The sequence below is a fragment of the Dermacentor silvarum genome, chromosome 1, assembly GCF_013339745.2.
Source record: "Dermacentor silvarum isolate Dsil-2018 chromosome 1, BIME_Dsil_1.4, whole genome shotgun sequence".
NCBI lineage: Eukaryota > Metazoa > Arthropoda > Arachnida > Ixodida > Ixodidae > Dermacentor > Dermacentor silvarum.
Window position 1 is genome coordinate 37891883 of NC_051154.1, and position 107500 is coordinate 37999382.

The 107500-nt window shown below is 45.0% G+C and overlaps 5 protein-coding genes across 7 annotated transcripts in view; 4 read left to right on the forward strand and 1 right to left on the reverse strand.

Annotated features, from left to right (window-relative positions):
* The window catches only part of LOC125942102 (uncharacterized), a 63902-nt gene extending 63269 nt beyond the window's left edge, over positions 1-633 (forward strand). Inside the window, exon 5 of the mRNA XM_049660144.1 lies at positions 586-633. Within this exon, the coding sequence (XP_049516101.1) occupies positions 586-633 (48 nt within the window). The remainder of the gene's footprint in view (positions 1-585) is intronic.
* A 3866-nt stretch (positions 634-4499) lies between these two features.
* On the forward strand, positions 4500-13899 carry LOC119433855 (uncharacterized). Its single transcript, XM_037701477.2, has 13 exons — positions 4500-4797; positions 4873-4998; positions 5076-5423; positions 5483-5653; positions 5712-5952; positions 6038-6237; positions 6299-6400; positions 7096-7209; positions 7319-7416; positions 10395-10557; positions 10619-10760; positions 12118-12239; positions 12327-13899. The coding sequence occupies exons 1-13, from the start codon at positions 4777-4779 to the stop codon at positions 12654-12656; spliced, it is 2178 nt and encodes a 725-aa protein (XP_037557405.2). The 5' UTR covers positions 4500-4776; the 3' UTR covers positions 12657-13899.
* LOC119460681 (glycerol-3-phosphate acyltransferase 4) lies at positions 10956-47670 on the reverse strand. 3 transcript variants are annotated; one of them, XM_049666798.1, is made up of 14 exons: positions 47406-47670; positions 46272-46360; positions 43109-43217; positions 42945-43054; positions 42784-42881; positions 42265-42330; positions 38815-38889; positions 38305-38394; positions 32219-32312; positions 32041-32156; positions 31916-31971; positions 31068-31282; positions 13340-13503; positions 10956-12811 (listed from the first exon to the last, which is right to left on the reverse strand). In XM_049666798.1, exons 2-14 carry the CDS (start codon positions 46275-46277, stop codon positions 12712-12714), a joined length of 1299 nt encoding a protein of 432 aa, XP_049522755.1. In that variant the 5' UTR covers positions 46278-46360; positions 47406-47670; the 3' UTR covers positions 10956-12711. The 3 variants fall into 3 exon arrangements, with proteins under 3 accessions (XP_049522755.1, XP_049522750.1, XP_037577660.1); XM_049666793.1 differs by lacking the exon at positions 46272-46360 and having other exon boundaries at positions 47406-47669; XM_037721732.2 differs by lacking the exons at positions 10956-12811; positions 46272-46360 and having other exon boundaries at positions 12928-13503; positions 47406-47668.
* Positions 47671-47884: 214 nt separating this feature from the next.
* LOC119460690 (ATP synthase subunit e, mitochondrial-like) lies at positions 47885-58417 on the forward strand. Its single transcript, XM_037721743.2, has 4 exons — positions 47885-48042; positions 48564-48618; positions 56170-56271; positions 58289-58417. The coding sequence occupies exons 1-4, from the start codon at positions 47998-48000 to the stop codon at positions 58342-58344; spliced, it is 258 nt and encodes an 85-aa protein (XP_037577671.1). The 5' UTR covers positions 47885-47997; the 3' UTR covers positions 58345-58417.
* A 19155-nt stretch (positions 58418-77572) lies between these two features.
* On the forward strand, positions 77573-79038 carry LOC125942133 (uncharacterized protein K02A2.6-like). Its single transcript, XM_049660263.1, has 2 exons — positions 77573-78595; positions 78643-79038. Exons 1-2 carry the CDS (start codon positions 77573-77575, stop codon positions 79036-79038), a joined length of 1419 nt encoding a protein of 472 aa, XP_049516220.1.
* Positions 79039-107500: the final 28462 nt, after the last annotated feature.

Genomic DNA, 107500 nt, shown 5'->3' on the forward strand with positions numbered 1-107500 from the left:
TTTTGTTAATTTTTACCGCAAGTTTGACAGCGCATATCTCGCAAATGGTGTTACACGCAATTCTTTTCAAGTGGATATGCCTTGCAGTCTCACTCGATAGAATTTGTAAATTGCAATATGTGCCATAGAGTAAAAACTAAATAGGTGAATTTTTGTGAGTAAGTCGATTATGCATTTCAATTTTTTGTGCAAGTAATGTCCGCCTCTTCGAGTAGACCAGCTCGGACTATAATTGTGCTATCCGCCACAGGCAATTAAAAAAAAAAATTATTTGAAAGTGTTCGCTGAAACACCCTGTACACGGCCAAGCGCTGATAATTATTTACTGCGCCTCTTTTCCATTAGTAATATTTTGAAAATTTTCGTTGATCCGTGTTGAAGCAAACGGCCATATTACGGCATACTGCCGGGCACTTCGTGCATGCTTGTATTTTCTTACGCAGATTGAACATTTTATCTGCGTGCTCCTACGTATAGCTATTACTCGTCACGACCGCGAGGAGTAAGGTCGAGCCAGTTGCATGGGGCGGGGCGTCTGCTCGTTGACATTGCGGAGGACTGTATGTGCACTTTTCCTGCATGCAGTGTGGTGCGCGTTTCTGCAAGTTTGGCTACTTTCCGTTGAGTCCGTAGTCATTGTTCAGCTTGATTGAACGATACCCCCTCGTTGCACATTTTGGGCAGCGCATGTTCACTGCGTCCCCCCCCCCCCCCCCCGCCCACTCCCACATTTGCAACATTCAGCCCGGTTTTACCACTGCAATGCTGAACAGCGCCAACTGTTCAGCGCCCACACACGTGGAGCCGCGTGGCCGTGCCCACGTGGCGAACGTTCCTGCTAGGCCGTGCACCACTCGCACACTGTGTAGCTTGGCCGAATAAGTGGCGTGACAAGGCACGTTCACGGGAATAATTGACTCATCGAACACAAGAGAGCAGCTTTATTTCTTGTGCGTAAAGGCTTCGTGGCTTGTTATGCCGCGCGCAGCACTAGGCCTAAATGTCTAGATTACGCAGATAAATGGACCTCGGAATGCCGAGTGCCTCTGAAACAGCCCCCACACTCGAGAAGCGATATTGGTCATTTCAGGCCAGCGCAGTGCACTTAGGGAAAGAGCACCTCCCGAAGGAACACCACCGCGCCGAATGTGGGTGGGATTTCGTTCAATACAGTAATTCGAAATATATAAATGGGTGCACTCCACGTTAAAAAGGCGGGGGAAAAAATAACGCGCCGAGCAGGCAATTCAACGCCCTTTCATCTTGTGTTTTCCTTCGACCACGCTAAACTAAGTCCAAGTGTTAAGTAACGTGACCCACAATCGCGATTCCTTCCCGTCTCGTTTGTGGTCGAAGGAAAACACAAGATGAAAGGGCGTTGAATTGCCTGCTGGGAACAGCTCAGCCAGATGGAGCTGCATAGAGTCTACTATCAAGCAAGAGCAAGAGACGTTTAAAGTATTGGTGGGAAAAAAAAAAAAAAAAAAGCAGGGAAGAGCTTGATACGACCGAATCCGTTACACGCGTAGGTAGCGGTACAAGGTAGGTAAGTTTTGAGGAATAGAAAAAAAAGATTAAGGAGATGTATACAAAAATGCTAGAATGAAAAGCATGTATAGCATACCTGATTAACTCAAGCAGGCTAGATGACCGCCCCGTTTCAAAGGGGATGCCAATATAGATCATCATTATCACAGGAGTTTCGCCTCATTTCAAAGGGGATGGAAATAGATGATCATCATTATCACAACAGTTTCATTGCTCGTTTGCGCGCTTGTGCTATTTTACAGCAATAGTTGTTATGTGCACCCTCCCCTAGTCGTTTTGATGTCCCTTGGTGATCGTCGCAGGGATCCCAAAGTGCTTTGCGAGAAGCGTATGGAGGGAAAATACAATCCGCTGTCCGCCGCGAGGATTCGAACTAGGGGCCCACAGATTGCCGTATATTTTACTTCAAGGCCTCAGGCACTCCGCCGCGATGCTAGAGTATAGCAGAGAACAGTACTGTGCCTGGGAGCTGCTATGATTGGCTGACGCCTGCTCGACTTCTCTCTACTATTGACCCTTTTCGCAGCGATCCCGTGGGCGCTGCCATGTTTGATCACGTGGTGACGCGTCCATTGCTTGCCTCAGCTGCCTGTGTTGCCTCAGTATTTACAATGGATGTGTACGACGCCGGTGCGGCTTAGCAAACCTCTGTTTCAGGAGATATCGTAGACGGTGACTGGGTGGACGACACGAAGCTTTCGCCACAGCTTCAGAGAAGATGCAAAAGCGCTGTCGGAGCTGATTAAGCTACGTCCAAACGGCGCAAGCAGCGTATATGGTGCTTGCTTTAGCGGGGCTAAATATCTATTCCAAGATATCAAAACTTTCCGCATGAATTGAATCAGCATTGGTGTGTTTGGCTCGAATTCGTTCTTTATTTGGCAAATATTTTGAAGCAGCGGCTTGTCATAATTCTGACTCTGTAAAGTTCTTCGGTGCGGTCACTGTCTGATTATTTTCGGCCTAATCCCTCGCGGGTGTGCTCAGTTCCGATATATTTGTTCTCGCTGCGCACAACGCTTGAACCGTAGCTGTTCTGTACATTGTAAAACCTGGTAGCAAAGGTTTATTATGGCAGTAACTCGCTTACTCTTGTGGACCGTCAGGAAACATTCAGCTTCGACCATTCGTGCGCTATTGGTGTAGTCCGTCATTTATTGTGTGCATAGATTCAAACGTGCGCCCATTCACGTATTCTCTACACGTTAGCGAAAGAGTGGGTGTAAGTTTCCGTGCCAGTTGGGGTAAATGTGTATAGATACTGTGCGCAATAACTTACTATAACAGGAAGCGGCGCAACTACCTTCGTCATTGTTTAACGAGCGGTACTTACTCTTGCCTACGTTCCGGGGCTGAAGCCCTTTCTTTGAAGGTTAACGATACAACGCTGGCTGATGAGCAAATTTCTGTATCCTCGAGGAATGCCGTACATCTCGAAGTGCCGGTAACACGTACGGACTGTTACAGCAGCGGTCCGCGAACTTGGCCGCACGTGTTAATTACATTCCTTAATATGCCAGTCACTATTTTTGCAGCCAACTACTGCACACGTCTTCAATCCAGCATGATTGGAGCACAGTGCTTTAGCGAAAACTCAGTTGCATTTCCGACAGCTGATCGCACAGAACCAAGGTAGAAGCGGTTCGTATTCGTGCGCAGTCGCTGAGGCGACATACGTCGTGCCACCGAAAGCGCCATCTCGTTTCTCTAGAACAAACTGCTCCGCAAAAAGGGTCAATAGGTGGTACTGGGGTTGGCACCTCTCTCGTCTTCTGGCGCGTTGTTATCCCAGTTGCGGAGGGCCGTCTTGATTTAAGTTTTCTCATTGCTCGCACGCATCTGCGAATGTTTAGTACAATGCAAGACTTACTGCGCATATTGCGCCAGCTATTGTGCCACTGAATTGCATTATGCGCTAAACTGCCGCCTTATTCGTTAAAGAGTGACTCGCACGCTAGAGAACATGAACTCGCCAGAGAGTCTGCCATATTGAGAAGAGCTTATAGCAAAATGCTCAGGGAGAATGCTGTTAGATCACCCTCCCATGTTCCTTCTGACCAGGCATATGCCACGCCCTTTGAGCACTTCACTGCAAAAAATACGGCCCGATATGCACAGACTGCAGGGTGCTTCAATATTCAGTAATGCGGAAACATATCAGCATCACTGAATACACTTTGCAACTGGCTTTGTTATGGTCAGCACAGATGGCGCATGAACACTGACTGATCCGTTTAGTTTGCTGGTGGCTAGTTCATCCTGCCGTGGGCGTATTGCACACATGATGCAATAAATCCACAAGCGAAGTTACAAAGTGGGCACAGCTGCGCCACTGCGTTATATGAGCCACTGCACCTGAACTGCACACTACATGGCCTCGTCGCACTACCAATGCATGCACTTCACCCAAGGACAGCATGGGTCACACAGTATGCAAAATCAGTAGTCAAGTGCACTTTTGCAGTGCCGCATCTGTGCCGAGTCTTCTGCATTCAAGCTGATGTTGAAATAGGGAATGAGTGAAGGAACTTTTGTTTCGGATGTCTGTGCAACTCACCTGTAAACTGTAAATTGTGTGCGGTGAACTTGTCTCTTACAGTTAGTTATGCCAATGCATTCACACATTATTTATTTATTTACATACTCTCAGGGCCCTAAGGCATTACAAAGAGGAGTGTTTAACAGATAGTATCAGTGATGGAGGCAGGAGGGTAATTCCATTTTGCTTCTTTTTTTAGGCAAAAAAAAGAGAAATGTTGAAATAGGGAATGAGTGAAGGAACTTTTGTTTCGGATGTCTGTGCAACTCACCTGTAAACTGTAAATTGTGTGCGGTGAACTTGTCTCTTACAGTTAGTTATGCCAATGCATTCACACAGGGGGAATGAGTGAAACATATCGCATGACGGAACATTCACCTTGAAAATATTATCACTTTGCAAAGACACATAGGGGAAAGCATATAGGCATACAATGACTTTGAACTGCATTTATGGTTCCTTATTTAACAATTGATGTTAATCATTACTCTTCTGCAAGCTGTTTTTCAAGAGCCACCAAGGCATTGCTATAGTGTAACACAGCTGAAAGATGGAGAACGTATTTTATAGACAGCATCAATAATGGCTGTACTCTTCATTCCAGAAATGAACCAAAGCCCATTCTTATAAGTTATGTACGAGCCGAGACGGCACAACATGCTCTGAACCTCAAGCAGGAGTTGCACAAAATGAACTTCAGTGTATACCTTGTGAGTACTAATTTACAAATTTTATAGACATGATCGCAGCATTTGTAATGATGCTCTGATTGCATAATCTCCTAGGACATTGATGAGATCAAGATTGGAAGTGACTGGCAGGATGCGCTCAATTATGCAGTGAGCGAGTGCCACTTATTTGTGCCTCTAATCAGTCCCATGTATGGCAAGACACAGTGGACAAACCGAGAGGCAAGTGCTTTTGGCAAAAGCATGCAATGTTGCGGGATGTGTACATATTCTAATGGTTAAATTTTTTTCCCACATAGGTCAAGCTAGCAGATGTGCTTCACAAAGTAATCATCCCTGTCAACTTCCTCGAGACCTGGCCACCAGAGTGCCTTGCTATTCAGTTCGCATCCACTCAGTACATTGCAGCGTGGAAGGCTTCAGAACATGAGACCGGCCAGGGCAAGCAGAACAGGCCAATGGATCAGTGTCCTGATCTTGGAGCACCTACTGGCTCTACTCCCACGGGAGAGGGGTACAAATATGACTATAGAGTTTGGGATGAAACTAACTTGAAGCGAGTTGCCAAAGAGATTGCTGAACGCTATAGACAGACAGTCAAGAGGGAACAAATTGCCGAACGTCGAAGCAAGACATCCAGCTTAAAGGTAACAGAGAGACAGTTTTGTGTTCTGACTGTGCCCAACATGCTGCTTTTTGGTTGCAGATCAAGCGAACTTCTCACTTAGGCACTCTTGCCACTGTTGATGAGCAGTCAACAATGCGAGTCAGTTCTATATCAGAAGCGGCCGCTGCCATTTGTACAACAGAATCGCTCGAACCTGTGGAGACCAAGGAGCTCATTGTGATAACGGCACATCCGAAACAAAAGGAGATGGTAGGCATCCTACACATCTGCTTCTGCAAAATGTTTGCTAACAGTGTGGTCTTCACAGGTACAAGTTATTGCAAGAATGCTTGAGCAAGATGGGTTCAGGGTCTGGAGCACAACAGAGCTGAATGAAGCAAGAGACAGCTGTTCAGACACAGAAAGCATTCCTACCAACCCTAACACACCTCGGGAGCTTGCACCCATTCCAGAGGGTGAAAGAGTCTTTAGTGACACTTACAGGGAGGCCAACAACCGCATCCTGGAACACAAGCGGCTAAGCTCACTTCGAGAGCAGGAAGCACCTGGTAAGTTGTGTCATCTGCCAAAAGCTACATTTCAGACTGTCATAAATGTATCACCTCTCACAAATGTAAACATTTCTCTTCACAGGATATGCCACATATTCTGTCACAGAAGGTCGTTCTGTCTGCCGCCTTACATCACAGGCCAGTGATGCGAGCGTTGTATCTATGCTTGCGGGAGAGAAACTAGAAAAACTGACTCGATTCCAACAAAAGGCTGTTCAGGCTAAAGTTGTCATTGTTTTGATCACAAAAGAATTCACAGCATCACGCACCTCTGAACAACAGGCGAGTTGCACTGCCCAACATATTACTTTCAACAGCACTAACTGAAACCAAATTATTTCAGGTATTCTATATTGAACACAGGAAGCGTGTAGTTTTGGTCAAGTGTGACGACTGCCCAATCCCATGCTGGTTCACGTCACTAATGGGCAATGACATCATTTCGGTAAGTAGCAACTTACTTTTACTGGCAAGGGGCCAAGAGCTTTTAAAAAGCTAGATTGTGCCAGTTATTGCATGTTTTTTTTTTTTTTTTATCATGACTTATTAAAATAGCCATGCAGGTATTTTAGCTTCTAGTTAGATCCAAAGAATAGCTATACAAAATAATTGCAGCAATTAAGCTGTTCACCAAAAATCGACGAAAAGGTGTTGCAAGCATTTATCTATTGTGAAAATGTTGCTGTCAGCCAGTCAAGTGTGCACAGAAAATACTTGATTTCACTGCTTATGTCATATATACCTGCTAAAGACCAGTCTACTAGAGATGCAGACTACATGCACTTCCAACAGATAAATATGATACAAGAATTCCTTTGCATTAGGACCACTCAGAATATGCTGCAATGTGAATACTCTGGTCCCAGAGTGGACTCGCAACTGACCCAACACTGCGGTGCTGACATTTGCACTGATGCTACATTTTTTTTTCTTTTGATATCACATGCCAAGGCCTTTCATTTGTGACATCACATAAAAAATTCCAAGGTATCGTTACTACAGCATAGGAATGTTTCAATTACTATGATGGTGGTAACTTAGTTTTCCACTTTAAAGACAAGTGAAACCATATCAAAGAATCAACCTAAAACAAAGCAAGCTTTAAAAAGCCTTCATGCAATCCATTATATTTCTTTTCAGAGGGATAACCCCGAGTTTGAAAACATACTGAGGATCCGGATAAGGCGTGCAACAAGCCCCGACACTTCAGAAACCCCAAAGGATGCTGCCGCGGAAGCCACAATGCAATGCTTGGTGAATAGCATGCCACCCTTCAATAGCTTAGGTCACCTTTATCAACAGTGTGTTCATGGCCCGATGTATATATATATATATATATATATATTTGTTATGCTATTTGCAGGTAAGTTTCATCAAGAAGGAAATTCCGTCTCTGGAAACATGCGTGTACATTGCTGGGAGCAGCAAGCTGCAGTCAACAAGATCAGTCGAAATATGCAGGTGCGTTACAGCATTTATTTCAGTCATACACACCCAACACGTAAAGGCAGAGATATCATGGAAACTAAAAACTGTCCACTGAGCTCTCAACCATTCAAGCAATTGTAGCACTTTTGATTAAGCTGCACAATCACAATCACCAAATGAAAACATGTGCCTTCCAAACTTAAAAGCAGCCACATGCGGCAGAAAACCCTAACTTTATTAATAGAGATCCCAATAAAAATGCAATGAGTAAAACACAAATACCCTACGAAGCAACTACAAGAGTGCATACTATCATTTAGGCCCACCAACACTCAACTTTTACAGCCCTGGAAAGGTAATTTTGGTCGGTGAGACCTCACAAGAGTGTCTGGTGCACTAGAGTCATTGCTTCAAAGGTGCATTTACCTTTCCTCACCAATAATATGTACAAGAAATGTACCTGTGTTAAATCAAAAGATAAACTTCTCACCAGTGAAATGTTAATGCAGCATATCATGGACCAGGTTATTCGTTTAGCCAAGTTTTCGAGATATATCTAGATAGAAGGCCACATACATAACTATAATGCCTTGTTTGAGTTCAGCACAGGCAATGGCAGTGACGTTTCCAGTGGCCTGTTTGAACAAGGCAACAACATACACAAGAATGCCCGTTTCGAATACATGTTGTTCCAGAGGCACCCTAGCTCTTCTAACACATGCTGTGCAAACACACATTACCTACAGGGCACTGTGGTGCAGTTCTTTTGCTCTTATTCATACCTGAGCATACAGGGTTCATAGTCCAACTTCAGTCACCATGAACACTGTCAATCTGGCATGTGCTTATTGACTGATGCAGCAGGAGCTGTGCTAGCTTAGTTATGACATGTGCACGCATACTTGCTTGCCTTGACAAGAAGTTGCCGTGTGAAGAAAGTCCCCATTTGATTTTAGTAAGGACAATAAATATTCTGTGATTAGGCAACTTGTTTAATATGTTTTCAAAATACAAAAAAGCTTAACATGGGCTGGAGCTTCTAAGCAATTGCAGTGACCCAACATCACATTTATCACTGTTGTACAAGTGTGACTTTCCTGGGCCATAGCATGTTGCTTGATTTTAAAAGCTAGGGAACATACATCAGGTTACATTTTCATTCATGCATAATAGCTAAGGAATCTTCTAAGAATATCTACTGTGCGCAAAGTGTTGCTTCTCTGTTTTCTTTTTGCTTGATGTGAAAGTTTTGCACTGTCTTGCTAGTGCAGTGTTTATGGTCATCAGCCAGGTTCTTTTTGCTTGATGTGCAAGTTTTCCACTGTCTTGCTAGTGCAGTGTATTTATGGTCATCAGCCAGTTTAACATCTTCAGCTTCTCATTGAAGTCAGCATCTCTCTCACTTGTGATAACCCCCATGCCCAATTCCTCATGATAAAGCCTGTAAGGTACTTCCAAATAAGTTTCTGCTAAGCACACCACTTTTTGAAGCAGCACCGACACACTTTGTGGCATTGGAACTAGCACACATGCTTTTGCTGCATCAGCCAATAAGGACGCACAGCTTTAAGGCAGTCATTGCATGAAAGTCACAATATGGCCCAGGTGAAGTGCACATGATTTCTGCGCATACACACAGTTGCTGTATCTGATCCACAGGCAAGAAAAAGAGGCATATAAGTGATTCAGTGCTCTTTACACTCTTACAAGAAAAAAAAAAGTTGAAAATAATGCTGCTTAGTACATCAAAGCAGGGATACTAGAAAGGCCACATAAACTTGTGCATTTCTTGGTCCACTGCTACAGCTTGCATCCACGACCCCTGTAATACAACTTTAATTTTATCATTGTTTGGGAACTTGCACATAAAGCAAGAGTTGACAGTAAGTTGATCATTGAACAGAGAATAAGGATATTACGTCGGGTTTACTGTAGCAAAAAAGTGCTACCCTTACCAAAAATAGGATGAGGGACTATAGACATTACGTCGAGTTTACTATACTAAAACAAAGAATTGCTAAGAATAACGGGGTGAAGGACTAAATTTCTGTGTTTATGTGCACGAAATTGAAAAGGCAGGGTGGCTGCATCTTTTTTACCTGACCCAATGTGTAAAAAAACATGATAAAGTTATTAGTGAAGAGAAAGTGAAAACAGCAAGGCCACTGAGTAGCTTGACCGTAGGTGCTGACCATGCTCAGATGCAAAAGATATTTCCTTTTAAATGTTTAAATGCTACCATTTTATATTTAACATGAACATACAATAGCAATGGCAGAAGCACTATGTGATGCTAAATGCAAATGGTTATCAGGGAACCATGCACACTTCCATGGCTGTAACTGGCAGGTAGTTGTAAGCAAGAAAACTGCACATATTTTACAACACATACACATGCAGTAAGCACCGAATCCACCGCCATGTATAAGTAGGACCCACTTCCGCTAGGATGGGATTAAGCATGCCATGTATAAATTGTTTATCCCAAATTGAATATCCTATTGCATCCACCAGATGTGCCCAATATCCAACAGCCACTTTGGCCAGGTTTGACTGCCCTCTGCAAATAAGTCACCATGTCCACACATGCCAGTACATAGGTGCCATTGAACTTTGCTTTCAGTGAAACACAGGTCAAAATTTGCAAGCCATAGGCTGCTTCAGGTTTAGTTTGAGCCGTACAAAAATATGTGCATGGCAATGGTCAGCACCAACACCACCGTATTTCCAGGCACAGAGACAGTTTTTCCAACTACTCTGCTGACCACACTCAATTGCAGCAGCGTGAGCATGCAGTCCTGCATGACTGGAGGTTAAAGGATCCAGTAAAATGTTTACATTCCAAGTAGTAGTGCATGCTCAAGTCAAACCCCTGCAACAATAGTCTTTCCTGGCCACAAAGCAAGCAGCATTCCACATTACGGTAGGGCATTAGTACCAAACTTACTGAACAACCAATTCACACCGTCTTCCTGCCAATGCTAACATTTTTTTCTGCTTGTAATTCCCAGGGAGATTGGCAAGGAGCTTGCAAAGAGGCCCAACCTGGCTGTTGTGACAGGAGGATTCTTTGGAGCACCTGATGTTGTAGCCAGGACGTTTCATGAATGCAGAGTCAACAATGGCCACACTGACCCTCGAGTCTTTCACATACTGCCCAAGCGAGATGACAAGGTTGAAGATTGGTCAGTTGAAGCTTGTTTTCAGAAAACTAACTGCAGCTTGTCTTTTGCAGATGTTCACTGGCAAAGTGCAGCAGAACAGTGATGGTTCTTTTGCGGCAGTCAACTACGGGAGAAACCTGTTCCTCGGGAATTCAGTCAAAGAACGTGAAAGTGCAGTGGCACGTGCTTTTGACACATGCATCGTGGTAGAAGGTAAGACAGCATGCATCAAAGTGACAGAGAATAGCATGCACCTACCACAGGCTGTCGCACCTGCCTTTTGAACAGTAGTACAAAGTGTTTCATGCTTGCAGACACTGCACAATTACCTAGACAGCAACACAGTGCACAACATTTAATTCAGCTAGAAAAAAATAATAATAAAAGGATAATGCCATATTCATCAGCACCGGTCCGCAACAAGCTGCAGTCAAACTTTATTATGTTGAACTCAGGAGGGGTACAGAGAAACTTGGTATAGCAAAAATTGCAAAAAAGTTCCAAGCATTTTATAGGGCCTCTTTACACTCGTCTTTCAGTGGCACGTTAAAGGCGGCACTAAAGAATGCACGGAGAAAATAGCTTTTGTGTATTTCTGCAAAAATGGCTTCATCTGGGACTTTGAGGCTGAGCACACACTGTGGGAACTTCCAGCTGTGCAAGCAGTCAGTATGCACCTTAACACATAGCATGTTTCCTCACTACACTTTCCAACCTCCTTTGCTTTGCCGAGTTCTGTTTTCTTCATTGTGGCTACGGGTTGATTACACATCAACATATGACGTACTAGACCCAAAATTCTTAGCATTTAATAACAGCTCTACATGCATTTTAAGCATAGGGGGTTCTGCATCGCTCTCAAATAGTTGCTCAGACCATTAACTTACTCCTATTTATCAGGTCACTTATGCTTTCTCAGTTGCTGCACAGCAACATTCAGTTACATCTTCATTTAGTTACGCTCAAGCACACGGGTGGAGTTGGGTGGAGTTCCTGCAGTTATCCTCTCCCTCACTGACTTGAGCATTAGCTAAGACAAGCACACAGTCCAAACCCTTTCCTTTGTTGTGACACAAAAAATATTTTGTCCAATGTGTTCAGCAAAGGTGACTGACAATAGCTGACAATCGCCTATGATGATGATACAGTGAGTGATGTTAAATCCAGCCTAAATGTTAAAATCTTCCACAAATTATAATTGCAGTAGTAGAAATTCAAATTTCGGGGCAGAATGGTGAACCAGCTGTTTTATGTTTTATTATATTTGCTACTTTTGCACAATATAACTAATGATTTTGCTGAACTCTCAAATTACAGCTTTAGAAGCATCAGTATTTTACAAGCTTTCATACACGAAATTGACATATTGGAGCTCGACTGTAGCAACTTTTTGTCATTTAACTCTCCCTTGCTGAAAAACCATTAGGAGTGATGAGTTCTGGCCTTTTTAGTATGCAAATAATTATTAATAAGGCAGTAACCTATCATTATCAGCCCATTATTGTAGAGGTTGCATGAAATAGACATGGGAAACTGGGGATACAACAATGGTACAATGCGTGCATTGCAGGTGGTCCTTGTGCAGCTCACGAGGTTGAACAATTCGTCTGGAGCGATCACTTTGTTGTGCCTGTAGTCTCAACTGGAGGAGCAGCTGGTGGTCAGTTTGGCGTGCCTCTGAAGATTTTAGAGGTGAGCCGTATGAAATACCTTCTGTAAAGAGTGATTTCTAATCTACTTCCGTTTTTTTTTTTTTTTTTTGGCTGCATATTTTTTTAGACCCCACATGGCATCACTGAAGAGAAGTGGTCTGTCCTGTCTGAGAAAGAAGCACCCCCTACCGAAGTGGCCAAGGCTGTTGTGGAGATCGTTGTGCAACTCAAACGAGCCATGATTTCCCACACCAAATCACACTTGGTGCGTAACAAGTACAAAAAGCTCAAGAAGCGCAACAAACACAGCCGGGAACCAGCTGAGCAGCAGACAACAGATGCTTCGCACACCACTGACTCTGGTCCCACCCCGAGTGTAAAGCCCACAGTGTCATTCCGAACCATGTCCCACTGGCAAAGGATACTGAACTACTTTCGCAAGAAGTCCACTTCCTAGCATTGTCTTCCAAGGACCATCATAGAAGTGGGGACACTCCAAAGAACAAACTATTCTAGTTGCACTTGAGCGGCCTTGATGCTGTGTCCTGGCAGACTGGTGTGCAAGTCATCGGGTGCATTTTAGTTTCTTGGAAAGTCACTGTCTTCCATTCTCTAAAAATGAAAGTGAATTTCTGTGTTGTACAATGGCACTTCAACAGCCTGCATGCAAGCCTCATCACATCTTGTAGTAATTATCATACATCACATCCTTTTAGCCACGAGGACAGCATATTTCTTTTGTGCTGTCAAAACTTAACTTTATTGAGGTATTCGAGATATGACATCTCATTCCATCAGCAACAACTCAGCAGGTGCTTGCTGCCTCATCTTCCTTCTCTCTTTTTTTTTTTTTTTCTCTAAAGGCCAACATGTTATCACAGTTTGAACCAACCTGCAAGCAGTTGTCGCCCTGCTTAGCAAGCTATGCCAAACGCTAAACAGCATTATATATACATGGCCTGAGTACAGAACTGATCACAATGATTGTACATAGTGTTGATTCCACATGAATAAACTATCACCTCTGCTGGACCACTTTCACTGGTTGGCATGTAGCAGAAAGGGCCCAGCATAGAAACTAAGCCAACCCATGCTATGTACATGTGTGCCCAAACAGTCTCTTTCCTTGCTGAGGCTCACGTCAGCTTGAGGCGTTGACTGAAGTCCTTCTGTTGCTGCTCCTTCCACTCCCGCTTGACGTAGGTGCGCTTGAGCAAGCCATCCCAGTTTAAGTCGAGCAGGCCACCCTGCTCGGCAATCTTGGATTTGACTCGGTTGGCAAACTCCACTGATGACTCATCATCCTGAAAAGAGCAACAGCACACCTTTCCTTTGCCAGCCTCTGATCACAGCAGTGTGTTCTTACAAAAGAAAGCAGCAAGAGGTCAAATGGAATAGGCATATATTCATGACAGAGGCATGATGGATAACACAATACAGCTTTAATCCAAAGCATGCGTCCTTTCACGTTGCTGCAATGTACTCAGGATAATGCAAGGTGCAATCAAATAGGCACACAACTGGTCACATTCCCCACAGAGTCCTAACAGGCCACATGAAGCCCACTAGGCATTGCACTTGTTCATGTGTCTCAGAATAAAGCTCTGCACCAGTCTGGCAACAGGCCATGAATCACAGATGCTGCAATACTGTGAATTTTGTGTTAAGCATTCAAATGTACGTGTACTAGCAAATGAAACATATTAAATTATTGTACTTGGTCAGTTGTTCTAATTTTAACTCCAATACTCACACATTCTCACAGGTTTCCAGCACTTGTATTTTTCCTTGAATGTTTATTTTATGATTAGGGCTTCAATTCACAGTACCAGCAATGGTTATGCAATGTCATATTGGCAGATGTCATTAATCTGTGCCAACTCCATGAGTCTGCATGAAATGCTGGATCATGTGACACCACTTTACCACAGCTATGCAGGCCAAGCTGGCATTGGGCACTGCCTAATTACACAATTTAGGTGTTCAATTCTTTATTTTTTTTTACGGCAACCAAAGCTACCTTATGATTGCTGGTATTAGCAGTAAAATACTGTAGGTTGTACGATTTGAAGTGATCTGGTGATAAGAACACCGCCAAGTTACCGGATTTCATTGGAATGCTCACTTACAGTTTAGCGAGGTCATGCAGTAAAATAATGGATATATATATGTTACTTTCATCAGTCATAATATAAACTTACATGGCTAGTACTTTTTAAAATTAAATGATGGGGTATTACCCACAAAGCCACGATCCGATTATGAGGCACGCCATAGTGGGAGACTCGGGAATAATTTGGACCACTTGGGGTTCTTTAATGTGCAGCACATTTCGCCCCCATCGAAATGCGGCTGCCGTGGCCAGGATTCGATCCCGAGTACTTTTTTCTTTTTTTCTGCACTTATTATTAGCTTCAATAACATTTCGGTGCTCAATAAAACCAATACATAAATCACATACAAAATGTATTGGTGTGCTAGTTGGTGGCCCAGGACAAATTGTCGATGCTGGTGCTGGGTGCATTCTGTTTATGCTTGCAGGAATAGTCAAGAATGCATACGCGAGAACACATATACTACCATATTTACTCTATTATAGCAATCCTTCGACTGTAACACGCACTTAATTTTCACAGCCAGAAACAAAAATGCAATGCCTTTGACTATTCATCTATGAGATTTTTTAATTTTTAAGAGAGAGAGAGTAATGTCAATTTGTTCTCACTTGGAAAGAGAAAAATTTATTGCATCTGAACCACAGCAGGGCTGGGCATCAGTCACCACCGCTGTTGGAGGCCTTGTAATCTCTTTAATGACCCCACAGTATATCATCCTAGCTGCCATCCATGGCAATTGAGCTATACCGCATTCTTAAATGCATGATTCGAAATGTAACAATGCAATATTGGATGAGGACAAACTGAAGTACAATGAAAAAGAGCACTTGGCCCAATTTTGATGTCAACCCTGTAAGCCCAGACACAGTTCCACATCAAGGAAAATTGGAACTTGTACAGCTAATAATTTCTGGCCATGGAGAGTACATTTGTAAAAAAAAAAAAATAAAAACAAGAAATGGTATTTGAAATAAAGCTTCATTAGTAGAGCAATTAATTATTAATTGGTTTGCTGAACTATCCACAGCTGAAAACTCACTCCAATGTACCAAATTGCTATGTGTTCAGCTTCCTGCACTTAAATAAAAATTTCGAGTCCTCAAACTCGGCACTGCACGATACTACACTGGACATTAGTACAGGGTAAAACACCCTGTAGACAATGGCAGCCTAACACATGTACCTCAAAAGCAATGTCACAGTTACCGCAGGTTGCTATTTTAGACAATGTCAAATTCCACCATGTTGGCGTTTTAAACCAACCACAGAGGGCCTAGCCATCCTGTCCGCCAATCAAAGCTGACAACATGGCAGAATTTGGGCACCCAGAATAGCTCTCCGGCTGCAGTTGACGTGCGGATTGGATTTCATTACAGTAACTTTGAATGCCAATCTTGATAATAGGTTATAACTATTGTGCAATTCTTAAATAGTGCTCTATTCCAACAAACATTTCATTTCTTGTTAAATTTTTCCAGAAAAGTGTATGTTAGAATTGAGTAAACATGGTAGGTAGAAGCAGTCGTGAGCTTCTGTGAGCTGACAGCAACAGCTGGATCTAATGGTGTCTGATCAATTTCCGTGGCCAATAAATGATTATCAAAGCTTAAACAGAACAGAATAATAGAGACATGGAAAGTTTTTGCACATAATCCGAGCATGTTATCTATTGCTATCTTTTACTGCGGATGGAGGGCTGGTAGGTGCAACTGCGTACGGGTTTTCACCTTTCTACACAGCCTCACGCACTGGTCACGGTTATTCTGCTCCGATATGTGGAAATAAATAATAATAATATTATTACTATGTCAGCATCATGACAAATTTTCATACAGGCAGGCTTTTTTCGGCAGGTCTTTCATCGTTAATATACCTTAGCCTAAATAAAACCCCATAATTTAATTTTTTTTTCTAAATAAAATCATCTCACAAATGCTTGCACACTTAAGTGGGCCTTTAAAGGGTCCCTTGCTAGTTTTGGGCATTGCAAAGAGACAAGCATGGTGCACAGATCATAGAACCGAAGCCAAATCAGTTCTGCGGAAATAAGCAAGATGGAAACAGCTTCGTTAAAGGGCAAAATTGTGATCCACCCAACAGTAGCACAAAGCTACAAAGGAATAGTTCATAGTATGTATGTTCCTTCAAACAAAAACTGGTTGTTAGACTGTGTACTTGCATTGTCTTTCCTTTTCCCGTCGTTTAGCACTCCAATTTAGGGATGGTCGATTAACAATTAATCATTCACCATTTCACCTTTAATCGATTAATCGCTTTCGATGCCGCACTTTTCATCGATTAATCAAAATTTTTGCCGGGCACTTTTAAAAAGGTTGAAACACAGTGATCTACTTTTGTAGGACCCTACTTTAACGTTTGAGAGGTGGAACGAAGTTTGAAGCACAAATTTATAAACGTTTGATAAAAGATGTTTAATTTATTATACTAAATATAGTTGGCACTAGCGGCTTATGAAAAGATAAACATTATATGTTATAAAGTGACTTAATGCAGAATTAAATCAAAAGATACGTGGAATAGTGAATCCCTGTACATTAAGGCGCAACCGCATGCACGGGATTTTCGAGCGACAGGTTTTGCCATCGCGGAGGGCTATCCGTCACTGTCGCTGGTCATGTCGCCGGTTTCTGGCCAGCCAGAAAATATTGCTCGTCGCCCGGAAGTCAGCGCGACGACATCCGCTGGGGACAGCGATTGCACAAGAACATGGCAGCAATCAGTCTGCCCGCTTCGATCTGAATTCGCTCTTGCAACTTGCTCTCTGCTGCGACAGCAAAAAATAAATAGTACAATCAGTCATCGCTTCACCACAATCAGTCATCGCTTCACCTCATCGCTAGCTGAAGACTAAGTATCGGCGCTCTCTTGTCGTTATTATTGAGATCAGTTGTTTTGTTTTGACGCTGTTAGGCCTGAGACGCCCCCGAGAGCCGAGAAAGTGTTTTAAGTTTTACTCAACAGATGGCGCCATGGCACCTTACGCTGGCGGCATGGGACGGAGTTCCACTGGGGATGCATGGGACGGATTTTCACTGGGGATGATAGCATATTTTAGCTATAGGTTTAGATAAAACATTGACCTTTTGATAAAATTGAGATTTCTTTACGCGCGCAAGATAACATTTATTCGCACAACAATGTAAATCCGTCGCTACTCTTTTTCGCGATGTCGAGTTCATGTGGTTGCTCCACGCCGCGCCGTGCCTGTCGCTTGTCGCTTGAATATCGCGTGCATGCAGTTGGGCCTTTACAGTTAATCAAGAAATAATAAAAATGGCAAAAGTAAGGTGAAGTCCAACTGAAATATGCAATAAATTGCAATATAGGGGAAGAGAAAATTACTGGTCTAAGATTTTTAAACCACAATGCTCTTTTCTACAGAGCAAAGGAATGTCAATTGGCTGGATCTAGTTGACAACCGTGGCCTAGTTGTAAAGCGCCCCCACCTTGGCTGCCGGTTCGATTACCAATGCCGCCGGGCATCCACTGGTTCAAATGGGCACAAGTGTACCCCGGCCTAGCGTTAGGCTTTCTTCAGGGGTGGTAAGCTTGAGAACGGAGCCTGCGTCCTAATTTCCCGCCGAAACCCTCGTGAGCACAAAAAAAGGAGGTTTGGGCCACTCCCACGGCGACTATTTCGCATGTGGAGCCCCAAATGCACCTGTTGAGGTGGGGACGCCTTCGTGTTGGTGACAAACACCGCATCACCTTCTTGAATGGACGTACAACCACCCACGAGAGAATAGATGCACGGACGCTATAGATTTGCTGGAATCGACATGAACTCCATTGCAATGTCAAATATATGCTCCAAACCAGCTCGCATGCTGTGCCACGTTCTAAAAAAGTGGACTAAGAGTGGCACAACGATCAACGACTCGGTTGCTATAGTATGTCTTGAATTTTGAGCGCATTTCAAGCCTCCGGCATCGGGTGGCGTGGTGGCGTGTGCGGTGTGGCCGAAGAGAGGGGAAGCGCTCGGCTCGGCATTTCTCGGGACTCGAAAAAAAAACAGTCGACAGTCGCTATACCACAGCCACACAGTCCAATGCTCGTGCGCCGCCATTCCAGTAGGAATTCAAAATCTTTCACGCCACTCCTGTCAAACTCTCGAAAATGATTAATCAAATAGGCCTAATTGATTAAGTTGATTAAATGAAAGGTGGACATCGATGAAGATGAATCGTTTTGCGGGATGCATTTCATCGATTAATCGATTAATCATTGATTCAAAATGTACCAACAAGCTCAATTTTCAACCCTTGTACAAAGGAAGCTCATATGGGTTTCTCAGAAAGAAGCTTTGCAGTGGAAGAAAAATTTGTCCCTGCCTGGAGAAACCAGAAGCAATGCCTCTACAGGGCAACTGCTCTACCATCTGAGCTAACCATGAAGCTGCTAGTAGATCATAGAGTGAACATACGTGCAGTTCGGGGCAGCTCTGCAATCCTGTCTGACACACTGCACTATTTAGGGTTGATTACAATGTGATAGCAATAGTATGTGTGTGTGTGTGTGTGGCTGTGCATGCATGTGTGGATATATATGTGGCCGTTTAGCAGAAGCTGTGGCACATGTGTTGCGTGCACATACACACGCACAGACAGACAGATAGAGACAGAGTGGAACCTCGTTATAACAACATTGCATCCAGTGTAAAAATAGTCGACGGATTTTTCAAACATGCCCAATAATTTGGATGCCTTCGCGACACTGCCACATACCCTATAGAGCCAATGTATAAGGATGTCTGAAATTTGAAGTGAAACCCTTTACCGTCCAATTTTCGCAACTTTTTGCTGTGTCTGCAGGTCTAAATCGGCATTAATCGAAGCCACCACCGATTCGATTTCTCTCACAGTGTCGAACCAGCCCTCTCGCGCACAGATCCACTGGCAGCCATATAGCCACCACGGCAACACTGGGCCTAGCTGCTTCAACATGCACTACCAAGGATTCTGCTGTCCAGTGCTGTTTTTCACTGAAAGAATACGCCACTGTCAGCAATAGTGCCGCATCTGCCTTTGTCATCCGTGCGGATGGCTTCGAAGTGCGGAACGTATGGCAAGTGTCAAGCATTGCATAATGCCGGTTTCCAAAAGTCAGCTTCGTCGCAATACAGCGATGTTACATTGTCAAGCATATGCGAAGCATATCAAGATTGAAAAGGCTCCACTGTTACAGGCTACAGCATGTATTCTTTAATTATACACGCATGCAGCCCCCGTCTCCTGTCACAGCATGACCACTGATATGCCCAATACTGTATTTACTCGCGTAATGAACGCACTCGCATAATGAACCTACCCCCAACTTTAGTCGTCAAAATTTGATTTTTTTTTTCTCCCGCGAAATAAACGCACCCTGAACTTGCTGCCGTGAACTAGGAGAGAGACAGTACGATTCGGCGTCCAATATGGCATCCGGTGGGTATGATTGTATCGGACGCCGTATTGTACGCCGAATCATACCATGTGTCTCCTATTTTTATTGTGCAATCATATGGACACTCAAGGCGCATTTTTGCCGTCACCGCCGACGATCGTGGCTTTATCTCCCGCGCTCGAGGGAAAGCGGGGAGAAAACACGCCGTATTTCGTTGCGCGCATGGCACAAAGGGAGGGAAGGGAGGGAGGCGGCGCAGCAACTGCACATTGCGCAGACGCGCGCGCCCAATTTGAAACCGATTGGGCTGAGTCTAGGTCCATGGTCTAGGTGCGACGGCGGCTTATACCTTTGTGCGTTCTTCATTATCGCCGATCAGCTTGCGTTGAAGCGATACACGGCACGAAGGTCACTTCGCTCGCTGTTGCTGATGCGCTTGCTCAGGCCAGCATTTTGATAGCGAGCGCCCGCGGTCATAGAGTGTGATGTGTTCATGTTTTCCTCTGCGCGCTGACACCATGCTGGTTAAATTACTTTGCAAGTTTATACGGCCGATAAAACTACTATCTTTACTTCGTAAAGCTCTCTACGCATTTGCTATCGCAATGGATGCTTCGCCTTTCGGGCGAAACTGCGACTTTTTTTTAAAAGGTGGCTGCGGAAAAAAAAAAAGGACTCAGAATTTTACCCCACATAATAAAAGCACACCCCAACTTTGCGCATATTTTTCGGGAAAAAAAGTGCGTTCATTATGCGAGTAAATACGGTAAGTGGCAGGCCTTCAGAGCCACTTCAGACATGCCTATTAGCCCCGAAAACGAACAAAAGCAGGTGCTGCGAACGCTGCTCGCATGACGTCATGGCAAGGATTTGCACCTGTCATCTGCTACAGTTCGAGATGCGTCCGGGCGCCTTCTGCAACGTTTCCGTTTGTTCGCTCTCGTTCCCTATGCTGGTGCACTTATGACAGTCCTCTCAAATATATTTTGACGATGTCTTCGTTCGTCAAAATTTATTGAAAGAGCTTCTTTTCTAGACAACAATATATTTCTCAAAGGCAACATTACAGTGCCAGCCGACATGCGGCCAATGGAGGTCAATCCAGAGCGGTGTGGGTTTTTCATGCGCAGTTCTACACTCGGCAGCGATAGCCGTGGCGCAACAATCATGTAACAAACGCTGGCCATATATAACTTCTACAACATTCCATCAGAACGGTTCCTCAAGCAACAGCGCTGCTTATTGCTTGAGGAACCGTTCCGATCGATCTGCTTAGCGAAACTGACACAGCTGCTTGGCGCAACTTTTTGAGCGAAATATGTTTTTTTTTAGACCATATGGCTGCGGCCACCAAGAAGCCGAAACTTCATTCTTTAGTGGTATGGAACACATAGAAAATATCAGCATTCACCGAAGCAGGTCAAAAATCAAGTGAATTCATATGAGGCTTGCATATATAGTGTCTTCTTTAGGAGGCGGGTATACGAGGGGGGTCTTTTATGGGCTGACGCAGCGAATAGTTCTCAGTTCGTTTCATTAAACCCCATTGTGGTTGGAGACATCGTCATGCAGATGGTAGTTGCGTGACAATGTTGCATAACGAAGCTGCACTCTGGTGCCTCGAGTATGTTAGAGGCATTCCAAATGACGCTGTAAAGGCCCCCTTCATGGTTTCAATTCGAAGTTGTAGTGAACGGGAGGGTTTCGCGAACAATGCGCCCATCGTCATAATGATTGTCGGTTGCTTTCATTGCGGGAGGTGTCTACTATATTGTCGATAAAGACCGCTTTAGGCCACTATGAAACATTGCATGGCTCTTGATTTTAACCACGAACCTTTCAGGTGATTGCTATACATACATGAAGCGCAGTCATGTTAACAGCCATCTAAAATGCTTTTTCTGGGTGGCTGTTTCGGAGAAAGGTGAAAGTAGTTGCAAAATTTTTTTCGTAACACATGTGCGCCTAGCTCTTGTTTTTGCACATTACTGCAGTACCCACATTTGAGTAGAACAACTCTAAAGAGCAATAAGAAGCTTGATGAGAGCTTCACAGGCAGTATCCTATTCTAACATACTGATTTATATATAAAGTTGACACCAAATACCAATATTGCTGTACCGTGTAAAACAATATATCTGTCATAACTAAGTACTAAAGGAAAGTTTGGAGCGAAGTGTTGTACAATTAAAATTTTCCATACTGAATTTGCAGACATTGTTTTAATGCAATATTTATAAACAGACATAGCGCATGCAAAAGCAGTAACTCCTGCAACTCTATATAGCTTCGATATCCCAGGCAGCAAATTTTTTCGATTAACGCAGTTTCGAGAAAGAGATTGCACTTTATGCACGACAATAGAAAGCAGCCAAAACATCATTCAGGACGGCTGGCCCGTCCCATACACCGAGCATGCACGAAGCGAACGAGCGTGCACGGCAGCCGAGCGAGCCGGAGCAAGCGACGTCCTGGCCGTGACGTCACTCGCGAGAGGGTGCCACTCCAACTTCTCGCCGCTAATGGCTATTTGAACCCTTGGGGGCAGTAAAAGCATGCATTCATTTTTCTGGACTGCCCTATTTTTCGCATATTTTCGTGGCCCCTAGAGAGTCCGAAAAATTGTTGACTGTACCTTGGTTATATTCTATATTCGTTTGAAGCATATGTGGTGATATCAACGAAAAAGGTTAGCATTAGATCTCCTGTGGCCTGCTGCCGGCTTGCCATGCCGACGCTGGCACGGGAACAAAAATTACATATATGTGCTTCGCACCGTACTTAATACACAGCCGTGCAGTGTTATCACATGGAATTAGCATGTTGGCTTGCCAGCTGTCGTCTGACTAAGTTGGTGACCAAAATATGCACGCACTTCCAGAATGTGCCATTTCAAGTTGCCTAGCCTAGTACAGCCACCGCAGTTGCTGACCAATTTTTTTCAACATGGAGAAGGCCACATGCAGACCCAAACTTCACTACTACAGCCATTAGTCTAGCCCATCCATAGGTGGAAAGTTTTCATTTTTCAGGGGGGAGGGGGGGGGGGGGGGCTGAGGCCCGACCAGGTTTCCGAAGCCTACCCATATATATATACCCTCTGCTAACAATTTTCTATTTCTAGCTTTATGGCGAAAACTATTATACCTACACTCCAGGCAAATTTCTGCGGTTGTCGTCGCCGTGATGTTCCACATTAAATCCAAAAGCCATATACATGAGCGACCCATACCCTCTGGGTGCAGGAAAAAGCACGTAACAGTGAGCCAAAAAGGATGGCGGCTTGATGGACATTATCTTCACACGCGCTCAATATTCGGGTTAGTTGTCACGTAATCAAACGTTAATGGGAAGGAGAACACGCGTCTTCTCCTCTAGCTCTGCCGTATAGCTGTGAATGAATGTGCGCGGCTGACGCTTATGGGGCCCGCGTGCCATACCTAATTGTTGGTGTGGGTGCAATGATAAAGGGCGACCAGGGATGGCTGCTAACTGCGTGCGCGCTGTCTTCCTTGCCAGGCTGTCTTTCTGCGCCCCTAGTGTTGCAGAGTTAAGAGACAGAGGTCATCGCAGATCACTCACAGAGGCCGTCAGTAGTGGACATAAAAATAGGCAGATAATGATGATGAATCTCATTTTTAGAGTTGCAGTCAATCGCGCGGCTGTACGAACCGTTCGCCTCCGCTGCCGGCGTTCTTCACAATGCTTGCGTTGTGAAAGCGAGTGCTCGAGGTCATCCAGTGAGGTATTTACAGGTTTACATGGACGGAGCTTACTATGTCCACTATGTTCACTATGCTTAATATTTTAATTTTAGGTGAATGTTTACTACAATTTATATGGCCACTATAACTAACGTATAGACTCGTGTAAGGGCCACACTTTTCTGTCACGATTTTGGCGAGCCTTTCATGGTACCGGGCCATTTGACCTCATTTTTCCAACTACGAGTACGAAATCCGCCGTAAACCTCTGCGATTGCCTCCTCTCGACATCTAGTAGCGACACGCGAAAGTACGCTGCGCGCGACAATTCGCTGTTGAGCCCGATCAGAATCAGCGCACGGAACACGATCGCTTCACGGTTGGATGTCTTTTTTTAAATATTGGCTGTCAAGTTGGGGGTATGGCCCTTACACGGGTGCAATCCTTACACAGATTTACACGGTACTAATCTCCCTTTGTGTAATTGTCTTCTACTTCGCTATCACTAATACTGCTTCGCCTTCCCGGCCAAACTGCAATTTTTTTTTTTTTCTTTTAGTACTTTGAGTCCGTGTATAGGTGCTGCTGCGCATGACTTCTAGACTAGACTGCTATTTATTCTGATTTCGAGTGAATCCGGCTTGGCATCGTTTCGCCTACTGATTGAATTCTATATACAAGGTGTTTCAGCGAACAGTTTCCAAAATTTTAAAAGGTGGCCTGTCGCAGATAGTACAACTCTAGTTCATGAGCTCGTCGACTCAAAGAGGCAGGCATTACTTGCACGAAATATTGAAATGCATAATTGATTAATTCACAAAATTAACCAATTAATTTTTTAGCTAATTATCTTATGGCCCATGTTGCAATTTACAAATTCTAGCCGTGGAGTGCCGATCTACTCTGAACTAAATCTCAGGCTGACACCAGTGTCGAGATAATAATTCTCTTTGCGGAGAAGTACATTGGCGTGCCAGTCACTTTCTCAACAAAACGTCGTTTTATGCATCAAAGCACAAAAGTATGAAAAGAATAAATTATGGGATTTTACGTGCCAAAACCACGATATGATTATGAGGCACGCCGTAGTGGAGGACTCTGGAATAATTTAGACCGCCTGGGGTTCTTTAACGTGCACCTAAATCTAAGTATACGGGTGTTCTAGTATTTCTCCCCATCGAAATGCAACCACCGTGGCCGTGATTTGATCCCGCGACCTCATGCTTAGCAGTCCAACACCATAGCCACTAAACAACCACGGCGGGTAAGCGCAAAAGTAACTGGAACGCCAATGTATTTCTCCACAATGTTCGGGAATATCTCAAAACTGGTGCCATCCTGAGAATTAGTTCTAGTGCATCTGCCTTGCGAATTCCACAGCTAAAATTTGTAAATTGCAACACATTAATATGTTAAAAACCTAATTGGTGATTTTTTGAATTAGTCAATTATGCATTTCAATTTTTTATGCAAGTAATGTCCACCTCTTTGAGTAGACCAGCTCATGAACTAGAATTGTGCTATCTGCCACAGGCAACCTTTAAAAAATTTTTGAAAGTGTTTGCTGAAACACCGCGTATTTATGGCCTCTGCATGCATGAGGCGATGCTTCCATCCCTAATGCGTAAATAATTAGAAGAGTTTTTTTTTTCTTTTATTTTGTCGCCTGTCGTTACCATTGCCTACTGGAAAGAGAATCAATATTGAGACACATATCACTCACGTGCTTTTCACACGCCGTTGATAGAAAAATCTGCCGAAGGGGTCACTGAAGTCTGCAGGTTTTTTTTAGGGTCAAAAAAGCACGCAAAGTAATTTGAAGTGAGGTGAACATAAATCAACATATTCATTCTCTAGGTATAAGCTACCCATTTAGTTGGCTACCTCCTCATTAAAAAATATAATAAACTTTGCCCTTTGTATATATTTAAATATATTGTGTCTGTACGTGGTGTTCACAGCGGAAATTTTTTTTAAAATGTTAAAGTGAGGAAACACGGATGAGGTAGCCGCCGCTGGTGCTTCTAATGCGCTTGTCCTCCTATTGTCAGGATTTGCCGAAGTAAAGCGGAAGTATAAATTAAAAGCCGTGCACGTCCGCGACAACAATGGTGCCATGAGCTTTTAGCCACACCAAAAGTGAAAATGTGGAGGCAACGCAAGAGAATCCTCAAATTATGTGGGTAACAGAACTCCGGTAATGACATTGTAAAGGCCGGGGGGGGAGTGGGCTACAGATCTCCGGGGGGGTGGGAGGCTCAGCCCCCCCTCCCCCTCCCCCCCGGGAAAATTCCGGAGGGGGCTCGAGCCCCGGAGCCCCCCCCCCCCCCGTAGTCGGCGCCTATGAGCCCATACATGTGATCACATGATCAAGTGCTAACGAGGCCTACTGATATGAACATATTAATGACTAGTTTTCCCGTGACGACTTGTCACCAACCATCCTTGCTTTTGGCAAATTTTCATCGGCAAATTTTCATCACAGCCTTACTGCTAAGCCTAACCAGGGCTGCTTCATTATGAGTCGCCAACAAAGGTCGAACGAGAAGAAGGGAAACAGGAGCTCGATGTTTGTTAATCACGACTATCTAAAGCCAACAGGCAATGAAGCCAAGGAACGCATTGGGGTAATTAGCTTTGGTTGAAACTGAAATGTAGAAAATAATGAAGAATAGGGAAATGAAAGTAGACGAAACTTGTCGCTGGTGCGGTCCACACCCACAATATTCGCATTATGCGTGCAACGCACTACTGATCGTGTTACAGCGACGGCCATCAATCCGGCCACTAACCTGGGTATTTATTTGCAGTTTGGTGCCGATCAACGCGGCGTCAAATTTTTTCACAGCTGCCATGCTGCAGCATCGCAAACACGGTGCCGCAAAACAAGCCTGATGTCACAAACAATGCTGCAAACAAGCATCGAAATGTCCGAAAAATCTAGCATCACACCGTGCAGCATCCCAAAATTTCTGCTGCATCATACATTGGTTCTAATGGTAGACGGGAGTGCTGTGGCGAAGTCAGATTAATCACAGTCTGCAAAATCAGTCAGTGACTGTATTTGACATTTTTGCTACCACAAAACATATTTTCAGCCACGGGCAACAAAAAATTTGCTTTGCTATAACCAATACTATGTCAGATACTGCATTGCCTGCTTTGTTACAGCACGTGAATGCTCACTTAACACGGCCAACTAAAAATTAAACCTAGTTCAGTACACATGTGCTCATTATACTGAGATTTGACTGTAAATCCCCTTCACTGAATTTGCTTGTATGTGAGCGAGGGTCAATCAGAAATGGGGCTCAATAGGTGGCGGGATTCACTTGTGATTCAATCGCTGGTACATAGCATGGCCCAGTTGCTAATTCTTTGCATAACACTGATTCCAACAGTATGTGGGATCTCAATAAATTTTTGTTCTTATTTCTGTGTAATACACCACATTCAACCATTCCATTGATTGATTGCAAACATTAAAGGGGGGGGGGTGCATAAGCATGGTAACAGGTAAGCTGGGGAAGAAGTGAAAACAGGTACACAGGGATTCCTCAGGAATACACGTACAAAGGTGGGTAGTTTCTGAACGCCAATTACCCCTAAAACAAACCAAATAACACAATGGTGAAATTGAAGCCCCAATTTCAGATATAGTCTGATTTCTGGAACCAAAAAGACAATGCATGAACTCGGCAGTGCATGGCACCAGGTAGACATGTGAATCCCGTGAGTGATGATTGATGGGGTTTAATGTCCCAAAGAAACACAGGGGCTATGAGATGCAGTAGTGGAAAGCTCCAGAAAAATTTTGATTTGAACATTTTACATTCAGCCCCAATCGGAATGTGGATTCCACAGCCAGAAATCACCCTTGCGCTCAGCAGCAGCGCATCATGGCCACCGCAGTGGCTGGATGGGTGTATCCCAAAATGCCACGCAACTTCCCTTAGCATGCCGGGAAGAGTTTCTTGCTGCTGCAGCACCCACATTTACTAGCACTGACCTGAACAGTGACAACCTCGAGCAGTGATAGCATCACTTGAAAATTTGAACAAATGCATTTCACTGCCCTTTCCTGGTGCACATTCAGATAGGTATTATATGTCATCGCCAGAACCTATTTGTGTTTGCCCTTTGGATTTGTTGCCTTTATATTTCAAAACGTCACCAAGGTACAACGATACATGCCTCGCATGCAAAGACACAAGCAGATTCACTGGGCTGGGTAGGAGAGGTTCTGGATTCTGTGTCACTTCAGATAACAAGTAAAAGCAATTTTTCTTCACTTTTTTTTCTGTGCAGGTCCTGTGTTGGAAAGATTGATTTTTTGCTAGCTTTTTGGTACACATTCACCCGCATTTCAAATATTAAGATTTGTATCAAGCCTTTCCTACATCTACACCATTAGAAACGAGCTTTCTAAGCTGTGAGCAAAGTTACAGTGCACTGTGCCATTAATTTGGCCACATAGTGTTTTTCAATGTGCACCTGAACACTGCAGCTAAGTATCTTTCGTTAGTCCTAGAAGTCAGGATATATCTATGAAACAGCACCAAGTTAAAAAAAAAAATTGTGGGGCTTTACATGCCAGAACCACGATTTGATTGAGGCACACGGTAGTGAGAAACTCAGGATTAATTTTGACCATCTGGGATTCTTTAACATGCACTCAATGCACAGTACACGAGCATGTTTTCATTTCACCCTCACCAAAATGGGGCCACCGCTGTCGGGATTTGATCCCACAGCCTCGCACAGCACGAAGTCATCATTGATACTATCTTGGTAACAAGACATGAAGCAAGTAGCCCCATTTGCTGGGGATGGGTTAATTGAACAATGCAGCATGAAAAGTCAACAGGTATGAATCATGTGGCTGCCACTTAGGAGGCTGCCACCAATGCTAAGCACTCCTTGCATGTGTTAGCACATGGCAGCTAATTCACAAAATAGCAGCAGCCCACAATACGCAATGCTGGCTTTACACTTTGTGCATGCACTGTGTGGTCTAATTTTTCTTTGTTGTTGAAAATTGACATTTTATGCTATAAAACTATTTACCTTCTTTAATTACTTGAAGACAGGTGATGCAAACATAGGTATATATGTAAACGTATTCAAATGAAATTTTCAGAACAAAAAACAGTGATTTGCTTCCTGAACGGACACTGAAGAGTTTTAGCAAAACAAAGACTTATTCGCATAGAAGTCTAAGAGCAACACTGACGCTGGCATCCTGCGATCAACCATAGCGGGCCAGAAGTGTACGACACTTCTCTTGAAAAATGCACAAAAATATGTCCATTACGATTAAACTCTTTCCTTACCAGGGCACTAGGCATCGATCATCAGTGACCGAAGTTTTGAGCGCCTATTTAAAAAAAAAAAGACGCTGCGCGCCTGACTCGTAGCGCCATCTAGGTGATTGTATACAAAGTAGAGTTTTCATTTCTGCGCGGTTCACATTTTTACCGCGTGGCGGAGATTTTTAAAGGGTGCGCAAGCTCAAAGGTTGAGCGACGTGATGCCGTCAACATCCAGTGCAGCGCGTGCTCGAAAGAAAGCAGTTTCGCTTGATGCCAACGATTCTAGAAGCGATCTTTTGGACTTTTCAAACAGTGATAACTCCGACATCGATGTTGCGTCATCGGAGTTTAGTTCAGATGAGGAAACTTCAGCAGATTAAAAAAAAAAAAGTTAAATTATGGGGTTTTACGTGCCAAAACCAGTTCTGATTATGAGGCACGCCGTAGTGGGGGACTCCGGAAATTTGGACCACCTGGGGTTCTTTAACGTGCACCTAAATCTAAGTACACGGGTGTTTTCGCATTTCGCCCCCATCGAAATGCGGCCGCCGTGGCCGGGATTCGATCCCGTGACCTCGTGCTCAGCAGCCCAACACCATTGCTACTGAGCAACCACGGCGGGTGAAACTTCAGCAGATCTCTGCTGAAGTTTCCTCATCTGAACTTAACGATAAACTAACATCAGCTGTTACACGCCGGCAAGTTTCGTTTTTGCCTCCCGTTTTGTTTACTGATATCTACAGCCGGTTCAGTTGCACTGTTGGTGTCTAAACTATTTTCTTTATTTATGGTATGTCCCCTTCATTTGGACAAGACGTGCTGCCGCCAGTTTCGGCCCTAAAGAGATCCGGGCATTGACCTCGGGATGACGCTCCGTAGGGGTTTGAAGTGACTGGCAAGAGCTCTCGATTTTTTTCGCCTGTCCTTTACGACGAAGGTCGTTCATGCTATATGTATAAACACCAACAAATATGCACAGACGCATATCCTTGACAAACCAACATAGAGAATTTTTTTCTCTGAAGATATAAGTCTATCATTAAGAAAGTTTGCCGTGAATTTCATTATTTGTGTTTGGTAATTTTTATTACATATATTGTAATTACTGTTTCTTTTCTGAAATGTACTTTTGCAATGTGCATTTAGCACTCATGTTTTTGTATATAATATTATGCTGTAAATTAATTTTTTTCTTGAAAAAAATATCGTACGTAGGACCAACCAGGAACTTAAATGTTTCACTATGTGTCATGTAATTTTTCTCAACTCAAAGAGTACTTTATCTATGGGTATAATTCTTTAAAGAAATGTTGCCAAGGGATATATCAACAATTTGTATATTTTGGAATTTCTCAAAAACATTTCTTGCCAGAGTTGTTACTTCTTACTGCAATTTTTTTTCTGAAAATGTTTTTTTCTTGTTTAAGAATTTTTTATGCAAATAAAATTTCTTGTATTCTTTTAAAATAAATATTATTTGAAAGCACATTCATTTACCTTCACTTTTATATACTGCATGACACTGTCAACTTATTGGCTATTGCACAAAAAATTCCTAACTCAAACATACAAAAAACAGCCAGTTTCCCCGTGGGAAGGAAAGAGTTAAGCGACTGCTAACACATTTAAGCGAGAAGATGAGCAGACTATGGTAGTCAATGCAATAAATGTTCTGTGCACGTAAGTTACACAGTGCCACAAAGATGTCCTCGACAGACAGGGCTGCTCTGCTCAGTCTACAAAGTCTACATCTTCCAGTAATATGCATGCCATTAAGTTCTAGTGGCTAGCGTATTATAAATAACCATGTTAAAAATTTCAATTAGGAAATCTTGGTGAATATATACAGCCACATTTGCTAGAGGAACATAAGCAAGGCAGAGCTTCCGCAGAGCAAGAGCGAGGCCCACAATGTTTGTTTGTGGTGTGTTAAGTTAATTTCAATCGGCAGATCAAGTCATAATATAGTATCAGACTACACAAAACATTTTTCCACACATAAAAATGTTAAGAGCATGCAGAGTGTTCTAATGTGACTTGCTCCAATGCGTGCTTTGCGCACATTCCAAAAGGCGGATCAACCTTGTAACACCTTGCATGTTTTTGTTCGCACAAGGAGCAAAGCACTAAGCAATGACATTGGCGACTCTCCCACACAATCCCGTGACCACCTGTGACCCAACTTTCTGCATTTAGAAGGTGCTGACAACAGATGGTGCCACGGTAAATCCTTATGCCTATATTTTACTCAAGTCAAATTGCTCAGCACATGAAGAAGCAAGAAGACTTTCCTGGAACTTTATAGTCGAGGAAGCAAAACACTACTTACTCTTTTTTTCATGGGTGGCAAGTACCACACGTCGCATACTATGGCCCATGATGACATCATCATAGCCAGATAGTGGATGTAGTTCTGCTTGCTACTGTTCCAGAAGGCATCCCCAAATCTTGCATCATACTTGATAGCAGCTGGGTAGATGGTGCCACCAACCTCAAAGCTGCCCTTCTTGAACTGCATCACTGATGTGTTGTTGATGCACGTGCCTACAGCAGAAGTTATATACCTTATTCATCTACTGCTACCATCCAGTACGAAATTTGACAGCCTTCTTGTGCATGCAACTGCTTTCAGGTAAAGTGCATTACAAAAGTGCTTTCAAAAGTGTAGCTGGCCATTCACTCAATAGTTGTTTGTTAGTGTAATTTTACTAAACCACCGCAAGATTTGATCACACTAAAATATAGCCAATGCGCCACCATGGCAGTTTGAAATTTTAGTTGCGGCCATATAAAGAGAGGTAATAACTGAAAATACTTGCACTTGCTAGTGGCAGCTTTCAATAATGTCATAATATGTGATGGAAATCCTCGCATGATCAAAGGAGCTTTGTGCATCTTGGGGCGGGGCAGCAGTGGTGGACAACATAGCCGTAACAGCAGCAGCAAAAGTTTTAAAACTTTCATAAAGCAACATTTTTGTACTCAAAAACACATAGCCCACTCACCGTGATTCAAGCAGTAATATTGAAGCCCTCCACCTCTACTACCACCTGCCCTTACTACATAGACAAGTCTTTCAAAAAACGTTAAAACTTTCACAAATAGATTTGTGCATGCAAAATTCACACACAAACAAACACAACACAGACTCTGCCAAAAAGACAAATTCAGTAGTACCTTCAGGAAATATGAGAATGGGGAGCTTCATAGGATCTTCAACATGCTCTCTGAGTCTGCAAAACAAAGATGTAGACATGGTTATTCTTTTGACAAAACAAGCGCTCATCCAAAAAGTAGTTTACCTCTTGGCAACTGCCTGCCTGTCCTTGATCTCAGCTCGCTCAAACCAGATGTGCGAGGTTGCCTTGTTGAGTGCTGTCTGAATAACACCTATGAAACCACCTTGGGTCTGGCCCACCTGTATGCAAAGCAGGTTATTATACAGCTGCCACTTACAAAAATACTACCACACTTCCTTACCAATGCATAACAATTGTCGCTCGCCAGCATAGCCACATCAATGGGGGAAGTATGATTTGCAACACAGATGCCACCAGGCTTGGCACGGTTTTCTCTGAAATAGTCATTCTACAGATGAGCATCATTCAAGAAGGCAACAAGACTTCACATGAAAGGACCATGAAAGCTACTTTTATTATTATCCACCTGCGGGCAAGGAACATACAGGATAAAGCAATCTCTACAGGTTTCGCTGAACTGCTAGGTATAACGTTGGCTCGCACTAAAAGAACAACAGACCTCTTTTCATTTCTCCACACATTTATTCTATAAAAGAAACCCTAAAAGGCAGTGTTCCTCAAATTCCGGCCCAGTGAATAATCCAACGCAATTCACGAGGATCACTCTAAAGACATGCCACTCACGTGCACTGAGCATCTAAAGTGTAAACTAGACATCTGGTCAAACATTCCATGATGATCTGCCTATGTGAAGTTGGTTTCATTATACAGGGTGTTTCAACTAACACTTTCAAAAATTCTTAAAGGTTACCTGTGGCAGATAGCCCAATTCCCTTTCATGAGTTGGTCTACTCGAAGAGGCGGACATTACTTGCACAGGAAATTGACATGCATAATTGACTAATTAACAAAAATTCACTAATTAAGTTTTTAACTATTCACCTGATGGCCCATATTGCAATTTACAAATTGTAGCCGTGTAGTTCGCAAGCGGATCCACTTGGAATTAATTCTCAGGACGACACCAGTTTCGAGATATTAATTCCCTAACTTTGCGGAGAAATGCATTGGCGTTCCAGTTAGTTTCTTAACAAAACGTCGCTTTATGCATTGAAGCACAAAATTAACTGGAGAAATGCAACTTTGCGGAGAAATGCATTGGCGTTCCAGTTAGTTTCTTAACAAAACGTCGCTTTATGCATTGAAGCACAAAATTAACAGGAACGCCAATGCATTTCTCCAGATAATTTTGTGCTTCAATGCATAAAGCGACGTTTTGTTAAGAAACTAACTGGAACGCCAATGCATTTCTCCGCAAAGTTAGGGAATTAATATCTCGAAACTGGTGTCATCCATTCCAAGTGGATCCGCCTTGCGAACTCCACGGCTACAATTTGTAAATTGCAATATGGGCCATCAGGTAATAAGTTAAAAACTTAATTAGTGAATTTCTGTTGATTAGTCGATTATGCATTTGAATTTTTTGTGCAAGTAATGCCCGCCTCTTCGTGTAGACCAGATCATTGACTCGAATTGGGCTATCTGCCACAAGTAACCTTAAATAAATTGAAAGTTTTCACTGGGACACCCTGTATATTAAGGGGTGTGCGAAGAGCCCCAGTTTCTGAGACAGAATCAAATACGAATTGAATAGTGCCAGAAGTGAATAGAATATTTTTCTAATACCGTATTTACTTGCAAAATGCTCGCACTTTGTTTTTCCGGAAAATTGATGCGAAAATCGTAAAATACGGTTTTCGGTGAATAATCCGCTGCCTTGTTACAATTAATATGGGACAATTTTCACATCCTGGTTTTCACAGCAATGGAAAGTTTCTGCCACTACATTGCACATTATGCATGCTTTATTAAAAAGCATGAAGTAAGTTTTTATAACAACTAAGCAGTTTGTTAAGAAACTCAGGGATCTTCACATCATATGCAGTCATGCGTTATCATATACAAATTATAAAGCTAACCTTGTGGGCCAATGAACCTCTGCTTATATGTTCGCAGCCACACCATACATGCATGTCATCTGTGGCGACGGCAGAGCGCGAGAAAAAAAAGCCCTTTTCCTCACTCGAACGGTCACGGCAGAGGGTGCATGCCACTATTGTATAAAGTATGTTGCAATGAATCAAATTTTTCAATTAATCCAGTGAGACGACACAGGTGTTGCATCCATAAATAGTAACAAACTATACCCACCGCCTAATGCTGTGTGTTAACAGTTTATTGCGAGTTACTGTGTTTAGCCAGAAAAGTCTGGCTGTCAGAGTGACACAGCGCATTCTAGTCCACTGTAAATGGGATGAAAGTTACCGCATTTCTGCTGCAATTTCATGTATGATCGCGTACAGTCAACAACATAATGTATTCGAAAACTATTAGAAAAATAGTCCGATTTTTCAATTAACTATTTGATTCGAGGACCAAGTTGAATAAGACACCATTTGAGTATTTATGTGAAAGTTACGTATATTTGCACACCCTGACCAAATTTATTTGGGCCATATAAAGATCAGGAAACGGGGTTGATGTCAAGCAGGGTACGTATTTACGGACGACCACTTTTGGCGATATTATCGCCTTCGCGCGACGTAGTGCTTCACCAGCTCATCTGGTTTTGCTCAACCAGTCAATATAATTGCACACTGAAACTTATATTGCCGAAAGCAACTGTCTGCGAATGCATCCCCAGGACTTGCGGCTTGAATAGCAGACACCTGACAAGGGCAGCTTTACTTCCGGTGCAACAAACATCACTTTTCTTATTGGCTGCGAATTCTAAAATGGTACTCACTTCAATGAGAATGAGCCAAATTGTAATTTTTCTATAATAAAGGCTAGGCTGCAACTTGCCAATATCCACGTTGTTAGTGCCTCGTACATGTTGTCCCTGCTTTTTTTCTTTGCCCTGCTCTTACTGCACTGACCTCCCTGCCTCCTGCCTAGTGAATGTCACATTGTTTACGTGTCCATTCAATGAATCGCTCAATCAATATGTTTTCATGCGATGAGAGCCCATTCCTTATGACAGCACTGCCCTGATATCACCAACTTTGTAATGGTCACTACTGCACCAACACTGGTATAAAGCGGCAACAAAACGGCCGTAAAACAATTGGCCAATTTGGGATACTGCACACATCCTTAAGCACACTAGCAAGCTTTCTCGCAAATGCATAGTCTCCCCAAAATGTTAGATTTTCAGGAACATAAACAAAATTATTTTTTAAATTGCAAGCCAATTTTAAACACAGCACAAACACCATTAAGGGAGGATGGTAGGCACATATGGGGTGTCGGAGGTTTTTGTAATTTTCTCAAGTTGCTCCGCCAATTTTTTTTTGCAGCTGCTTAGTAAAGGCATTCCTTATTATGGATGCAAAGTTTTATTTTAAAATATTCAGAAGTATTGTATTTGTCAGCTTTTATATGAATTTTAGTACTTTCGTCAAGGAACCTTTACAAGATAACTCATGCAATTAGTGCATTGAAACTTCTGTCAAATATTGTTCAGAAAGTCAGCTTCTGAGTGGACAAAAAAATTCTATTCACACTGTAATTTGTTTAAAAATAAATTTTTCAATATTCGTATCTCCATAGATATACAATTTGGCAAGGAACATATTTTAATCTTAAGAATTTACTAAAGGTAACGTAATTGTTTTAGTTCAGTAGGTGCATCACATTAATGACAACAATTTGGAAAAATCTCGCCCCAGAATTGTTACTTGCGGAGACAATGTTCCTAATGTCAGCAAAAACAGTGTTTCCCAGAAATCGAATTTAAAACATTATATTATCGGATTTTACGTGCCAAAACCACGATCTGATTATGAGGCACGCGGTAGTGGGGTACTCCGGAGTAATTTGGACCACCTGGGGTTCTTTAACGTGCACCTAAATCTAAGTACACGGGTGTTTTCGCATTTCGCCCCCATCAAAATGCGGCCGCCGTGGTCGGGATTTGATCCCGCGACCTCGTGCTCGGCAGCCCAACACCATAGCCACTGAGCAACCACGGCGGGTCAGAAATCACATTTGAGTGTGTTCAATTGTGAACCATGAAGCCCAAAATTCATCACACATAATTTCTCACATAATTTACCATTCATTCCTCTGCAAAATTGTTCCTGGCAATTATTGTAGCTTTTTCTCTTCGGATTTTCGTTGAGAAATTGAGCGAGGCACCAGCGATCTTCATGGGGCTCACTCTCATGAGTGCGGCTTGACCATGTTGATAACGCAGTGTAGCATACAAGTTTCCACAGAATCTGCGCGTTTTCTTCAGGTTTGATTAGAAATGAGGCATTCCCGTCTTCCAAGTGTTGTATGTGAACACAACAACTCTGTTCGTATTAAAATTTATAGGGAATTTGAACTACAGAAAAAGAAATTGCTGGTGCACAAACATGCGCGTGGCCTCCAGTGAGCAATGTCATTTTCAGTGAACGTTAAAAACTTTGAAAAGATAAAATTAGTTAAAAAGCCACAAATCTCATTTGCAAAAGCAAAAAAACTAGCTTTTGTATCGCCTTTGTTCTTTTGAAGGAGGAATTGTGTCAAATCGCTGGGAAGCCAAGCCGATTTTTATAAGGTGGAGGTAACATTGGCACTACACTTGAAGCATTTCTAGTGCTCGTTTTGGCATGAAATTTAGAGGATATATTCATTAAATGTAGTACCTTTTGCTAGCAAAATGATAAAAAGACGTTTTTGAGGGCGCTTGCATACCATCCCCCCCTTTAAAAAAGGTCCTATAATTTACCATTAAAATGCACTTCCACACACATTTTTAGAACACAAGAGGAACAATGCTTTATACAGTAAAAGCTCAATGATACGAATCTCACGGGGTCACGAAAAATATTCGTATTAGCCGAAATTCGTATCATCGAAACACAATTAAAGCTACTATCGAATCTCGATAATTCGAACTCGAAGGGGCCCGAAAATTTGTTCGAATTAAAAGGACGTATTTTTGAAGTATTCGTGCACCATAGCACGATGCACGAACGGTGCGAGTCGTGAAATATCGCGGCGCGCAAGCACATAGCAAGCGCGGGCCACGAAACTGCCCACGCCGGCTAACAGTCGCTTCCCGATAACGACAGAAAACGAAGCTTCAGGGAGCGAGCGGGCGGCGCCGGCACACGGGTGCGCGCGGAGACCTTCGAAGGTGAGGGAGGAGGGCGGCAGGGAAGCGGATATGGCCGCGTCAACTCCGCCGCTTCAGTGGTTCCCCTCGCCCTCCCTCTCAACTCCCTCGTAGCTCTCTCACCTTCGACTCCGTGCGCGCCCGCCGCCGTGCTGGCGCCAGCTTATTTTAGCCGCCCCATGAAGTTTCGTTTTCTGCCGTTATCGGGAACCGAGCGTTTGCGGGCGTGGCAGTTTCGTTGGCCCGACTGTGCCTCCGCCGCTGCTTCCCTCTGCGCTGCTGCCGCAGCGTGCAAGGTCAACATGTGACTAGAAAATAGAGAAGGGTTCACTGCCATTTTATCCGCGTGGCTGAGACGTCGGCACTAGTGTGTGCTAGAATACGGTTGTCTAGAACAGCGGAAACGGCGACCTTGCAATTTAAGAGAGGGGGAAATTTCCGCCGCGGGTTCTTTTTTTTTCCCCCGTTCCTTCGCGCGCAGCATTGAGGGGTCTCTCCTGAGCTTTTGCTTTATGGCGGTGTCGGAGCAATGCCGGTCGGAGGCGCCGCCGCGTTATTTGGCGCGCTGCTAAGAGCATTGTCGGTACGCGGTATGTTCGAAGTAAGCGTGTTCGAATTAACGAGATTCGACTGTAGCTAAATTAAAGGGTCAGAGGTGAACGCACTCAGGCACATGTACGTAAAAAGCATTTATTTCTTGAAGCGCCACCGCTTCAAACTCTTCGCGCCCAGTCGCGGAGTCCGCGCTGTCCGGCGCCGCGCCTCCGCACCAAAAGAGAAGGAGAGAAAGCGCGTGACTGCGCGCTGTTCTCTTTCGCGGCCGTCGGTGGGGCGGCGTTTATTCGTATCAACCGACGCAGGCTGAAAATCGATTCGTAACAACCGTTCTCTAGCGCGTTGCAAAGTAATGGGGCTCGGCCGGGACCACAGAAAAATTCGTATCATCCGGATATTCGTATTAGCCGTGATCGTATCATCGAGCTTTTACTGTACTCCCAATCTTTTGCACAACACAATAGTTCACTTAAGTGCAAGCTAACCTGTTGTTACTAAGATATTTCTAGTGCAAGTACATGGGGAAAAAGAAAGAATAGACAAGACAAGATTGTCTCATATATTCTTTTTTCTTCCCCATGCACTGAACATCTCCCGAGTAATGGCACACCAACAATCCCATATTATCAGGATGATGAGCTCACCTGTTGTGGTATGTGACTATGGCTGACACTGCTCTCGAGAGAATCCGGAAAGTGATCAGACTGATGTGCCAATACAGGAATCGCTTCAGCCTAAAAGCAACATCAGCAGACATAAAAATCTTAAACTGGCTACAAGGTAAATTATCGTAGAAAGAAACCCTAACATCGAAAGGTACACCAACAGCACTTGTCAGCCTAAAAGGTATACGTTCATCTTTAACAAGACAAAGAGGAGCACTTTTCCTGTTTGTGTTGTCCTATGCGTCCATGGATCACATAGATGGATGGCACAGAGTCTTTGAAGAATTAAGGCACATACTACCCTCGTCATTTACTTCTTTAACCTGGAACCAATGGCCCAGCACGTGGGCTAATGTGTGACAGAAATAAATCCTGCAATAAAACAGTGTAACACAAAACAGACACTTGCAGAACAGGCACATGTGTGACTGTGCACCAATCATGCTGCTAGCTGGTGGCACACAACTTAACAGAACAGGCCTTACTCACCGACCCTCTGGAAAATATCCTAGTATGGCTGTACAGCAGATAAGCCAAATCATGCCAATGCATGTCAGTGCCACCCTGAGAAAAAATAAAAAGGAATTAAACAAAAGGCAACAATCATCCAGCACTTGAGTTGTTATAACATTTCAGCACCACAATCGCAGAGCTACATGTCCATGCCACAGAGCTTCTTACAAAAATTACTAGAGGGAACTCTGACGCTAGTGTCTGTGGGAGCTGCAAATACGGCAGTTAAGCCAGCATGGGAATTATGGGTACTATGGAGATTTGCCTAAGTTTCGTCTTTCTTGATTCAAATCGCTTTGCGACTTTGCAACTTGATCATCTTCAAACCATATATATTGCATTATATATGCAACAATTCATAATAATTAATCATGTGCATGAAATATTATTGCTTTCAAGTGTTTAGAAAAGTATTAATTTTTGGTAATTTAGAACAAGGCATAATAAATAACACCACAAGAATGTCTGAAGCAACAAGCCCAAAGATTAAACAAGTCCATGCACTAACCATCATTCCCATGGTAGCTAAAAGATAACAGCGCCAGAGTTCCCTATCGTAATTTTTGTAGGAAACTCTATGGTCTACACTACTAAAATAGGTGCTACTCATAAATAAGTCCAACAATAGGTGCTATGTTCTTCTCATAGTAAGGTTAGGTCACCATACTTTCATGCCCAAAACCCATCATTGCATATAACTTGTACCCACAGCATTAACCTTCAAAAGTAATTAAAAATGTGTTCAAATAACTATGCACACACATTCATCAACCTAAACAGATTCTTGGAGTCTTCTTGGACATGCTGAACTAACAGCAATATCAGCATTGCTGCACCATCACCCATGTATAAAAAATGTTGCCTTCTTTCCTGTGTCACGGTGAATCCTGATGCAGCATTTCAAAAATGTCGATCACACATTGACGATCTCCTGATAAACTAATGCAACATAATCTGCAGTCAGATTCAGCCAACATGCTCATGACCTCTAATTCTGTCATTTACAGCACCTTTCATCAATGTACATCTTGGCTGACACACTATAATCGCCCTTCAAGTTCAACGTAAGCAACACTTCCACAACCACGTAGAAATCCATGCCCACAGCCCATGGCATGAAGTCTCTGCTCCTTCATAGTCTGCAATTTCAAGCATTGCATCTTCAAGCATTGCTCTATCTTTTATCTGTCCATAACCCTGATTACCTTCAATGCTTTCTGCACTGTATGTGAGCGCTACTAACCACAGCTGTGAGCATATAACATGGCCGTCACAAAGAAAACCGTGCAACTCAAAGGAAGCAGCAAAAGAAAAAATAAATGCAGGGGAAGGCGTATCAAAGCATCCTTGAAATGGGAAAACAAACATAAGGTCCCTCCACAACAGAGCGCACATTGCTATGAAGCCACACTGTGGGTCAATATTAGTCTGCAATGAAGACCTCCACTTCACCTTCAAAATTATTGATGTTTCTGGCAGAGTTAATGCACACAAAACTAGTCAGTGACAACCTAACCTAACCTCGTTCCAAATATAAGAGAATTCGTATAGATGTGCCCAGCCTATTATTTTCTCTCATTTCCATGACGTCACAGTGATGAACTTTCAACATCAGCATCTTTTGGGAACTATGTTTTGGAGTGCAGAAGCACAGAGGGCAAATGCCCTCTGTGCTCCTTTTTTTCATGAAGCTAGCTATGCAGCATAGATGTTTCTTTAATAAAAGTATGAGACAGAGCTTGTACTGAACTTGTAGGCTGCCATTGAGTATATGCCATGTTAGGAAGTCAGGATTCTTTATTAATGTTTTGTTTTTAAAACACTTGGTCAACTTCTCAGACGTGGCAAAGAGGTATACATAAGCAGTTTTTCCACAAGACATGGTCATGTATGTTCCCTGTAAAAGTTTGACTCTTTCGAGCAAAGTTCGAGGAAGTACTCCGGTGGGAAGTATTCTTACCACTGCCCTATAGATACACTAGAGAAAAAGAAAGAAAAAAAAATATACATATATATATATACATATATACATTTGTTTTTCGCAGTCAACTTCCATTAATTCGATATTTACAGGACTGACAAAATTGATTAAAAGTTGTTCGCATTTCAATTTAGCGCACTGTACAGGAACGGAGAGGCAAATTGCACGTTGCACTGACAATGTTTACACGCCGCTAATGGCAGTCTACCCTTGCGCAGAACTAGTCTGCGTGTGCACAGAACGCCTACGGCATCCATCCAGCATCCACTCTTATGTCCTTCTATCTGCAGCAGCGCCGCAGTGCATCCACTGCGGGCGCTATATGAAATGCTCTTATAGCATACAAGGGAGTTTCATGACCAGAAGAAAAGTATTGAAGGACCCTGCTAACCACATAAAAGCAATTTCAGTTTCACATGCGATTGTAACAGGCAGGCAATTCACAAACCACTTGGAAAACAAGGCGCACATTAGAATCAGGTAAAAATCGTAATAATTTATTATGAGCTGCCATCTTTGCTTTAAAATTTGCGAAAGGTAGGCCAAAAATGGCCTTTTCTGTGAGAGATAACATGTCTAACACTTTCACCATCCCTTAGGTACTGCCAAGACAGACTATGCTGCTGTAGGGGTCACAATTAAGGTAACCATTGGGGTCAATGGTTACCTTAATTCGTCAGCGCACTGGCACGTGCTGAACAGTCAGGCTTTAAATATGCAGCGAAGGCCAATTTCAGGATCGAAATAAAGAAAGTTTGGGCCCATATTATTGTATGGGCACCAGCCAGGGCCTTCGGTCGGGATCTAATTAACTGAAAAATTGAATCAACCAAAGTTGATTTAACTGAACTTTACTGCATTACTCCAAAAACTACAGAACACTTGGTTGCCTTTCTAAGCACAGAAAGCAAGAGAAATATCTTAAGCTGTTCTTCACTTTCCATCATACTACCTGAAGCAGGAGTCCGCACCAAGTACACGGTGCAGCCCTTGCAAATGTACAGCGTCCGCTTCCGCGCTACCTTTATGCTGGAGTGCCAGTGCATATGCGCAACAAAACAGGCTCGCAGTAAATTTAAAAAAAAAAAAAATTGTGCTTTTTCGTTGCTAAGAACATTGTTTCAAAGCTTTTATGCACCTTTTGAAGCAGCAACTCATGCGATATGATCAAGCAGACAGCATCACCGAGATTGGCTCAAAGTGCTCGAAACACTATAGACCCGTTTTTGTGGGAACAGAGACTAGAACAGCATTATTTTAGCTTTTACAAAATTTCCGTAAGTTGGCGACACATTCCTATGGCGGAATTAATGCTTCTAACGGACTTGTTACATATATATATAACAGGTGGGAAGTATAATTTCACCCACCCATGAAAGGGTTAAAAAAATATGCAATGAAATGAGACGAGTACAACCATTTTTTGTTCCTTCAAACTGACTCACCTCATTGGGAAGAGAATGACATAGCGCAGCAGACAGCCAATGCACCATATGATGGTCAACCGAAAACTGAAGCAGAAGGAAAAATATTGACAGCTTGAAATCAGCTGTGGCAAAAAAATTCCAGGCAGAAGTTCTACTAGTGATACCACTTTTATAAAGCAATGTGCACAATATCATAACAAAGCAAGTGTTGTGAAATTAGTAACTGTAGCTGTATGTAACTGTACAAATATAATATGGAGTAACTTTATCTACAAATACATCACCTTACGCACCTTGAAGTTTCAAGAGTATTTCTAAAAATGACTGCATGCTTATACCTAGCTGCCACAGCACTCTTCACAGGCACTGCCCTTCTTACACAAACACCCACCCAGAAAAACATTCCTAAAAACTGACACAAATCAACAAGAATAAATATACTGCTAATCATGATTATAGACACAGTTTGCTTGTCAAATAGTTGCAAAAGAAGAATAAAGCATAGTTCAATATTTGTAAACACAACACAAAGCTAACCTGACAAAAGTATAGTTTTTGTTGGTCCTTGTCAGCAAATTCCAGGAAGGCAGCTCTTCAGTAGCAAACCGCTTGGTCACCACATCATCAATGATTGCCTGGCAACAAAGTACACACATTTTTAGAATACATGACGGTTGTAATCAGAAACCAAGTCACACCTCAACACCTTTCTTGATGAAGTATGTGATGTCACCGAGGTGGTATTCCTTGAGTGGGATGTTGATAATTGGCTGCTCAGCTCCAACAATAACATCGTCCCTCGTGATCACTGCAGGCAGTAGGAAAGGTCAAGTACCCGAAATTACAGCAGCAGTGCTCTCACCTGAAGTAGTGGTGTTTATCGGCTCAGAATCCAAATCTGTGAGGTCCTCTGCACTTTCTTCTCGTTTAAGGCGTTGCCGATTGGCTCGTTCAATTTTTATTCGGCCATACTGCAAGGACAGCACATGAGCAAGAGGTCCTTTAGTGATTTTAGGATTACCCACTATGATATTTCAGTGCCTACCTGATGCTTCCGAACATGAGATTACATAATACATTCTTGCCCATGGTGGCTACGCTTAAAATATCCACACATACTTGTGTGCTCAGTAGACATTATGCTGCACTTTAGAAAACCACGTGGATGAAATTATTCTGCTCTCTTCAACTACAGCACCCCTTGTAACACGAGTGTTGTAGCTTTGGCATGACATACAGTTTGTCTATATTTTTTGTTGCCACAAGACCACTAGGACTCCGGCCATGCAATGGCACAACCACAGTTGTGCGCAAGCTATACAAGGTGTGCCTGCATGAAATGTACATGGCAAACAGCAAGCTAGTTACACACCCCTTTCCCACTATGGACTCTGCTAAAACAGTTATTTTAAAATGTATACATGTCATCTGAAACTTTCTAAAAAAACTGAAAAATGACATTTGCAGAAATGTAATGTTGCGTAAAACAGCCCAAACGCAAGTCGGACAGAAGGAGGGTCCCACACACATGGCGCCAATGGCAGTGCCTCTTCACCTGCTTTGTTTTAGAACTTTTCCAACCTTTTAACCTATGTATCAGACACCTTAAGTCTTAATTGTACTAGAATTTAGTTCAATCAGATTGACTTATAATAGCCATTTGCATCATGTAATGTAATATCATTCAACAGTTGTGAATGCTAAATGGAAACAGTCAATAATAAAAACAGCAAAAAAGTTTGCTTAAAAATATTTTCATACTTATCAAGCGTAAGGAATGGTTTTAAAGTGTTACTTTTTTTCTTTTAATTACAGGGAGTGCGAGGAGGAATAGCCTTCCACTAGAAATAAAACAGTAAAAATTTCTCCTTAGCATTGAAAAGACATTTTCTAAGTAATATATAGCCACTTAATAAGTTACCTGCTAAAAACCCCACAACAATATGTTTTTTCAGGGCGAGTAACCATTTTCAATTGACTACCATGTATACTTGAGTTGTCCATTGTTGTATTTGTATATAAACCCTCTTACAATGTGTTATGCTCTTTATATACGAGAAACTGTTCATTGTACAATTTTAACGATATGTATGCTAATGTTGTGAAACTTTACTAGTATAGATGCAGGAAACGTTTTAACTTGTATTGCAGCATGATAATCATGTTATAATTAGTTTTTTTTAAGTATTATAATGTTAGTAAAATATTTTTGTTTGTATCATTAATGTTTGGCTACGTGACATGCTCTTTTTCATAATTACACTTGAATGAATCCCAACTAGCCTCAGGCTAGGGATTCAGATGCATTATTGCAATTTCATTTTTATAAATTGTTTTATGTCAATAAAATTCAATTCAATTCAAAAACAGTTAGAGGTAGGGGTGTGCAAATATTCTCAGTTTCAAATACGAGTCTAATATTCCTGCTGCACAATTTGTATTCAATTATACAATTAACTATTTGAAATTTCTGAAAATGCATTTCTTTTCAATATATCAAATAAAAGCATTTATTGCAGTTTCAGGGGAGACAGAACGATGGATGTGAGGCCTGTTACGAATGTTTATGCTGCAGGATAGTTGTGCGTGTTGCACAAGTTCCTGAGTGAGCGCTAGGTGTAGATTCTGAGATAGCTTCTGCTCAATAATTTCCAGTCATTGAATAAGAATGGCAAACTTTTAGGCAGCCTACATATGAACTTGTTCTAAATTGATTTTTGGCGAGTCTCATCATGCTTACAACAATGTGTGGTGCTGTAGCATTAGATTTATAAAAATGAAATTCAATACTGGGGTTTTACGTGCCAAAACCATGATCTCATTATGAGGCACACTGTATTAGGGGACTCCGGATTAACTTCGACCACCTGGGGTACCTTAAAGTGCATCCAATGTACAGTCCTTGAGCATTTTTACATTTCACCCCCATCAAAATGTGGCCGCCAAGGCCATGATCGAACCTGCAACCTCAAGCTGAGCGGCGCAACCCTATCAAACTTAACTCCTTTCGTGAACACAACACTGTACTGCATCTGGTGACATACTGTTCCTTAGTTTCATTACAGTCATTGCAATGGTGGCCCATGTAACTGAAAGCAGTTTTTTATCATTTACAAGCTCCTCAATTGTTGAGACACATTATTGTGAATGATATTACATGCATGTGTCAATGTATATAAACCAGGGCTGGGATAATGTAAAACTACTCCAATATGTTTTTATTCCAAATCCGCCATTAGCGCTCCGTGATAGGTCAAAATGGCTCTGGCCCCGCCCACATGTGTGCAGCGCCTGCCCATATGGGCTTGGCCCGTGCTTTTTGACATATCACGGAGGGCTAATGGCAGATTTGGAATAAAAACAGATTCTGCACAAACATTATATTTCATGTTATCCAGAAATTAGAAAATATTTTATATTTGGCGGTCGTTTTTCTTTAATATTCATATACGATTTGATTAGAAAATTTCACTATTCAAACACACATGATAAAAGATAACAAGCCAATATCTTGTTGGAAAGAAGGGGTAACGCAGTCCTTAGCTGCCATTGGTGCTAATGTCTGAGACCAACTAATATGCTGGGCAAACATTTTTCGAGTTACTTTGGCAATATACTTGCCACAGGTCAAAAATATGTGCAATAGCTTATTTGCTTTCCTTTCAAGCTAGGCCAGGTTTACTATTTTAATGCTTGGGTAAAGTAGCACTCAGTGGAATGTCTGAAGCTGCACCAATAGTACTGGACCGTGTTTTACATCAAAGCAGCTGAAGAAATGAAACAGCTGACATAACTTCAGCTTGGAAGTTACACCAATAGACCTCCACTGCCGCTACAGGGAATCTGAACTGACTGTTATCGCACAAGCAAACGAATATAACGAACTTACTGCAGTATGTTTTATGCTCTTCCCGACATTTCTTTTATTGCTTCTGCCTACAGATGAGCTACAATGTTCAGACTGCTTTCGAAATAACAGCACCAGCTGTCACTAGAAAATGATAATTGCTTTTTATAAGGCTTACGTTCATGCCATAGAGTACCAATGGGCTAACTTTGGTATACTTGATACACAGTGCTCACATTTACCGCTGTCAAGCAGAAAGTAAGTGACCTGAAACAAATGCATTCAGCTAAGTGCTCACAATATGCAAACGTGATGTACTCATCATGAGAACTTTTGCCAAACACATTAGGATTACAGACGCTCATAAACATGCAACAGACACAGGAGTTTCATTTCCTATTCACCGCCCGGGCTGCCATTTAAAATTTTTTTTTGTGCTCAGTAAACCCGAGTTTTTTTCCACTGAAGCATGTCCAAGGGTACACATTTTTGTACAGTATCGTCCCCCTTTTGCACTGCTAATCTCGAGGGGCTCTTTGATACCAGCATCTTCATTACGAAAGAAATTTTGTTACGCATAAACCGCGGTCGACGCATACGATCGCCGCCGCAATCGTAGAGCCGACAGACCACGCATTGATAAGCAGAAGTACGGAGCATGGTGCGACCTATCGCTAAGTGCAGAGGCCGCTCACTATAACCTCGCTTCTTGCTTCTCACTTTGGCGGGCGCAGGCGCAACCGGTGCGCAGCACCGCTTCCTGCGAGAACCGACTAACTGCAGATCAATTAACAGCTGAGGCCCGCGTGTTCAGCAACCCGCCGGTGGAAAAACATCCAAAAATACTTAATTTCGTTCCCTACTGGAATTATCGCCCCTCCGTTAGGTTGGCCAAATGTCTGGAGATGCTGCCGCTAGCGTATAAATAGCTGTAGAAGTGCCAGAAACGCAACTTCTCATCGAAGTAACAGTTCTCACGCTGCGCAGTTCTACCAGCCAGTGGTAAATACACGCGTGTGCGCGAAACTACTTCAATATAGCGCAAGGCGCACTAACAAAACGCGAAGTACCGTTATAACGTGTCCCGCCACAGTATCTCCCAAAGAGTTCACGCACACCTTTGATGAGCGAGACAGGTTAGCTAGTTGCGATAAGCGCAGCACATGTTACTGCCAGGTCACAAGTGAGTGCCGACCAGCGAACCAGCCCGAAAAATACAGCGAACAACCAACCTGGCAAGCCTATAGGCTCTAAGCAGACTAGAGATACAGCAAGGCAATGAAAAATGCGCTAACGAAACTTGCGAACTTACCTCAAACAGTTTCAGGAGACACCTTATGTACTGCTTTCTTATCCCAAGGCTGGTGTTTGTTACCGATAAAAAAAATAACAGGAGCAACACGGAGGAGGCGCAGGTGACAAACAACTGACAAGGATGTGACAAATGCCATAATATTGTCGAGATCGCACGGGACATTAAGATCATCGCCATTCACTCAGCCGATCTGTTGCCTTGTCTTGCCTATCCCCCCGCGGCTCCCTCGGACGTGCGTGCCTGGTGCTGTTGATGTGATGCACCGCGGTTGTGCGCTCTTCGATGCCAAGACTGTAGTCAAGATGAGCCATAAAATAATAACCAAAATAAATAATTAAAATTAAATTATGTGATTTCTAAATTGTATTTGGAGTCACCTAAATAACTTAACTTTATTTTTGTCAAGCTATTTATTTAACAATTTTGGATGTCTTGTAGCGCCGTTGTAAGGAAATTTTGATATCCTCGCGAGCCAGCCCTTCGCGGTCTTAGCAGGCTTTTCTCCATCAGTCGTGCTCGAGTTTGAAGTCCGCCTTCAGAAAGTAAAATTTTTTTGTGAATTAAGCTGTCTATTTCGAGCTAAGAAAATATGGTTGAGCTAGCCCCTCCAGTTTCTGTGTCACCTTTCATCAGGGTAATTACTTCTTTTACCATAAACTAATCGTGTTTTAAGACCGTGTAAGCATGCCTTCAGGACATCAGAGGTCAAACGATTGGCCTCTTTCTACTGATTGATGATGGGATCTCTCAGCTCGTATAGAAAAAAGAAGTGTGAATTTAAGATCGCTCCGACGCCTTTTGCATTTGATGCAACGTTAGTTTCGCCAGTTATGCATCCTTAAACGTTGCTTTCTGTTGGTGTCGGCTTAAGTCCATGAGCTCATGGGCTCATAGCTCGCATAAGTAAACTTATGTATTTTACGTTTATGTGCTTACGTCTTGTTGCTTTCTAAAATTGATAGAGTGTGTGTGTGTTGCCTTGCTGTCTTCAGTGTGTCCGCTGAGAAGTCGAATGTTTTCTTTTGTGTGTATATGTGAAAAATACATTTTGAGGAAACGTAGCAGAAGGCTGGTAAATATGATCGTTCATATGAAGCAGTGTGCACGGCATGGCTGAGCAGCACATGTCTTTTACTTACTGTTGTCACTTTGCAGGCCTGCCGGTGGGGTTTTCTCACCGCTGGAATTCTTTACGGAGCCTTTAACTACAGTGAGTTTACCTGTCGGAGTTCAGTGCACTTTGTCCTAAGTAATTGATTTGATAAGAATCAATTGCACTGCCCCTACCGCTGTGACTGTTGCAAGAATCTTTGCATTTCTGCTCGTTCTGTAATCTTCTGGTCTTTACCGGCGTTGTTCACAATGCCACATTTATTGCATGGATGCACCACCCCTGTTTTTACATTTAGCGTCATCATCTGCCTATTCATTAAATGTATACAGGATGTCTCAACCATCATGCACCAAGATTTAAAAATATGCAAATGCTGTGTAGCTGGACAGAACCAAGGTAATGCTGTTTGCCGTCGCTTGCTCAGATTATTTTCTGCATTATGCCTAATTAGATAGTCTTAATTAATTTATTTTCTCTATTATTATAATTAGATGCAAAGTTTCAATGAGAAAATTGTAGAGCAACATGAATAACTTCCGATACAAGTTTCCAACACAGTCTTGCAGAGTATTCATTTGTTCACTTTGAACCAGCTGACAGTATCATAGTGAAAACTGGTGCCAAAGTCATTTTTAATGCCCTGGTTACATGGGGCACTTGCAATTGTGATCAATACCAATAGGGCTGAATCAAGTGAATAGTGTGTGTGTGTGTGTTGCTTTAAACATCTGTTGATCATTTGCATTAATGTTGGTTAACTAAACTACTGCCACAGCAGGGAACTCATGAAATACCTTGCTTAGTTCAATAGACAGCAGCATGTTTGTTAAAAAAAAAAAAAAAAATTGCACTGAGGACAGTGGAGCCTAAAAGCTGTGCATCATAACAGCTTAGAGTGCAGGAGATGTGCATGCAAGCCATTTGTCATTTTTTTCTTATCACATCACAAGAAAAACATACGAGGTGGTCCTTCAGTACACGTATAAGCCATGCATGCACAAGGCTTGTGCTCCAGGGTGTGCCAACTGCAGGTGCTGGCAGTAACAGTGCATTTGCATAGACGGAAGCAGGAACCAGCAGATTGGTTTGGCCAGTGTAATGTTACTACACTGCAATCACAGAAAGGAAACGCTGCTGGCTAACGTCTTTCTTTCATGTGCACCAGCCTTGGACAGGTATATCCATCTATATATGCTATCGCAATTCATTTTCCTGTTCTCTAGTAGTTGTGGTTGTTTTTTGCGTTGCTGTATAAATTCCTCTATCTCTTCAATAAGATTTAGTTCTTAAGTGTTCCTGTTCCCTTCTTGCTGTTCCTGTGTAACGTTATGCTGGCCAAACCAGTCAATATGAACCAACTAGCGCAGTTAAATACCTTGTTAGGGAGCCAGTGCTGCCTTTACCACATTGTCTGCTCTAGGGACAAGCACTTGTGTGCAAAGATTGCTATGCAAATACACATGGACCAGGGACTTTGGAACGTTTTTGGGAGTCGGGGGGGGGGCAAGTATTGTCGCCTTTGTATGTTGTGGTTATTTTTTTTCCTCAATATTTGTCAATTCTAATTTAAATTATATTTTATTATTTTAATAATTAGTATAATTCTAATGACATCAATTATTAATGTTTTAATTTGTTTTAGCCATATTAAATTTTACATATTTGCATCCTCACTTATTCTGCATTGGTATACACTTTAAAAATGGTTGGAAATTTCAGAAGTACTGAAAACCTGCGCTGGACCGTGCAAACGACAAAGCGGGTTCGAAAGCTGCAAAAAATCATTTTTAATATTTCTGCATTCGCTCCCGCAGTGAAGCAAATGTGAACTGACACAAGTAGACAAAGTATACACACTAGGTACAAAGCTATTATTGCAGATTGACGAGCTTCGTGGCTGCAGCATGACATGAGGGCGTTGGGCAGGAGAGGTTGTCAAAGGAGGCCAAAGATTGCTGTTCGTTCTGCCGTTCTAGACACAAACTTTTTCATAATGGCATCCAGGTGCACTTCTGCAGCTCCCTTCATGTGCACGTGGATGAGGAGCAGGTGTGTCGGCCTCCTCTGCATCATTCGATTGCGCAAATGTTTTTACTCGACTCAGAGCACTGAAGATCGCTCTCCTGAAGCAGCTGACACAGGTACAGAATACACGAGTTGCAGGTACCGGACAACCTGGTCCATCATCTTGCACATATCTGCAGACTTCCCCTGCAGAATTTGTGAAATGCGTTCACTGACAGCCTGCTGATGTCAAAATCTGCAGCATGTGCTCCTGAAAGCTCATTTAGGTCGTTTTCCGTGAAGTTTCGACTTTCAGCAGCCTCAGTCAAAATGCGCTCGAGGTTAATCAGCTGCTCCTTGCCAGGCTGTTCAAATCGCCGTCGGATCTCGCTGGTAATATGATCGATCGCGGCAAAAAACTCTTTTCTCTGTGACGACTTGCCGTCAAGTGCTGCAGGTTCCTCAGGCTTATATGTGAATTGAAGCCTTCTGGGTGGCTGCGAAACTCTGGGCACACGAGGTTCCTTTAGACCTAACTCTGTTGCTCTTGAGTTCATCTGCTGCCACAGAATGTCAAAATGCAACCTCAGACCGTAGCCTTGACAAGCGGTCACAAAGAGCCTCTGCTACTTCTTTTGCTACTGCAGCGCGGTAAACTGAGCGTTGAAGCATCCTCGCTAATTCCTCGCATGAGCCAAACAGGGCTATAGAAAAGTTGATACCTAATAAAGTTTCCAACATTCTTTGATACTTTCTCATATCCTTTTATGGCTGTCTTGCTGGTGCCACTGAGAGAGCTTTGAACTGTGGATACGCTATTGTGCCTGATTGATAGGTTTCCATTCAGTAGCGTTACCAAATGTTGGCTGCCATGGAGCCAAGATTGGGGCAAGTAGGCTTGGTCAATGATCTGGTTGATTTTTTTACGAGTTCTGCAAGGGGTGTTTCAATGTTTCAGGTTTGTATTCTGTGGTGTTTGGAAATTTATGTGTCAGGAGTGCTCTTTCCTTTCTTGTTAGGGGACAGTCTGTGAGCTGGTCATCGATCTTTTGTGCAGGTTTCCCGCATTTGCAAGAGTTGTCAGTTTTGTTGGATCATAAGAGGTAGTTTGTAAATATACAGTGTCCGGTGATTTGCCTGGCTTGTGTATTTTTTTGTAGGGAAGTGCGGTGGCATCAGGGAAATGTTTCTTATCTATTTATGTGTTGCTCCCTCTCCGTGTGTAAGTCAATATTCCGCCAATTTTTTATGCATCTGTTTGTGTAGTTGTGATTTAATGAAGAGTTTGGTTACTGGTATGTTGAGTGGCATTCCTTAATTTGTGGCTTCCTAACCGGCCATCGTGTCACTGTTGTACGTCCAGTTGATCACCGGACTTCTGGAAAGCATTGGTCCACACAACCACTAGTTCGGAAACTTAAAATAGCTCTTGTCAAAAATTTGATTTCAGCGTAAATGGTTGGAAAGTGGAAAAATGTTGGGGGGGGGGGAGCGACCGGCCCCCTGGTTCTGGAGTCCCTGACATGGACAAAGGCTGAGAAACAAAATTACGTCCTGTCTACGTTTCTGTCCCCTTGTTCAGTTGTGTTTGTGTTCCCTCTCCATAGTAGACCACACTGTAAAATGCAATCTATGGGCTGAAAACATGTCGCTTAAGTTCATAGTTGGCTGTTGCAGTATGTTACCAGATAGGCCATGCATTCATGTATCTGTCTCTTGGCAGTCATTATTAGGATGGCCTATTTTGTGGGGACATCTTGCCAGGTTATCTTCAAAAAAGACTAGGGTTGCTTGAAAGATGACCATAGTCAAGAATTATCTGATATTAATGTGCAATAACAGCTCTCTTCTCAATAAGCTAGAAGGTATATCAACTACTTGATGCATCTTGATTTCAGTTAAAATGGTCTCATACAGGGTGTGGTGCCTTCTTGGAATTGCACTGCAATTATCAGCCCCGCCATTTATTAGGAATCATTTACAAATATGCAAATCGGTTTGCATGGGCATACCATTTAAATGGAAGCTATGTGTGGTATGCTTAATGTTGAACAAAATTAGAAAGTCCCTTTGAATTTTCCTGCCTTATGGTTATATAAAATGTTCATGCAACTTTTATACAATTTCTGTTCAACTATGTACAGCTTCTGCTTTTATGCAGTCTTAGAAGCAGTCATTTATTCCCATATTTCTTTTCGTGTTTTCATGTAATACACTACAATTGTTTTTCTGTGTGTTGTGTTTTGAGGTGGTGTGGGGGCGAGGGAGAACCTAATACTAATAAACACTACAATGTTTGCTAAAAATACTTACCATAAAATAAATAACCTAGCCATAACCGGAAATGCACTCTAACCTACTTTTCTATATATAACATTGCACTGCATAATTGTGTAGTCATATGCCTTTAATGGAGTGCTCGGGACCTCCAAAATCCTTCGTTATACTGGCTACTTCGTTGTAAAGGTCGTGTACCATACTGCTCACAGTACAGCAGGCTATGTATGTTCAACAAAACAAAACCTTTATTTAACAGAAAAAAAAAAAAGAGACAGAAAAAATTCGATAATTGAATATGTCACTGCAGCCAACCTTAATTATTGCCCGTAGGGGTTCACAGCATGCTCCATGGCAAAACGCAGGAGCTTGCAAAGTAAAGTTGCAGATCGTCGAATGCCGCTATCGCCTCCCTTTCTGTCAAAATTCTTGGCTCGTTTACATGATCATCACTGTTGGCTCCGTTGACATGTGCGTCCTTTCTGCTTTAGATGGCTTTGAAATTGTTGTTGGTCATCAGTTACGATTACACCACCACGTTGTCGCACCCATTGATGCATTACAACAAGCAGCATATGAGTTGAGCGATTCCTGGAGCAGTGCAGCAGGACTACTAGTGATATCGACATGCTTGTCAAGTATGTCGCTAGCGCTGCCATTAGTGCTAGTGCAGAGCACGCCTTGATGAAGTCTACGGAGGGCACTGGTGGCACCAATATATGTGGCATTTGTTGTAAAGGAACAAATTATCCGTCGGGGACGACCGAGTTCCTTCGTTGTACAGGCAAATTCGTTGTAGTGCTCTTTGTTGTTGAGGCCTTCGCATTACATATGAAAGATAGGAATTCAGCTGGGACATGATCAATCCTTCGTTTTATAGGTCATTTTGCTGTAGATGCAATTGACTGTAAATGGCTTTTATACATGGGTCAATTATACATTGTATAAATTACATTGTGCATTATTATACATTCTAGAAGCAGGTTAAGTTTTCTTCTAAGTTTGTAACTCTTTATTTTCTTCCCTTCAGTGTCACCTTTTGATGGTTTTGAAAGTGTAAATATATGTACAACAGCTTTTATGGAATTCCTTGGGTCCTACCTCTCTCCTTGTAGGCTGCTTGTGTAAAGTCACTGCTTTTAATCTGTGACTGTGCTTCTTCCATTCCATTAATCTTGCAGGGACATCAAAGAGCAACACTAAAAATCCACTTCAAATGTTCAGGAGTCAGTCACCATTTATTTTGCAAGAAAAGGTTCTTTACTAGCAGAGTAAATGAAGACCAGACATCACTTTGATTTTCATGCCAAAACCGCAATGTCGGTACCCCAGTGTGACGTCATGGATTTCACTACCTTCTCACACTTTAGCCTAAAGTTATGGCGCAGGCTTAGGTTTTAAAATTTGCTAGGCTTACTTGGTTTCTTTAGAATGCAAGGTACCAGGTTGTCGAGGTAAATCAGGAAAACTTGATGTACTAAGAACATCCAAAATAGAAGGAAGAAGTCAATGTACATATTCGTACGAAGCTTTGTACAGAGTTAGAAAAAACCTTGTGAAATGGAGCTATTCAATGCAATCTCCGTCAGCTGCCACAACCTTCTCAAGCCTAGTCCTGAAACGGCTGCAGGCATGGTTCACCTCCTCTGTGTCCAGGTTCATCACCACCTGTTTTATGAATTCCTTCAGGACATTCTTGGTATTGTGGTGTTTTACACTAACCTTTGCCTCAACAATGCCTCACACGTAACAGTTGAGCAGGTTGCAGTTGGGGCTGGAAGGGCAACCAGTGGTAGGGCACGGTATTATAAAGCCACGATTGTGTCTTCCTTGCCTTGTGCACCAGAGCTGAGTCCTGCTGGAACTCATACGTTCTTCCAGCAGCCACCTTGTCCATCCAGGACTTCTCAACAGTCTACAACAAATTGACATAGCTGGACATAGCTGTCAGAAGTCACTCTCACTACTAACCACACCCAGCAGCATCACAGAGACGGCAAATTTGCTGTGCATGGCATTTGGTACGTCAGCCACATTTAGGCACATTTAGAGGTAATTTTGGCTGTCCACCGTCCTGTCTTTAAGTACTTTTTGTCCGAGAAGAACCTCGGGACGCCAGCGCTGGTGTACTTCAGGTCCTTCAGGAGAGCCTGGGTGTTCATATTTTTGTAGGGCTTGTTCTCTATTAACAGTTGGCAGTTTTTCACTACAAAGAATGTGTACTGCAGGTCCTCACGCACTGCCAAGCAGATTGTGGACCTTGCCACGCCCATTGCTTTTGGAAGCCGTTCATGCTGAGGCCTGGGTCTTAGTCTATTTTCTTCTTCAATTGCCAGCACAATGCTGCTCTTCTTTCGCTATCTATTCACTTTTCTGTGTTTGGCTCGGTCCACAGTGACATACATCTTCCTGTATGGTGCATTCTGTGAAAGTCTTAGCAATGCAGTACATTTGCGTTTTTGTTGTAGCCAAATCATGCGATAATTTGCTGGGGTGTCTTCCCAGTACGAAGCGATCTTCCCAGTGCGAAGCGATTGAAGTATCACCGCCCTTCTGTCGTACTTGTAGCTCTTTGTTGAGCAAGACAAGACTTGCTTATTGTCCTATGGTTCATTGTGAATGATGTTGCAGCCTAGGGCAAATGTGTCCTGTTATTTTCGCTACATCGTTGTGAGGCTGAAGGTGAAAAAGTTCCGGATTTATCTCGACAACCCAGTACTTTACTGATCAACAATGACTGGACCCTAGTACTAGTAGTCGCCAAAATCCGTAATGTAAATGTGAGTCGGTGGGTGACAGTGCCCTCTGCTATCTGTTTTTTGCACATTTTGTACCTCATCAACCTTCTCGCATGGTAAGAGCAGCTGTTTTGTTATTGCAGCAGCCCAATTTAGTAAAACTGCTCAACTCTGTGTTTCTCTTTAGTGTCTCTTTAGAAGTGTGACCATAAACAAAACAAAGTAGCCTTAAAAGGGCAAGGACAAATTGGTAGTGTGGTAAAAATGTAAAGCATTTTTAGTGCTGCTCATTCTGTTAGTGTGGGTATTTGATTATGCTGCCTTGTTCATCTACACCTGTGGATAAGACTTCCCAAGTGTTCTTCCAACTAATTGACGACAGTTTCTATTGTTATCCTTCTAATGCTACAAGTGCTGTTTTCTTAGACCTTGTATTCTTATGCTACCTTTGTCTTTACCACTACTGCATGATGCCATTCTTGTCACTTGCATAAAACTTTTTCCCATGTCACATCCCGTATTGAATAAAAATTTATTCTTTGCTGCTAAAGCATCTAACCTGCAATGTGGCCATTTCAGTCAATGGCTTGCAACTTTGACAGCTGTTTCTTGCTATTTTCATCTACAGGGCGGCTGTCTCGCAAGGAAACAAAGATTCGCGAGTATGAAGCCCAGCAGATGGAGATGCTCAAGGGCAAGAGGGAAGCAGAGAAACAGAAAAAAATGAGGGGTAACAACTTCCTTCTTTTAAGTACCATGCAAGCAAGGGGAATGTGACATATTGTGAACATCAGCAATGAATGAAACACAGGGCCGGTTTAATGCAAGAATTCCTTCGAGTGATTATATTCCTTTCCTATCCACAGCTCATGACTAACCCATCTTGGTGATAGTCTAGGCGGGGCGGCAATTGAACTGCTGACAAAGCGTGAAAAAGAATGGGAAGGGAATCATTACATTATTCAGACCCTCTTCACACTTAAAGGAGCTTTAAACCACCTCTTGAACTTGGAAACTAAACACTGTAGGTAGAGCACACAGCTGTTAAGGTTGTAGCCAGGTTTTGTAGTTACACATGGCATGAGAAGCTATCAAGCAGCATCACATATAGATACCTCCCCTTGTTTTCAAAGATAGTTTCTCCACTCCAGTTTTAGAACTGCTGGCCGACTGCCAGCTGACATCAGGTGTCAGCAGCCTATAAACATTGGCCATTGGGTGGTCACTGAAGCATTCATTGGTCATTGATGCATTGGCCATGGGTGGTCATTGAAGGGTGGTCATTGATGCGTTTTCCTGTCCAATTGCCACTTCTTTGTCGCTTTCGGGCATCTTTGTCAGAGGTCCATCTAGAAAGGTGCCATGGCATGCCATGGAATGAAAAGAAAAGTGTGCCATGGTATAAGCGTGCCATGGAATGAAAAGAAAAAATGGTGTGACAGACTGGGTATTGCTACTGGCACCAGCTAAGGGGGAGTCAATGAACTGAGGGTGAATGCGGAATGTAAACATTGCACTCCTGATATCTCCATGAAAGGGAGAAAATTGTCATCCATCCGAATGTAGCACCAAGCTACAAAGGAAACCCATAAAAGTTTCTTGGAAAGCTTCGCAGTTGAAGGAAAATTCATCCTGGTCCAGGATGACAATATTCTTCCCTTCCATGAACTTTCCTCCACCTTGCGCAAGGCTTCCACAGAACTGATTTGCCTGATATCTGTTTATATTAGGCCTTTTTCAGAAATTCAGTCGGGAATATATTTCTTGAATGGTGGGGGCCACACTCGTTTCTTGTGTCGCTCGGGATTGATTAAAGATGTTCAAAGCTCCTTTAAGTTCTCAAAACACTGATGCAGCAAGAAATCTGAATTAGTTCACTGCCTTAGCATGCAGCTGAAAGTTGGGATATGCACTGCAGCCCTGTGCATGCAAACGATGCTTACACTCAAACCCAGGCTATGCGCTCGAGACACTAAGAAATTCAGTTTCTTGCATAAGTTGCATGGTACATGCTTTCAGGGATAATAAAAACCAACCGGTGCCACATGTGCCCTCATGTGGCTTAATACCACTGGGCATATTGAGCAGTTTAAAAGCCTCGCAGTATATTGTCACTCCATGTAAAACGTACCTGACCTTGTGTTTCTTCTAATTTTTTTTTTTTTTTTTCTGCTGTCAGCTGTAGTTGCATGTGTAATCATCTGGGCCTCTGCATTGGTATTTTTCACGCTCTGCTTTCTTGAATTGGCCTTTTTCATAAAGAAATGCCAGCTATACAGTGACGGCTGAAAACTGCCATGTGTGCTCATTGCAGAAATACTGCTTGAACTCATGCCTTTTTACACTCAGAGTGCCATGAAAAGTGTGGTCATCCTTTTGACATATGAGGTAGTAATGGTTGGTACAGGTAAATGCCATGAAATATGGGCACTTTAACCACATGTATTTAAGCACATGTAGTAAGGTGGGGGGGAGTTGGACTAGTCAGTGTGAATTTTGTTGTGTCAAAGACAAGGCGCATAAAATATAAAGAAACTGATGGACAGTGCTGAGCTGACAATGAACAAACCACGGTTTTCTTCACTCTTGTTTAAGAACGGTCGCCATCTTTTATTGCGTTTGTTGCACCCAGTATGCACTTCTTGCAAGTACCATTTGCACCCTGCCAAATGGCTGGTTGACAGACGGTCTGCTCTGCCCTTGCTGCAGTAAGAAGGTAGTCATCATTCTTTGGTATTGTTTTCCAGACGAAATGATCACTCTGGCGAAAGACGTTGGTGTTCCAGTTCCTCCCAACTTCTGAGAAGCGTGTGGCCTATATTCTCGGGTTACGATAGTTGTGTCATACTGAAGCATTAAAAGCTGTTTTATTTAGACTGTTGTGTTACCACTCTTCATTGCCTGTTTGGAGTGCCATTTTCGTGCGAAATGCACTCTCCTTCCTTAGTGCCATCTCTGAGAACTGTTCATTCGAGAACTCTTCACAATTGAACAGTAATTTTATCCACAATGTTTTCAAAACAGCTATAATCGTTTTTGTACTGAATGCAGGTCTAAAGATCTGCATGTATCTGGCAAGCTGAGTGGCTGTTCTTGCACGGACAGATGCACCAGCTTTCAAAAATTGTCAGAGCAGCTATTCACCCATAGCAACAGCTGCAGTGCTATGCACATACTGCAGTCACTACTGTGACTACTGATCTTTCTGTGTGTGCATTGAAATTTTACTGTGTGTAGGAAGTTTACACGTTCATGCTGATGCAAATTGTGCGTTGCATGACTGAATAATTCGAAGCTTATCGCTACCACCATAACACATTTAGCCCCTTGCGGTAACAAAATAATTTTGTGAGAAATTCACCGAGAAAGTTCTTTATTTTCATGCCCACAATGACCAGCGTGAGGAAATGTGCTTAGATTCAAAGCAAAATGCTGTGAAGAATATATGTGGAGCCCTTCATGGCTGTCAACCAAGAAGCTACTCTTGTTGTTGCCCCCCCCCCCCCCCCAAAAAAAAAAATTGTAATTTTCTTCGTTCAAGCCTCTTTGCAAAGCTACCACATAAGCTTAAATGGCAAGAGCCTATGTTCAATATCAAAAAGGATGCTTTTGGCTGCAAAATTTTTTGGCTGCAAATTGGCTTCTGCATTCTCGGATTGCAAATGCATTATGTTTAAGAAAATATGGTAGTTATGTGCCAGTCAATGACAAAATCCAAATGCAATGAAGTTCGTTTTCCTAAATCTGTTGAGAGTATTATGTGAAGTATATAGTAATCTTTCCAAAACTGCAAGGCTACTAATTGGCCGATCTTTAATATTAACCTTTAAAGAGCATCTTGCTAGACAATGCTGGTACCTGGTAGTAAGCAGGGCCGGTGTTTTGTAGCGAAGCATTATGCTTTATTCTATACTAGTCTTATCGTCCACCGCTCACGGCCGGCTTATCCCGTTGGTAACGTGAGCGGACCGTCGCTCTGACCGCTGACCAAGCGCGAAAAGGCATTAGCATCCAAAAGGCATCGCTACAAAATACCGGCCCAGATATGTCGATCCCAGAACTAAGAATGTGGACTGATTTCGCTGTCACAATTGGATGCACAGGTGAATGCTGGTTTTCAACATTCTTGGTTCTGGGCATTTTATGCTGAATGGTAATGATGGCAATTGTTTTAGTTTTATTTATGCTGATTTTTGCCAGCTTTTTAAAATGCATTCACTCATATTAAAAGTAATATTTTGCTTGGAGGCTGCTTTGTATCTACACTATCAAAAGCAGTGCCTCTAATGAAGTTGACATTTTTTTTTTTTTTTTTGCACTTGCCCTTTAAGAATGCATGTATACACGTATCAGTGAATTGCCACACTTGGTTGTTTCTTATTCTTTTTCATATATGCACCTCTGAGACACTGTGACATTGTAAAGCTTTTCACATTGCTATGAGGGCTTTCAAAGTGACAGCTTTAATTGGCGGTTCCTTCACTTTGCAGTTCGTATTTTTCTGGCTGTCTATGGCCAACTTGGGACACTAGGTGCCACTAGATATGTGCCTGATGCATACATAGTTGAAACACGTTCATTTAGCTAACAATTGGGAGAGCTTGTTCACGAATAACAGTGAACTATGCAAGTTCTCAAACCAACAACTGTGCTCAATTGTGGTCTGTGAGCACAAAGTTGTTGGTTTGATTGATACCTGACTAGCAGCTATAATTTAATGGATGTAGACCGGCAGGTGACCAGAATTAATCTGGAGTATGTGGCCTAATGTTAAAGAGACAGGATGAGAGCAGTGTGGATCAAAGAGAAAATGGGGATAGCTGATATTTTCTAGTGGACATTAAGAGGAAAAACATGGAGCTGGGCAGGCCATGTAGTGCGTAGGATGGATAACCAGTGGACCATTAGAGTTACAGAATGAATACCAAGAGAAGGAAAGCACAGTCGAGGACAACAGAAAACAAGGTGGGGTGATGAAGTTAGGAAATTTGCCAGCGCAAGTTGGAATCAGCTAGCGCAAGACATGGGTAATTGGAGAGCTCGGGGAGAGGCCTTCGTCCTGCAGTGGACATAAATATAGGCTGATGATGATGTGGCACCTCTTACCAGCAATGGCCACCTGTTTGGTGTTCACTTTTAAAACCACTCTCTCTCTCATAGGATGTAAATACAGGAAGGTCTTTGCTACTAAACTTTAAGATGAGAGCTATGCCACTTCAAACTGCCATTTATAACTCCAATTCAAACTTTTGTCACTTGCATTGGATGAAGTATGCTCTAAGAGCACCTTGTTTTGTTTTATGTAACTTTCAATAAAGTTGCAGCCCTAATGCAGAATGACTTTTCTTTAGTTCAGCATGCCAGCCTGCCCCCTCCTCAAGTAAATGTGCCAAGTTAAGCTTTTCCTTTTTTTTTGGGGGGGGGGGGGGGGGGGGGGCATGCTTTTTGCACCATCTTGAGCTTATGCTAAGAACTTTTTTAAGCCACAAGTCACCTTCTGAACACACTAAGAATGTTTTCTTTTTCAAAGTGTCCTGGATGAGCTATACAAGTCCACTAAATTTGCACAGAATTGTTTCACAAACGGAGTTCAGGCACCATACAATTTGTAGCTTTACTGATCTATTCTTATGCATTCACTGCATGGTAAAGTGATGAGTAAGATCTTCATTGCATTCTGTTGCATGTTCCACTTATGATCGGTATTCACTGCACAGACTTCTTTTATGTGAGCCAGCTTTTGGCCATTAGTGGCATGACTATGCTGCTTCTTTTTCTCAACAACCTCCAAGTCCTTGTTGACCTTGCGACTTGCTGCATTGCAATAGAATTTGTGCTAATTATTCTGGTCATATTAGAACATACCAGATTTGAAAGCATTGCTATAGTCTGAATTGTAACTTGTATCACAAAGAGAGTTGTAATGTTTATCGAGAGAAAGTGGGGGAATGTGGGTTTTCAGGTGAACTGCTTAAATTAAAGCAGTAATATTACTCTTCGTAGATGACTTCTGAGTAAGCAGGGGTTCTTGCTTGACAGGATGCAGTCGTCGGTAGTAGCGTGACCTTGTGTGTCACAGTGGATAGTCCGGTATATTTGCATAGCATGTGGTGAAAATTCTTTTCTGATTTTATCCTTGCCTGTTCACAGATGTGCCAGTTCAATGAATGAAAAAAAATGAACTAGTGTCAAAAGTCAGAACTGCACATAGTTAAAAACTTTTCTTCTTAACACCGTGCAAAGTACCATCCAACAAACATTCTTCACTGGCGTTCTTAAAAGGTGCAGCAATAGTTTAGCTACAGGCATTTCAAACAATGAAAACTTTGTTGCATGCTCACAGTAGTGCTCCTTTGGTAGCAACTGCCACCACTCTGTGTGAGAAACTCTGCATCATGACAGCTGTCTTATTTTTTTCCACCACACAGCAAGCCCACACTCCCAATGTCCAATGTACTACACACTGTGTATCTCCATCAGCCATGCTAGCTCTCGTGGACCATTTGGTGACCAGTGAACAAGCACTTCTACTTCAATGTCATGATCGAAAACGCTAATATTGCCAGACGCAGTTGAGAACGTCCATGCCACCCAAGGTGGTTATAAAAAAAATCCCGGTGATTACGATACTCCCTAATGTGAATTTTGGGCGCGGCTGTTCAGGTGTTTTGAATTCGCAATATATTGTGGCAAAGAATTTGATTCTGAACGGCAGGGTCCTCTCGGCGGCGGTGCTGAGCCTCCGCTTGGACAGCTCGTTTAGCATCAGCGACGCGAGCGGCAGACAAAACATTTCCACCGGTTCCGTCGCTCATTGCTCAGAAAGAAAGCGCGAACACGGGAACCAGTGTCTTGCAGGGAACGCATTCCTTCCCCCCTCCCCCTGGGTGGATTAGGGTGCCTCGATGCCCAGCGCCGCGCTGGCATCGAGGCACCCTAGGGTGGATGGCTGGCAGGCGCTCCGCGTACGGGTCTGCGCCTGTCTGCCACGCCTAGCACGCCACCCGCGACCGCCTCTTTCTCTTTACTCCTCTACCCCCCCCCCCCCTATTTTTAAAAATGTGTGTTCAGTGCAAATAAAGATTATTATTATTATTATTATTATTATTATTATTATTATTATTATTATTATTATTATTCTCATGCTGTGCCGGCGCAGCCGAAGTAGCGCATGCGCAGTGGGGCCGAAGCCCACGCCAGCGCTTTGTTTCCATATAGTATCGGTGGACGCGCTCGCGGCATGCCTGGTCGCTGCAGTGGAGCACGTCTCGTGCGGTACTCCGCTTTCCTCGCGCTCTCTTCGCTCTCGCGGTCGTTCATCCCCCGCTGTGCTTCGCGTTCGTTCTTGCATCCTTCGCTGTGCTCGTTCGCTCGGTTACGCTGAGGGACGCCGATGCTAAACGCAGAAACAGGCGCCTAAGAGCTGCGCTCTAAAAAGGTTGTTTTTTTTTTTTTTTTTTTTTTAGAGTGAAAATGGCCTATCAGTAGTGAAGTTGGACTGATGCACTCCGCGGCAGCAATCGATAGCGCAGATGTCTTGATTCGCAATCTTGCCCAATGTGGCGCCACACGTTTTTTAGCGCAAACATGGAGACAGTTTTGAGCTTAATGTCAACCAGAGTGAGTGTTTTATCTAGGAATGGAACAGCAAAAGGGCTCGTGCTTTGTGTGGAACCAAGCCGGTAAGGGCTTTGTAGAAACACTCGGTGTTTCAATTTTTCACTGCGCAAGTTCTGGCCTTCTTACTTAAAAGTCTTGCTGTTGAGTTCAGTACAATTACCCATTTCTTCAGCTGTCCTCATAGGCAGGTGAAGTGATTTGCACCCAAGAAATATTGCAACCTACTTTCGGCTACCGCCAGAGAATAAGCCCAACCTTTCGTTTGATGTTGTGCCTTTCTCGCAGCGTGTTGAACAGAAATATTCTGCCACTATGATTATATGGCTTCACACTGTAGCATTGGCTTCAAACTTGGATCAGGCTGTTTACATTGTACATATACTTAGCTCATCACGGACCGCACTGTAAGGGAGGGGCAGAGTTGCGTATGCTTAGCTGTGCTTACCCACTACGATCAAGCGGGTCTCATGTTTGCAAACTCGACTTGTTTAGCGGCCCACGAAGCTTATACCCTCCGCACCGTAATGAAAGTGTGGGGCCAATTTTTTGATCATGTAGGGTAAATGTAAGTACCTGAGTTGTTTTTTTTTTTTTTTTTTTTTTTCATTCCGTAACAAAGGGATTGCGGAATCGAATCCCGACCGCTGCGATGCCGCTTTCACCGTCACAACGTATATAGACGCATCGATCCAGCGCAGCGGGCACAGCTACAGAATTTTAACCCACTGGCTTCCAAGATTTTGCATTTTTTTGTCTCTCCACTACTTTATAAGGCAGTTTTTACGAGGGTGCGACACGAATAGTAACCGTGGGCATGACTCTCTCAGTGACGGCAAGAAGCATACTTGTGTAAGTTCGCCCCTGCTGTACTGACGCGATTACACGACTGCTGCTGAACGGTAAAAGTGCGCCTCTCGTTATTTGTGCGCCTAAGGAAAGCAACATGCATTCGCCTTTTTTTGTTGCGAGCGGATGAAAATAATCAAGTACGCTGTGGCCGCGCGAAACACGGCGCAGGTCCTCGCGCTGCGCTGCCAGCCATAACGGCAATCGAGGCGGTGTATTGAATCGCGGTTTTCCTGGATTGCCTTGGTCGCAATCTCTCTACACGCCCACTAGGACAGTTTTTCTTCCCTGTCGCTCGAACGCGTCGCCACTCGTGTTTGCGGGGCGCTTTGCAGCCCGCCTTTCCATATACCTGCCTGTAACGACCTTGGGCTCAGGAGGTCAGACGTGTGGTGCACAGGGCAGAACCGCGTGCGTGCGCCCGTCTTTTAGAGGCGGAGGTGACCGAGGCACTGAAGCACACCGCACATGGCGTGACCGAAACGGGCATGGCGAACAAGTCGAAGCGCCTACTTGTGGAAAGACGCTCGGTGATCCAGACAATGTAGCCGTCCTTTTGTCCAATCAGTCCTTTCGGCAGTCGCCCTCGCATCTGTGTGACGCTTTCGTTACCATTAGTGCCGACCAGCTGTTGCGAGTATATTAAAGCAGGCATAAAGACAGCCACGGGGAATTGAAGAAGCGCGCAGCTGTAAGTATATCGCTTGTGTGCGTCTTCCTTTAAGTGTATGTATAGGACACTTTCATTGCGCTAAGTTACTTATAATGGTCATCCTATAACTGTTAGGCCAACGAAGAATCACTGTAGGTCGTTGTGTAAGCAATGATAGCGAAGCGCAAAATGATTGCGCGATGGAATCGGCGTATTACATCGTTGATGAACCTGCGCCTTCCGAAGCACGCCCCATGCAGTCGCCTCAGCAGCCTGCTATAACATCGGCCGACCGTGCTGTGGGCCGTGCGTGGTTTCTGTACTGCTGGTGCCCTCCAGGCGCGCACTTTTCAATCGTTACGAAAGTGTGATTTAATGTGCTGCAGGTGCTACCCGCGGAGGTTATTCTTGCGTCTTGTGGATTGGGGCTACAGGTAAATTAGTGGGCGAGGAAGGGAAGCCTCAGTCCAGAACAGAGTATACCATATACCGGGTGTTTCAGCGAACGCTTTGAAAATGTTTTAAAATTTTCCTGTGGCAGAGCACAGTTCTAGTCCATGCGTTGGTCTGCACGAAGAAGCGGACATACTTGCACAAAAAATTGAAATTCATAATCGACTAATTAAAAAATAACTAATTACGTTTTAATTAATTATCTTATAGCCCATATTGCAATTTACAAATTCTAGCCGCGGAGTTCGCAAGGTGGATCCACTTGGAACGAATTCTCAGGATGATACCAGTTTCGAGAGATTAATTCCAGAAGTTTGCAAGAAATGCATTGGCGTTCCAGTTACTTTTGTGCTTCAATGCATAAAACGATGTTTTGTTAAGTGCAACGACAGTGCATTTTTACTCGTAAGTGGTGTCATCCGCACAATTATTTTCAAGTGGATATACCTTGCAGTCTCACCCGCTAGAATTTGTAAATTACAATATGTGCCATAAGGTAATTAGTTGAAAACTTAGTGTTTTTGTTAATCGATTATGCGTTTAAATTATTTGTGCAAGTAATGTCCGCCTCTTCGTGTAGACCAGCTCATCGAGTAGAGTTGTGCTATCCGCCACTGGCAATTAAAAAAAAAAGTTGAAAGTGTTCGCTGAAACACTCTGTATATAGCAGGCGTTTTTGCGAAGGCTTCTTGCAATTTTTGAAATCGCCCGTGGCAGGTAGCACAATTCTAGTCCTTGAGCTGGTCTAGAGCACTGCACGGACTCGGGCTTACCCGAAAGCCCGGGCCGGGCCGGGTAGAGGAGTTTTTTCACGGGCTCGGGCCGGGCTCGGGCTTTCTGCGTGTTATTCTCGGGCTTCTCAACTCTGAAAAACATGTATTTTTCGGTCTCGGTCCGGGTTCGGGCCGGTTTCGAGTGGGGCTCGGGCCGGGCTCGGGGGTAAGGTAGATTATTTCCGGGCCCGGGCCGGGCCCGGGTCTCGCCATAAAAGTTTTGATCGGGCTCGGGCGGGCCGCCCAATGTGACAACGGGCTCGGGCCGCAAAAATCGGCCCGTGCAGTGCTCTAAGCTGGTCTACATGAAGAGGTGGACATTAGCTGCACGAGAAGTCTAAATGCATCATCAACTAATTAAAAAGTTAACTAATAAGTTTTTGAAAGTAATTACCTTACGGCGCAACTGCAAGGCATATATACTTGAAGAATTCTGTGGATGACATGCGCCATCAAACTTGCGGCAAAAATTCATTCTCGTTCTACTTAGTTCTTGGCATAGAACGCGGTTTTATGCATTGAAGCACAAAAGTAACCGTACCGCTAATGTATTTCTTCGCAAAGTTCGGCAATTATTACCTCGAAACTGGTGTTAACCTGAGAATTGTAGCCGGGGATCTCGCAAGGCGCCGCCTTGCGAAATCCCGGGGTACAATTTGTAAATTGCAATTTGTTCCGTATGGGGTAATTAGCTAAAACTTAATTAGTGATGTTTTGTTAAGTCGACTATGCATTACGATTTCTCCGGCAAATAATGTCCGCCTGTTTGAACAATCCAGTTCGAGGATTACAATTCTGCTATCTGCCACAGGTGATTTTTTTTTTTTAATTGCTAACCAACTCTTCGCAGAAGCACCCAGTATAACAGGAATGCCAATTCAAGCTTCGTGGAGCAACACATAGGTAGTGTATAGCGTTGAAAATTTCTACAGTGGTTAGCGAACGCCTCCCTCCGCGAACCCTCTTCCTCTGAAGCAAGGGTCTCCAAGCTTGTTGACAAGAGGGCCGGATTTGCGACCAGGGGCAAGACAATAAACAATTAAATAAAAATGAGTGAAAATAAATTCGTAAACATAAGTAACGGTACTGGGCGTTGACTAAAACCTTTATTCCAATTATTCGACGTGCTTTTTTCACATTATTTATTATTAGCTGCGGTCACCTTCTGGCATGCATAACTTCCCGAAAAGGAGCGAAATATTTTAGGATTAGAAATTCGCTTTTACCGCCTAGTCACCGTGGGTATATCGATTTGAAATGTTGAACATTCGTGGTAGAAAACAAGCTTGTTCACATTTACAGGTAGCGTCGCATGGTCGATCTGTTCGATTCGCCTGCACCGCCTGAACCGGTTCACGAGGTGCTGCACCCTATACCATTCGTTTCAAAAGGTGCAGTGCTGGTTCACGATTTTGCTGCACCTTCTCCATTGACGGTGCCAACTTGGTGCAGGCGTACAGGTGCGAAGCAGCAGCGCAGCAAACGACGCAGCACACGGACGCAAGCGTCGTTGAAACCCCGCTTACGCGCGTCTGATGTGTCTACGCAAGTGTGGGGTGTATTTACGCCTCCAGAAGCCGATCACACCTGTAGTTAGAGGCAGTAAAACTTACGTACGCGATGCACATTAGTCGGCCAAAACATAACACCTGCAGCGCGTCCTCACTTCGGCATTCGTTTCGAATGTCGCGTTGTGCCTTCACCATAGAAATCGAGCTGCACAATTTCCGAACTTAACGTGCACTGCCGTGAACTGGTTCAGAGTGGTGCAGGTGAATCGAACGGACCTGCAGTTTTCTTGCTTGTTCATAGTCATTCTATCTGCACCAAGCAGGTAACTACAGGACGAATTTCAGCAATGCGGAAGTGGAGGTACTCGACTGGCTGATACGCAAGCAAGCGCTCGGACTCCCACCCGGAACGGCTACTTTTCGCTTCGAGGAAACAGGGGTGTACAACAACGCACGGGAAATCATAGAGGCCCACCTGGTAAGCCAGAAGGGAAGGCTACTACGCACAATAGCGGGACGCTGCGTCTTGGAACGTCTTGGATATTCCGTACTGAAGACCAGCGGGCTGACAAAAATCCCAACGCGAATACAAGAAACTATGCACGTCTCACTGATTCCCAGGAACATGCACCCAAACTTCCACATCGAACGGCGACAAGCCCGAGCGCAGGTGCTCGCGAGAAATTATGAGACCCACCCCAATGTCTTGTACGTAGACCCGGCCAGCACCGCAAGAAGCACCGCATTCGTCGTCAGCGTAGTCGACAATCACGGGACCGAAATAAATGCGTCGTCGGTTTCCAGAGCGAGCGCTGCGGAGGCAGAGGAACTAGTGACAGCGTTAGCCATCATGACGAGACCGCATTGGGAGTGCGTCATAGTTCTGACGGACTCTCAGACGCCATGCAGAAATTTTACCAGGGCCAAAATTTCCAGAGCGGCACATCGCATTCTGAGTGGAGCGTACCAGCTCCCACCATACATACAGATCGTGTGGACTCCGGGGCATGAGTCCTTACGCGGCAATCAGCAGGCACACGCCTACGCCCGAGCGCATGCACATCGGGAGCCGTGAGAGGGCAGCGCCGAGCAGTTCCACCCCGAGCCCATACCATTAACCTACACGCACATCCTACAACACTATCGCCTTTCACGAAGAACACTACCCCCACCGCATAATGCTGTGACGCGAGAGGAAGCCGTAATATGGCGAAACCTCCAAACATACACATATCCACATTTGAGTCTCTACCACGTCTACACCCCGCGCTGTATTCCTACAAATGCACACACTGCGATCAATGCGCAACGCTTTACCACGCTTGCGCGAACACACCACAGCTCACACCCATAACACACCCCATCACACGGCAATGGGAGGCAGCGCTGTCCAGCTCCGACTCGACGGACCAGCTCAACCTGGTCAACCGAGCGAGAAGGACAGCTAAGGCCGTTGGCCTCCTGGACTGAAGGACTACCCACTGCACAGCGGAAGAGCTACCTACTCTCGTGTGCTCTTTCCTATAAAGTTTACTCTCTCTCTCTCACTCGATGAAGTGTGAAAAACGCCACCATTCCTTACAAAGGGTCCTTTGTTTTGCTGGTCTGTCCTTACGCAACTCCGATATTTCTATGAATTCGTGTTGACTTGTGTGCATAGTGTTCATATTTCGGTAATCATCGGTAGAAGCGTAGGTCAGTTGGTGTAGCCGTGTAGCATTGACAAGAATCAAAACGTTACAGTGACGTTTGACTTCGTGAACTCGGGTGACGCGCACACGAAGCTATCGGCGCCTTGATGATTAGACTGTCCGCATCGGAGATCGCTTTCAAGATATGTAGGGGTCGCGCGGTCGCGCCAAACGCAGCAGCCGTTTAGAACGCAGCACATATTTAGATCTACGAATTGTAGCTAGTATGTCACGCATATCCACTTGAAACGAGTTCTCAGGATTACGCCAGTTTCGAGATATTAATTTTCAAAGTGTCCGACGAAATGCATTGGCGTTCCCGTTACTTTTGTGCTTCACTGCATAAAACAGCGTTTTCTTAATAAAGTAAGTGGAACAACAGTGCTTTCCGCAAGTTTGACGGCGCATATTGCGAAACCGGTGCCATCCCAAGAATTCATTGCAAGTCGTATGATACGCCTTGCATACTCACTAGCTACAATTTGTAAATTGAAATATGTTTGTAATTGAAAAAGTAATTATTTAAAAATTAATTAGTTTAATTATGTTAATTATTGAATTAAGCATTTTAATTCATCGTTGTAGTAATACCCACCTCATCGAGTAATTTAGCTCCGGGGTTAGAATTGTGCTATCTACCACAGCTAACTTTTGAAAATCAGAATGGCACCAATTGGAAAGGATACAAATTGCAACATATAAAGCAGAAGCAGCTGATTAGCAAAATATCAAAGGGGATAATCGCACCAATAAATGTAGTATAGTTCTCGCCCCCCCCCCCCAAAAAAAAAAAAAAAAAAAAAGGAGGGGAAGAGAGTATTCACATACTTACTTTAGCGTATTCACATTTTTTTTTTTTTCAATATTAACATATGTACAAATTGGAAAGCATGTGACGACAGCAAAATGCCGCAGAGGGCAATAAGGAGAATTGTACAACGGCGTGCTTTCTTTTTTTAAGAATACGCAGCATTTTTAAAGATCGGCTGTGACAGATGGCATAATCGCTGATATTACTGTGGAATCTGTGTATCGTGCGCCACATGCTGATCGTAACGCATCCATGCATGATATTGAGCAAATTTTCACTTATTCGTGTAACGTTAATAATAAAGTGACTATAACAGGCGACACAAACATTGAGACTTTAGGAAAGTATCATAGTGATTACGCTAACCTACTAAGCTATCACGGTCACCACAATTACATTATCTCGCAAGACCGTAGAGGCTTGGGCTAGTCGGTACATACTCGGTGTGTACCTCGGTACGTACATACATTATTTCGCCTACTCGCATTACGGATACTGCAGTGCAGCATGCCTAAATCACATGCCATGCAACATCTCCCCTGAAGTGAGCCTTGCAGGCGTTACACTACTCCTATTGCTTACTTATTTTGCACGTGTGTAGCATAGCCGCATGCAGACCCTGGCGGGAAAATTATTACTAAATAGACAAAAGAAAAAGGTTCTCGCTTTTAGAAGTAAATTTTATTGATTATGAGAACTTAGGGTACTGGTTTGGGTGAGTTGGCATAGCATTCCATGCCGGTAGGTTATTGCGCGCAAACTAGAGAACGAAGACGGCAGACTTGACAAACACAAGTGCAAACTTTCAACTAAGTTTTATTGGCGAAAAGGGTGAAGTATGGTGAAGTTTGATGCTTATAGCCAATGTATGACGTGCATCCGGCTGGTAAAAACACGAAAAACAATGAGAACAAGGAATTCTTGAACACGCAATTGGAATATGAAAACGGTGACACGTGCGGCATGCACCGAATGATATCTATGCGCAACGCATGCCTAGAAATGCTATATACATGTATATATTTAGCTTTTAGCCATTGATCTTGCCATAGACAGTTCGGTCACCAAGCGCCCCAGCCAGATGACAAGATAAATAATTGAGGCGGCAGAGATTAATCGCCTGAGGATTAAATGCGTCAGTGTGGCTTCGATTGGGCTGTCACAAAAAGAGCTGAATTATCTATGGCAACATCCACGGCTCAAAAAAACATCATTTCTAGGTAAGCGTTGCGTACAGATAGGTCCGTCGCTGTGCGCCGCACATGTCACCGTTTTCATATTCTTAAGGATTTACTAGCTTGTTCTATTATTTATTTTTTATTTTTTTATTGGCGCCAGCGTGCCCTACGGCATAAATCAGCCAAGCTCTTAGCCTCTAGTTGGTCGGCATTTTTCGTGTCCGCGTGCGCGGTACTCACACAAAAATGTGGCCCGATCCCGGAGACAGTGCGAAGAAGCGGGAAGCGTAGAGTATGCTGCTTCTCCAAGAGACATCACGTGACGTCATCAGGTCACATCATCACTTGACGAAAACGTCATTGCGTGACGTCACGTTCGGCGCGACGTCATCTGATTACGTCATCAGGCGATGTCGTCACGTGACGATGCCGTTATTCTCGTATATTCGAATTACAGTCCGAAGCTATCATGTCTGAAGCTTGCGTGTGTAAGTAGTACTTGACGAATTTTCTGACGCGATTTACTGAGAAATTCAATTAGTTCTATAACGCACTTGCGCTTGGCGGAGGGCCTAGGAGAATGGGGATGTACGCTGCATTTCCGCACACGTGAGTGCGTGGGTGACGTACACACGTGCGCACACAATGTATCTGTCCTTGATGCGTGGGCTCTCTGCCCGTTGCGTCTGTGGCACAGCGTGTGCTGCGACCGTAATCGACATTATGGCAAACACTGTCCAAAAAGAGCCATCTCATAGAAAATATAATCATCATCATCAGCCTATATTTATGTCCACTGCAGGACGAAGGCCTCTCCCTGCGACCTCCAAATACCCCTGTCTTGCGCTAGCTGATTCCAATTTGCGCCTGCAAATTTCCTAACTTCATCATGCCACCTAGTTTTCTGCCGTCCTCGACTGCGCTTCCCTTCTCTTGGTATCCATTCTGTAACTCTAATTGTCCACCGGTTATCCATCCTACGCATTACATGGCCCGCCCAGCTCTATTTTTTCCGCTTAATGTCAACTAGAATATCGGCTGTCCCCGTTTGCTCCCTGATCCACACCGCTCTCTTCCTGTCTCTTAACGTTAGCCCTAACTTTTTTCGTTACATCGCTCTTTGTGCGGTCATCAACTTGTTCTCGAGGTTCTTTGTTAACCTCCAAGTTTCTGCCCAATATGTTAGCAGCGGTAGAATGCAATGATTGTACAATTTTTTTTTCAACGAAAGTGGTAAGCTCCCAGTCAAGGTTTGGCAATGCCTGCCGCAGGCACTCCAACCCAATTTTATTCTTCTGTACATTTCCTTTTCATGATCAGGTCCCCTGTGAGTAACTAACCTAGATAAACGTACTCCTTTACAGACTCTAGAGGCTGACTGACGATCCTGACTTGTTCCCTTGCCAGGCTATTGAACATTATCTTTGTTTTCTGCATATTAATCTTCAAGCCTACTCTTACACTTTCTAGGTTAAGGTGCACCCACTAATTATTATCATCATCCGCCTATAAAGACACCCACTAATGATTATACAACAATTAGATATGGCCCGCGGGCCGCATAAGCGTCAACCGCGCACAGTCAATCACAGCTACGGCAGGGCTAGATAAGAAGACGCGTGTTCTTCTTCCCGTTCGCGTTTGATTGCGTGACCTACAATTAACCCGAATATTGAGCGCGTGGGAAGATAATGCCCATCAAGCGGCCATCTTTTTCGGCTGACTGTTACGTGCTTTTTCCCGCACCCACAGTGTATGGGTCGCTCATTGATATGGCTTTTGGATTTAATACGGAACATCACGGCGACGACAACAGCGCAAATTTGCCTGGAGTGTCGATATACGTGCTTTCGCCATAAAGCGCGAAATAGAAAATTGTTAGCAAAGGATATATATATATATATATATATATATATATATATATATATATATAGAGAGAGAGAGAGAGAGAGAGAGAAATGAGAATCACAACTACTTCTATAAAGTCTTCTATAAATTTCGTTGTCATGATCAGGGTCCCCTGTGAGTAATTGACCTAGATAAACGTACTCCTTTGCAGACTCCAGAGGCTGACTGGTGATCCTGAATTCTTGTTCCCTTGCCAGGCAATTAAACATTATCTGTGTCTTCTGCATATTAATCTTCAACCCCACTCTTCCACTTTCTCGTTTAAGGTCCTCAATCATTTGTTGCAATTTGTTTCCATTGTTGCTGAACAGAACAATTTCATCTGCAAACCGAAGGCTGCCGAGATATTCGCCGTTGATCCTCACTCCAAAGCCTTCCCAGTCTAAGAGCTTGAACACTATTCCTAAGCATGCAGTGAGCATTGGGGAGATTGTCTCCATGCCTGACCCCCTTCTTGATAGGCATTTTTTAAAATTTTCTTGTGGAAAACTAAGGTATACCTGTGGAATCTTTGAAGATATTTGCCTATAGATATTCACGTATGCCTCCTGTACTCCTTGATTACGCAAAGCCTCTATGACTGCCGGTATCTCTACAGAATCAAACGCCTTTTCATATAGAAAATATAAAGGTATTTAATTAATTAATGCCCGGTGCTACGAGACGTGTGCGACGGTGTCGCCTTCTATTCAGCCGCAGGTCCTGTGTCCGACTTTTCTGGCCTCGGTTCTTCCCGGGTGACGATTATGTTGGTGCCGACAATTTCGGCCTTGTAGCGTACGCGGCAGTCCAGAACCGTTGGTTACCGGCCGAGAGCACACAGGCTTGGCGTCGCTCGCCGTGCCGCGAGCGTTGTCCTGCTTGTTGGTGGCGTTGAAGTGCTTCAGGACCGTCGAACTGTACGCCGGGGGATGTTCCTGAAGGGCGGTGCTCGGGCGAACGCCTTGTTGTTGCTGTTGTACGCGTTGCCGCCTGAACGTTCCGACGAAGACTTGTTCATGCGCGGGGGCTTCTTGGCCTTGGTCACCAGCGCGTCGGACTCGGGAACGCCACCGTCATGGGACAGGCGCACAGTCATGCTGCCACCGCTGCCGGAAGCCTGATTCATCGCCGACTTTATGCCGGGCACCTCGTTTCTCTTCGACAGTGCTGGCGATGCGCAGCTGTCGTCGGCTCCGCAGGTCGCCCTGGGCGAGGATGGTAGTGGGGCGACTGCCGCGGAGTTCTTGTTTCTGAACGCAGCGGCCCCGGGTGGGTGGCCCGGCACGTGAGTGGCCGTGGTCGGCAACGGCAGCTTGTTCGCCATTTCCAAGAAAGGCGGCAAGCGCATGTGGCTCGCGGGCGTCTTGTTCTTTCGCGGAATCCTCGGGTTGTTCGAGTCCCTGGGCCGGTATGGTCCTAAGCCACCTCCGGTTGCGCCCACGGCGGCGACGGCGAGCTGTTTACCGCTTCCGGGTCCGAATCCTGGTCTGTCCTGCGGGGGTGGGTCCGGCGTCCATGGCGGCGCGAGATCCCTACGAGGGAAAACTTGCTTTTCTCGGCGGCTCTGTGAGCGCGAGAACCCTTGATGCCACTCGAACAATCTGGGCCGGCCAAACGGTGGTGGTGGAATGGGTGGCTCGCCGAGAGTAGCTATGTGCCAGCTGGCAGCTGCAGCAGCGGTGGCTTCCTTGGTTACGGCAGGTATGTGCCGTTCGAATGTGCACCCATTCCACTCAAACGGCAATGTCTGCAATATCTGCAATATCTTGTCCGTTCTTGCCGGCACGTTGGGCCCACCGCATTCTCCCGATGCCTCGGATGTTCCTCCTCCCTGGAAGGGCACGAAGTAGAGTGGACCAAGAGGGCGGTACCCCGGAGACCGCAGCATACGTATTCGGGTGGGCCGCGTGTCCCAGATCGGCGGGATTCGTCCCGTGGCCGCCACCCGGCGTCGTTTGTGGGCTCCGTTGTCCCTCATTGATGATCCAGGGCAGGGACGGAGGGACACTCAGCGCGAAGGGCTGGGTTGTGGGGGTGCAGCAACTCCTACGGTTCGTGGCGATCCGGTGTCCGAAATGGAACTGAGCCTCCTGGCGCTCAGCGTCGGCCACCCCGTTTCTAGCGTGCGGGTGGCCACGAGGTCCCGCGACCGATCCCCGCGAGATCGTTCTTCGTCTTCCTTCGTCTCCAGCCGCGATGTCGCTTCGGACTTCGTCTAAAGCAGCTTGTGGAAATGGGTTTGTGCCATTAATTGAGGCTTTATCATCATCAGCAGCAGTAGTTCCCACGCTACCATGGAGGAAAGAAACAAAATTTCCTTCCTCCATGCACGTTACTACGTTGCACAGCTTTTAGAACGGTATGCCGACCCTATTAGTAGTTGCTTTGATATATTACTCTTTACTTACTTTACAACGCAGTGCTCAAGTGTGAGCGTGGCGCACTGTACGCGGGGAGACGATCGAGGCTCCGCAAGAATTAGGTGTGCAAATCACCAATGAAAGCACACCGCTCCCATATGCTTATCGTCATGCAAGAACCGAGTTGGATGCGTCATTTATGACTGCGCAATAGTGTCGTTACGCATTGCCACCACTGAGATAGCGGTGTAAGATTAGACAAACTAATGTTATTCATTGAATTGTGAATTACCTGACGTTATCGTGCCATTTAGAAATGCCGCCAAGATGTAGTATTTGTTTTTGAACGGAATGAAATAACGGCGAATAATGCGAGATCGCAATGATATAGCACGACGTTTAATTCCATAATCGGTGTGCATCGACAGGATATTCAAATTTAGCTTTAATTACGACATGTATGTATACATAATAATAATGCACCTTTCGTCGGCGCTCAGAAAAAATACACGTAAAACAGCAAAAGTTCGAGTGTTTCGCGATATTGAATTTCTTTAAAATGACTTTACGGATACTGTGCATTGTTTTTTCTTCTTTTATTGCGATAGCAATTATATAGACATTAGAGGCGCATCCATGCCGCCGCCGCCGCCGTGCTGTCACGATATCGACTGCGCACGTGCGACCCACACGTTGAGGGTTAGAGAGAGAGAGAGAGAAAGACGTTAGAAGGTCTCCATATACGCGAGAGACGCGCAGTGTCTTTGGCTGCAAAAAATTACGTAGAATCTCCTCAGGGAGTTATCTGAATGATGCGTAAGCATTTCGTAGTAACGACGTGGTGTTGCTGGTAATCCTAGCACTGCTCAGCGCCTGCGGTCGTCTTGGCGTCATTACGGTAGATGCGACAACGCTGCGGCGACATGAACTGCTGCGGAAGGCGGCGCAACGTGAACTGATGAGGCAAGCAAACTACTGCAGGTGGCGGCGCCAGGTGCGCTGATGACGTCCCGATCCGAAGCCAGGGCTGCTTCACGGTTGTGGCTTACTAAAGGTGTGCCTAGTGCGTGCCTGATTGCACACGTCACGTGGTCACAGAGACGCGCTCGTGCCACTGCTCGCGCGTTCGTCGTCGTCTTCTTCCACAACTGGCGAAAACATTGCTGCTGGCTCTATCTTGAAAGAGGTCGTCTTACGCGAAGGACGGACGGACGCACGGACAGTTGCCTCGTCGGGTAACCATAGAAATGCTTACGCATTTAAAACTGTACCTCCACCTAGCAGCCGCGGCCATTGAGACAGAGCTTAAACGGCAGCTAGAAAGGGGCTTTGTCTTTGAGTTTCCGCGTAATTAGAAATATGTTTTTGCAGAGGTCGCCACAGTTCAGCCCCTTTTGTTAGGCTGCCACCAGAGTGTGGTGCCCCCTGTAACTTGCGTGTGCTTATATATGTTCGGGCCCAATAAAGAGAGGGTTACCCTTTTCGTATGAGCAAGCTGCGTGTTCGACTCGGTCCGTCTCTGCGTGCCCGTGCCCCCGCGGCACTAACCACACGACATGGTGGCAGGAGTGGGGTTCGAACCCACTCCCACATTCGTTGTGGACAAATTGGAGAGCGCAGGCGCGATCCGCAAGGTCGACAAGCCAACACCAGGGTGCTCCGGCCTCATCGTTGTCCGGAAAGGCGATGGTTCCTACCGGCTCTGCGTCGACTTGACTCAACTGAACAAGGTCGTCCTCCGGGAACGACATATGCTACCAACTGTCGAGGAAGTCCTTGGCCTCCTCGGCGATGCAACAGTTCTTTCGAAGCTCGACGCGACCGCAAGATTCCACCAGGTGAAGCTCTCTACAGATTCCCAAGAGCATACAACGTTCATCACCCCATATGGCCGATACTGCTTTTGCCGGCTCCCCTTTGGCATCACCTCCGCGCCAGAGTACTTCCAAAAACAGATGGCAGGAATCTTGGAGGGCCAAGAAGGAGTCGCCAATATTATAGATGATATTCTGGTTTTTGGACGCACCCGCCAGGAACATGATGCCAGACTGAACCAGGTGCTATCTCGCCTTGCAAAAGCAAGCATCACATTGAACCAGGACAACTGTCGTTTTGGGGTACCTGAGGTCTCCTTCCTCGGAGTCGTCGTCTCAGCACAGGGCATTGGGCCAGATTCAGGCAAGGTCGAAACAGTCAAAGCCATGGGAGCTCCAACGGACGTCGCCGGCATTAGAAGACTGCTCTGAATGGTGGATCATCTTGCCATATTCTTGCCTCACATCTCGGACGTCACAGCGCCCATCAGAGCCTTACTGAACAAGTCTGCGAGTTTGGTGTGGCAGCATGAGCAAAAGGCCGCATTCGAGAAAATCAAGGAACTCTTGACGTCAGACAGGTGCATGACCAAGTACCACCCGTCGTACGCCACTACGGTGTCTGCAGACGCAAGCTCATTCGGACTCGGCGCAGTTTTGCTACAGGCGCAACCCTCTGGAGAGCGCCTTCCAGTCGCGTTCGCTTCGAGGTCAATGACCGAGACCGAGCAGCGTTACAGCCAGACCGAAAAAGAAGCTTTGGCAACGACGTGGGCTATCCAAATGTTCGATGAGTTCGTCCGTGGCATCACCTTCGACGTCGAGACTGATCACCTGCCACTCGTTTCACTTCTGGGCAAGATGGAACTGGACATGTTGCCGCCTCGTATTCAGAGACTACGGCTGGAGACCATGCGATACCAGTTTCGTATGCTGCACGTGCCAGGAAAGCTGCTAGCCACGGCCGATACTTTGTCCCGCATCACCCACAAGGCACCCACTCCCCTAGACACTATTGAAATTTTTGCAGCACAGGTAGTCGGCTGCACGTCGAAAGTCTTGCCACTCAGCCCTAAAGACGTGCGACAGGCACAAGAGTCTGATGGCGAGTGCAAGGTCCTCGCCTCATACTGCCAGCATAGTTGGCCACAAAAGTCCATGATAGCACTGCACCTCTCAAGGTACGCCTCTGTGGCAGACGAGCACTCTGTCTGCGACGATGTTCTGCTGAAAGGAGCCCGGATAGTCATCTCATCGTCCCTTCGGCCGGCGGTCTTGACGCTGCTGCACGAAGGTCACCAGGGCATCAACAGGACTAAAGCCCTAGCTCGGGAGTCAGTTTGGTGGCCCGGCATCTCGGCAGACATCGCCTCTCTTGTCACCAACTGCGAACAGTGCGCTTCCACCCGCGTGAGCTTTGCAGAGCCCCTGGTCTCCGCGGCTCTACCCATGGACGTACCTGGGAATTCCTCGGAATGGATTTGTTCCACCTCAATGGCCAGACGTTCATCCTCTTGGTGAACTATTACTCAAGGTTTCCTGAGGTGGTGACCCTGAGGAGCACGACAGCTCAGGCAGTCATCGACGCTCTCAAAACTATCTTTGCCCGCCATGGAATCTCGCAAGAAGTCAGGTCAGACAACGACCCACCGTTCTCGTCGCAAGAGTTCGCGGCGCTTGCAGCGTCGTACGGCTTTAGCCATGTGACCAGCAGTCCACACTACGCTCAATCGAACGAAGAGGCGGAGAGGATGGTGCGTACAATCAAGGACCTGTTTCGCAAGTCAAGGGATCCTCATCTGGCTCTGCTAAGCTATCGGGATACTCCAGGAGTCGACTGCTTTAGTCCAGTCCAGCTGTTGATGGGACGTCAAATCAGAACCAGAGTCCCAAAGTAAGACTCCCAGCTACGTCCCAACTGGCCGCCAAGGAAAGATGTCGTCGCCAAGGATGTGGCTTACAAGCGGAAGCAGGCCGACAACTACAATACGCATCATGGAGCTCGAGACCTACCGCCACTCCAAACAGGTCAGCGTGTCTGGGTGCGACCTGATCAAATACAGGCTACGGTCCTCAGTCCGGGGCAAAGACCAAGAAGCTACGTGGTTGAGACGGAGAGAGATGGCACCCTACAGCGCAACTGGCGTCACCTAGCGCCTACTGCCTCCGGAGAGGAACCACCAACACCGCAGCAAATTCCCCGTCAGGAACCTCAGCCTGCCAACGTTGCGGAATCAACACTCGGACACTCTGTGCAACAGTCCCCTGCAGTCAGGCACCGCAGTGACGGTGTGATACGAACACGTTACGGCCGGCCTGTTGTTCCGCCGGGCCATTTGAACTTGTGAAACTTTTGACGCGTTTGGCTTCCTGAGTCCTCCCGTCTGACCTTCAAGGCTTCAAGGGGGGAGCTGTAGAGGTCGCCACATATCAGCCCCTTTTGTTAGGCTGCCACCAGAGTGTGGCGCCCCCTGTAACTTGTATGTGCTTATATATGTTGGGGCCCAATAAAGAGAGGGTTGCCCTTTTCGTCTGAGCAAGCGGCGTGTTCGACTCGGTCCGTCTCTGCGTGCCCGTGCCCCCGCGACACTAACCACGGGACAGTTTTCTCGTACATTCGAATTACAGTCCGAAGCTATCATGTCTGCAGCTTGTATGTGTGTCGTACTTTACGAATTCTCTGACGCAGTTTACTTTGAAAAATCGAATTAGTTCAATAAGGCACTTGCGCTTAATTGGCGGAGGATCTAGAGGAATGAGCATGTATGCTGCACTTGCGCACATGTGCGGGCGCGCATGACCTGCGTCGATTGTGGTGGTGGTGCTTGTCTAACGTCGGCAACTGCTTCGCTGTACAGTCGCGATCTTTTTGAGCGTGAACACGGGAGCGCGTGGCTTTATTATTGCGATAGCAATTATTGACCCTTTTCGCGGCGCAGTTTGTTTTAGAGAAACGAGATGGCGCTCACGGCGGCACGCCATTACACGCCATACCTCTCCTCAGCGACCGCGCACGAATACGAAACCATTACCGCTTCTATACCTTGCTTCTGTGCGATCAGCTGTCGGAAATGCAACTGAGTTTTCGCTAACGCACCGTGCTCCAATCGTGCTATATTGAATCATGTGGATTGAAGACGTGTGCAGTAGTTGGCTGCAAAAATAGTGACTGGCATGTTAAGGAATAGAATGAATCTGTGTGGCCAAGTTCGCGGACCGCTGCTGCAACTGTCCGAACGTGTTACCGGCACTTCGTGATGTACGGCTTTCCTCGAGGATACAGAAATTTGCTCATCCGCCAGCCTTGTATCGCTAACCTTCAAAGAAAGGGCTTCATCCCCAGAACGTCGGCAAGAGTGAGTACCACTCGTTAAACAATGTCAAAGGGAGTAGCGCCGCTTCCTGTTATAGTAAGTTTCGCGCACGTTATCTATACAAATTTGTCCCAAATGGCAGGAAAACTTACGCCCACTCTATCGCCGACGTATCAAGAATAAGTGAATGGGCGCACAATTGAATATATGCGCACTGTATACGCGCAATAAATGACGGACTACACCGATGGCGCACGAATGGGCGAAGCTGAATGTTTCGTGACGGTCCACAAGAGTAAGCGAGTTACTAGCAGTAATATATATTTGCTACAAGGTATTATAATGTACAAAACAGCTACGTTTGAAGCATTGTGCGCCGCAAGAACAAATCTATCGGTACTGAGCACACCCGCAAGCGATTAGGCAGAAAATAATCAGATATTGGCCGCACCGAGGAACTTCACTGAGTCAGAAACTGACAATCCACTGCTTCAAAATATTTGCCGAATAAAGAACAAAGAGCAAAACACACTAATCCTGACTGAATTTATAATCGGAATGCTTGGATAGCTTGCAATAGATTTTTAGCCCCGCTTTTAGAACAAGCACCATGTACGCTGCTTGCGCCGTTTGGACTATAGCTTAATCAGCTCCGAAAGCGCTTTTGCAAGGTTCTCTGAAGCTGTGATCAAAGCTTCGTGTCGTCTACCTAGTCACCGTCTACGATATCTCCGAAAACAGAGGTTTTCTAAGCCGCGCCGGCGTCATACACTTCCATTGTAAACAAGGAGGCAACGGAGGCAGTTGAGGCAAGCAATGGACGCGTCACCACGTGATCAAACATGGTAGCGCCCACGAGATCGCCGCGAAAAGGGTCAATATGGACACTTCAACCGGATTTCTGCCGTCGGCGTCGCCATCGCCGTGAGGTTCCGTATAAAGTCCAAGGGTCATAAAATCGTCGCCGCGCGCCGTATGCGCGAGTGAAAGCGCGCGGGGGACGCGCGCTATCACAGAGAGCGAACGCACGGCGGAAAGCAAACGCGACCGTCGCGCGAATGGCCGTGTGGGCATGGGAGGGAGGGAGGCGGGGCAACGCTGTCTGCTTCACCAAATGCTTATCTTAAAACCGGGCGCAAGGGGAACTGGCCACTCAATCTCCCACGTGAAAGCAAGAAAGCGGGAAGGCAGCGCGGTAGGGAGGGGGTGCAACTTCTCCTCTGCCAACAACTTCTCCTCTGCACAACTCCTCTGCACTTAGCCCGGCGGTGGCGGTCGCCCGCATCGTCTCTTATCTCCACACGGCTCTGACCTTTGTATGCACTGTGCATTCGCCGCTCCCGTTGAAGCGATAGACCGCGCAAACCTTCGCCCGCTGCGGCGGCTGCGCTTGCTGCCAGCGTTTTGACAGTCGTTGTCTGCGGTCATTCAGTGTGATCTATTCATGTTTGCTTGTGCGCGCTGACACCACGCTTGTTAATTCAGTTAGTAAGCGAATGTGTACAAGTTTATGCAGTCGATAAAACTACTATCCCTACTGCGAATAGCTCTCTACTAATTTGCTATCGCAACTGATGCTTCGCCTTTCAAGCGAAACTCGACATTTTTACTACCAGCGCTGTTATACGGCGCCTCACAATATCTGTGCACATGCGCGGCGAGAGTAGCTTCCCTTCGTGCGCATCACGTCATCGGAGCGCTCGCTTGTTGTCTGCTAGCTGTTTTTCTCTTCCTCGGTAGTGACCCCATTATGACTGTAACAAAAAATCATAGGGCACCTAAGCACGCTTCACGAGTTGTGAACGCGAAAGCATTAATGTCCAACTGAACGCGGTCGTTCGAGATTTGCGCTGCATTAATGTTCTCGATTTTTGCGATTAAATTGGTGCGGGTTAGTTGATATATATATATATTTGTACAGCTTCTACGTTGGCATGTTTGCTGCAGATCAGCATCATTTGGATGATATTGCTGAGAAATCAAGGACGCCGCATGCCACTGACGTTCTGCGCGACGAGAGACCGAGGAAGCAGCAGCAAATGATTAGTTAAAGACTTAATGAATTTTTGTGTATTAATTGGTTCTGCATTTCAATTTTTTTGCAAGTAATGCCCGCATCTTCGAGTAGACAAGCTCATGGAATAGAATTGTGCTATCTGCCACAAACAATAAAAAAAAACATTTTTAATGTATTCGCTGAAACACTGTATATACCTTCTTCGAAGACAGGGGTCACTCTTACAATACGCCCACAAGTATGATACGCATCCGTGGCAAGATGGAACTGGAACTGGACAATACGCCCACAAGTATAATACGCATCCGTGGCAAAAGCCTAGCTACAGAGCAACACTAATCTTCGGAACCTCGGCAAAAGATATCATAGTTTCAAGTTTATTCATACATCGTGTGGAACGTAATTGCAAGTTCAACAGTGTTACCGCTTGTGCACGCGTACCGCAACGGTGCGGTACGCGTGCAGAAGACGACACGGGCGTGCGTGCGTGCGTGCGTGACGCAATGCGTGTCAAGCCAAATTCTTGCAGGCCGGACGCACTGCGCATGCGCACTGCTTCTAGGTGCCGCCCCTAAACGGCGCTGGCAACACGGAAAGCCTAAAACCCTTTGATGTTAGAAAGTAGCGACACTCTTTGATCTACGCCGCAACGCCCTCGCCGGCGCTGTCAACCTTTTCTTTTTCTCCCCCTCTTTCGCGGAGGCAGCACATCCGCCACGCTGAATGGCTGCGGCGCGCGATACTACCCCGTCAGGTGACCCTGACGTCACGAAAACGGCGCGAAACTTGCTTTCGCGCGCCTTTAGTTTCTCCCGCCCGCCATGCGCTGTCGAAGTGGTGGTCGCCCTGCCGCTCCGAACGTTAGTTTCCCAAGTTTTTCCATCCTTTCGTAGGAATCTGAGCTTCGTTCTCCGTGAAAATGCCTTGCTGCTGCGCGTTTCAATGCAGCAGTAGGTCAGAGAAAGGGCAAGCATTATTTTATATCCCCCGAGGTGAACCGAATGTCGTGCGTCGGAAGCAGTGGCTCGATAACATCGGGAGAATGGATTTCGCCCCTGCTAAGCACGCCGTTCTTTGCGAGGTGAGTGTTACAGCTTTCCTCATATTTGTGGGTGAAGTTGCATGGAGATTTTAATGCTCTTTCCATAGCCGGACTCTTCGTTCAGTTCAATACAGAGCACCGATAACTGTGCATATAGTTTTTTTTTTTAATTGAGTCGCTGAAATTTTCGTTGACTCTTCGAGTCGTGACAAAGCTTTTTGTGTTTTCGTGCGTGCATTAGTTTTCAAATCTGTGTAATTTTTGAGTTAATGCCTGTAACTCCTATTTTGTAGTTGTGTGCGTGTGTGTGTGTTTGTGTATGTGCGTGCGTCTGTGCGTGTATGTGTGTGCGTGTGATCCTTGCGCCTGATACTTGTGAAGCAAAGGAACTCTTTTACTCTTATTGCGTGCTTATTGTATCTTTACAAAGTTTCAATACTGCGAGAATTTTTATTTCTTTACGTACACTTTATGTTGCGAAGGCATGAGCCGCAATATATAGGTAGATAAGTGGTGTTTCCTGTTAGTTACATGTATAATACAAATGTGCATGCTTGTGCCGTGCAAGAGTGCAAACAAATTCAAATGGAACAAATTTGCTTCTTACCATGCGTATACTCAGAGATCACTGTCATGTTTCAGCTCCATTTTACGAACGATCAGTTTGATCCAAAAGTATTGGAAGCCTATGGAAAGAAAAAATTGAAGCCCAACGTATAGTTCCTACTTTGTTCTCGCATTGGCCGCCGCCAAAGAACGAAAACGGGCCCCGGCAAAGAGGAGCGAAGTTCACAAGAAATGCTCAAAAAAACAAAAAAAAAAAAAAAAACCGTAAGGCACTCTTCAATGATATGACTTATTAATTATAGCATGCGTCCGGCGTACCGTAACACCATAATGAAACACAATGGATGGCGAAATACGGTTGTTAGAAATGAGACCATCATGTAGAGCGGGGATTAACAAAGAAATATACGCACAGCGCGGAGAATATTACAGTTTATTTGCCATATAGCTACGCACCGTGGTGCGCGTTCAATCCAGCCTTTATAATTATGTCAAAGTATAGCACAAAAATCATTCTAGCCTTGAATGCCTGTTATAGAAAGCCATGTGAATTGTGCATGCAGGCTCACTCGATACCGAAGCCCCAAGAGTATTTCATAAAGAGCACGAGTTCTCTTGCGATGGTTCATCTTGAAATTTGTCCTGTCTGCGAACTAAGTAATACGACAGGTTAGTTATACATGTGGGCGTATTCTACTTTTATCACGATAGGTGAGGAATCCCTAGTGGAGCATACCGACAGCAAACAAGGAGCGTTGGCTGAAAATGAGTGTAGTTCCGCACCAGTACCTTCTGGGTCTGTTGGCTCCCCTTCTTGTGCAGAGGTAGCGGAGCCTATGGAAAACGAAGTTAACCACCCAACGGCATCGCCTGTTGAAAGCCTCCGCGACGACTCCTGTAAGAGTCATCTGAATGATTTGTGTGAAATGTCACCGTCATTGTGTTCCTCAAAAATATTTCCATCTCTCCTTTCATATGCAGCCCATGGTAGGTTTAACCAAGACAGCAACAGCCAAATACAGGATATTGGAGCAGTTTACAATGGTAAAAGCAAACGTTGATTTCTGATTTTGCGGTCTAAGTATTGCCATCCCACCATCCAAACAGGTTTCTCTGACACCACAAGTCAACCGGCGATGAACGCAACCAACACTGCAGGACCTGTGCTTGACACTTGTAAGAGACGTCTAACTGTTTGACACTTAGAATTATCTTAATCGGTAGCATACGAAGTCGGGGACTTACGTTTTCATTGTTTTCAGCGTCCCAACAAGCACTCCAGGAACGGATTGCGGAGCTGGAACGTCTTCAAGAAACGACCGCGAGGAAACTGGCGTCCGCTAGGAAGAGGTATATCAAAAGCGAAGCAGAAAAAGAAGAAATCAAGAAAAGGCTCAAAGGACTTTTTAATGATGACCAAATGAGATCAGTGGAACGACTGTCCGCACAAGGAGTGCGATGGGAAGCAGGCACACTCGTAAAAGCGGTGCAGCTGCGCCTGGCATGCGGTTCCCGTGGTTACGGTCTCCTGAGGGAGTTGGGATATCCACTGCCATCGGACCGTACGCTTCAACCCCACATACGGCACGCCAAGTTTCGACCTGGGTTACTGACAGATATGCTGGAGCCTTTAAGGGTGAAGGTATGACCTGCGTAAAGCATTTGCATCCGCAAATGTTCTGTGTCAGTATATAGTAGCAACTTCAAATACGGCATAATTTAACCTGTGGTTACATCTGGAAACTTCAGCGAAAAAAGATCATTTCTGCCCATTTCTTGGGCTTGTATATGACCTTTCTTGCTGTTATGTCATGGGAGCTCCTAAGTTACCTCTGGTAGACGTATCCCTCCCAGAGGATTGTCTTGCAACCCACGGCTTAGTTTTTATGCTTGGGGGGCTCTCCTCTAGGTGGAAGCAGACAATTCACCTTGCGCTGGTTATCATCTAACTGGAAATTCATTTGATGCGAGTAGCCTAAGAAGCGAATTAATTAACGTAATAACGGCTTGTGGATCGCTCGGATTAAAAATTCATGTGCTAGTGTCTGATATGGGTGGCGGAAATCTGGCATTATGGCGAATGTTCGGTATACATGCAGGAAAGTATAGTCGGTCATTGACTTGCTGTATTCACCCATGTGACTATGGTTTATGGCAGATGTGCCTCACCTCCTGAAGAACCTTAGAAATCACTTGACAAGAGGCCAGGCTATTTACCTTCCCGATGACATCGTGAAAATGCATCAACTGTCTATAATTTGTGTTCACCTTCGCTATGTGAAAGAACTTATTGAACACGACGAAAAAAGTGAAATTAAGCTTGCTCATCACATTAACTCGTCCTGCGTTGACCCGAACCATTATGACAAAATGAAAGTGAAATTCGCATTCAGTCTCTTTCATAATAATACAGCTGCTGGCTTGCACCTGTTAGTTGAAAATGGTAAGATTAGCAAGGACGCACTGACTACAGCTTTGGTCATTTCGACCGTTTTTCGGTGGTTTAGGCTAATGACACCGAGGACTACTAAATTGGCGTTTAACCATTCAGTGCAAGCAGCTTATGATGAGGCTGTTAAATTTCTTACTGAAATAATTTACTTATTCTCAAAGATTTATATCAGGGCTCCGACAAAGGCACCCTGGAAGCCAATACTGCAGACCGGCATCACTGTCGCCACATTAACCGCGTTAGATCTTCAGTCTACGATGCTATACAAGTATAATTTTAGCTATTTATTATTGAGCAGACTGAGCCAGGACTCACTAGAGAACTTGTTTTCGACACTACGTTCAAAAAACCCGATTCCGAGACTGTACGAATTCAAGTGTAGTCTGAGAAGCGCTACGTTGTCACAGTCCTTAAGGCCAAGCAAGAACGGAAGTTATTCGAATGATGGAGGGTTTATGCTGTTGTCCCTTGAAGACCAGCAGAACAATGAGGCTCAGGAGCAAGTGCAACTTCCGGATGACCTGCTACATTTAACATCAGAAGCAGAAGAGTCGATAAAATACTTGGCAGGATATGTAGTATCGAAACTGCAGAAACGGCTACACTGTGAAAACTGCCGCGCCGCACTCGTCAGCGATAAGGCTCCAGAGAAATTAATCTTGCTGAAGAACTTCTCAGAGTGGCACCTTGCGCTGGTTAACCCTTCGCCTGCTGTCGTTGAGGTTATCAAGGTAGCGGAAAACTTCTTCACAAGCACCAGAGAGAGGCATTCATAAAAAAACAGTGTAAGCGCTATAGAACTGCAGTCCGGAATTATTCGAAGTATTTCAATTTTGTCTTGCTTCCCTGCATGCCCATTAAAGATATTGTAAGCGTTTATGCTAAACTCCGGATTCATAAGTCTTGTAAGAAACGAAGCATCAAAGATAGTTCCCGCACCAAACAGCAAGTGCGCAAGCAAAAGCGTAGGCATGCACGCCGCTGTGGCGAATATACGGTGACAATTTTGGATGTCTGCAGTAGCAAATGCGATTTATTTAGTCATTGTGTACGCAGCGCAAGAATAGCGACGTTTGTGACATTTGTAGTTCCTCTTAACAATATGTGTGTACGTAGAGTCGTAGACCTGTTTACTGTATGAGTGCTGTTTTGTTGTTGATGTAGCCAATGTTCAGACTTCTTGGGCGTAAATAACTATGCGTGTGCCTTGGTTTCTTCGCATTCCTTACAATGAGCCATTGCTTCATTCTTTTTGCAAGAAATAAAGATGTTCCTACTGACATTTCGTTTCTGCCTCTGCTAACTGCGCAGTGAGCGTTCATGCATGGTCTTGTTTCACTGGCCACAATGAATTGAGCACATATTTAGTGCAGGTAAAGCTTCCTATCCATTACAATTATAGTTACATATTCCTCGAGATTGAATTAATATGATAAATTGGGTTCAACAATTTTGCCACAAACAACCTTCCAGCCGAGCGGAAATACTTCATAGTTAACGTGGCACTTTTTTTTTTTTTTCGAAACACCTACAGGTCCAGTCCGCAACCTTCGGCGCCGCCTAGATCATTCTGTAGTTCAGTGCCGTCAGTTATGAAACACTGGTATCGATTTTCATAATGCGAATAAGCGCGAATAAGAATTATTTTCTTGAATTAAACCAAACAATTATCCTCTTTCCTGCATATAGGCTTATGAACGTGAGTTGGTTCAGCGAAAGTGAAAATAAGTCAATTAACAACCGCTCAATGATATCTTGGCAGCCGCCGTGAAGTAAAAAGCCATACGCACGGAGGCGAAGTTACGTATCTGGCATGTATTATTCGCGCATGCTCATTAAGTACAAGCCACGCGCTTCTGATAATCTCCCTCAATTCTGATAAACTTGACATCTTGAAGTCTGTAAGTTAATTGTGAGGTGCCATAGTCTTAGAAGTTTCCGTGTGAGCAATCAGCCTTTTTTTTTTTTTTTGAGAGAGAGAGAGAGACTTGGCGTACTACCAGAGGTGATGGAATGTAATTTCTCGTCGTTTCATAGTGACGGAATACAGGCGCGTGTGTAAAGTTCTATGTTGGCTGTTTCGCAAACACAGCACGTATTTTGCACAGTGGCATTGGTACAAAGGCTTTTGGCCCACTCATTTTGGCGAACTCGCTTTAAGTAAACCATCACATTTCTTCTTGGTTACCTTATCTGAGCCTTTTCAGAGCCAGGATTGTGAACCAAATTCTCGTTTATATTCTACGCTGCGTATATTGTATGCGCCCAATACACCTCCGCGTTACGGACAACCCAAGTGGCGACGTAGAGGCAAACAGCTAAGCCACTGCTTGGTACTCATTTTTTCGGAGCGCTTCCGCTTGTATTTATCGAAGCGCCCTCAAAAAAAAAAAATGTCACGACGTTTTATTGGAAACGTACTTTCGTCATGACATTTTCACAAGGGATAAATTCCCATACAAAGCTTCAAAGGTCCGAATAAACAAGCGCGCGCATTGATTCTAATGCGTCTGCAGCGAGCCACTGGAGGGTTCAGTGTGCCGTGCGCACCGCGCCGGCCCGGCGTTTCCTCCTCGCCGCCTCCTGTCACCCCAGCCTCCTCCGCTCCCCCATTGGCCAATCCGTGCCACGTGGAAGCACGCGTTGCTCTTTCGTATATTTTTTTCTTTCCAGCGCGCTCCGACCGCCATTCTCGGGCCTGTGCGACGAAAGTGCTGTACGCACAAACGGATCAAACTTGTTAGGGACAAGAACTTCGTTGTGATGGCATGCTGCTGCGCGTTTAGTTGCCGCAACCGACAAAGCGAGGGCAAAAGGCTTTTTTTCTTTTCTTTTTTTCAAACCATCCGGATAGCGCAAACGCTTGCTGCACACTTGGTATTTGCGCCGTCTCGCGTCGTCGCGTTGCTACTTCCAAAACGGCACTTTAAGGCCAGTTACTGACTGACGAAGCAAAATCGCGCCTCGATAACTACTCCGCAGGGCGCGATCGAAGTTTTCCGCGGATTTCCTCTGTAGCGCGTTAGCTGTCGTCTGCCACGGCAGGCCCGACGTAGACAGCGCCACTGTAGATATCGCGCCTCGATCGCGCCGAGCGCGACAGCGGAACGTAGGAGGAGGAAGGAAGTGGTTGGCGCTACTTTTTATATATAGGGGTTTTATTTTCTCCGAGATGTGGGCGACACCTATCGGTAAAGTTGGGAGATAGGCGCGACGACGGCATACGGCCTCTAAGATGAGAAGATTTCGGAGGCTATGGTAGACAGCACGGTGTTAGAAGTAACACCGTGGTAGAAGTAACACCGTGGTAGAAGTAACACAGCGTGTACTGCTTGTCTGTATTACTGCAGAGCGGCAGACATGGGAAGTAAAAATACAACGCGCTCCTGGCTTCCATTGCGCTGCCTATCACACTTTCCGCACGCACACACAGAATTACTTAGGTGTCCAATGTATGCGAAATTCAAAGCGTAATGGAATAGCCCGCACGTAAACTACGCTATCACACTATATTAAAACTCTCTTTCTGCAAAGTTCGTTTGCGGAACGGTAATGCTATTTCCCTTAACCCCGCTATTACGCTAACGTTAAACTACAACATTGACACCGTTTTTTAACGAGGCGTTCCACACGGCCTCGTCCCCGCCGCGGTGGCTTAGTGGCTATATGGTGTTGTGCTGCTAAGCACGACATGACATGGTTGACCGCTAATCAAGGACAAATAAAAACACGAAACGACTGTCTTTGTCCTTAATTAGCGGTCAACATGTCATGCAGTAAACACCAACTGGGCCAAACTCAAGTTCTTCTCATGCTAAGCACGAGGTCGCGGGATCATATCCCGACCGCGGCGGCCACATTTCGGTGGAGGCGAAATGCAAGAACGCCCCTGTCCCGTGCATTGTGGGCACGTTAAAGATCCCCTGGTGGTCAAAATCAATCCGGAGTCCCCCACTACGGCGTGCCTCATAATCAAATCGTGGTTTTGGCACGTAAAACCCCACAATTCAATTCACACGGTCACGTACCCAGATCTATTAGAGATTGCAAAGGTAGTACCGATATACAAGAAAAGTGATCCAAGTTACTTTGATAATTACCGACCTGTTTCAGTTCTTTGATGCATTAATATACTATTTGAAAAACTTCTTGATAGCCGTTTAATGTCTTTCTTAAACAAAAATTGTGTGTTATCACCCAATCGACGTGGTTTTCAGCGGGCGCGCTCAACTTCTACTGCGGTATTCTCCGTCTCCGAGATTATTAATGGTGCTCTTAATGACAATAACGTTGCTGTAAGTGTTCTTTTAGATATATAAAAAAAGATTTCGATTCCGTTGGCCACGTTATATTATTTTTTTTAATGGAAAAGGTATAGGGACAGGGGAATTGCATGAGAGTTTCTACATAGCTAAATAAGCGGACGTTCTCAGTGTACATGCACAGATAGTCATACTACCACTATTTTACCTGCGTGTAGGGGAGTACCTCATGGCTCAGTGTTGGGGCCCCTTCTTTTCTCTTTATTTATCAATTATCTGTTTGTATGCTTACATAGGGTGCATGATATCATGTACGCCGATGATACTGCTTTAATTATTGCTGCTGAATCGCATATGCAAGCAGAGAAGATTCTAAACAATGAATTACGATATGTTAATTACTAGTTTCTATCAAATCGCCTTTAATTGAATGTTGCCAAAACAAAGTGTATTATTTTCAAGTCCCCGTGCAGAAGCACTGGTCAATTATTCTGCAAGCTATGGCTTAGCAATGAGGAACTGGAAGAGGTAAGTAGTATTACTCATTTATGTGTAGAACTAGATAGTGAATTTAACTGGACATTTTATAGATGCCTTATGTAAAAAACTATGGTACTGTTGTTTTGTCCTGGCAAAAGCACGCCGGTATTCTACCTCGGGTATAGTTATCAGGTTGTACTTTAACTTCTTTCACTCGCACTTGGTATACTATACTGAATCCTGGAAAATGACATATAAATATTACAGTGAGCCTGTGATAAAATTGCACAAGAGAGCTCTAAGAATAATAAATTTTGCACTCAATAAGTAGCCCATCAGGGACGCTGTTCATGAAAAGTAAAATAACGCCCTTTTTAGAACCCAACAAAACAAACGCATCGTGAATAATATGGAGTCTTACTAAGGAGTCTTACGCGGTTTGCCTCTCGGGGTAAGTTTAATTCTAATCTCTACAAGGAGGAAGAGTAATGTTGCTTGCTGCTGGCGTATCTAGCCTTGCTAATATTGCCGGCAATTGCACGGCCCGAGCGCCAACCTTCTCAAACGCGGTGCGGTCTGGAGTCCGTCACAGTTCATCTGCTAACATACCAGCGCTCGGTAACACAAGGAACTTGACACGGAGCGCAACACATTGCGCGGTTATCCAAACCACGTCAACCCACACGGCTGACCATTGGCAATCCAACCCCATATCACGGAGGAACTTTTTGAGTAGCCAAGGAGGTTATATAAAGTATACAGTCGAACCCGGATATATAAAATCTTAAGGGGATCACAAAAAAAATTCGATATATAGGTAATTCGATATATAAAATAAAAGTTTTATACAAAGGTTTTCAAGGGGATTTTACTGCTGTTCGTTATACACAGTAATTCGTTATATGTGGGTTTGAAATATCCAGGTTTGACTGTATAGCCACCTTAGGAGGAGCCGAAGCACCTCTCTCCTAAATATTCAACGTCCTCTCAGGAACAAAATGTCACTTGCGCTTGGGTGTGGGGCCATCTTGTGCTTCAGTCCATCTACTATTACTTTACGTTGTGTGTCCAGTTCAGGGAACTCTAGTAAATAATGGTCAATGTCGCCAAGAGCTTGACAATGCACACACGACGATGATGTGTTCATTCCTGTCTTCATTCACAGCATATTCAAGCAGCAATAAAGAAATACTTCTTACCTCATTCTAACTAATGTGCTTTGCTTTCTCTTTGTTTTTCTGTTGCTTAGGGTACTTATGTTGATGTTTTTTGTACAGTTTATGCTGCTGTTCTTGAACTTCTTTTCCTTACTTTTATTTTTTTTTTCTTGCAAAGTAATGTGTGTTTGAGTATGTTTGAAATGTACTATGTTACTAAAGCCTTACTACCCCGGCCACGACGGCCGCATTTCGATGGAGGCGAAATGCGAAAACACCCGTGTACTTAGATTTAGGTGCACGTTGAAGAACTCCAGTGCATGGTCTAAATTATTCCGGAGTCCCCCACTACGGCAGTGCCTCATAATCATATCGTCCATGGTTTTGGCGCGGAAAACCCCATAATTTAATTAATTTTACTAGCTTTACTGTTGTCAAAGTGAATTTTACTTTATGTATACATGCCCCTACGTACTGTGTCTCTGTGCCTATCAATTGGAAAGAGAAAGAGGAGGGGTGGGGGACGTAATTTTGAATGATACTCTGTATATGTCGTTAGATTTCTGTGTGTGCGACAGTTGATGGATACAGCATTAGTGTATGGCCGTGGATCACGTGAACTGTAAGAAAATATGTGCTTTATGTATGAAAGTTTGCATAAATTCATTTCAATTGAATCCAATTTAGTCCCCCGTTAAGACGTACCACGTATTCTTACATGCCGTAGTTTTGCGGGCGAAAAGCTGGCGAACCCTCTCTAAGCGCAGCGCGCCTGGTCGAAGTCGAGAAAGTTTCGGCGCGTCTTCTGTGTGACGTGGTGGCTGGGACTGGCTGGCCAATCACGCGCTCACCTCACGCGATGGTCTCATGCTCCTGATTCTTCGGCGCTGCTTTGGGCGAGGTGGCGTCGTGGCGTGATGTTTTAACTGCAGTGAAGCCGGATCCCCAAAAGAAGCGCAATAGTGCGAGGTTTTGTGGAAAAGCCTCGCTCTCAAGCGGGGTTGCGGAGGGAAAATGACCCGCCTGCGGGCCGAACGTCATCAGAGGGACCCCCACCAGCAACGGGCCGGTCGGGAGGCCTCCGCAGGCCGGATCCGGCCCGCGGGCCGTAATTTGGAGACCCCTGCTCTGAGCGAACCCGACGTGCCTGCGCGTTTCCTGGGCATCCATGTTCCTGGGCCACCATTTTTTCCCGCACCTAGCCTCGCTCTCGTCTCGCCTTCAGAAATGTGCTAAAGAAAAGAGACAGGGGACTTTGGTTCAGTTCTACAGTATAATGTAATACCCTCCAACAGAGGGCCTATAGGGTATACTGAAATAAATAAATACAGTAAAAATTAAAAAAAAAGAGGCTAGGAAAGAGACACGAGAAAGTTCTTTGCAGCAGTGTCTTCCGCCTCATCTACTGTATAACTGGAATAGACTGACTCAGACTTTACTGAGAAGTTTTTCTAAAGGCGCAGATGGGTGTAAACAAAATATAGGCCCTTTGCTCCATCCTCTCTCTCTCTCTGGACCTCGAGCGTACTCTTTTTCTTGGTAAATACATTGACACATTTTTTTCTATACGTTACCCATAGGAAACACTGGGAAAACACACCCCGCAGAACAACCATGGCCACAGAACGGATTAAACTCGTTCTGCGAGGCAACACTTTATACCTAAAGCCCCTTGACCTGGGTATTTATGAGGATCTCTAGTACACCTAGAGCTACTTTGATTAGTGCTGCCTCTATCGCGGCGGCAGTGGGCCTATCGCGCCTTTTCTCAGTTGCAGATAACGAGCTGCATAACTCGAAGACACGAGTGAGAAGGGGATCCGAAAGACTCGATATCTTTTGTTATCCACAACCACATATGGAGAAATAGCCAACGACGTACAGAGAAAATTACTTATATTTATGTTTACTCAATTATATTAGTTATTTATATTTACACTAGAGAAAGCATAGAGAAAATTAGGTATGTTTAATTGAAATGTAGAAATGAAATAAAGTGAAGTGAAAGCCCACGAAAAGATGTCACAAGTGAGCGCAGAACATCTTCCGCATTATGATTGTGGTGCTTTACCAATAAAGCTACCCCGGCGGCCATCCTCCTGTCCACTTTCTTGGGTATTAGTGTGTGTCCAAGATTAGCACTGAGAGTGTTAGCCAACACCGCTCGAGGCCAAGGAACATCCTTTTAACCGCAGGCGTTACGTACCACGTGACGAAATGAAGTACTGACACTGGCCATTGCTATTGGGCCGGTGGAGACGAATGCCGGTCGCGGCGTGCTCCCACGTCAAAATTCCCACAGCATTTTGGCTCATCGCGTACAACCTCTGTGCTACCAGCTTTGACCATGTTGTACAAACGTGCACGTGGATAGCATGTGCGTTGGAATGATACGCGCGATTCGCGTGTATGCATTTGTGTTCAATACTCAGTGTACCACCCATCCATTCGCCGGCCGTGCACGACAGTCCACATTCGACGAGCTATCCGCAATGTCGGAACTGCTCGATTGATTTTTAGTGGTTCTTCTCCGAGGTGATACATGATGTCAACGCATGTGAACGGGCGTCGTCGCTTCGCACTGCAGCTCTTCACTCGAGGCACCGTGCGAAACCCTAAGTGTGCTGTTCACGGGTCCCTTCAGAAGTATTGAGATGGTCGGATCGTCGTTCCGGCCAGACAAGCCATACAGCATCGCCCTACGTGGCTTGCGTCATGCTGGGCGCTCCATGGGTGCCAAGGGGAAGAGGGGGCCAGAAGTCGCCGGGGAAACCCCGTGTGCTCGCGCCGGTGAAAGTGCTCGGCCTTGATCGGACGAGCTCTCTGCGGGGCGCGCCTCAATCGGGAGAGTTTCTTCGCGCAGGCATCGTCACTGGCTACGTCACCTGCTGCGCAAACCGAAGCGTTTCGTGGTTTCGTCGCTTGGGGAGGTATGCGCTTGCAGCCCGCTCGCACGCACGCACGCTGCGCCAACCAAGCCAAACAAACTTGCTGCAGGTTCCAGGAAGCGCGGACCGCTCGCATCGCGCAACGTGCAGAAACGCGTGCATCCGCACGTACGCACGCGCGTGACGCCGCCCATACGTCAGCGGAGGCCGGCTTGACAGCGTGCTGCGCAGTGTTGTGCACATGTCGTCTCACTGCAGCGCGTTTTGGTGCTCGAGACGCACGAGATGCGCACGAGAGCAGCATTAATCATGCTGCCTCGTAGGCAATGAGCGAGAAGGGTAAGGGAATCCGAGGGGCTCGAATTTTCTTCATCTTTTTTTTTTTTTTTCCTTTTTTTTTCTTCTTTACCTTTCTTTCTTTCTTTCTTTCTTTTTTTTTAAATTATTCGTCGCCATACCCGTAAGCCTCAAAGGGGCGCAAACTCTTTTTAGAGTGTGTGTATGCTCTTCTCTTTCCGTGTTTAGTGAATCACAGTGGTCGAGCAAGGAATGTCGCTGGAGCCAACGTTTCGACAAGGGGAACACAAGTTCTCTTGTCTAAACGTTGAATCATCCCTTGTTCGACCACTGCTCATCACTTCAAGCCTTCCTGCGTACGTGTTGTTTGTTTTCCGCGTCTGTAATGACTCGCCTGTATGAAAGGCGCTTCATTCGCAGGTTCCTGCTCGTCTGTACTTTGTTCGTTTAATCTGGACGTCTGGCAACAAAGCTCAGTTTTTGAACGGGACGACCGATTCACTGGCCAAGACGTCTCTTTGCGGTCCAGTCCTGCCTGTGTTGCCACTACCAACACACATCACCACGGCTATGATTCCGGACGCGTGCAGTTCCGCGAGTGCTATGAGACCCTGCATTAACTGCTTCTTCAGATTTTCACTGAAGCAGCGTGGTGTCGTCTCCTTCTACTTCCTTGTGTTCGGTCTCTGTGCGCTTCCCCCCTCAGGATCCAGTATGCTTCTTCTGAGTATCGGTAACTGCATGCGATGTCCATGAAGCGGCGAGTAATCTCAGGAGTAAACGGAGGCTTAAAGAATCCCTTCCTGAATCACATTGCGGCATAAGCTCTCTAAAGTTTTACCAGCACAGGTCTAGTCTTGTGCCCTCCCCTTTGTGCTCTTGTGATGAGAAAGTAGCAATTCAACACTTTCTTGTTGTTGTTGTTTTCCTTTCTTTTATGACGCCGCTTCATTCCTTGAAAAAATCGGAACGTCATTTGCGCGGAAATGTCCTGGGCTTGATAGTTCCTATTCTCCTTTCTTTTGTAAACTCAACTCTGGGTTCTCTCCGCCGTTCAAGGTTTTCATATTGAATCCAACCGATTGCTCTGTGTTTTCGGGGTTTAAAAGCCCCCTAAAAGCGCGTGATCAAATCCCGTAACGCCGGCCGCATTTCGATGGGGGTGAAATGCATAAACGCCCGTGTACCGTGCATTGGGTGCACGTACCCCAGATGGTCAAAATTAATCCGGAGTACCCCATTATATATATACGCCGTGCCTCATAATCATATCGTGGTTTTGGCACGTAAAACGTCAGAATTTAATTTTTTAAATTTTAAACCCCGCAAATCCGCTTTACACTCGCTATTTCATCATTAACGTTATAGTCGTAGAGCATTTAATTGCCCACTTCACTGAAGCTTCGCTTCACATATATATTACAACATGTGCGTTGGATCTGCATTTTTTTCTGTGCTTTTCAATTAGTACCCCTGATTCATTTTATTTTCGGTGCGCAAGCATCAAATGGCTCTTTGAGCGAAAAAGCTGGTGTCTGTCGTCTGGACAAGCGAAAACCGGCACCTAAATTCCCATTGGCAGTGGCGCCGCGCCTCGACGGAGCAGAGCGGGCGAAAGGGAACACCTGCTGCAGCGATAACGCGCCAGGTGTTGCGTGAGGGGAGAGGGCATCGCCGCGACGCCACGTCACGGCTGCCCGACAAGGACTGAGCAAACACTATATAAAGTAATGGCTGTGTCTGCTGCAGTAGAGAAAGTCCGGAGTCGACTCGGAACACAGTAATGGGATGCAGATCATATCCATTCAGTCATAACCGAAGGAAACTTCCACCTTCCGCAAGGGCTGGGGTATAAAGCTGATCGAAGCACGAACTCATCAGCGGTGAAGATCAAGCAAGAGACGATTGGAGCCTTCGTGGGAAAGGGGGGGGGAGAGGGGGGGGGTCGCGTGGGCCTAGGTAACTTTACAAGATAAAGTAGAGATAGGCAGAAGGCTAGATTACAATTGCTCATTGTCAGGGCCGGTATACCGTTCAAGTTAGCCTCGCATGCGTGGATTCAAGGGAGACTGCTGGGAAAACGCTTCAATGTTTACATAGAGCTCGCGCCATCGCCGTTGTGGTGCACAACAGTGTCACGTGAATTAAAGAGAACAATACACGTACAAACGGCCATCTTGCTATTGCGCTCACGGCGTCCAGTGAGGTACGATCTTTGCCAGGTAAGTGTGTTTTCAACGAAATTTTTATATGACATAGCGAAATCCCTCTACACATCGTAACCGAGTTTATTATTATTATTTTTTATCGGACGCCTTTGTTTCAGCAAGAGACAAGGTGGCACATACGTTTTACACAGTTGATTGGTATGCCGACTTTGAGAGCCTAAAAGAAATCTGTGATTTTACGTGCCTAAACCACCATATGAAGCACGCCGTAGTGGGGGACTCCGGATTAATTTTGACCGCCTGGGGTTCTTTAACGCGCACCCAATGCACGGTACACGGGCGTTATTGCATTGCGCCTCCATCGAAATGCTGCCGCCGCGACCGGGATTTGACCCCGCAACCTCGGGCTTAGCAGCGCAACACCAAAGCCACTACGCCACCACGGCGAGTGCATAAAAAAAAAGAAAGAAAAAAGAAAGGGGAGGGTGGGGGGGAATGGTAAACTTGGACAAAACAGAACAAAAGGCTAAAAATTGGCTTCTTTTGGTAATTTTGTTATGTGTTCTGTTACCGTGAGTTCGTTTCGAAATTTTTTCTGTGAATACGTTGCTAAACGCGCAGCAAAGTCATTTAGTCTCTCTAACGCGCCGGTATTCCTCATTTTGCCTTCAAAATTTGAAAAATTGCAAAACGTCGGAAATTTTACAGTTTTCGGGCGCGAATAAAAAAATTGTTGCAGTGGCTTAGCTCGGCTATGCCAGGATATACGTAGCGTTAGCAAAGGTTCAGCTGAAGGTCCGAGTCGCACTGGCGCTTTCGCTGAGTTTCACAGTTTATTCAGTCGATCGGCGAGCCTTGACGTCATCGACGGCGTTTTGTTGTTGCTGCAGGGGTGGTCGGGCACGTCGCTCAGCCTCCTGGCGACGCCGCTTTGCTAGACGTTCGTCCCTTTGCTCCAGTGTCTCCGCAGCACGTTTAGCCTTCTTCTGTTCATTCCTCCTACGCTCAACCGCTAATTGCCAGGCAACTACTTCGGGATCCGATGAGTCAAGCTTCTCCGTTCCTTCTGCGCTGTTGAGCAGCATTTGCGCTCTCCTTCTCCATGGCTATACCACACTGGCAAACACCAGTCAGAAGCGCAGCGGCTCCAGCGCAGTGTCAGACGGCGACTGCACAGCGAGCGCGCGCCGGCGCCAGTGCGTCTACCACGGCTACGACGTCACTCCTCTGGAATGCGCAGACCGGCGGCGGTGAGTCGCGCGCGGCGGCGGCGGAGTCCGCGAGAGGTGCCGGCTCCGGTGGCTCCGGTGCGCAAGCCGTGTGACATCACTGATCCTTGCGCATGCGCAGCACGGCTCTTGATGTGCCGCGCGAAACGGGCTTGGCTAGGCCAGTGTAGCTAACGCTACAAAAATTCAGAGCCCTTTCCCTGTCGAGAAAATGGGGGTAAGCGAGGCTTGTGGCAAGACGACGCTGTCGTAGGCGTTCCGCTTCGTTTGCCCTAAACTCAGGGTGGCGGCTCTTCGCTGACGTTTCGCCTGGACTTCGGAAGCCCTCATGCTAGAATCGGCACGCTAGAACCGGACGACAAGCTTCGCTTACCCCCATTTTCTTGACAGGGGAAGGGCTTGTGATTTTGTCTCTTTGGGTCCCATGTTTGACAAGGGTAGTTCAAGGGCGCATTGCAGGTCCCCGAGCCCACAGGGGTATGTGCCATTGAGCTTGGACCCTTTCTGCACTATCACCAGGATCGACCCACTTTTTAGAGTGACATCACCACCACCGCCGCCGACACGTGTGAGGCAATACAAGCTTCGCTTGGAAAAAGAAGAACGACAGCAAACTTATGTGAGTTCGCAGAAGCACAGCCCAATTTCCTGGAAAGCTGTTTGTTTCGAGTGGTTACATTACGAATATCCAGTAGTCTGCAATTAAACCACACACTTTAAAGCGGTGCTCACATCTGATTCACCCGTATGAAACGTTTTCTGCTTACAAAGTATTCGAACACATGGTTAACAAATGTATAGCAACGGCCCTACATCACCAACACCTTTACTTTCTCAAAAACATGAGCCGTACCGCCCCCCTCCCCCCCCCCCCCTCACTTCTTTTACACGAAACCTTATTTCGGCGGCTGACATAGTTCTTCCATTACAGTATAGGCAAATCATAAAGACATAAACCATTTCTCATCACCATTGTAACGCCCAGGAACGCTGCATAAGTAATTTACTGAAAACGCCATAATTAAACCACATACGTTGAACAGTGTTTACTCATCATCCATTAAACCTGCTCCATTTTTCCACGAAATCTATACAAGGTGACTCTTTCGATAAGGGGGAACCTACAAGGAACCTCTTATAATGCATGGAAATAGGGAGATAAGGAGGGTTACTTGCAAAACTCATAATTAAACAAGAAATGTTTCGTCCAGCATTAAACTTAACCTGCAACCATTTTCAATAAATGTAAACTGAATGTGACGTAGTGTTCTTTAGGGACGCCTTGAAGCATAGTGGATAACGGCCGTATAACGCTTTCAAAGTTCCCGAAGGAATATTGCTGACAAAGGCAGTATTTTATACAGAGAAAATTAACTGCACATCCACTTTAGTCATTCCGTTCTCTCCATTTTTTTTTTTTATTTCGTGTTGGTGGCAGCTATATACGGTTCCTCTAGGAAAACGGGGAAAATTCAGCGCCACTGATAACAGATTGATAATGCTTCGGAGCGCTTGATTACATAAATTTACTGCAAAGACCGTATTTATTCCACTGATTTGAACTTCGCCTAGACATACCTATCCAGACAGAACATGCCTTGTCGATTCACTGATGACTCCGGGGAAACCTGCTGTAAACCTCGTATAACACATGAAAGTTGTCAGAAAACTGCTATTCTATAGAGTTTTGCTACAATTTTGTGATATCAGAAACGTTCTACTTTATCCACACATCAACACCAACATCATCCGAATTTCCAACGAATATCAACAAAGTGTCACATACAGTTGTCCTAGGATTAAAAATATTGCGTGTAACGGCCGTAACACAATCTCGGGGACTTGATTGAAGAACTTTTTGCAAAACCCATATTTAAGTGATTTTCTTGAAATTTCGCCCCCGCATCCATCGTAAGAATTCCCCCTTAGCTTAAAATTTCAACTTTGCGGCACGTTGAGTTCTTTCAGGAGATTAGGCAAAACTACAACGAATTTCGTAAAATAAGCTTGTGGAGCTTTACAAAGCTCGAGTAAGAAATATGCTGCAAAGGCTGTTTATAATCTATGCATTAAATTTCAAATTTTCGGTACAGATCACCCACAACATGGCGCCGATTTTCCTCAAATATAACACTGCTTCCGCTTTTGGATCTTTCAAGGCAGTGTGCAAAATTTTTAAGCATTTCATATAACGCATGCAAAAAACTAGGGTTTAGCAATTTTCACTTAGCCGTCAACTAACCAACACACCTTGACTGCAACACAATTTCACTGCAAAGCATCCCTAAAATGCCCCCGTTTTCCTTATATAAACTCGCTGAATTATCTAGGTTTGTACAGGACAACGTGAGGACACGCATATAACGTTTTCTAGTGCTTCTAATCGCACTAAAAGCTTTGCTGCGAAATTGGCGCATTTATTCTTAGTGACGCCACTGATCATCATTCGCACCATTATATAAGCAGTCAACGGCGTTCTTCCATTGGTACCATAGACATTCTTCAGACGTGTTTCTTAACCGCAAACATTTTCATCCTGTTGATGATGGTGATTGTACTATGATGATAATGAGCCTTCGATCAAAATATGGCACGTAATAGGGTGATTTTACGCGTAGATTATTGCAGGAAAGAATGAAGAAGTGGTAAAGGTAAAATGCGCTCTTCAGTGCGCGCAAACGACCGAGCGGCGGTGGTGTTCACAGCTGACAACGATGGTGGTTTCATCAGTGAGTTAGGGTGTCGTGGTTACTGCGAGTTACGCGTTCTGCATACAAAGACATCCCCGAGACCAGCGCTTCAAATTCTATTGTTCTTTTATTGCATCGAATAGGTCCAATAAAGTACTATATGGAAAATTAAACACGGCCAGTAGACCAATGGCCCTCGTGGGCATTTGCTAATAAACAGACTAAATGTTTACGACGAAGTCTGCTCCACACGTTCTGACGCCGTCAATTTATGCGGCAGCTTCAGGTCTTCTTAACGTCGCCTCGTCCAAAAAACAGGTTGTGGCAGCCAGTGCGCCAGCCTCCATAGAAGGAAAGCCAATCGTCGTGGAGCCCACGCAACGAAAAACGTCACGACGGAGTCCTCGAGGTACAGCATAATGAATGGCTGGGCAACTACTTCGGACCAGGCAGGGGCGCCGGTGTCTTTCCTGTGTGGGAGCCCACACGGAGTCTTCCGTCGCGTCGTCTTCAACTTCGCGGTTGAATGCGTGCGTTACTGCGTTCAACCTCTCCTCTTCTTCCTGGTTGACGTCTGCTGCATACGTCTGCGTTGCTGCATTCAACCTTTCCTCTTCTTTCTGGTTGACGTCTGCTGCGTACGGCTGCGTTGCTGCATTCAACCTCTCCTCTTCTTCCTGGTTGACGTCCGCTGCATATGGCTGCGTTGCTGCATTCAACCTTTCCTCTTCTTTCTGGTTGACGTCTGCTGCATATGGTTGCGTTTCTGCGTTCAGCCTTTTACCGACATGCGGCTCCGTGTATTCTGCAACCCTGCCAAGGCGAAGCTCGAGGCTGTGCATAATGAGCGGCGGCACAAGTTGGAGTGCGGCCAGAACGCTCTTGCAGAGGCCTCTGTGGCTGGTTGCTTGGAGGCGGTGGATCGAAAGATGGTTCCGTTGAAGCCGCTGGTTGAGCAGGTCGAGACCCAGGGCCAGCAGCAGATGTTCGCCCAGCTGGCCGAACTGCTGGGCCAGAAGTGCAATCACTGGGAGGGCCTGAACAGCGTCGCCATTGCTCACCGGCGCACTCTCTACGTCATCCTGGAGGAACGCAAATGCTGCAGCACGGACCAGCGCGACGCCCACGCACCTGTTGTCGAAAAGGCTAGAGGACCTGATGTCAGCAGCAGGAGAGGCAGGAGGTGCAGGTGTGCTGCAGTAACACAGTCGCGCTGGCGGCTTGGAGTGCATTGATTTCCGAGGCGGTCTTGGCTCAAACGGAGGTGAGCTGCTCAGCAGCGCCACGAATCGATGAGCGTTCGCGTTGCATGAAAGGCGGTCGTACATCGGAGGCAGCGAACGCCAACCAGTGACGTCGTTTCGGCATCTGGGTGCGGAGAAACTCACAGAAAGCTGCGGTTTGATGTAAGTCGCTGCGAACCAAGCCGAGTACGTAGCCTGCTGTAAGGGCCGCAGCAATTCTCCGGATGGCTCGGTGCGTTCCAAAGGCTGCTGAGTCTCCAGGATGTTTTTCGGAGTTTCAGTACTTTGGTGATGCGGTGAGCGTTCTGGTTGTCGAAGAAGCCGCCGCTCACTTGGCTTGAGGAGCAGCATCCACAGCTGCAGCAGCTGGTCGCCCTCACGTGAAGCGGCCTCGATGAATGCGGTGGACTTGATTCCCGTAGCTAGGTGCGCTGAGTCAGCTCGATGTTGATGCTCTAAAGGGGATGTTTTTCGTTGCCGAGAACGCCGAGGTAGCCTTCGGTGGTTCTGCACAGGTAATTGCGGGATAGGACCCCGCGAAGAAGCTTCATGTTCTCCCAGCTTGACATGAAGACGCGTCGGACGTCCTCGTTCCTCGTGTATCCTGGCAGTGGCTCCGGCAACGGCGGCACGTCTTGCCATTCGGCGATGTTCAGGCGTTGTGGATTCTCTGGCCATGGCCATCTTGGCTTCCTTCTGTAGCGTTGGCGTGCGACCCCAGACAAAAAGCGAGAACTTCTTGTCCGTCTCGAACGATTGCTGCCGCTGCAAAATGGCGATTCGATGAACGAGCATCAGCTGCGCGAGGACACGCGGGAGCGCTTCTGCCTCGTCGTGCAACGCCGCGTGTTAAGCTGTGAAGAAGTAAAGAAAAAGAAGAGGCTTCGCAAACTGCTTACTCTGTATTTTGTATGAACTCCTTGTAGTATTTGTTCATTGTGTACTTTTTTCTTGAAGACTTATAAATTTTGGGATTACCACACGATAAAAAAAGAAAGCAACAAACAACACGCAAACAAGGTAACGAACAAAAATTTAAAGCCCTTCTCCTGAAATTCAAAGACGATGCTGTCGCAGGCGTTCCGCTTCGCTTGCTCTAAACTCAGGGTAGGCGGCTCTTCGCTGACGTTTGGCCTCAACATCGCGCTCCCTCAACTCGGGGTCCGCAACTCGGGGTTTCGCCTGGGCTTCGGAAGCCCTCACGGTACAATCGGCACGTCGACGACGAGCACTTTCCCGAGCGAGTTCGCGGTGCCGTTGCTCAAACGCAGTCTGCTCTTCGGCGGAACGCACCACGCGCGTGACTTCGCACACGGGCGCCAAAACTGATCTGAGGCGAGGGAAGCCCGGCGGAGCGCGCGCCAACCCTCTTTCCTTCCCGTTCACTCCCCGCGACGCACCCAATGACCCTGATTGGTCGCGCGCGTCACGTGATCCGGGGCCGGCGTAGCTTTCCCCGCACCTGCTCTTTATTTCTTCCTTTCTTTCTTTCCTTCCTTCTGTCTTTATTTCTTGTCCCTGACTCATACCCGCATATCCAATGCGGTATGAGCCATAGTAGTTATAGCATTACATCGGCGCAGGCTAGCGTATACAAACTTCGCTTGAAAAAGAAGCATGTCCGATATTGCTCAGTCATTTCCAGGATTATCTCCTGTCAACCGTTATTTGTTATATGCAAAAACAAGTTCAATTATTTTGGTCCGAGTACAAAAGAAAGCATTGCATATAACATACGTCAATGGATATTGACGTATAAGGCACGGTGTTCGGCGCCCCGCTGCCTGTCTTCTAGAATATCGCGCCGCGCAAGCGTCAGGTTTAATTATGGCTTCCGTACATTCCATGAACTAATACGCAATCCAGCGGCACGCATAATTAATTAATTAATTAATGCGCTAGTACTTCACGCACTTTCCGGGGGCTATCTATCTATGCTTGTATCTAACCGTTTTCCCGCTTACCTGGACTGCGAAAGATCGGGCTGCTGTGCGGGGGGGAACAGGGTTAGAAATCAACCATCGGGCGAACTTGGGTCACTGAGTGTATGCTAATGTGTACATACGTGCCGCTCTTCATTAACGAACCTATTTCACGCCGACATGGGTCACTGTAGATGCGGGACTGATTATAGTTGTCGCTGTTTAATGAAAGTCTTTGCCTCCGACTTGGAGCGCCGGTTATGTGCCGCTCGGTCTGTGCTGGTCTTCAACGAACCGCTCGCGAACTTGGGTCACTGACTATGTGCCACCGAGTGTGCGGCAAGCGAGGGAACAATTCTCAGCGTTCGCAGGCACCGGTGCACCACTCCTCTCATCTCGGAGGCGACGCGCGGACTTCTTGGCAGTGCCACTAGATGGCGCAGCGTGTCCGGAAAGAAGCGCCAGAAAGGAGCCCGGTTGCCGCATGACGCGTTTCTCTGTGTTCGCACGCATCGGCGCGCCGTGCATTTCGGAGGCCACGCAGGCTTTGCGGCGGCGGCGCTAGATGACTCCGAGTGTTCCCAAGGAAGCGCCAAAGAGGAATCCCGCTGCAGTACACGCCTCATAACTCGTTTCGATGGTGGCAATACGTCGTGTCGCTATATTGATTCAATGCTACACGGAAAACCGTCGATGATCATCGTGAGATGGGTTCCGCCGATTTTTTATGCGTGCGAAATGGAATAATATAGGATGGCGTAGTTGTCCATGTACGACACTCCACTTCTCTAAGAAAATATTGCGCGGCCTCACTCTAAATGCTGTTTACACCCTTTGAAGTGTATCTTTGTTCCACAACAGTAATCGTCAACTGTCTTGCGTGCCTAAATTTGCTTTCTTTCGCGCCCGTTATACTTCCAAGTAACGAGCGGCATGCGCGTTATCAGCGTGACATATCCTCCTAACAGGACCCGTTGTTATATTTGTTGTGTTATATGTTGCACATTGCCATCATTTCCTTTTTTTTTCAAAATTCACCCGGAAGAGATTACTCTAAATATTCATTCTGGATATGAAGTCCTGTGCATGTCAAACTGTACTGAAGTGGTTTGCTGATATTCTTGACATCCGCTTTCGTGAAATTTGACACTAAATTTACATAGATCTTTGTGTTGTCACAGACGGTGGAAAGCAGCCTTGAAGTGTATTTCGAACTCTTTAAGACTGCGTGAAAATTCGGGATGCAGCAGCAACATGGCAATCTACTACATGTAGGACCAGCTTCATATCTGCTATTAAGGAATGAAATGCAGTTTTTACCTTAGCAGACATGGGTAGATGGCTACTTCTTCCACGTACATAGAAATGGAGCTTTTGGCATATAACCTTGGTATTAAAATTAAAGAAAAAATGTATTTCACGTTTGTAATACCAGCAGACAATAAAAACCAGCTCGAAAAGCTATTATGTTCCATAACTCTATTGGGGTCTCCGAAAGATATAGCATCCTTGACAGGAAAGTAACAATCGTAGAGTTTTCAAGAAAGGAAGCGCAAGCAACACAGATGACATATGGTGTTGTGAGCCAAAGGTGCCAAAGAGGATGTAAACTGTTTCCAGAGTGTATCATGCAACAGCTTAACTAGGAATAACAATAAAAGCAGGTAAAGTTTGCTTTCTAAGCGAAGTTATGCAAAATCGTTGAAAATTCCACGTACTACTGCCCATCATGTTCATGGTGCGTGAACAACCACAGCGCTATATTTCGCTCCAGTAACTTTAGTACAAAACTCTATACTTCAGGGGCTGAGCTCATTACTGCAGGCCGAAACTTCGTGCATAGAGCCTGCGAGACGGCTGTCCCGACTTACATGCGCGTTCTGCAGCAAAGCACACTTGAGGGCACATGCCAACTTTATTCTCGGCGTTGTAAACCTCGCACTGGTTTATGACGTGAACACACGACCGCCTACTTCATCGATGGCACTGCATTCTTATCTTTCCCACAGAGTCAGCCAAACATAATTCAGTGTTTTCGTTCGGAAGCTGTCAAGCAAGTACCTATAGTGGTAACAAACGTGGACTCTTAAATACTTCTTAAACCTTTTGGGGCTTATCTTGTCCCCAAATAACAAGCGTCTATCGAAGAGCCTCCCACTCCACCATAACAGGAAGACGGAATACTTATGGGGCTATTATACCGGAAAATAGCACATCTATATTTTAAAATCGGACGTATGTACGCATGCTGAAAACCATAAAAAGCGGGTCTTTCCGCATACTAACCCCTTGCGCTTCTTCTTCATATAAGATAATCGATGTGCGCGCGCCAGTTAGAGCAATAATAAATTACGCCCAGATATTTGACGCTGTATACTTGCAGAAGGCCTTTCAAGGCAAAAAAAAGAATATATAAAAAATAAATAAAGACTGGTACAATACACGATCATGAGACCTACGGCGTTCGGTCGTTAGTCCCCTGCGGTCGCCAAGATGAGTTTGTATGCTAATTATCCGACTAATTAGATAAGATTAATTCAACAAGTTTTTAATTTTCAAATTCATGACGTGGCTTCCGATGGAAAAACTGTTATTGTGTCCTAAAACAACCCATTCAGCCGTTTCCATCGC

Excerpts from the sequence above, each read along its gene's own strand:
- LOC119433855 (XM_037701477.2), top strand. The coding sequence starts at position 4,777 with ATGAACTTCAGTGTATACCTT. Across the intron at positions 4,798-4,872 it reads TGAACTTCAGTGTATACCTT|GACATTGATGAGATCAAGAT; the intron begins GTGAGTACTAAT and ends ATAATCTCCTAG. Across the intron at positions 5,424-5,482 it reads GCAAGACATCCAGCTTAAAG|ATCAAGCGAACTTCTCACTT; the intron begins GTAACAGAGAGA and ends TTTTGGTTGCAG.
- LOC119460690 (XM_037721743.2), top strand. The coding sequence starts at position 47,998 with ATGGTTGAGCTAGCCCCTCCAGTTTCTGTGTCACCTTTCATCAGG. Across the intron at positions 48,043-48,563 it reads CTGTGTCACCTTTCATCAGG|GCCTGCCGGTGGGGTTTTCT; the intron begins GTAATTACTTCT and ends GTCACTTTGCAG. Across the intron at positions 56,272-58,288 it reads GAAACAGAAAAAAATGAGGG|ACGAAATGATCACTCTGGCG; the intron begins GTAACAACTTCC and ends ATTGTTTTCCAG.
- LOC119460681 (XM_049666793.1), bottom strand. The coding sequence starts at position 47,585 with ATGGCGATGATCTTAATGTCCCGTGCGATCTCGACAATATTATGGCAT. Across the intron at positions 38,395-38,814 it reads GGATATTTTCCAGAGGGTCG|GCTGAAGCGATTCCTGTATT; the intron begins GTGAGTAAGGCC and ends TGTTGCTTTTAG. Across the intron at positions 31,283-31,915 it reads CATTCTCATATTTCCTGAAG|GCACGTGCATCAACAACACA; the intron begins GTACTACTGAAT and ends CTTCTGCTGTAG.
- LOC125942133 (XM_049660263.1), top strand. The coding sequence starts at position 77,573 with ATGGTGGATCATCTTGCCATATTCTTGCCTCACATCTCGGACGTCACA. Across the intron at positions 78,596-78,642 it reads CCGCGGCTCTACCCATGGAC|ACGTTCATCCTCTTGGTGAA; the intron begins GTACCTGGGAAT and ends CTCAATGGCCAG.